The sequence below is a fragment of the Stylophora pistillata genome, chromosome 2 (assembly GCF_964205215.1).
Source record: "Stylophora pistillata chromosome 2, jaStyPist1.2, whole genome shotgun sequence".
Taxonomy (NCBI): Eukaryota; Metazoa; Cnidaria; class Anthozoa; order Scleractinia; family Pocilloporidae; genus Stylophora; species Stylophora pistillata.
The window spans coordinates 53645629-53789433 of NC_142520.1; the positions used below are offsets into that span (position 1 = coordinate 53645629).

The window sequence follows — 143805 nt, forward strand, 5'->3', positions numbered from 1 at the left end:
ATTTTAAATAATGTTAATGGAGTTCTAAGCAGACGATTTAATGTATAAAATCTTTAAGTGAATATGTTTTCCATCAGAAATATTAATGGTTTTTATGTGAGCAAAAGAAAGAGCTACGAAAAAGCTGAATTTGACCCTTTACCTGCTGACTAAAGCTGACTTTTTACCACTTGTTTTCGCTCCCCTACAAATCAGCCAGCGCTTTAGCTGTACCACACTGCATGCCTCTACATTTCTGTTTTGCAAAACAGCCCCAGGTATATCGTCTTCAGTTAAAATAAAGCCTTCTTCTTTAGTTTCTGAGAGCTTACTATCATTCGCAATGGACGCCATTTTGATTTCTGTCCAGCCAAACAATCCATGCATGCTTTGCGATCGCAGTTTCAGTCCCAGGTTCTTTTTCGTTTTGTTACCGGCGAATTGATCCTATTGATCATTTCTCACCGGGAGGATATGTTGCAACAATAATTAGTGTCAGACCTCCAGCAAACCTCTCCTCGACTCCGACGCCTCGTCTCCAATCTTCCCACGGGTGGAGAAACACGTGTCCTGTAGCGTTATATATATATATATATATATCAGGGGCCTGGGGTCAGGATGTAAGATAACGTTCTGAGCGAGTAACTTGATCCCTCACGCGACTCGACCGAGACAAGACTCTAGCAGAGTCCAAAGCTCAGAATTTCATTATCTATGCTTATGAGTCAAAAATGGTCAAATTTCACTTAGATTACGTTTCTCTTTTAATTACTGCGTAAAAATTCTTTTTAGATGCTGAAATTGGTTTAACATCAATGAATGTTTTATTATCCTTATTATCATTATTATTATTATTGCTATTATGATTATTATCATATAAGGGGCAAAATTACTGAATTGTTATTGGTCAAGACAGAGGGCATCTTTTCTTAATTTTTGCAATTCCCCCGGGCAAAATTACTTGAAAATGATTGGCTGAAAATCGCTTAGCAACGACTGCCAAGGTAAAGAAATTTCTGTTTGTTTTGTAACAATGGCATCCCGTTTTGCGCGAGATCAGTAAGAAAACATTTTATATTATAAACAAGTAATCGCATGGTTCCTCGTAAAATTAAGGATTAATATCACTTGTGTTTTCGGAAGTTGCAGAAATTGCCCTCGTCGCTGCGCGACTCGGGCAATTTCAGCAACTTCCGAAAACACGCGTGATATTAGTCCTTAATTTTACTCGGCCCCATGCGATTACCTATACTTATTAATTACATATAACAGTACATTGCTAATATTACTTAAATCACCTACAGTAATTACAATACTAACAATGTTCACATTACTCACGATGCTACCCCTATTACAGTTAATACTTAACTTATAATATATATTCTAGGGAGGTAGACAGCACAATACATCACAGAGACGGTGCAAATACTTCAATTAGATTTTTAGTTGATAATGAAAATAGACAATGCAGATTTTCAGTGAGCCATCCATATATTTCCTCCTGGCGCACAGTATCACAACAAAAATTCTCATACAATAATGGTTCTCATCTTCTCCCGAAATCTTGAAGCTTCTTGTTTCTTAAGGCAATAAGTTTTTCACTCTCCTTCTTATTAGCTTCTACTTTGCGTAGAAACAAATTAAACTTTGGGATTGACTTCTTTCTTCTAAACTCGCTTCTACACAATTTACCGAGCATGACAAAATAATTTAACAGGTCATTTCTATATAAAAACCCAATTGTAACTTGTTTTAGAGAGTATGTTAAGATTTTCACTACGAAAATTAGATCAACAACTGCAAAACCTGTTCCAAAACGCTCGCGCATAGGAGCAGTCATAAAAGAGATGGTATAAGTCTTCTCTTCTTTGTAAATTGCACAAAAGGAACACATCTTTGACTCAACTAACCCAATTTTAAATGATTTGGTATTTGTGAACAAGATGTTATTTAATAATTTATATTGGAAAGAACAGACATAAGTTTCACCTGCCGCGCTGTGGGGGATCGAGAATCATTCATGTAACGGGCTTGAAAGTTCCAAATCGGCTGAAAGAGTTTACAATCCATTCGGATATTTAGCTTTATTAACAGTCAGCAGGGAATAGAACTCTTTTGACTGAGCTGAGTACGTGTGGAATTCGATGATATTGTATTTGAACGTTCCAGGACCAAATTCCACCGGTGGAAAAGAGGATAACTTGTCCTTAGACACAGACAATCGTAAGGCAGACCATGTCAAAACATTGGAATCAAGCCCTGCATTCTTTAGGTATTCAAAAGAGCGTATATTATACAAATTAAATAATAGATCATTTAAATGAATAATTCCGCACCCTGTATATTTTTTATAGAAGATATATATCTTATTAACCAAGCGCGAGGGCTGTACTGGGAGAATATCGGCCCGAGGTCTTGACAGTACGGACCGAGCGCAGCGAGGTCCGTACAAAAAAGACCGAGGGCCGATATTCTTCAAGTACGGTCCCGAGTAGCTTGGTTAATAAGAGATTTATTATACGACTGAAGTTCAAAGGGACACAAGTGCGGTATCATTCGGGACCATTCGGGACAGTGCCCGGTCCAATACTGAGAGAATATTGACCGGCAATAGAGCATTTTGATAGGTTAATTTTAGTTATTGGCCCTCTTACTGCCCGAGTCGTGTAATAAAGATTTGTTATTAATTCTTATCTCTTTATTATTCCAAATTACATAATGGGAATGATTAATATCAAAGAAAGCATTTCTTAAATCTCCCAACCAGTCAAGTAACTGTTCATAAAAACCGTTGAAACTTAAATTGAGATCCCTTACATCATAATTGCATTTTAAGAGTAGAGTTCCTCCATATTTTTTCAAATGAAATGCACTTGAAAATACCACTTCTATGGACCTACTCGCTCGTCAAGAACCTGTCCAATCCAGGAGAACCTTAGGGCTTTAATTTGGGTTCAAGATCTGTAAGATTCAGGCCACCGTTCTTCAGGGAGTTAATGACTGACAGTCTAGTCAATTTATCTGGACCTTTCCACAAAAATTTATATATTATCCTCTCCATCTGTTGAATGATTTCTTGTCGAGTTTCCAATATTGTCGAAACACATAACAGCTTTAATTTGGTATGACTGAGAAACGATTGTTTGATGTTCACTATGCCAAAGAAGGACAAACCACTCAGACTCCATAGGTTGATCGTTTTCTTTTTCTTTTAATTTGTCTTATTTCTTACTTCTTCAAGTTCTGCTCACAGAAAATCGCTGTTTTGGTAATTAGTGGAACTCAGTGTCTTGCAAAGTTAAAGATATCATGGCTAGAAATCATGTAAGGAATTAGCATTCATAGTGGCTCTCAAAATTTAAAACAAGTACCTTAAGTTTGATGGATAAATATGATTGCTCGGCTCTTTAAGCATGGTTGACTCATGTAATTGTTGAATAATTTTCATCAGAGTGATTCCCGTGAGGATCACCGAATGTGACCATGCTTTCAAAAGACGTGAAGCTCCATCAGCACGTGTTATTGAGCCTTTACCCATGGTACCCCCGCGCTAAACAACATGTGCGGTAACAGCAGTAGCAGTAGCAACAACAACAACAACAACTTGATTACTAGTCAGAAAGCAATGCTACCAAGTCTTTACTTATTGAATGCACGTTACCTTTTTCTGAAGCTAGACGAATTAACAGCATTACTGGCAACGTATCCAGTTGACTTATTAGTCGCTATCACAGAGTCGTGGTTCCTTAGTAATATCGATGACAGCCTTTTATCAATCAGTGCTTTCAATCCCTTCCGCAAAGATCGAGTAGCTGGCCGAACTGGCGGAATCTACGTTTACTTGAACAACGTAATACCTTGTAGACGGCGATTGGACTTAGAAAACCCGAACCCAATGCCTGTGGCTCACTTTTGCGCCCCAAACGCCGGGCTAGACCTTTATCTGGCATAGCTATCTGTGTCGTTTGTCACCCTCCAGGTCGACCTGCCTAAAGTCACAAAAAACCGAATGACTATTTATTTAATGCTACTGATCGTCTGTTGACGAATGTCCTGACCATGGTCTGGTTCTTCTACGGAAGCGATTTCAACGATTTCCATTGTAGTGACCTGGTTTCTCATCACAGTTTAAAGCAAGTCGTTCAACAACCTACTGGAGACTCTACTATCTTAGATCTTAATGTAACAAATATGCATAACCTCTATAGCAGCCCAACTATCCATGCCCCGCTAGGTTCAAGTGATCATAACATCGTCAGTTTGGCAACCTAGTCTAGCGCACAGGCAGTCCCCGCGGGTTAACACCCCTAAACACGCGGTGCATCGGCGTTCCCCAGGGAACAAAACTCGGCCCAACATTCTTCCTGCTAATGATTAACAATGCTGATGATGATCCACTGCACGTAACCTCCAACGCTAGCATTTCTGCAAACCTCTCAGGCCCAGTTCTTCAAAGGCTGATTAGTGCGTTCCCAGGGTTAATTAACCCTGGTTTCTCTATTTCTTTGTTTAAAAGCCTTTTTCGGATAATTTTCTCTTTTCTTTTCAGAACATCTTATTATCAAATTGTAGACAAAAAAAATCATATTGAATTTTCTTTCAAAGCTTTGAGATCTAAAATCAGATTTCACACTCACCCAGGGTTTTCTTAACCCACCTTTGAACAACCTGATTCCGGTGTGCAATCATGAGTGCAATCATGAGTGCAATCATGAATGACCGGCCACTGATTGTCTGACTGCATGTCTTAGTGAATGACCGGCAACTGGTTGACTGACTGCATGTCTTAGTGAATGACCGGCAACTGGTTGACTGACTGCATGTCTTAGTGAATGACCGGCAACTGGTTGACTGACTGCATGTCTTAGTGAATGACCGGCAACTGGTTGACTGACTGCATGTCTTAGTGAATGACCGGCAACTGGTTGACTGACTGCATGTCTTAGTGAATGACCGGCAACTGATTGACTGACTGCATGTCTTAGTGAATGACCAGCAACTAATTGACTGACTGCATGTCTTAGTGAATGACCGGCAACTGATTGTCTGACTGCATGTCTTAGTGAATGACCGGCAACTGGTTGACTGACTGCATGTCTTAGTGAATGACCGGCAACTGGTTGACTGATTGCATGTCTTAGTGAATGACCGGCAACTGGTTGACTGACTGCATGTCTTAGTGAATGACCGGCCACTGATTGACTGACTGCATGTCTTAGTGAATGACCGGCAACTGGTTGACTGACTGCATGTCTTAGTGAATGACCAGCAACTGGTTGACTGACTGCATGTCTTAGTGAATGACCGGCAACTGGTTGACTGATTGCATGTCTTAGTGAATGACCGGCCACTGGTTGACTGACTGCATGTCTTAGTGAATGACCGGCAACTGATTGACTGACTGCATGTCTTAGTGAATGACCGGCAGCTGGTTGGCTGACTGCATGTCTTAGTGAATGACCGGCAACTGGTTGACTGACTGCATGTCTTAGTGAATGACCGGCAACTGGTTGACTGACTGCATGTCTTAGTGAATGACCGGCAACTGGTTGACTGACTGCATGTCTTAGTGAATGACCGGCAACTGGTTGACTGACTGCATGTCTTAGTGAATGACCGGCAACTGGTTGACTGACTGCATGTCTTAGTGAATGACCGGCCACTGGTTGACTGACTGCATGTCTTAGTGAATGACCGGCAACTGGTTGACTGATTGCATGTCTTAGTGAATGACCGGCAGCTGGTTGGCTGACTGCATGTCTTAGTGAATGACCGGCAACTGGTTGACTGACTGCATGTCTTAGTGAATGACCGGCAACTGGTTGACTGACTGCATGTCTTAGTGAATGACCGGCAACTGGTTGACCGACTGCATGTCTTAGTGAATTACTGGCAACTGGTTGACTGACTGCATGTCTTAGTGAATGACCGGCAACTGATTGACTGACTGCATGTCTTAGTGAATGACCGGCAACTGGTTGACTGACTGCATGTCTTAGTGAATGACCGGCAACTGGTTGACTGACTGCATGTCTTAGTGAATGACCGGCCACTGGTTGACTGACTGCATGTCTTAGTGAATGACCGGCAACTGGTTGACTGATTGCATGTCTTAGTGAATGACCGGCAGCTGGTTGGCTGACTGCATGTCTTAGTGAATGACCGGCAACTGGTTGACTGACTGCATGTCTTAGTGAATGACCGGCAACTGGTTGACCGACTGCATGTCTTAGTGAATTACTGGCAACTGGTTGACTGACTGCATGTCTTAGTGAATGACCGGCAACTGATTGACGGACTGCATGTCTTAGTGAATTACTGGCAACTGGTTGACTGACTGCATGTCTTAGTGAATGACCGGCAACTGGTTGACTGACTGCATGTCTTAGTGAATGACCGGCAACTGGTTGACTGACTGCATGTCTTAGTGAATGACCGGCAACTGATTGACGGACTGCATGTCTTAGTGAATTACTGGCAACTGGTTGACTGACTGCATGTCTTAGTGAATGACCGGCAACTGGTTGACTGACTGCATGTCTTAGTGAATGACTGGCAACTGGTTGACTGACTGCATGTCTTAGTGAATGACTGGCAACTGATTGACTGACTGCATGTCTTAGTGAATGACCGGCAACTGGTTGACTGACTGCATTTCTTAGTGAATGACCGGCCACTGGTTGGCTGACTGCATGTCTTAGTGAATGACCGGTCACTAGTTGATTAACTGGACAATATTTAAACAATATACTTTAAGTTTCCGAGCAAACACAGGAATAACTACACGTATACAAATAAACAAAACTACAAAACTTGTCGTGTACTACAATCAAAACTCGTTTCCATGGATTTAATCAAAAAAGAAGAGACATTGGAAACTGCAGTGGTATGTACATTCATATGACACAGCATGATACTCCACTAAGAGCAAATCCCAGACAGTAAAATGTGAATATTCCAAGGTAAGAAATATGTGTAAGAAGTAAAATGTACGCTACTTTATCTTCATCTGCAGTCTTTATTTACTGCTGGGGATCTCCTTTTTACTTTTTCCAGACTTGATTACCGAGGTTAAGTCCTGTTTAACGCTTGATTCATTCTACAAACCATTCCATGATCCTCAGATCATTTGATAATGACACATACAGTGTACAATGAAAATTTGCGGGAGTTTCATCTAGCGGAGAACAAGCTTAAGTTTCGTTAATTTTTCTTCGGGAGCACATTCTTGGGATTTTCGCTTTGAAATCTATTTGAGTTTGATAAAGGCGTTTTCCGGACTTTCTGTGTCTTCTTGAGGTATTAAGAGCGACTTTTTTGAGGACCGCGTAAGAGGCGGCGCATCGACCGAAAAATGGCTATCCTCATATTTCAGTCAGAGACACCTTATGGTGAACATAGCATTGTGGTATAGTTTTTTTTCCAGACATGCCTCTTCATTCTAAAAAATTCACGAAAACTAAAGCGAGTTTCGGTAGCCGTGAAATGGCGGATATCAGTGCCCCGAGTAGAGACAGATGAACTTGCTCATGAAAAGCGCAAAAGAAAGCAGGCCAATATTAATTCTATAGATTTGTATACGAAGGATCGAGGTATGGTTTAATTGAACGGGGCCATTTCATTTAATTTGGAACCCATGGAACGCTTTTGAAAATCATCAATATTTCAAAATCCAAATATTGCATTTCGTAGCAAATTTTCAATTATTATTTTTCCCATGCGGTATAACTCAGAATTGGGTCAGGTTAAGCTCATGATAAGTGGAAATAGTGTTGTTTTCGAGGATATAAAAATTAGTTAAGGGATTTTCATTTCCGCACGGAAAAACCAGGCTGAACTTTGTGAAAATCGCAACATCGGCATTCACATTACGATGTAATCTAATTAGGTACCCTGTGGTTAACTCCGGAATTCCAAGCACATTTTAGCAGTTAACACCGTGTTCGATCAGGAAATCAATACAATAAGCTGGGCTCTCATAGTTTACGACGACTAATTGGTTTTTATCCCTGCCTTCGTTTCAATTCTCATATATTTCCCATGGCAAAATTGTTTACAATATCACATTCCGTAAGTTAGCGGAGGGCGTCTATTTTTGTTAGTATATTCGAACACATTTAGGTTTTAAGAGAGTTCTAGGATAAGATTGACTGTCATTGTGGAACTGAAAGAGGACAAGTCAATCATTTATACCGGTAGGTCAAATGTTCCTTGCCGAAGACGTTGAAGGCGGGAAACAATCTGACGCTAGTGTAGATGAAACACTCTCAAGCGTTTGTCAACCAATGCTGAAATTATTTCAATCTTGTTCCCATCTTGTAATTCTGTGGCCATGAATATCCGTGAATAAAGTTTTTAACAAACTTGTCAATGTGATGATTTTTCTTATCATCAGTTATCGCTGTGAGACTTGCAAACTTCGCAGCAGGAATCTCATGCAGACAGAGATTGAGTGATATCACATACTTAGAAGAGCTAATAAGCAAAACACAAAACAACAAATAGCTACAGCAGAGCAAAGGAAAGAGAGGTAAAAATTATGAAAAAAAAAAATTAGGGAAAGGGTCAAAAGTCAGAGTAAAGACGAAACAGAGGTAAAGTTTAAAATGACTGAATGAAGAATACCAAGGTAAACTAATACAAACAAAGAATCTTATGAAGTTCATATATTTCATTGTATCTCATTTATCACTTTCACGGGTTTATTACGAATCAACTTAACTGCCTGCTCCCAGTTGGCTTGTTAGCTCAATTAGTAGAGCGCTGCACTAGTATCGCAGAGGTCAGTGGTTCGAGTCCCGTACAGGCCTGATTTTTTTTCAGGTCTGATTTTCGCTTTGCCTAAATAGCGCTATCTACTGCGAGGATCGTGCATCATATGTAAATAATCTTAGTTCAATTAAGAGAGTTCTTCCCAATTGAGAGTTTTTAGTTACAAAACTCACGGAAATGGAAATCAACCTTTTCAGGAGTTGGTTAGGCTGGAAACTTTTTGCAAACTAAAACAGCTGTGTCGAGAAAAAGGTTATGCTTTTGATACCTAATGTCGTGGTGTAAAGTCATTTCTGAACACCTAGAGGCTGTCAGCAATACCAATGCTGAGGCAATAGTAGATCAGATTTAATTTCAGATCGAGCGCCAATTCTTAACACACCCTCCAGCGATCGGACCAGATCGCCCGTTCCAGGCATCACTGTTCTTTAGGCGTTGGATGAAGGAGAGTGTCACAAAGATGCGGTGCATTCTAGAAGGGTCATCCAGTCATACTAAAGGAATAACACACTAGGCTGATAGCAGCATTAGGCTTTTTTCTGGTCAGTTTTATTACATTTTTCAGGTTTTCTTTTCTAAGAATTATTATTTGGAGGAAGTTTTCCAAAATGTTGCAGAGGCTCGGTCTAGTCAAACTGCCAAAAAGGCACTGCACGTTGTTCAAGATTTTTTTTTAGATTTGTGGTTTCCTTGCAGGTGGAGGAGGACAAGGGAGCGGGAGCTCGAGAGAACAGGGGGCAGCAGAGGGAAGGAAGCGGGATAACAGGGGGCGGGAGAGGGAGAGAAGCAGGAGAACAGGGGGCGGAGAAGGGAGAGAAGCGGGAGAACAGGGGGCGGGAGAGGGAGAGAAGCGGGAGAACAGGGGGCGGGAGAGTGAGAGAAGCAGGAGAACAGGGGGCGGGAGAGGGAGAGAAGCAGGAGAACAGGGGGCGGGAGAGGGAGAGATGCAGGAGAACAGGGGGCGGGAGAGGGAGAGAAGCAGGAGAACAGGGGGCGGAAAAGGGAGAGAAGCGGGAGAACAGGGGGCGGGAGAGGGAGAGAAGCAGGAGAACAGGGGGCGGGAGAGGAAGAGAAGCAGGAGAACAGGGGGCGGGAGAGGGAGAGAAGCAGGAGAACAGGGGGCGGAGAAGGGAGAGAAGCAGGAGAACAGGGGGCGGGAGAGTGAGAGAAGCAGGAGAACAAGGGGCGGGAGAGGGAGAGAAGCGGGAGAACAAGGGGCGAGAGAGTGAGAGAAGCAGGAGAACAGGGGGCGGGAGAGGGAGAGAAGCAGGAGAACAGGGGGCGGGAGAGGGAGAGAAGCCGGAGAACAGGGGGCGGGAGAGGGAGAGAAGCAGGAGAACAGGGGGCGGGAGAGGGAGAGAAGCGGGAGAACAGGGGGCGGAGAAGGGAGAGAAGCGGGAGAACAGGGGGCGGGAGAGGGAGAGAAGCAGGAGAACAGGGGGTGGGAGAGGGAGAGAAGCCGGAGAACAGGGGGCGGGAGAGGGAGAGAAGCAGGAGAACAGGGGGCGGGAGAGGGAGAGAAGCAGGAGAACAGGGGGCGGAGAAGGGAGAGAAGCGGGAGAACAGGGGGCGGGAGAGGGAGAGAAGCAGGAGAACAGGGGGCTGGAGAGGGAGAGAAGCAGGAGAACAGGGGGCGGGAGAGGGAGAGAAGCAGGAGAACAGGGGGCGGGAGAGGGAGAGAAGCGGGAGAACAGGGGGCGGGAGAGGGAGAGAAGCGGGAGAACAGGGGGCGGGAGAGGGAGAGAAGCGGGAGAACAGGGGGCGGGAGGGGGAGAGAAGCGGGAGAACAGGGGGCGAGAGAGGGAGAGAAGCGGGAGAACAGGGGGCGGGAGAGGGAGAGAAGCTGGAGAACAGGGGGCGGAGAAGAAAGAGAAGCGGGAGAACAGGGGGCGGGAGAGGGAGACAAGCAGGAGAACAGGGGGCGGGAAAGGGACAGAAGCAGGAGAACAGGGGGCGGAGAAGGGAGAGAAGCGGGAGAACAGGGGGCGGGAGAGGGAGAGAAGCGGGAGAACAGGGGGCGAGAGAGGGAGAGAAGCAGGAGAACAGGGGGCGGGAGAGGGAGAGAAGCGGGAGAACAGGGGGCGAGAGAGGGAGAGAAGCGGGAGAACAGGGGGCGGGAGAGGGAGAGAAGCAGGAGAACAGGGGGCGGGAGAGGGAGAGAAGCGGGAGAACAGGGGGCGGGAGAGGGAGAGAAGCAGGAGAACAGGGGGCGGAGAAGGGAGAGAAGCGGGAGAACAGGGGGCGGGAGAGGGAGAGAAGCGGGAGAACAGGGGGCGGGAGAGGGAGAGAAGCAGGAGAACAGGGGGCGGGAGAGGGAGATAAGCTGGAGAAGAGGGGGCGGAGAAGGGAGAGAAGCGGGAGAACAGGGGGCGGGAGAGGGAGAGAAGCGGGAGAACAGGGGGCGGGTGAGGGAGAGAAGCAGGAGAACAGGGGGCGGGAGAGAAAGAGAAGCGGGAGAACAGGGGGCGGAGAAGGGAGAGAAGCGGGAGAACAGGGGGCGGAGAAGGGAGAGAAGCGGGAGAACAGGGGGCGGGAGAGGGAGAGAAGCAGGAGAACAGGGGGCGGGAGAGGGAGAGAAGCGGGAGAACAGGGGGCGGGAGAGGGAGAGAAGCAGGAGAACAGGGGGCGGAGAAGGGAGAGAAGCGGGAGAACAGGGGGCGGGAGAGGGAGAGAAGCAGGAGAACAGGGGGCGGGAGAGGGAGAGAAGCGGGAGAACAGGGGGCGGGAGAGGGAGAGAAGCGGGAGAACAGGGGGCGGGAGAGGGAGAGAAGCAGGAGAACAGGGGGCGGGAGAGGGAGAGAAGCAGGAGAACAGGGGGCGGAGAATGGAGAGAAGCGGGAGAACAGGGGGCGGGAGAGTGAGAGAAGCAGGAGAACAGGGGGCGGGAGAGGGAGAGAAGCGGGAGAACAAGGGGCGAGAGAGTGAGAGAAGCAGGAGAACAGGGGGCGGGAGAGGGAGAGAAGCAGGAGAACAGGGGGCGGGAGAGGGAGAGAAGCAGGAGAACAGGGGGCGGAGAAGGGAGAGAAGCGGGAGAACAGGGGGCGGGAGAGGGAGAGAAGCAGGAGAACAGGGGGCGGGAGAGGGAGAGAAGCTGGAGAACAGGGGGCGGGAGAGGGAGAGAAGCGGGAGAACAGGGGGCGGAGAAGGGAGAGAAGCGGGAGAACAGGGGGCGGGAGAGGGAGAGAAGCAGGAGAACAGGGGGCGGGAGAGGGAGAGAAGCGGGAGAACAGGGGGCGGGAGAGGGAGAGAAGCGGGAGAACAGGGGGCGGGAGAGGGAGAGAAGCGGGAGAACAGGGGGCGGGAGAGGGAGAGAAGCGGGAGAACAGGGGGCGGAGAAGGGAGAGAAGCGGGAGAACAGGGGGCGGGAGAGGGAGAGAAGCTGGAGAACAGGGGGCGGGAGAGGGAGAGAAGCGGGAGAACAGGGGGCGGAGAAGGGAGAGAAGCGGGAGAACAGGGGGCGGGAGAGGGAGAGAAGCAGGAGAACAGGGGGCGGGAGAGGGAGAGAAGCAGGAGAACAGGGGGCGGGAGAGGGAGAGAAGCGGGAGAACAGGGGGCGAGAGAGGGAGAGAAGCGGGAGAACAGGGGGCGGGAGAGGGAGAGAAGCAGGAGAACAGGGGGCGGGAGAGGGAGAGAAGCGGGAGAACAGGTGGCGGGAAGCGGTATCTACATGTTGGCGGAAAGCGGGAGCAAAATGCAAGAAAAGCAACTTTATTTGTGAAATTGGTGGAGATTCGATACTATTATTCAACGGTCGTTTAGAGCTAACTGGAGAAGGATTTTGCCAGATCCTTTCAGACTGCCGAGGTCAATGTGATTTGAAACCAAATGAAACTGAAGAAAATCAAGAATGTTATCTTGACTCGAAGGAAGAAGAGGCTGTAACGAAAACTTGCAGTAAGAAGAGGCCAGTGCGGCTTCTCCAGTGCATGGAAGCTGGACTTCTTCTAACCTTAAAACTTTCCGCAGAGGTTTAAAAAAGATTTCAACGTCAGATCGAACAAATCTGATAATCAGTCGAACAAGACTGTTCAATCATACTTCACTAGCACTCAAACTGAACGCTCAAAATGCAAACGGGGGGTTCAACAATTGATGTACTATCTACGACTTGTTAGTTATGTCAAAAAGGGAAAGCAAGCACGAACAGATGAGAAGCAAACTCGAAACGTTACGGATGCCTCTGGACTTTTTTGTTTGATTTTGAAACGGCAATAGCTATTACATCACACAGTGAACTGAGACTTACGTCTCTATAACGAGATGTCAGAAGCGACGATCAAACTGTGATAACCCAATTAGTGAAACTTAGTTTAATTAAGAAAACAGACCTGTAGTAAGTTTCATCGGGAACCAATGATCCCCCGCCAAAACAAAGGCCAGAAAATGAACAAGAATATGAAGTTTTGGCACAGTTTGAAAGTTAAACCCGAGTTTCTGATCCTCTTAATTAATCTTAAGACGGGAGCAACACAATGAAGGGCGGGAGTCGGGAGGCAAAGGGGCACAAAAGTACGGGAGACAGGAGAACGTGGCACGGGAAGCGGGAGACTCGGAACCCTTTGTCCCCCCTTCCCCCCCCCCCCCCCTCCACCCGCCCACTTGCAGAGACTTCATGAGGCAGCCTTCTTTATTACGGAAACTGTGTTAAGGAAGACAAACAGGCAGTTGCCACAAAGAATAACTTCTTACTAACTTAGCGTGATGGCCGTACTGGATATTACTGGCCCGAAATCGTGGCAGTGCGGAACGAGTGTAGCCAGATCCGTAGAGAAACGACCGAGGGCCAATACAGTTTGAGCAAGTGATGTTACTAAAATATTTTATTATGTGACACTCGGGAAGACAATTTTATTAATTTTTGATTTTCCGGCTTTCGCGAACAAAAGTACACGGCTTATGATCGCTTCCGCGGAAAGGTCCGTATAGTAAAATCCCGAGCAAGTGAGAACTAATCAGAACGCTCGGATTTACCATAACTCTGTCTTGCCATAGTAAGTTGTTATCACCTTCAAGCTCAAGGTATTTTCATCAAAATTTTCTTTCTCACCGAGTTTTTTTGTTTGAAAATAGATCTCCTTGCAACCTTTTTACCTCGTGTTTGCGTTTTTCTTCTCGAAATTCATTGTAGAGAAAGAGTCACTAATAATCACGAGTTTGTCTTCTTTTATGTGGGTGCGGTTATTAACTCAATCGAATTATTTTACTTGGCGTATTAATTGACATTCTTTTTTTAGATTTTCAAGTTCAAAAAATGTTAAATCGGTGTCAGTGACGTTGTACACCGATTAATTCGCAGCTTCACATCTGGAAACCCACGGGCTTTTGACTGTCGTCCTTTGAACGTTACCAATGTGGGGAAGGGAATTTGAACTGGAGGGATAAAGTCTTTCCAGTGGAATAATGGTGGTTTATCTTTTAATATGGAGGCACTTAAAGCGAATGGCTCAAAAGAGAGCTTCTACAAGGTCTAGCTTTTGAAGCTTGAATAGTCAATTCAATCGCTGGTCAATAAATAGAAAGTCACGATCGCTGATCTTGCCTTTTACTACAGATGCGACAATCAAATGAGGGCCTCCTCGGGAAGATGACTTTCACGGCTAACGTTGACATTGTGGACATTTTATACGGCTAACGCTAAAATTCTCTTCCTAATCATTGCTATCCCCATCGACAGTTTTTCACCAAGTGTTTGCCTTAAAGGGTCGCTGCAACTGAAGGGGGAAGGAGAGGGTAGGAGAGGAAATAATTAGGGGGGAGGGGTGCACTTACTTACTTTCGCTGTCAATAAACTATCACTTGCACATTCGATAAATCTCCGTATAAAATTTCTTATCTTCCCTCCCCGTCCCCGCCCATCTCCCATACCCAGTCAACGGTGTAGCTATGATCACGGGTGCTGTCTAAAACAGCTGCAGATATTCTTGGATTCTTTTTATCGGAAATTTAGAATAAGTATTAACAAAGCTGCATTGAGGGGAGTGCTAGGAGAAAAGAAACGCTAGTATCCCTAAATTGTGTCATAAAAAGCATATTTGTTTATATATTTCTGTGATTTGTGAGCACTAACCGCTCTAGCTGGGTTTACAAGATGCGTATACAAGCACAGCAAGTATTTAGAAAATAAATCTACTTCACCAACAAAATGTTTCAAACCTTCACTTTAAACATTGAAATTTATTTACAAATGCTTTATCGCTCTTTATGGAAACAAAAATATTCCGCGTAAATTGTTTAAGTTGCGTGTTTTCAAATTGACCATCCACCTCGTCCACCGTCCATCTCCAGTCGAAACCGAAATTAAAATTTTTTTCTGGTGCTTTCAGTAACATAACGAAATCATTTTTCCGTGAATTGTCTTATCTTGATGATTTTCTGTTTTTAGAGAATTATATGCACTGTGACAACTACTCAACTTATCGAGAGAGACTACTTCCGAAAAGAAAACTTTTAAATTTCTGAAAGACTTTGTTTCTTCTTTTGCCCAACGGCAAACGTTTGGAGACATCTTCACTCGGCCGGGTTTTTTTTACAGAGATCTGGGCCGAGTATAATGACTATGTAGATAGCCTGTCTTTTAACCTGTAAAGACAACAAACATAACAGAACGATTAGTAAGCAAAGGAGAATAAACTGCATGAAATGCCGTTTCAATCTAGCGGGCGATTAACCGTCAATTAGTACTGGAAAGAAGTTTATGAAAACCACCCACGTCATGACGTATGTTAAATAAGCAAAGAAAGAGAATGGATAGGAAAATGGAGAAAAAGCCTTGACGTTAAAGCCTGAATTTATTGTCATCTAAGAGTTAAGAGGAAGATTTATCATTCTATGTAACTCATTAAACGAAATAAACTGTCATGGAACTAAGACTACAATTACTAACTGTGCTGTAATAAGCTGTACCTTGAGCGGGTTGAAGGCTGACATAGTGCACCTCATGAACATGTCCCAGCACAAGTGCTTTGCTTTCGTCAACTGGAAAATGTGGCGTAATCATTACATCATTGCTATGGGGTAGACTGCTGATAACACGAATGCACGTTTCATAGTAGTTTGCTGCGGCACATAAAATTACGTGATCACCCCAAGCGCCATCTTCTTCCATGTGTGTTAAATATTCAGTCCATGTTTGATGTCCATGGACAAAGTTAAATAGATCTGTTCCATCCGGCTGTAAAAAAATCAGTTAAAGAAACAAACTTAAAAGAGGATTTTTGATAGCAACTTGAGCGCGTGGGGTACGAGTCATGGAGTAATTTTTTTAAGAATGATACGAGACCTTTAATTAGCAATTTAAAGTGGAACAACAAGGATTCGTAAACAGCAGAAAAACAACAGGAAAGATCCATCATCTAGAGAACTGGAATTCTGTTTAGTGTTATCTCACGGAAGTTTAAGGGGGGCATTTATTAAACCAAAATATTCAAATGACTAAAACCGTAAAAGCCTGCTTCTTCGGAGGCCACGTTAAGTAACAAATGGATTCAACTGTAACCAACATCATTGTGCGGCTTCTTAAATAATAAAGTTATGCAGTCAACACTGGGATAGGCTCTGGTGGTGTTGACCCGTACACACCTTTAACCTCAAAAGAACAGCACGTGACATACTCTGTTAGACATACGAACATCAACTTACTAGCTTTGAGTTACTTCTGAGGTACTGGACCAAGGTTTGTCTTAATCTGCCATGTGGGATTTTGATTCCTTTAACTATTTCCAGTTGTTCTGACAAGGCATAGAACATACAATTTCCTGATCCCTGATCCCTGATTGTCAGATATTCTGAAGCCCTTGTCCGATGCACTATTCCTCAGTCCCAATGATAGATCTGTTTTGCTCTTGACTTTGCTTGCATTAATGTGCATCTGCTGAAGTTCCTGGATGATTCGGTCGAGAGAGCCTGGAAGAGACAAAGCTTTTATTATTCTAACAGCAGGAAAGAAACGAAACAATCGTCAGCTGAAAAATATTAATTTCCAATCTAGTAAGAGAAACTTGAACGGTAAAAAAAAAAGGGAAGAAAGGGCTTCAACCACCAAACAACCGGTGTTTTGCCGAACAACTGAGCCTTAAAGCGATAAACTGGAGGTCAATTGACTTTTTATGGGCCAATGAATACAATAATAATCAAGAGTGAAGAAGCAGAGAAGAAAAAAATCACGGAAAGGTCTACACTCTGACATACATGTGTAACTGGGAAATGAACCCTAGGGCACGTCATTTAAAGAGAGAAAAGAGCCGTTGTTTAACAAAACTGTAAACCAAAGCTGCGTTCTAAACTATACTGAAATAAGCTGAATCTTTTATCTGAATATTTATTTTTGTGAACAATGTCAAGAGGGCCAAAAGCTTGCAGTGGAAAGACAATTATTTAATGAAAAGAAACCTCTTAGAAAGAATACAAATGGCCCACTGCTTGCGTAACACAACGGTTAGGGTTAGATTTAATAGAAATGAACTGGCCCAAATGTATTTCCTCTACCCAAATGTATTTTCCTCTACCTGTGTCGGATGACCACTCTATTCTGAAAAGCCGGTACGTAAAAGTGTTTTTATAGGAACGGCATTTACAATTTGGCTTCGCTTTGACAACGAGCAATAAAACGCTCCAAGTCTCCCTGTTTTTGGGAATTTATGTTTGTTTCCTGGTGAAATGGGAGAAAAACTTCCCCTGACTGAAAAAAATTACACCAAGCCATCCGTCCTGATCGGAAGTAAAAGAAATTTAAATTTATGTAAACATGTCTTTGGATTACAACCGATGAAAGTAGATCTATAACTCTTGACATGAATCCCTCGTGCGAAACATTATCAGAAGTACCATTTTCGAAAAACGTAATTGGCCGAGAGATCAACGTTAGGGAAAGTAGAAATGTTGGATCTACCTGTAACCTGTCTCTAATTGTTTGGGGATGTCAGTTACCATGTGTTATTAATATTTTGGTACGTACTTGGAGTCACTAATGAATCAACTGTTAGTTGTTCGGTTGGCGTATCTACATTTCCGGCCTCCTGAGTTCTGAAACCTGTGTCTTGTCTTTTAGAGGCTAAACAGATAGAAAGAAACCTTTTTCAATATTGCACCAATCAAGAAGACGATAAAACAGCTGATTTCTATTCAGACTATTCAGGTTTGACACATTTTTTAATAGGTGTCCATGCTTTCCATGACGCTTTAAAACAGACTGAACGCCGAGTAGCCCCCAAAACACTTTTTTAAGAATATTCAAAATATTCTCACCATAAACAATGTCCCACATCTTTTCCACAAGAATGTCACACTGTTTCTCCCAGCTGAACTTCTCTTCATAGGAACTTCTTAGTTGCTGAATCTTCTGAAGTCGGTCTGATCTTTCCTTCTCTCGGACACCAGCAATTGCCTTTGCCCACTCCTTAGGGTCCTCAGACTCCACCACAACTGATTTCCCTGCTGGTACAGTGCACAATGCCTCACCAAATCCTGAGTTGCCACTGACAAGAATGGGAAGACCAGCAGACAAAGCTTCTAATGCTGTCAATCCAAACCCTTCGGTTCTTGAGGGCATTATGCAAAGATCAACTTCACAAAATAATTCTTTCAACTTCTCTTTACTCTGCACAAACTTCCTCACAGACAGCTGCGTTTTATCAATTCCACTCTTTAGCAAATTCGCTGCAGCCTCATCCTGTTTACCGTCAGCTGCACCCACGAAGATCAGATGGTAGGATCTGTCTCTCAGTTCAACTATTGCTCTGGCAGAGATATCGTAGCCCTTCAGGCTGAAGTCCTCTGGATCACCACGGCCAAACGTTAGAACCTTAAACTTGTCCATGTCAACTGCAGCTTGTTTCACATAGGAAAACTCACTGAACGTGCTCGGCGTCAGTTGAATGATATCTTGGTGCTTCTCGCATGAGCGCAGGTAAGAAGAGTAAGCCTTTGTCAACTTTGGTCCAACTGCTACCACAGCATCTGCCAACTTACACAATTCCACTTCAGTTGTGTTCTTCTCTTCACCTTTAGAAATAGCCTCAGGATAGCTTTTGTGCATTCCAAGTTCTTCAGGTGCGGTGTGCACAACCTGAATCCACTTGCAACTGTGGTACTTTCTGATAACTTGGGCTTGCTTACCAAGCTTAGCACCATGACATAGTACAAAGTCAATGACGAGGTCTCTTGGTGGGAAACTCAACCAGTCAAGAGGGTCACTGTAGCCTGTAAGTTTCTCTGCTTCTCTGATAAAAACATTGAGGCTTCTTGCAGTTCTCTTGTCTTCTTCAGAACAGGCAAACTGCGGGACAAGGAGAGTGACGTCCACTTGCGCATGTTTGGCAAACAGAATGGCAAGCTGTCTGTTTATGGTGGACAAGCCTCCCATTGATGAACTCCACTCACTGCCCAGGAGAATCACCTTCAATGACGCGTTAGACTTCATTGGATCAATTTCACCTGCTTCACCTTGTGATCTAGCAGCCAGATTTGAAGATAAACCCTGAAGAAAAATACGTCATGGAGGATTAGGACAATAACATAACATAACATAATATGTGTGTTATCAAATAAATGTATGTTGATCAATACTTAACCGAGAGAAAAAAGAAAAGAATAAACTTCAAAACTGATTTCATCTTCATAAAGATTCTCTTACTTATATTTGAAACTGGAGACAAACTTTCAGGGCTACCTTTCTCAACACTGATAACGGCACATTTAATTCTTAGATCAGGTAAAATAGAGGAGAAAACTTGCAAAGATAGATCAGAGGCTGGAAATCTGTGCTTACAAAATCGATCATACCTCCGTTCTTCTTTTCGAGAACCATTTCTCCAATCCACAGGGAGGAAGTATTTTATCATCGATATTTCTTTGACATATTTCCGCTCGGCCTTCATTTGCATCAATGAGGTGGAAGCAGTCCTCGTGGGTGCACGTGGTTTTCACATGGTCTGAGCATGCACGACTTGGTTCTTCTGCCCCTTGATGGCAGTAAGGACATGCAACACACAGCCTATACTGTAGTCCCCTCAGGTACGGCATCTCTTGTGACAAATTATGAAGGGTGTCTTCAAGAAATTCTCGAACGACACTTGCTAGTTCGGCGGAGTTCTGTCCTACAACCTGATGACTCTGTGTTCTTTGTCTCAAGATTACCTTCACAAATCCTGTTTTGCATAAGAGGACAAAATCATGAATATCTTTGCCAATGATGAACCATGCTCCATTTTGGTACAGGGTAGGTTGATCCGCGGGCCATGTCTTTGAACACCAACGGATGGATCGTGAGACAAGCTGTAAGAAGAGGCCATGAGGGACAAAGCCATGGACAAACAGGAGATACAATGGACAGGGATCTGTTGACGACGGTTTCATCTTACAGAGTTTATCAGGTGATGACTTCAGCTGAGCTGGTACAAAGTACTTTACGTAAGTTGGGGAAACTGAGAACTTAGCAATCAAACCAAATCGCTCCATCATGTCTAAGATGTCTTCTTTGATGATTCCTTGGCCAATAAAGCTGGAGAACACATGATCAACATGTTCCATGCTGAGGATGCCACTTCCTTCAAGTTCTTGCCAGTACTTAGCATACAGGGGATTCTAGAAAATGTAGGTGGAACAATACAACAAATCTGGATAACGAAAGGCCACGTAATGTTCCTTTTGAATGTTTCCCACGTACATTTATAAGAAATAAAAGTTTATTTCCATTAATACACTGAAATGGTCGGCTATGAAACCCCTAGTGGGCAAATTTGTATCTTGGGTTGCTCAGAGGTGAATACGCCCACTAGCACACGCAAAAAGAACTATTCAATTGTGTGAATACAATTATTGTGAGCAGTAGCAACTTAATGCGAGTCACTAATTGTGAATAAAAAGGCTAAATCAATAAATGGCCTGACAAGCCGCAAAAAGTACATAAAATAGTGTGGGGTCAACAAATCATATGATTATAACAATAAACAATAAAAGACACACGTTTACAGGTGTTATCCAGTCGTTTCGTAGCCATGCCGATTTTTTCGTGCCTACACGATTCGTACCTAGGCTCAGACATTTCGTACCCACTTTCGATCAGTTGGTCCCCAATCCTCAGGTCGATTCCTACCCAACAAATTATAACACATTGCCGCAACCATCGGTAGCCTAAAACCAGAAGCTAAGACGGAGCCTTCACAGCAGTTCGTCGGTTACATCGAGGAAAACTGGATTCGCAGCACAGTTTAGCCCCTCAAGTACTGGGGCGTATTTATGCAATCAATCAGATCAAACAATGACATTACGGCTGACATCAGAAGAGCCGCTGGTCGATGCTGTCTACCCCTCTGCATGTTCTCTATAGCTTTTGAAATAAGTGCCCATTTCTTCGAAGAATCATCCTGCTTAGTTTCCTGTTGTTCTAATTTATTGAACAACAGTTTCCAAGTAAGCTAGTCTTTCTAAAATGAAAATAGTTTTTCTACCTGTTTATTGAAAGGTGGAATGGTTATCAGCTGCTTGAACAGATCAATCAGCCATTGAGCCTTCAGTACAACTGTACTGCGGTGCTTGATTATCATTCCCAGGCCATGGTAAAAACTGATCATGCAGTCAAACTCTTTTGCATCTTCCATGAAACAATCTTTCCTTGCGTAGTGCTCAAGTTGTTGCAGATTTCTGTGATAAATCTGTTTAGCCACCAAAGCTTCAATCACTTTTTCAAACAGAAACCACCTACAAAGCAACAGAATACCTATAATGCATTATGGCATAAAATTGGGTCTTAAATTCAGTCAGACATGCATGTGTTTAAAGTCCTCAAGTGTTAATACATGTATTGCCTCGATCATACTATCTTCATCTTTCAACTACAACAGACATGATTATTTTTTGCAACATACAAAGTCAATTCCAAGAACTGTGCCTACTCAAATATCAATCACATCTTCTTATCTTTTAGAATTATAACATTGTCTGCACTGAAGCAACTGCTGCGCATTTGTACAATCTATAGTTTTGCAAATTTTGATGTATCCACAATTTAATCCAGTGGTGGAAGGATATTTTTTATTACTTACCTGCACATAAAATTATGCTAAATACACTGCGTACCATTTAAAATCTTTATCATGGCTGATTTGAGGGAAAAATCGATTTTGAAGTGCATGAACTGGGGTTTTTCCGAATAAATTGTGTTTTTTACTTACCTCACTGGTATCTTCTCTCCCATATAAGGCTCTTGCTTCAACACCTTCAGGATTGTGTTCTGTAATTCATTTATACCATCTACTTTTCCTTCTTGCTCTGCAGGATATATTTAGAAAAGGAATTCAAAGCATAATACAACACAGAAACATGCCCTTACAATGAGCATAGTATGATAGCATAATTTTATACTTGTATAATTGCAGAGATTTTACAGCTGACAACTTAGCTAAGATGACAATCTCTTTAAATTCCCACATTTTAGCTCTTCTGTTCCCTATAATTATTCCATACTCTGAAATTAATGGCTCCATCTCCAAAAATTAATTGGACTCTATATGATGCTGCCAGTATATTCAGAATATAGAGTAGCTGAAAGCTTAAAGCAGAGTGCAGGTTATTAAAAAAAACAACAACAACAAACAACTCTGACTTTTTTCCACTACAATCAAGTCCTAACTCATTCCACCATGGTAATATCTTTTAATCCCTCTACAACTTCCACTAGAAAAATTGTTCTGTCTCTCTATCTACTTACAATTCAAACTCTGACTTTTTTCCACTATAATCAAGTCCTAACTCATTCCACCATAGTAATATCATTTAATCCCTCTACAACTTCCACTAGAATGTTCTGTCTCTCTATCTACTTGCAATTCAAATTATAATGAAGCACAACACACTGCCTGCTGCTGGATGACATGTAACAATGTGAGTCAGATAATAATTACTGTATGCTCAATGCTTGTCAACCATCTGCCAATATTGGGCTTTTGGTTACAAAAATTGCTACAAATCAAGTGTTCTTGAAATTCACCCAAAGATAAGCTTTTATACAATTATAGAGTCAACAATTACTGCAAGTAACCTATGGTTATGGATACAAAATGAAATCACTTATCTTACCTGTTTTATCATTCGGGACAGTGCCCGGTCCAATACTACATATTGGACTGGTAATGGAGCATTTTGATTGGTTGATTTTAGTTATAGGCCCTCTGACTGCCCGAGTCGTGTAATAAAATCATTTATCTTACCTGTTTTATCTTTTCCAATCTGCTTTCCAATATTTCGGATAAATTTTTTCATCAAATTAGGACTCTGAGTGTTGTCAATGCAGAATAAGGGTTTGACCACATGCTTCTCATATTCCATACCAGAAATTCTCTTCTGAATTTGTTTCTTTATTACTGCAATGTCTTTATCTGGTTTGTCAGCATGTGTGCCAACAATGAACACCGGGGGGTGAAGGTAGGGTGGCTTGTGTTGTGGATCATCATCTGTGTCATCATTGGCCAGGGAAACACTGTGTACTGTAGCCAACCATGAGAGCAAATTCTCCATGTTTGTTTCATTGTTAGGGTTTTCCAACTTCACATCATTACTCCCTTGTCTCACGCAGGGCTCAGCTGGGGCATCCAGAGGCTTGCTGAGATTGTGCACCAATATGTAAAGTGCCCGCTGTGATAGGAAGATAGGATGGCTGGCATAGTACAGGTGCTGCCCTGCAAAGTCCCAAACATCCATTGTAACATAGGATTCTTCTGTGAGTAAGGCACTTTTGATGGGTTTGCCTTCAGCATACTTTAACCACTGATTAACATGCTTCACAGTATCAGAAGGTTGAGAAACATCAATCATCACATCAGGCTCAGCTTGCATGTTTTCACCTTCACATTCAGTAGAATGTTCATTAGCATTGTTTTGCAGAATATCTGTGAAACCTTCATCCTCCTCAACCTGAATGGAGAATTAAATGAAACATTATGCTCACTTAAGTGTATATAATTATGTATTCAAAACTTGATGTTATGAACAGGCTGCTAAATTGTAGAAAATTATGATCACATCAGTCTAGCATAATGTTAAGGGGGCAATTTTCTAAAAAATTGTTGTACTGCTTTAGTCAGGGGGGTATAACAAGATAACTTGGTTTACCAACTCAGTTGAAGATGTAAATTGGCTACTGTAAAGAGTTCTGAAGCTGACATCTCAAGTTTAAGAGCCCTTAGATAGAGAGAAACTTCATTGCATAGATTAAGACATTGAAGAGCAATAATTGAAGTAATTGAAGAATGGAAAAATCAAAAGATGCCCCTCATTTTGGTAGCAACATTTTTGCAGGTATGCCTTCATTCAAGATGTTTAAACAAAAATTACTTGCAGTTCTTTTTTACCTGATGTGTAAATAAAATTTAGTCTCATCTAAACTTTTGTGAAAACATCCAAAAGAAACAGACTGTTTCAGACACAATTCAAAATGTAAGAAATTTAGATTTTTCATAGAGAAAAGAATTTTAAAAAATAGCAAGTTGTAATCCTATTCATTCTCTTTAAAAACAAATATTTCTCAAAAGGCTAATTCGCCTGCTTTCCTCCCTTCTCCTCCTTTTATAAAATTCTCAGCATTTTTATTAAACTCTCAAACCTGCTTTGACTTGAAAACATCTTCAACTTCATCTTCTAATTTCAGTTCTCCTTCTTCGGTTGTCTCTACCTTTAAAAATTGAGAAATATCTGCTCCAATCATTCTGCCAACCACAATCTTTGCTACATCTTTTGAACATTCAACAAGTCCTGGTTTACTCTCCTTGGTCAACTGCCAGTTCTTGACAGCTTGGTCAACATCAATTTCACACTTTGAAGGATCCACTTCAATCCCCTCAGTACTCTGTTCTTTAGGGTCAAATGGAAGGCCTAAAAGACTCTTCTTCAGACTGGTTTTACCAGCGCGATCCTGACCAACCAGTATAACACGACCACGGTAAACTTGTACATATCCATCTTTTAAAGCCTCTTCATAAGCCAACTGTGCTGCTGGTCCTTGCGCTCTTTGTCTATCCACATGGTCTAATTAAAAAAGTCATCATGATTGAGCCAAAGGAAAAAGGCTAATCAGAGGAAGTTGTAATTATTATAATAACCCTAAAGGAAAAACAATTTCTGCTTTTATAAGTTTCAAACACAATCTGAAAAAGGCCTGATAAGTCAATTTAATTACATGTCCTTCATGCATAAAGTTAGAAACTATGGTAGTATATACATGTAAAAATCTTTGCATCGGTGAGTTAGGTAAACACATACACAATGACTATTATAAACTGACTCAATGAAATGAAACATTAAGAGTAAATTGATTAAAATGTGAGTGATCAAACTAAACAAAGGCAATAATTGATGTCAATTCTGCCAGATGGTGTTTGGAAAACAGAAAGAAAAATCACATTCCCAAAACGTAGCAATTGATAGATTCTAAAATATTACAAGGGCAGCATAAATTATGGTGTCACAATTATCAGAATAACTCCTGACCAGTTAAGACAAAAGTTTTATTCTCAATAACCTAAACTCTCGTTTTAAAATCATATTAGTCCATAAATTCTGTATGATGAGCTAAATGTTGTTACATTGTTAATAACTTCCAATAAAATAAAGCAAAAATTATGGAGTTACAGCTTACAGTACTATATATTCCTGGATGAGAAATGATTTGTAATAAACTTAATTCTTCCTTTTAAAATTAAAATCAAATAAACAGAAAGCAAAAATTACAACAGCAATTCCTACAACTGTGAAATAATTTGCAATAAACTTCTTAAATTCCAATCAACTAGAAAGCAAAAATTACAACTTACAATAATCCCTTACTGTAAAATGATTTGTAATAAACTTAATCCCTCCTCAATTCCCTATCAAATTATAGTACACTGTAGTTCAACTTAACTTTCAATGTCAGCCAAGTCATTAAAATAAACCTTTCAAAATATAACTAAAACTTCCAGTACAAATGTCATGTATTTCTAAAGTGATGCAACCTTTGTTCGATCATACAGTATAACTGTGACAGCATTTACTTCATTATTCTACTCAGGATTCACTATGAAACTATTGTCAGCTGCCTGTAATTATCAGTAACAAGCAGCATAACCACTTGCAAGTCAACCATTAGAACCAATTTAGTAAATAATGGACATGTCACAACATTAATGTGAAGAGGAATTTCCTTTACTCACCTGGGACATCTGAATCTACTCTGTGAATTTTATCGTTTAGCTCCATAACACTTCTCACTCCTTCAACTGTAAAAGGATTCCCTCTCACATCCAAATATATTAGTTTCTTCAGCTGTTTTATAGCTGGACTCAACACAGTCAACTGGTTGTAATTCAGCCACAGAACCTCCAGCTCCACCATCTCCCCAATAGCATCAGGGATGCTGGTTAGATTGTTACGTGAGATGTCCAGCAGTTTGAGTTTCTTCAGCTGTTTTATAGCTGGACTCAACACAGTCAACTGGTTGTAACTCAGCCCCAGTCCCTTCAGCTCCACCATCTCCCCAATAGCATCAGGGATGGTGGTTAGATTGTGATCTATGATGTTCAGCACTCTGAGTTCTTTTAGTTGAGTCAAACTTGTAGGGAATATGGACAGCTCGTTTAGACTCACATCAAGTTTCGTAAGATTCTTTAGTTTTCCGATACTTTCAGGTATTGTTGTAAGTTTATTCTCTGACAGGTCAAGTTCCTCCAACTCAGTCAATTCAAACAAAGCTGCAGGCAATTCATGGAAACTTTGCTTAATGAGAGCTAAACTCTTTCCTACCATCTTTCTTCTTAACTCTTCTTTAGAAAGAAATTCCATTTCATTCCTGGGAAACTGTCATAACAGAAATAAAAGCTGTTATTAAAGGTGAGTAACTTAAACTAACTTGCTTAATGGCATTATAACCATTGAGCCAAAAATGGAAAAAATGAGGTTTATAATTTAACTTCTACTAAACCAAACTAATGAGTTATATTTTATTCCGCTAAGTACAATATTTGGAAGCCATCCACCCTTCAGTGTTCTTTTAAACACTCTGAGTAAACACTGCTTATTTGTAAGAGCTCTAGTTATTTATTTTCATCTCAGACATTTTGACTTAAGTCTCACTGTATAATTTTTTTTGTCAAAAAATAAACTGCTTGCGTTATACATGTTAACAACAAGGCTATTAGTATGATAGCATAATTTTATACTTGTATAATTGCAGAGATTTTACAGCTGACAACTTAGCTAAGATAACAATCTCTTTAAATTCCCACATTTTAGCTCTTCTGTTCCTTTGTCATGTATAATGATGTGGTTGATGCAATAAACAATTTAATTACAAAGAGTAAGAAAACTGATAATAATTTTTTGTTTATGTTTAAAGTATAACTTAAAGAAGGGAACCAGCTTCACAAAGGTACATGATGAACTTGCTTGGAAGCCTCTCAGTATCAGGAGAGAACTACATACATATAAGCCAATTTTACAAAATAGTCAAGAATCTTGCTCCACATTATTCAACTGAGCTATTGTGGCAGCCTAAACTGTCACACATATTTTTGTCTTAAATCAAGAGAAACCTTCACTCAATTTCCTTATAGAATTCTACATTTCAAAAGTCCTTTTTTCCATCCATTATGACTGCATGGCTTGAATTGTCTGGACCTAGTTGTCCCAAACTCTGTATCTCTTCCCACAATCTAGCAAAGTTCAGCTTGTAGTAGACACTCCCTGACTCACAAGCTAGGTTCGATTTACATCACAATGCTTCTCACATGTCATGCAACCACGCATTGACGAGTAGATTTAAGGATGGGTTTAGTTAGTAGACTACTTTGATACTAATTGAGTCCGCATGAAAGTGGTTAATTTCGAGCTAATCAGGTGTGCATTTTATTGGGTGAACTTCACACTATTGAATATTGAATGAATGCACTCAACTAGTCAGATTTGTTATGGTGAGTCTAAACTGTAATAATCAAAGCCATTGAGTATATTAAGGTACAGGGAAGTATTTGTTGTTTTCATAAACAAGAGACAACTGGCCAAATACTGGAATTGAAATTTTTTGGCTTAAAATGCACATTACAGGTATGCTGTGGTTTCTTTGTTTTATCAAGAAAGATTGTTAGCGAATAACAAATATCTGAGTTCATCTACATCTATATAATTTTATTAAAGTTGGTAAAACCTTGAGGGGTATCACACCAACTATATATATGAAAAAAAAGAAAAACAAATTTTGAAAACTAGGAAACTATTAAAAAATATCTAGTTCAAAGGTTTCTAAAAAAAAAAAAAACAATCGTATTTTTTCGCCCTTCATGTAATCCAGCAATTTCTCAATAAAATGGGAGTGATATTTAAAGAGCTTTCCCTAATTTTTAGAAGATTTCGATTTCCACGAACGAATAGGGGGAGCTCAATTTCTTAGTCTTTAAATAGCTCACTTGTGCTAGAGGTTATTCCAAATCATGTGATCATGCATCTGAGAAATTACTGAATATCAACTGTATGCTTGCGCTCGACCATTCAAACCAAACATCTTCATGTTGAAATCAGGCAAATACCATGGAAATCATTGAGATTAACAACATCAATTCAAACAGGTTACGTCAAAAAAAATTTTGAACCGTGGAGTGTAATTTACCAAAGTATTCGGATCTGGGACGCCCAATGATAACACAAGTATTTATAACATAACATAACATAACATTTATTAAGGAAGCTAGAACGCAAATGTAAAAAATACATCCTGAAAAGGGAAAATCGTGAAAATCGTGAGGTTAGCCCTGTGTAAAAACAATTTCCCTTACTAAAAACATACAAAAGATAAAATTTAAAGGCTAGAGATTCAATAAATATTCAGTAAATATTCAAATGAATTTTAAGTCTACTCCTAAAAACCGACAATGATTCGGCGTGGACAATGTATCCTGGCAAGCTATACCATTTCCTCACAATCCGAATGAAGAAACAATATTTGTAACAATTACAAACTGCTCTTTTCAGATAAAGTTTATAGTCGTGGTTAGCTCTTGTACGCTTATTGGGAAACACAAAGAAATCTGGGAAAGAGAGGTGATCAATACCAAAAACTATCTTATAACATTTAACCAGAGATAGAAATTCTCTCCGCTTTTCTAGTGTTTGCCATTTTAGTAAGCTACAACGGTGTTCGTAATTCATTTTGCCTCGTTTCTGCCTTAAAGCTAGTCGCGAAGCTCTTCGTTGAACCCTTTCTAGAGCCGTAATATCCTTAGTCAAATATGGACTCCAAACAGGAGCCGCATACTCCAGTATGGGACTGACCAGTGATTTATAGAGCTGCAAAAACACGTACTGGCTATTAGTTCCGATGGACCACTTCATGATACCTAGTACCATATTTGCCTTGTTTACCATTGCAGATACATGCAAGCCCCAGGACAGGTCAGAAGAGATGGTTACTCCAAGGTCCTTAGTGTTCTCTACTGACCTAAATTGCCCCCCCAGCGACCCCAGCGAGTAAATTGGTTTAGTTTTATCCTTTCTATGTGTAATACGCATGACCCTGCATTTATCCAGATTGAAGTGCGTTTGCCATTTATTTGCCCATATACTCAATCGATCTAGGTCACTCTGCAGGGCAGGGATATCAACATCTGGCGAACTGATTGTTCAGTAGATTTTAGTATCATCTGCATAAATCTTAACAGTAGATGTCAAATCTGTTGAGATGTCATTTATGTAGATGATAAACAATTTAGGACCAAGAATTGTTCCTTGGGGCACCCCGGACTTCACTGACGTTCAATCCCAACACTTTCCTCTAATAACAATGCGTTGCATTCTGTTTGTCAAAAAATGTTTAAACCACTGCAGTAAAGGCCCATCTCTGCCGTACCTATTCCGCTTAAGCAATAAACGTTCATGTGGTACACCATCAAAAGCTTTGGACATGTCTAGAAAGATAACGTCAGTAGGTTTACAACAATTTCTAGCTTTAGCCCAGTCATCATAACAAGCTAACAACTGCAATAGAGTGGATTTACCGCTGAGATACGCGAATTTATTTGGGTTGAAAAGATTTTGATCAGACCAAAAATCAATGACTCGATTCCTCACCACCTTCTCCGCGATTTTGCATAGAATACACGTTAGTGAAATCTGACGATAGTTCTCTCTAAGATTCCTATTCCTTTTTCTGTACACCGGTGTAATATTGGAATTTTTCCACATTGTTGGTAGCTGACCCAGCGAAAAAGATGTATTCAAAAGTAATGCTAACGGAGATGATAACACCTGACTACATTCTTTCAGAATCCGTGGCGATATACCGTCTGGCGCTGGGGATATATAGATATTTAAACTTTTCAGCATTTTTTTTATCTCTTCAGGGGAACAATAAATGCTGCATAATTTCTGGTTAGTAACGTAATCAAAAACTGGAATGTTAGCTTGGTCCTCAACAGTAAATACAGACAAAAAATAATGGTTCATGCTATTTGCTATACTAATATCGTCATTTAGAAACTTATCGTTTACTTTCAAGGATAGTAGATCGCTTGATCCTTTTCTCTTGCATTTTACGTCATTCCAAAAAGGCTTCGGGCTAGTGTTCGATTTTAGCTCCTCAGTCAAATTGTTTATATACTGCTATCGCGCAGAGTTACATTTCTTTTTTAGCTGATTATTAAACTTACGATAAGTGATCCAGTGAGGAATGCTGCATACAAACGGTATCGCTCATCATTCTTTGTAGAAGCGAGGATCCAAACTACAAATCTCTTACCTGAAAAGAGGGTAAACTTGGCAGGAAACAGCAGCGAAATCTGTCATAAACTGTACTCGGTGACTCTCAAGCTTAAAGTGAAAGCTACACGCAGTAACGAACTTTCTCTCCAGTTATGAGAGGTAGCAAAGCTTCCCGAGTGAGGGAGGGTGGGAAAAGGTTTGGTCGCTTTGCCGGAGTGAGTGGCGGAGAGCTTCTATGAGCTTCGGAGAGATTTTATTATCAGCAAAAATACAGGAAAGAGAAGAAAGGTGAGTTAAGTCGTACAGTCCTTTTTGTTCATCATCTCAAATGAGATTCTTACAGGCTAACGTCGTACAGAAAGTACGAACACCGTCTCCTGAATGCTAACGGTGAGCAGTCAGACTTTCTGGTCAGCTCGGTCATTCATTCGTTCTGGCAAGTCTGGTAACAGTAGTTTATTCAGCGGAATCAGATAAACTCCTTGGCTGTGGAAGAAATAATTTAATGATAGATGAACAGGTTAATAAATAAATGAAACCAGACCCCAAATATATTGTCCTCTTTCTGATACGCCCCTTCGTAAACTATATCTTACCTTGTGGTGAGCGATAGAAATAAAAAATAACTTGATAACTTACTTATCAGCTTTACTACATATTTACATCACTACCTAACTATCACGTTGGGTTAATTGACAAAGTAATGATACTACCACAAATTCTGTTGTTTTTTTTTTCTTTCTTTTTACTTGGTCCAAGAGAACGTCCTGTACTCTTTGTATTTTGTAATCAATTTGTTGAATTTATAATCAAGGAATGGGGATTCTACTGATCTCAGAATTTGTGGAAGATCTTTCAATGCTGATAAGGAAGCCAAGACATTGTTTTGATAGCCTATAAGGAGACCTTCAATGGTAGCGCTTCTGTTCAAGCAATTCTTCGAAAATATGAGACCTTGAGCGAAGCCCGCTTCCCGTGAGAAATGATCAATAGGATCAATTGTTGCAACATGATCTCGAGACCGAAATAATGATTATCGCTACTTCTTAATTGGCACCAAATTAATGATTATTGTAATTTCACAAACAGGCTAGCAGAAATCTATGTTCCAGGAATGGCCGAGCCGGTGCTATGAGTAATTTATGCGAGAATGGCTGACACGTCCGGTAAGCTAATTTAGCTTTTGTCTTCGTCTCTTTTTAGGTAAAAAAATCAATATAAAGGTCACGCTTGGGTGAATAACTAGTTGTGACATCGGACTAGTGCTATAAAGCTTTGTCGAGCCAAAGAGGTCGCCTTTTATTAAGATATCTTGGATGCATTTCGAAACTGTTTGGTGAGAGTCGTATCCTACTTGCGCAGTTCACGTGCTTCAGCTGGCACCGTTCAGACCATTTTGAGGGGCAGAATATTAAAGACCTTAGGCGGAGATATGGGCTACGATCACATGGAATGTCTTTGTAATTATAAATTGTCTACCTCTCATTATTAGCTGAAGAGAAAAGGACTTTAAATTGAGCTTTACTTCTATTATCTGTGTGCCTAGGAGATACTGCAGTCCTCACTCTTTCCAAAGACGACTATTTCAGCCCAGAAAAATAGACACTTAGAGTAGTGCAATGCGGTTTTAGGTGTGTTTTTGCGTGTATGATCGTTCTGTGTTCTCCTTCATACATCAGTGGATAGTTTGGGCGAATGATACGCCATGATCTTTGTTTACATGGTTCTCTTCTGCTTGTAATTTGAAAGAAATCTCTCAGCCTTCTGTCTCAACTTGTGATCGTAACTTATTCTTTACTGAGTAAAATAAACGATATGCATGAAAGAATTGTTGGTAAAGTTTCCATATAACCCCATACCTATCAAAAACAAAGCAGAAGACAACAAGAATTGTATGCATGTATGCATAATGAGGTATGGGGTTATATGGAACCTTACGTATGGTAATTAATCCTCCATTGACTTTTAACTGTTCAAAGGGCCTGTGAAGCAATTCATAGCGTTTGGTTTGTTCCTAGATTAAATTTTTTTGTTCTCTCAAAAAGAGGCATTTGATGTAACTTTGCTAAGTATTACCTTTTGAAAGCTGGGGTTATTCAATTAGAACTTACATGTTAAGGGCAGAAATGAGATGACAGAACTAAAGTAAGTCCTTAGGACGTGATAGTAATAATTACATCTTTAGCCAGGGTAAACCTGTCAGCAATTGCTGATATCCTACTGCCCTAGTTCTTGTGAGACTGATCTGAAAGCTTGTGAAAAGTCATAGACTTAAGGAGGTTTCTTTCTTACTTGTGCATACTGTCTCACATGAACAATGACACTGTGGTAATTAGAACAACGAGCATTGCCTTATTTTGAAAAACTACAGACACAGGATAGTAATTTTCAGAAATAGCATAATGTCACAGACTTATTACTTACTTACTTACTAACTGGATTTTAACATAGAGGATTTGTATAGATACCCTAGCTGCTAAAACTATGATATTTGTGCTCTTTCTATGGATGCATTTTATTGTCGCAGAAGTTGAGATTTTCTTGATAATGTTAGTTGTATAATTTGGGCACACCTGAACTCATGCTAAAGATCGTTAACCCTTATGAGGTATAGTATAATCTCCTAGATTATACTATACCTCAAACATAGTTTGTTAATTGGCATTAGATTTCTGTTACCCAGCACTCACATACATAGAAGACACGATACTTACCTGACATGGGTAAGTGTCCCATTTCTATTCAGTTTTTCTGCATCTTGAGACTCGTTGCCCAACAGCAGTCCTTGCACACCCAATGTTGGCGTACTTGTGTACCCTCCTTCAGGCATTACTTGGCAGATCACTCTAGCTCTGTTAAGTATAATGTCATTCAGCTATAGCACTGACCATTGCACTAGTAATAAAATAAGACATACTACTACTAGATAGAAACTTTGTCAATTTGTGTGCTGTTTGTGGCATTGAAACTTTTACTGCTTTCTAACCTCTCCATCTAGGAACTTCAAGAGTGAAGAAGGGAAGAAAGGCAAGTGCCATATGTTTATGTACTTGTGTGAACTTAAGATCACAAGATCTAAAGGCAAAAATCAGGTAGCCCAATGGGAGGATAAACTTATTTTAGCCAATTGAAATAGATCATCAAAGGTAATTTTACAGTTGTAAGAAATTCAAAGCAGACACAAAATAGTTAGGGAAAGGTGCCTAATGATTAGACAAAAAGTTATTATTTGCAATTCAATTAAAGGACAATCTATTGATGAGTTTGGCGAACAGGTTAGGTACCAAATTGTATTCTCATCTAAAAAATGGGATTAAAAAATTTGATTTCTTGGTTGATCTTGACAGTATGAGATTTTTTTTTTTTTTTTTCTGAATAGTCTTTTCTAAGCACCATTCTCATCATTCACGTTCCACATTTTTATATGTAAATCCTTTTTTGAGGTATTGTGAGAAATATTTTAACTGTTTTTAGCTTCCCTTTTTGGTCAATAGGCATGCTCTGATTGTGGTGCAGAGCAGCCTTCGGCTCGGAGGCAGTGTGAAGAATGCTCAGCCATCTTTCCTAAGATCAGGAAGTCTGCACAACTAGAAAAGATTAAAAAAATGGGACAAACAAATCTCACAAACCAGAGGCACTTGATGGAAAAGCGTGTAAGCAGCTTTAAATGTAATATACACTGCATTAAAAATATAGGTCATATTCTTGTTGATATCATTACTTTGTTAGATAACATGAGTTACACAACCTTTTTCCTACATGTATGATATTCTACCCTACATGTATATGTGTAGGAAAACCAAGAAAAGTTCCTCAATGTTCTCTTGTAAAATAAAACATGTGAAGCTCAGTTACACACCTGTACTGGTATAACCCTGTCAAATTTGTTATAAGTGTGTATTATATGCATTAGCAGATTTTATGATACTAGGTCTTGACACTGAACACAAAAAGCTAGCTTTGATCTTCATTGTACTCCAGGCTGATATTCTAAACATGAAGCACAACTGTGATGTTGTCATCATGATGCGAAACAGGCATGGTGATGGTCACACTGTAACTGTGTATGGCACTGCTGGTGCAGGGGTTGCCTTCATTGGAAATAGGAATGACGTTAAGATTTCAGAAGGTGGAGATGTGGCATTACAGCTGTTTATGAAGTTCATGAAAGGAGCTCTAAACCAACACTTTTCCATTGATAATATGGAAGCCAATCAGATCTACATACTGTATGAATTGCCAAAACAGACACTTGCATTATACTTATTGAATACCTATGTCAAGTTACTATTTTATCATTATGATATTTTTACTGGGGTTGACAAAAAAAATTTACAAAACAAAACAAAAACAAAATAAAGCAAACTGATTGGCTGCATTAATTTTGTAAACATCATCACTTTGAATGTTAATGATGTTTATTAATAAAAGTGAATTGGCAATGAGAAATGTATTCCACCATCTCAGCATGTACTCATGTTGTTTTCCAGTAGCAGTTTTGCAAGTTATGTTATTCCAGTTTCTATGTAATCAGACGTGACCTTCCTCATTGTATATAAGTTTGTAATGTGACTATTGGCTAACTTCTTCTTTATTTAGATTACTATTCAAGGTCTGGCAGTGAACATTTAACAACTGCATCTACCACTAATGACTTTACAAGTGAATTGCTTACCTCTTCCCAGGAAGGTAGTTGAACTGTTTGTTCCTAGGCAATGAATTTAATGTTTCAGAAATATTTCAAATGTTAGAGTGCATCTAATCAGGTTTTACAATAATTTACAGTGTTTGTTACACCCCATAGCTATCTCTTAGGCATTTTTTATTCACACATTTAGATCATTCTGAAAGTTCTAGCAGTTGTGAAACTCCCAAAGATTTAAATGAGGTGTCACCTGCAGCCCCATCTACTCTCTGCAATGCAGGTTTGTTTTGTTGTTGATTGTTTTTGTTTCCTCGTTTCTACTTTTGTTTGGTTTGTTAAAGGTGCTCTTTTTTGGTTCCTATTGAGCACCATCTACACAATATATTCAATATAACTACCTGATACTCAGATACCATGTCTGAAAGTGAAGAGGCTGGAGCACTAGATCGAGTGCAAGACAAAACAGCTGGGGCAGCAGTGGAATCTAGTCCCCCAAATAATGGTTTGTAATGTTTGTTTGTATGGATTTTAACAACTTATGCAAAGTATCTACAAAGGTAACATTTTAGGATTAAGTTATTTCTTAAAAAATTATAGGTGATAATGTAGTTTTTGCACGTATATCAAATTTTGCCTTCATATCTCAGATTCCATGAAATCTTCAAATTGATGTCCCATTAAAGGTAACTGAGATAAGAAATTATAAGCGAGTGGAGTCACAAAGGGTCACTATGCTACTCGTTTTGTTTCATAATATTAGCACAAAGTTCAGGGTGCACTCTCAGTTGTAATTTAGGAAGCTAGGGTAAGAAAAGAGTCAATAGTAGTAAAAATTTTAAGCATTCAATTTTTCTAACATTCAGAGAACATCTCACAAGCATTGCATGTTTGGCTGTAAAATCATCCTTGTTTTGTGTAACAAGACTGGAGTATGCACCATAAATACCCTATTAAAAAACACATCATTTGAATTGCCAAGATATTCAATTCGGTCAAAGGGAAGTGTAAGGGCAGTTTTGGTAATTTGAAGAGTCCAAAACAAGGTAATGCCTGCTTTACCGATATTGTGAAGTGGGGTTAGTTTCATTTGCAATGCAAGCTATTTTTTGGCTTGTTTTTGTTGTGTTTCTGGATTTTGTTTGAGCACCCCAAATGGATTGGGAACAATCTACTATACTTGATTCTCAGATACAGAGTCTGAAAGTACAGAAGGTGGAACACTAGAGAGTGTGCAGGACAGAACAGTTGGGGCAGCATTAACTTCCAGCTCACACAATAATGGTTTGTTTGAATTGTTTGTTTTTCTTTTTTGTAGTGAAGTAAGTACAAGTCGCTGTGAATGCATAGCGGTATTGTCTTGCAGGACTTTCTGATGTTTTCATCAAAAACTGAAATTTTATTTCAAGACCTGTGTACATGTACATGTAAAGTTGATCTATATTTATTTAATCGCTTTCACCATACTTACAATACTAAAAGGACTAAAATATACATATGAACAAGACACAGAAGAGAACGGAGGACAAGGGTGCGGGACACACAACAGAGCGAGGCTCCAAATTAAGTGTGCCCTTACGAGAAATATACAAATACTAACTATGTAAACAACAGACAGTGTAAAAAGTATATAAAAAAGTATATACAATAATAAAAGCAAAAACGAAAACGATATGAATAAATCCCTTATGCGGCCGATAGAAAGTCCTAATAGCAACAGTTACCATCTAATAGAAGATCACGTGACCTGCTGCATTTGCAGCAGATCGACTTCCAGGTGTTGAAGTTAGTGACGTCATAGTTTGTACGAAAAGCAGCGGAATAGCGTTGGAGTACGTGAGATTTAAACTGATTGAGAGAACTAATAATACGAGTGGATACAGGTAAGGTATTCCATAGTTTAGCGACACGATTAAAGTAACTAAATTGAAAGAGCTTTGTACGGCACTTAGGAATTAGTACGTCTAGATCAGAGCTATGACGAGTAAGACGAGTGCCTTTGGGCCTGACATAATCAGCTATGGGTAGGGTGTAGTGGCCAACGCGACACTTGAAATAGAAACTTAAGTCTTTCACTTCGTGCCAGTATGTTAACGGTAGCAGGTTGAGGCGGGAAAGGCGCTCATGATAAGAAATATCCTCTTGCCAGTGCGTGTTTAAGATGAATTTTGTTGCCCTGCGTTGAAGACTTTCTATTTTTTTTATGCCACCGATCGAACTGGGAGCCCATATCTCGCTAGCATAGCCAATATGTGATCTGACAAACGTGAGATATAGTAATTTCCTATGATCTGTAGTGAATGACGAAAGACTGTTGCGTCGCAAGAATGCAAGCATCCTATTGGCCTTAGCTAATATAGTGTTGGTGTGAGTGTCCCATGTGAGGTCGGAAGAGATAGACACTCCGAGGTCTTTTACTTGAGTGACGTGATTAAGTGAGATGTTGTTCAACTTATAATCGTAGCGAAGTGGGTAGCGCTTACGTGTGACGGTTAGTACCTCACATTTAGAGGTGTTGAACTTTAGGTGCCAATTATCACTCCAGCCCTGCAGCCTGTCCAGGTCTTTTTGGAGTGACTCACAGTCCTGTAGACTATCAATGACACTGGAACACTTTATGCTATGAAATCCCTGTTGGTTGCATACTAATTTTTGTTCTTAATTTTATGTTCTGTTTTCTTGATTTCAACAGTCATGGTGGTGTACAGACATGACTCAGTTGTCCTGGCAGGTGGCCGTTTAGAGGAAAGTCGGCGAGAAATTCATGGCAAGAGAGTACCAACAGATCATGTTTGTGTGCTGTTAACAACACCAAAGCCTGATGTTATTGCACCATTTATTGCTGGCGATCCAGATGAAAACTCTTTTTTGGAGAAAGGAAAGTTTTTTGCTTTCCCTAAACAATTCATATACCGAGCAAGTCTTCTGAATGGATCTCTCCAGTTAGCACCATATAATGCTCCACCTTAAAGGGACAGGAATGGCTAGTAATCATCAATTTTTGTGTCAAATATAGGGTCCAAAAACATAATTTGAGAGAAGTGTACACAAAACATGTCATTGATAAAAATACATGGTCTCTACATTCATTTTGAGAGATTCTGCATTAGAGTCAGGAAGGTGATATTGCAACAGCAAAGTGAGGTGAGAACATGAATCATAAATTGTCACTAAAAAGCTGTATTTTTAGGGTCAGAAAATGATGTAACATGACACAAAAATGATTATTTTTAAGCCTTCCTTGTCCCTTTTCATGCATCTGCCATTTTTTTTCTGAAAGAAACTGTCTAACTGCAAAATATTTCATTCTCATCATTTCCTATCTTGTGTATCAAGTCAAAATTTAGCAGTATTTGGAATCACTAACAATCAGTTAAAAGAACAGTATTATGAAGATAGTTTTTGAGGAATTAGTTTTTATTTAAAACCACCATAACCAGATTGTAATCGAGTATGTCAGATTTTATTTAAAGCAAGAAAGTGGTATTTTACTCCCTCATTGCTGTTGCAGAGGTGACTTGCTCTAACTTCTGAAATGCTTAGTAATAGGGCATATGAATGGCTAAGCAGGTCTATGTTTCTGTTCTCAGTTACGTAAATGTAAATATACATGATAATAGTAGCAGCAATAATACTTTCACTTTTCTCAAATTTGATGGTATTTTGATTTGCAGAACTAGAGTAGTTACAGTTCTGCCGAAGCATGTTCTGTCATCAATAACACGGATAACCAATAATCTTTATTTGTACTCGCATTCATACATGCTCTAAGCAAAAAGGGTACAAAATTGAAAGAAATTATTAGAAATAACATTGGAGGACTAGCAGTCTGGAACAACCATAGGGATTAGCAAGGAAGAAAACAAATATTTTTGATGCTACTTGTTGTAACTAATTGCCTGTCTAATTCAGTTGCACGTATGTATGCCGACGATACTCACCTGACCTTTGCCAGTAACAACATAGAAATGATCAATGATGTTATGAATCACGACCTATCCAATGTTAACACATGGCTCACTGCAAACAAATTGACTCTAAATTCATCTAAAACTGAATTCATGTTAATTGGATCGCGGCAAAGGATAGGTACCTACGATACTTCCCCTAAACTAATCATAGGTGGTGACATAATTAAACAAGTTAGCTCAGTCAAATCTCTGGGTGTACATATAGACGAAAACCTTTCATGGAATATGCACATTGAAAAAATAGCCAAGAAAATCGCATCGGGCATTGGAGCAATTAAACGTTGTAGGCCTTTTGTTAATCGAACCACGCTTGAGTCCGTTTTCAATGTCTTAGTTCAACCGTACTTTAATTACTGCAGCGAGGTCTGGGGGCATTGTAACAAGGGTCTTTCGAATAAGCTCCAAAAGTTGCAAAACCGGGCTGCCCGTATTCTGACCTTCTCCAGTTATGACACAAGCGCTGATCCTCTTTTTGTGCAACTTAACTGGAGACGGTTAGATACTCAGCGACAAATACAAGTGGCCACCATGGTCTATAAATCTATACATGGTCTTGCGCCCGACTATCTTGGTTCTCTTTTCACTAAATATGATCCTCCATATAATCTAAGGAACTCTGAAAACAAACTAGCTGTTCCATTGCCCCGCACCAATTTCCTGAAAAATAGCTTTAGCTATAACGGTGCGGTTATCTGGAATAGCTTGTCCCCTGAATTGCGGCAAGCAAAATCACTTCAATCCTTCCGAAATGGTTGTCGCAATTTCTTCGTCTGAATCGGCAAAACACACACGGCATCTATGTAAAGCAGAATTTCTTTATTTTTTTCTATTTCACTTTTAAATTTTAGATCATGTTTATATAGATTAAAATAGATTGTAACTGTAATAATAGATTGTAATAATATTATTATTTTATCTGATAGATTTACCGTGTCTAAATAAAAATAAAGTTCAAGTTCAACTGTTTTAAGTCACATATGGGATTGCTAAGGTACAACCTCAAACCATAACCGGTCTAGAAAGTCTTCCTTCTCTTGCATGTAAGTGGACATCCAAAAGAAGGACTGTTGAGTGTTCATACATCAGTTGTACATCTGAACTCAATCGGTGATATTTCTCACACATTCTTTCACAGAGGAGAGTGATTTTAGGTAGGGTGGGTGTTCTGTAATCCTCCTGGCATCTGTCACTGGGTAAGACATCAAAACAAACACTGGATGCAATTACCAGCAAAATGAATACACTTTCTGCAGTTGTATGGCTATGAAGACTGGTGTCAGCAGAAGACATCTAATGTTTCCAGACGAACAGAACATTGTCAGCTCCCTCTTTGTGTTGCACCACATGTAAGGCACCTTTGTCAGGGTAGAGATAATGCGTCCTTATCCTATAAAAAAATGGTTGAATATTTATGATGTTAGTACCTAGATATCTTGAAAGGTGGGAAAAGGCATTTTCCTGAACACTACCTGACAACTCTCGACCGATGAAATCCAACCAACCTTCATTTTAATTTCGTGATCGCTATTGAAACAAAAATCATCCCATCTAATGAGGTGTTGTGTATTAAGTATCAGAAGGGCCCATCATCACATTGACATACGTGGGAGTCAATCGACAAGCAGTTGTTCTGAATTTGAACTTGACACTGACACAACATGTTCCCGTGATAGCGCGCCCAACGCAATTAATGCCATCCCCAGAAATAATGCATTCATGTCGATCCACAAGTACTTCATTTGAGTGGCTCTCATCCTTTTCTTCACCTGACAGCCATTTGCACTTTCCATTCTGATTCCTTTCCCTTCTCCATGTCCATTGTAATCAATTTTTATCAGTGTGGTGAGTTATATCCGTTCCCCCTCCCTTTTTATCTGTTCCAACCTTGGAACGATACACACTAAAATGTAGTGGATAATTTTTGGGTGTTAAGAGAAATGGATGACCTTTTTCTAACATCCAGGCAACAAGTCTAGGCTTCGGCAAACTTTCCAAAACATGGATATGTGGCTGATCACTAATAACACCTTTGTGGTCCTTAAAGATATGATTATCCAATCTCTTGAGCATAGTCCCTCAGTCGGCGCCCCTTTAAATTTTCAATGTTACATGAAGCTACTCAGAGAACTCATTTGGAACAGCACCACAGATATCTCTGGATAGTAATGACGAAATTGAATTGAATACACTTTAATGCTCCTTACTTAAATTCCACAAAAACCCTCGTATTGTTTACAATTTGTATCTGTGGATTTGTCCAGCGATTGCAAGAGTCTGGTGCTTGAAGCTAATTGTGCTTGAAAAAAATTGTTATAAACAGCTGCGACACCCTAAATAACATTTCTCAGTACTCATTAGAAATGTTGGCTTACCTTTGCTAGAAATTTTCCATGCTTCCCTCATCTCTTTTCGATCTCTTAAGTAGATATCTTTTTCCTTTTTAAAAAAGATATTAAAAATGAAATGCCCAAAAAGCATAGATGAATAATTAAATGCTTTAACTCAATAACTAAGTTAATATATACTAAATAATACATGCACATTAATATGTAAATTGATTAATAAATACTTAAGAAATAATTAAGTAATTATAAACAACTGCCTCGATAACAATTCAACAATTTAATAATTTTAATTGAATGGTTTGATGCCTTAAAAACATTGAATAGCAAACTAATGCATTTTAGAACATAGCTAGCAGAGTCGCGCAATCAAATTCATTATACGTGAGGGTGCTAAAAATCCAGATAGTGCACGCTGATAGCGTCAGCAAATCTGACTTCGCCAGAAATTTTTCTTTTCGCGCGAGCGGCCATTGTTAGCGCGGGTAAAGATAATATATTTCGCGACAATAATGGATACAAACAGAAATTCGGCCTACTAGTCCGAAAACGAAGACAATGTTTCGACCTTTTCCCTTGGGCTAGAGTTCTTAAATGAGGCAGAAAGAGAGAAAAACAAAGGAAAAGGAGACTCGGCTCGGCGCCGTCACGATTCGCTTCAACTGATATTGTTGTCCGTTTTTCGCGTCGGATTTGCTGCACAATTCCACCGGCTATGTTCTAAAACAATTGGTTCATGCTTTCAGCTGTGCACTATCGAGTTATGGAGCACGTGGGAAGTTTGGAGAGCACTCTAGAAGCTAGAGTTTCCCTCGGCTATCGCCTCGGGCAACTCTTACGCTTCATTCGTGCTCTCCAAACTTCCCGCGTGCTCCATAACTCGATAGTGCACGCTAAAGCATGAACCAATAGTTAAATTTTGTTATCATAATAATAGATAAATAATTGAAAACTACAGAAATAGAAATTAACAATTTGATTAATAACAAACTGATAAATACCTCGTGAGCAATAATAAATTGATGTCAATTATTTAAAAATTTAACAGATTGACAATTTAATACTTACTTTATAATTTGACTAATTAATCGATTTTTGATTAGTAATAACTCATAAATAAAAAAAATACACTAACCAACAAAAATTGATAAATGATGGACAAGTATTATCAATGTGGTTCTTATTTTTCACATACCAGCAAAACGGGATGGATTTCGCGAATTTACCACACCAACTAATACATTATTTTTCGTAATGTCCCGTTTGGGTTCCATATTTCATTGACAGTGATATATAGAAATTGAAAAAATTATTATTTATTATCACTATCAGAAAAATGGGGTGAATTACGCGAAGTAAGTAACTCTTTTGTCTATGTTCCGTTTTGGGACCTATGTTTTTTAATTACTAGAAAAATGGGGTGGATTATGCGATTTAAGCACATCAACCAGTAGTTTAATTTTAGTTATGAACGTGGAACAATAGAGTGCAGGACAGAACAGTTGGAGTCGCATTAACTTCCAGTACACAAAGAAATGGTTTGTTTGAATTTTTCGTTTTTCTTCATTGTAGCAAAATGGGATGGATTAAGCGAGTTTAGCATATCAACTAAAAGATTCTTTCTAGTTATGTACGTTTTGTCCTATTTTTCAATTACCAGCAAAATGGAATGGTTAAAGCGAGTTTAGCACATCAACTAAATGATTCTTTTTATTTATGTACATTTTGTGTTCTATTTTTCAATAATCAGCAAAATGGAATGAATAACGCGAGTTTAGCAAATCAACTAAACGATTCTTTTTATTTATGTACATTTTGTCCTATTTTTCAATTACCAGTAAAATTGAATGAATACCGCGAGTTTAGCACATCGGCTGAAAGGTTCGTTTTTGTTATGTACATTTTGTATCCTATTTTTCAATTACCAGCAAAATGGAGTGTATTACGCGTGTTTTGAACATCAGGTAAAAGATTCATTTTAGTACGTTATGTACAATTTGTGTCCTATTTCTTTAATTATAATCAAAATGAAATGGAATAGGCGTGTTTAGCACATGAACTAATAGATGTCTTTTAGTTGTGAATGTTTTGGGTTATTGTTCAATTACCAGCAAAATAGGGGTTGATTATGCGATTTTGGCGCAGCAAATAATAGATTATTTTCCATGTTGTCTGTTTTGGGAGTTATCTTTCATTTACCAGCAAATTGAGGTGGGGAGCTGGGGGGTGGAGGTGGGGGGGTTAGGCGAGTTTCGCACATCAGCTCATGAATAGATTCTTTCTCGAATGGTCAATTTTGGGACTCATATTTTATTATTAAAATGAGATTGATTCGCTCAGACTCTTCCAAAGTGTCTATTTTAGAATCTTTTATTCACTTAACAGGAAATTGGATTTAAGAAGGTTTTCGCAGGTTTAGCAGATCAACTAATAGAATATTCTCCCTTCCGTCCATTTTGGCTCCTACTTTTCACTTATCAGCAAAATTGCATGTTTACAATCACGAAGCACACGCTGAATACGTAAGTAATAGACCAATTTAATATTTGCAAATGTTTCAGAATCTTTTTTTCTAAACTACATTCGTTTTTCAGACACCTGACGAACACGCTTGCTTTAATCTTTACATTTTGACAGAGGATACATAGCAGGATAAATTTAATTCACTAAGGTACATTGGTTTTCTTTCGAGTATGAGTCATGGAAAAATTGTTAGAAGGATATGGTAAAAATCCATGTTTAAAATTATGCTTTAAGTACCTTAGAATGTTGTTTGGTAACAAAAGAGTTCTCAATTTGAGTTCAGTTGCCACTAGCCACACATTTAAAAAAAAGCCTTATACGCTTAAGTTCCACTGTGTAATCCTTATTTACATGGTCCTCTGCTTCTTTCCGTGGCACTTTGTACTACTGGAGCTACTTTTTTCTTTTATTAATACAGTATCAAAAATCAACAAATACCAAGTTTCCGTAAGTAGACTCGTCGTTGCATTCTAGTTCCCATACATTGGTACAGAACGAGTCAAGCTCCTTTTCCTCAGCTACGACTACTACGGCACCGCTTGGGCCATGGCAGTGAGTGTCAATATACATTACGACACTGCCAGTGAAATAAAACAAAGAAGTTTTATTGTTAAGAAAAAGAAACGCCGTGAACGCATTGCACGACGAGATGGCCTCTTTTAACTGACCAGAGACAGTAGACATCACGTGGTGGTCTTTTAAACGCACAGGTAAATTGTCACCAACATCCATCGTGCACCACATCTCTAGCACACTAGCAGCCTCTTGGATAGAGAGGTACCTTGAAGGTAAACTCTCCCGAAAGAAATCGTAAACTCGGTTGCCAATTTCGATGCAAATGCACAATACATCTACGATGGCACTTGTAATACATGATTGGCACTCCGGGGGCGCAACTTTCTGGAAACTTAAAGCATATCCTAAAAGGATACTAATTAGGCTACAGGCATTACTTCCGTTTCTGCCTTTGTAGAGGCCTTGACTTATTTCGTTTGGAAATTTCCAGCACGACACACCCGGAGTTAGAACCTCTGGGAATACAGAATCCAACACCGGTACACTTAAAGTACTAAGTGCCTGAAGGATAAGATTTCCAGTTGCGCTTCCGACTGCCAAGTCACTGGCATTACCACCGATCAGCTCAATAATGTTTTCATTTTCATCTCCATCTCCATCACCGTTCAAGCTTTCTTCGTCATCAACGTCTTCCTCCTCTTCTACCTCGTGCGTAAGGAGATACTTACGAAAAACATCTAGCTCTTCAGTTAACACAGGAGCAAACGCACTTATTCCAGCGGCGATTTGTTTCGTAGCGAAATTCATACCCTCCTTGATAAGGGCAAGTTTTGCCATTATGACTGGCTTCTGGGTTGATGCGGTGGCGTACCGACGAATCTACAGATTTGTGGGACACAGAAAGCATAACAGGAGTGACATTTGCGAATATTATCTTAAAAACCCAACTATCCAATTTTACACACAAACAGTATATTAGTTCAGTAGAAATAACGCACATTAGAAATACAATTGAGTGCATGGACCTGCTACAACAAGGCCAACCATGTCCGATTGTCCACCTGGTTGTACTGTGTATATCTCGCCACTTACCGAAATCTCCTCCGAAGATCTTTCCGGTTCAATACCCAGTCCTCTGTTGCCATCTTTCACACATACTGTATGAAACAAAAAAAGTAGCGTCTAATAACTCCAAAGAATCGACATGACAAAGTGCACCCATGACTTCTCAGCTCAATGGAAATGTGCACTGAGGGCCCTGAAAATTTGTCACTTTACTGATTATGACTTACACGCCTACAGAGAGAACAAAATCTGGTGAACTGTGGCAATTAGTGATTGACGGACCGACCTACAGATTGGGCGTGTATGTGTTTTAGAGTAGATAGGTCGATAAAACAAAAATGAGAATTTTTACACAGGTGTCTAATTGGATGTGTGGTTTGAACTCGAATGTCATCGTGTTACAATCGGTTTATTTACATCTACTCATCCACTTCTGTCAATTATTGGGCAAAAAGTGATCACAAAGGTAGCAGACCAGTCAAACGGGCAATTAAAGTACCTTTTAACACTTCCTGCAGTTTCTCCTGTTCTTTGAACAAGTATGGTAAAAGACTGTTCTTGTAGAACTTCATGAATCGTAGCATTTCCTTTTCGAGAAGTTCTATTTCCTCTTGAAACCTGGATGCTTCCATCTGTTTCTCAACAACCAACCGTTTTGTACGGATAGGTACACCTGTGCAAAACGGTGTATCTGTGTCGGCTTTCCAAGGAAATGTACCATTCTCTATCTCATGCAGTTGGACAGAATCAGCGATTGAAAGTCGATTGTACTTAGCAATCAATTGCTCCAGCTTTGTCTTCTCTGCCGATATTTTTGTGCGTAGCCTTTGACGTTGCTTTGATCCATCTACAGAAAAAGCATACCATTGAACAAGTATTACTGCGAATAACTTCATTAACAGGAGAAAGGGCACTCACAATGAGCAAACTACAAATACTGAGGCATTCCATACGAGTATTTAGATCTAACAATCTTTATATTGAAACAAAAGTCACCTGCCAGCTTTCCCATATTAAATGCCAACTGAGTAATCGAGAGGTGGAAATGCTCCATTTGCTTCTGGAAATATGCAACCCCCTTTTCAATTAACACGACTTCACCAACACTGACATTGTCACAAGGTTTAGCTTCAAGCTCTCGGAACTTCTTCCCAAACAGGTGATCGGCAGTCTCAAGAAGCAACTTTTGTTTCGGAGTGCAGTTTTGCAATGTCAGCAAATTACACAGATATAGCTTCTCCTCGTCAGATAGTTGAGGCTTTTTTAGGTAGGAAATTTCGTCCTCTGATCAAATTTGAAAATAGATAAACAAACAAAAAAGAAAAACAGAACAATTACCATGCAGTTAAAAACCTGTTAGATATTCGAAACAGTTAAGGTACTCCAAATTATGTAGACCTACATTTATGAACGGTGTTTATTCTCCATTTTTCCTCTGTTTTGAGAGGCAGTAGGCTTCAAGGGACACAAGAGATGCCAACATGATATGGTTATGCTTGCCACTATCTTTTTTTTAAAACTAATTTAAAGAATTGCATAGAAGCTAAACTGTCTCAGCAATATTTCCTGGGATGGAAAAATATATTCAGAAGGTCACGCAAGTAACTGCAGCAACAATCAGATCAGTGATAAAAATGGAAAAACAACTGTAAATTATATCAGTGGCCCATGTGTATAAATTAACCTTTTGCGGCCTGATAAACATCGGATTTCCATCTTTCTAGGCACACATCTCTTTGGTTCATTAGACGATTTTTCAACAGCCCTTCCATCTCTTTGTTCACCTGCTTGAGCTGATTCTCTGCCTGAAACCAGAGAAGCAGAAGGGTCACAAGTCGAAATTGATAATTATAGCCTACCGTTGTTATTCCAATTCATAACCAAGAACCAAATGAGTGGAAGAACAAATGCAACACTCAAATCTGTATAGGAAATAAAATGCACTTTATACCTTGGCATATCGTTTTGCAAGTGAGCCAGGAAGTCCTTCAATTTTCCGTCTGTTCCAATAAAAAGAATGCTCAGTGAGAAGTTCCTCCCTACCTGTCAGATTGTCAATGAAAAGAAATTTTCAGACCAACCAGCAACACTACAACCATTCCAAGTTCTTACCATTTATGTAAAGTTTCTCTGTGAAACCTTAGCCAATTCAGCATTTGAAATTTTGCTGTTATCACGCTGTTTTGGTTCCTTGGATACAGGGTAGTACATTGCACTAGAATAAACCCTCTGGTGTGTCACCTTGTACCTTTGCTAATAGGAGTTTGTTACAGAACATACGTTTAGCATCCTCCAACTGCTGACACCATTTTGTGGATGGAAATTGGGTGATGTACCTTCAGGAAGCATATGCTTTGTATAAGAGCCTAATCTTGAGAAATGGCTATTGATGTGCTCAACCTCCTCCCCAGTAGTTGCAGCTGCCCCACTCTGCCAACGGCCACCCCACAAGACCTACATGAAAATTACACTTACTGACGTACACAGAAAGCTATCCAGCAGATATAAATTAGGACACAGAAAAATTTCACGATTAGAACAAAACCAAATTGTATTCATGTAAAAGAATTCATATGCAAGCAAAATTGGACATAATCATACCAGTACCTGACAAGACCAATCATGAGCTTTTGCATGCATAACTGACAATGCAGGACTCATTCTCTTGGAAGTTGCCAGATCATTCTTTTTTAACCAGGGCCAGTACTTGCAGATGACATCGTACCAGAAAAACTCCACATTCTTGGGAACGTAGTAGTTCACTTGGAGATAATGGGCATATCCATAAACCTCTCCATACATCATGTTGATGGCATGTTGTGCCAAACCATGCCTACATCCAGCAATCTCCAGACCACACTCACTCAGATTCTTCCGTTTTTTGACAGTATTTCCTGCTGCTCGCCAGTTGGACTCTCCACACTTTCCCTGCTCATCTGATTTCTGGATTAAAAATAATGTACATCCAAGTGTACAGTGTATAGATATCTGATGCTTGTTGAAAAATCAACAAGTTGTAACTTAGTAACATATGTCTAAACATCCTATTGCTTAATAGGAATGCCTGCCAGTGTTTTAATAGCAAAAGGTAGGTTTCAAGAGATTTGGTCCAATAATATTGCTACATGATACTACCTTTAAGTTAGCATTAATTGCTCTGTGAGTAGAGTATCAGAGATATTGACAAGTCTTTGCCTTACAATAATGGATGCTGAATCAAACCATAGAATTTTTTTCAAATGACAATTAATGACTATAATTTCCACATGTAAACTACAGTATCTTTGATTGTACCTTGTGTTACGTTTTATGACAAAACGTTGCCTATAAGAAACAAAAATGAACATTGCATGTACCTTTTTAAATCTAGTAGATGCTTAATGATTACACATGCTCGCAGCTCTTACCCTTTGCTTTGAACCTTGATAGACCTTATGAATGTGACTATCAACTTTCTCATTTGAGACCACAAAGGTTTCTCCATAGTAACACTCTCTTTTCCTTCTGAATACAAATGTAAATAGGTATTCTTTAATAACCTAATACATATAACCAAGTCTTCTACATGCACTCCGGTGTAAAGATGAGTGTATGATAGTGGTACAGGCTCTTCTTATGTCCAAACTTACCAAGCTTCTTCAGTAGTGTTACCTAATGGTACTTTAGAATCATTTTGAATTTGGATTAGTATTGATCCCTCAAAAAATACTGTTCAGAGATCAATTATGAAGAAAGTTAGCATGATTTACAACTTGAGGATGATGGTAATACTGAAACCGTCTGGTAATGATGATTTCATTGCACAACTCCAACCGATGTTGATTGTACAACGAGCCAACTACCCAAATATTGCGGTTGATAAACAATCAAACTCATTAATCTAAGCAGAAACAAATTGTCCTTGAGTTTCAAATTAATATCTGGAACTTACATCCCTGCAGATTTAAAACGGTAAAGTTTCATGTTCCCATCAACATGAGCAGAGTGCTGATGTTGGCTACATGATGGGCATTCCATCCAGTCAATGCACCGCAGTTTATCAAGTTCAACTTGACAATATTTCCACTCCTTAAATGACACTCTGAAGGCTGTGGCATTAACAGTTGCAACCTGTAAACAGTAAACAAATATCCATGTTTTCTCTGTTGCACCATACTACAGTAAAATAAGTGATAAAGTTAAGTTTGATTAAGACTTCTTTGGCTCAATGACTCTCCACATCAACAGGGCTATTATTTGTTTATGGATATGAAAATTTTAGCAATGATTGTGCAACCTATCTATATTCAGAGGTCTTATAAAATAAATGATGCTCACATAAGTTGTGCTCTTTGGGATTCTAACTTGAAGATTTGTTTATAGCATTAGTAGTGCTAATTAATATAATTAAAAGTGACAATATTTTCCACAAGCTGTTCTCCTCTTTACAAAACTTCCAAACCAGAATTAGATGTTGAAGGGCAGTGTCCTCTGATAAAAATACTCACACATCCTTTCCGCTTTGAAAAGAGCTCAAGTGACTTGAGAAATGCACCTTCAGACACTCCAGGGAGCTGCTTCTGAAGAATGTCCCAGAATAAGAAAAGCTCCTTATCAAAGACATAAGTCATATCTTTGATACTCCCTGGCCAAAAGCCAGACTGGACGATGACAAGTGGTTCTGAGGTGCAAAGCATTTTCCCTCACTGAAGGCACTTATATCTTCTATGGTTTACATCAAACCGACCTGAAATTTTGAAATATATGTACTGTACAATTATAAAGTCTGTTAAGAAGGGCAAACTGGTAATTGCAAATTGTATCACCAACAAATTCAATGTAAAAATATTTCTTTAAATTCCATACAATTAATCTTACAGGAATGTCTCACGAAAATCCATATTAGTCAATACCTTGAAGGGAGACCAAAATGCAGTGAGTATTAGGTAGAATAATGTCTGTTTCACAGTTTCCGCCACACGTAGTGCAACAAAGGTCTCTAAGAGGTAGAGTTTTGGCTAGAAAAGAAGGAAAGAAAATCCACCACACTTAGTGTGTATATACACATATATAAATATATGTTTATATACACACTAATGGCCGAAACAGTACTGTCTGCAGTTAGATATAGCTCTTTGGCATACAAAGCTTTGCTTTCATGTCCAAATTGAGCACTCTAACTAGGATGAGTCATTGCTCTGCAATTGCGCATGCTCGCTAGTGTACTCTAGTTTGAGCACTCTGGCATGGCTTAGACGATACCACAAAGGTTGGATCGTTTGGGGTGACCATAATGGTTCTCCTCCATCCTAGCATTAGCACTGCACTGATGAGGCCCAGAAGGCCGAAACAGTACTGTCTGCAGTTAAATATATGTTTATATATACATAGATTACATATCTATGCATATATGTGTATGTATATATGGGTGCATGTATAATGTATATATAATTATGTATTTAACTGCAGACACTCTGGACTTACTGTTTCAGCCTTCTGGGCCTCATCAGTGCAGTGCTGATGCTAGGATGGGGGAGAACCGATATGGTTACCCCGAACGATCCCACATTTGTAGTATCGTCTGAGCCATGCCATAGTGCTCAAACTAGGAAGGCCTAGTGAGCTAAGCGCAATGCTAGTGGCAATGACTCACCCCAAAGGGCTCAATTTGTATGCCAAAAGAGCTATATCTAACTGCAGACATTATGTATTTATAGATATATATATATACATATACACACACACATATATACATACATATATACATACATTGAGATAGAGAAAATTCTAAGAGACTATACTATCATCCCTACAAGGCTGTTTACCCACTCATCAGGGTATTTTGTTACAAAATCCTCTGATGATCGAGTAAGTAAGCACATAACAGGCTTGTAGGGATGAAGTATATCTCTCTTTTTTCCCATCTCAATATACATCACACTCTATTTCTATGTATCAAGCACTGTATAATGAAAAACTCAATGAGGAATTTCTTGATCCTACGAATATACAAATACATTGTAAACAACTGAAAGATTACCAACTATTTCCCACTGTCCACTACTGCTCCATGTCGTTGTTGTAGGTATTGGGAAATAGTGCCCATTAACTATGGCATCCCTGTCATGAAATGGCCAGCATTCATGAACTTGCTGGTCACATTCAGAGCACAAGTGTCGCATGGTGGAACACATGTCACATCTCACAACTGCAGCTTTATCTAAGCATCTGCTGCACATGATATTTTCAGGAACAGCATAAGTGGCTTCCAGTAATTCTTTAAATATTGATGACCGTTGCTCTTCCCAGCTTTCAGTCAAGAGTGTCTGCCTTTCTGCCCAATTTTGTCTTTTTGGTGGGTTGCTTTCTTTCAACCTCTGCAAAAGCTCCTGTGCCTCCAGCAGGATTTCTTTCATTTCTCCTTTACCAAAATGACAAAAACATGTTTATGTTGTAGTAACAGCTCAGGAAATACAATCAACAAGGACAATGATTATGACAACAAAATAGAAAGTGTAAAATCATATTGTTACACTTAGAACTAAAAGAAGCTTTAACCCTTTACACCAGAACACCAGTATGCAAACTCTCCATACTATGCTCTTTACATTTCCTAAGGTGCTGTCAAGGAGAATTGTTGCAAAATAAAGAGCCTCTTGAGTTGATGATCATTTCCTTTATTCTTGTGACCTAGGTGTGTGTTCTAGGGATGATAGCTTAATGAGAAATTAGGTGCTAATCACTCTTAGAGGTTAGAGGGTTAAGCCAAAAGCACCGGACATCCCTGTTCAAGGAAATATATGATTAGATCATCAGGTTTTTAGCAACAAAATTTCTTCACCCTCCAACCGACTTAAGGAGGTTTAAATTCCTCTTGCCTTGCCACAACAACTCCGACCTTTTATAACTAAAGTAATGTGGGACTGAGTGACCCTACTGTATTTATTTTCTATCCTAGACCTATACTAATGAGTCACCACGTAAATAATCTGACATTATCCCTTCCCACCCTCACATCAGCATACATGTTCTCCTTACTGTCCCCTACACATTCCCATAGAGGCTGATGAGGAGACATTGTTTCATAATCCACAGCTTCCCACTAGTTGGTGACCATTTCCTTTATCTAATTACCTTCATGTGTGAATTGGGCATGATATTGTGAGGAGAAATTAGATGCTAGCTAGTCACTCTTAGTGGGTTAAAAGGTTAGTTGAATTACTCCACAAGTAACTCCGCCACAGAAGCGCACATTAACATCAACCTCGATATTGATGATTACAAACCTCCTACTGTACTGGACGCGCGCGTGGTTTGATCCGCACTTTCATGTCCATAACTTGCACTCGCATTCTCTGAAAGGTCTTCGGATAAAGAAGAAACACGATCGACTCAGAGCTAACAAATTATTTTGAGCGGAGAAAAAGTTGATGTGGCATGTTCATTCATGAAAGCTGACATGATGATTCACCGGAAGATAAGCTTACCATCACGCTCATGAGGAACTGAGGTTTCAAGGAGAGAATTTGTATCTTTTCGTCTTCTTTTCGACTGACCAGAGTATGTTCCCTTATTATTACGAAGTCCTGAAACGGGGTCACTGGCAAATTCATACTGTCGAGCTTTCCGCTGTTTCTTCTTTGACAAACCCAACAATTCTTTCCCTTTACTGAGAAGCTCGGACATTGAGGGCAGCTTTCTCTTTCGGTCTTCCCCTAGGAATAATTAGACGAGAGTAAGACTGAGGAAGACAAGCAGTATGCAGACTGTCGAAACGTCGCGATTCACATCAAAAGTGACAACATCGTGAGACAAACGATAATACTTTATCATTAATGAGACTACAGCTTAAAAAGGGTCGAGGAAAAGATTGATTCTAAATTAGTAAAGTAAGAGTTACGGTAGCGACTGAAGTAAAGACTTTCACAAAATAATCCATCACAACTGAACGCACCTTCTTCCGCCATGTTGCATGCTGTAAGAGTGTGGAACTGAAGCCTCCTCTTCATTTTAAAGCGTCAAGAACGCATGTCATGAAATTACCATAATCATTAATCATTATTTCGGTCTCGAGATCATGTTGAGCCATCCTCGGAGACCCAGGGGCTGTGAGTCGATTTCAAGTTAAGGGCAAAAGAGCCCCTGGGGACATTGTCTTACAAGACTAGTTCCAAACGGTCGCACTCGTTCTGGCATCTGATTGGTGCCAGAAAATCTTTGTGTTTTTCTGCCCAATCAGAGTGAAGTGTCCTTTGGAGTCCTTTCGTGTGTTTTAACACGCACCAGGGCTAACTATGGTGCGACGAAGCTTTGCCCGAGGTGAAAAGTTTCAGTCTCAGCACACAATGTAAGAGAAATCGATCAGATTGTCCGCGAAATCCTACCGGAAATTATACTGAATACTTTCGCAGGTATCACAAGAGAACGTCTTTAAAAGTTTGCGAGGTTCTTATAAAACATAATTGTTGCAAGCATTGATATGTCGCTTTAAACGTTAGATGAGAGGTAAGCCTAAGTCTCTCAAGATTTTTCGTACAATTTGCTGTAACTGAAACTTTTCCAATCCCGTGAAGTTATCTCGTCGCACGGGCCACGCAGGTATGTCGGTCAACTGGCGCTTACGCAACTTTTTGTGCACGCCCGGCCAAAATCTAATGTAATCTTCGCTTGAAAAACAAACAAACAAAAAAAAAAGCTTAACGTGGAAACTTTTGTTTATTAGATGTGGGTAGATAACCCTGTACTAAGCTGACATTTACAATAAAGGAAGCCCACCCTTTCCATCTAATATTTCTTGTTCTTTGGTTTTGTTTTCCCCAATGAAAGCAGCATCGATTCCCAATGATCAAAGGTATTTAAATTGGTCTTCAACAATCGACAAATGAGGTGAAATGACAATGACCAAGGGACTAGAAGAGAATCCGTGGCCTTTCGAGCTCAAGAATTTGAACACTGTACACAGCAGCTGAAAGATTAAACTTTTTCAAAACCCCTTCGGTAACTGTCCGAAACACATCTCCTTTCCACGATGTTCTCGATGATTAGTTTTGGTTAAGATTTTAATTAGTTAATCGGAAACACAGCTAAGCTTTCTTTAAGCGCTTGCTGGAGGTCGTCCACGTACTTAACGTTCTCTGCAACCTTGGCCATATTGCGAAAGACTTTACTACAAAGCAACGATTAGAATTTGGCGCGCACAGAAAGTTACGTTCGCGTAAGCGCCAGTTGCTTGACATACCTGCGTGGCCCGTGCGACGAGATAACTTCACGGGATTGGAAAAGTTTCACTCACAACAAATTGTACAAAAAATCTTGAAAGATTTAGGCTTACATCTCATCTAACGTTTAAAGCGACATATCAATGCCTGCAACCATTATGTTTTACACGAACCCCGCAAACTTTTAAACACGTTCTCTTGTGATACCTGCGAAAGTATTCAGTATAATTTTCCGGTAAGTTTTCGCGGACAATCTGATCGATTTCTCTTACATTGTGTGCTAAGACTGAAACTTTTCACCTCGGGCAAAGATTCGTCGCACGGCCCAGACAAACATAGCGAACAACAGAGCTTGTTGTATATGTGCGTGTTAAAACACACGAAAGGACTCCAAAGGACACTTCACTCTGATTGGGCAGAAAAACACAAAGATTTTCTGGCACCAATCAGATGCCAGAACGAGTGCGACCGTTTGGAACTAGTCTTGTAAGACAATGTCGCCAGGGGCTCTTTTGCCCTTAACTTGAAATCGACTCACAGCCACTGGGTCTCCGAGGATGATGTTGAGCAAACCTCTCCTCGACTCTGACACCTCGTCTCCAATCTTCCCACGGGTGGAGAAAAACGTGTCCTGTACCGCTATATTCACTTAGATTACGTTTCTCTTTTAATTACTACGTAAATATTCTTTTTAGATGCTGAAATTGGTTTAACATCAATGAATGTTTTATTATTATTATCCTTATTATCATTATTATTATTATTGGTATTATGATTATTATCATATAACGGGCAAAATTACTGAATTGTGATTGGTCAAGACAGAGGGCATTTTTTCTTAATTTTTGCAATTGCCCCTGGCAAAATTACTTGAAAATGATTGGCTGAAAATCGCTTAGCAACGACTGCCAAGGTAAAGAAATTTCTGTTTGTTTTGTAACAATGGCGTCCCGTTTTGCGCGAGATCAGTAAGAAAACATTTTGCCCCTTATCTTATAAACAAGTAATCACATGGTTCCTCCTAAAATTAAGGATTAATATCACTTGAGTTTTCGGAAGTTGCAGAAATTACCATCGTCGCTGCGCGACTCGGGCAATTTCAGCAACTTCCGAAAACACAAGTGATATTAATCCTTAATTTTACTCGGCCCCATGCGATTACCTATACTTATCAACTACATATAACAGTACGTTGCTAATATTACTTAAATCATTTACAATACTAACAGTGTTTACATTACTCACAATGCTGCCCCTTTTACAATTAATACTTAACTTATAATATATATTCTAGGGAGGCAGACACCACAATACATCAGAGACGGTGCAAATACTTCAATTAGATTTTTAGTTGATAATGAAAATAGACAATGCAGTATTTCAGTGAGCCATCCATATATTTCCTCCTGGCGCACAGTATCACAACAAAAATTCTCACACAATAATGGTTCTCATCTTCTCCCGAAATCTTGAAGATTCTTGTTTTTTAAGGCAATAAGTTTTTCACTCTCCTTCCTATTAGCTTCTACTTTGCGTAGAAACAAATTAAACTTTGGGATTGACTTCTTCCTTCTACACTCCCTTATACACAGTTTACCGAGCATGATAAAATAATTTAACAGGTCATTTCTATTTAAAAAGCCAATTATAACTTGTTTTAGAGAGTATGTTTAGATTTTCACTCCGAAAATTAGATCAACAATTGCAAAACCTGTTCCAAAACGCTCGCGCATAGGAGCAGTCATAAAAGAGATGGTATAAGTCTTCTCTTCTTTGTAAATTGCACAAAAGGAACACATCTTTGACTCAACTAACCCAATTTTAAATAATTTGGTATTTGTAAATAACAGGTTATTTAATAATTTATATTGGAAAGAACAGACATAAGTTTCACCTGCCGCGCTGTGGGGGATCGAGAATCATTCATGTAACGGGGTTGAAAGTTCCAAATCGGCTGAAAGAGTTTACAATCCATTCGGATATTTAGCTTTATTAACAATCAGCAGGGAATTGAACTGTTTTGAGTAAGCTGAGTACGTTTGGAATTCGATGATATTGTATTTCAACGTCCCAGGACCAAATTCCACCGGTGGAAAAGAGGATAACTTGTCCTCAGACACAGACAATCGTAAGGCAGAACATGTCAAAACATTGGAATCAAGCCCTGCATTCTTTAGGTTTTCAAAAGAGCGTATATTATACAAATTAAATAACAGATCATTTAAATAAATAATTCCGCACTCTGTATATTTTTTATAGAAGATAGATTTGTTATTAATTCTTATCTCTTTATTATTCCAAATTAAATAATGGGAATAATTAATATCAGAGAAAGCATTTCTTAAATCTGCCCACCAGTCAAGTAACTGTTGATAAAAACCGTTTAAACTTAAATTGAGATTCCTTACATCATAATTGCATTTTAAGAGTAGAGTTCCTCCATATTTTTTCAAATGAAATGCAATTGAAAATACCACTTCTATGGACCTACTCGCGCGTCAAGAACCTGTGGAATCCAGGAAAACCTTAGGGCTTTAATTTGGGTTTCAAGGTCTGTAAGATTCAGGCCACCGTTCTTCAGTGAGTTAATGACTGAGAGTCTAGTCAATTTATCTGGACCTTTCCACAAAAATTTATATATTATCCTCTCCATCTGTTGAATGATTTCTTGTCGAGTTTCCAATATTGTCGAAACACATAACAGCTTTAATTTGGTATGACTGATAAACGATTTCTTGAAGTTCACTATGCCAACAAGGACAAACCCCTCAGACTCCATAGGTTGATGTTTTTTTTTTTTTTTTTTTAATTTGTCTTATTTCTTACTTTCTTTCCGCTCACAGAAAATCGTTGTTTTGGTAATTAGTGGAACTCAGTGTTTTGCATGGTTAAAGATATCATGGCTAGAAATCATGTAAGGAATTAGCATTCATAGTGACTCTCAAAATTTTAAAACAAGTACCTTAAGTTTGATGGATAAATATGATTGCTCGGCTCTTTAAGGATGATTAACTCATGTAATTGTTGAATAATTTTCACTAGAGTGATTCCTGTGAGGATCACAAAAGACGTGAAGCTCCATCAGCACGTGTTATTGAGCCTTTACCCATGGTAGCCCCCGCTCTAAACAACATGTGCGGTAACAGCAGTAGCAGTAGCAACAACAACAACAACAACTTGATTACTAGTCAGAAAGCAATGCTACCAAGTCGCTTTACTTATTGAATGCACGTTCCCTTTTTCTGAAGCTAGACAAATTAACAGCATTACTGGCAACGTATCCAGTTGACTTATTAGTCGCTATCACAGAGTCGTAGTTGCGTAGTAATATCGATGACAGCCTTTTATCAATCAGTGCTTCCAATGTCTTCCGCAAAGATCGAGTAGCTAGCCGAGCTGGCGAAATCTGCGTGTACTTGAACGACGTAATACCTTGTAGGCGGCGATTGGACTTAGAAAACCCGAACCCAATGTCTGTGGCTCACTTTTGCGCCCCAAACGCCTGCTTAGACCTTTATCTGGCATGGCTATCTGCGTTCTTTATCACCCTCCAGATCGACCTGCCTAAAGTCACAAAGAACTGAATGACTATTTATTTAAAGCTACTGATCGTCTGTTTGACGAACATCCTGACCATGGTCTGGTTCTTCTGAACGATTTCAACGATTTCGATTGTAGTGACCTGGTTTCTCATCACAGTTTAAAGCAAGTCGTTCAACAACCTACTGGAGACTCTACTATCTTAGATCTTATTGTAACAAATATGCATAACCTCTATAGCAGCCCAACTATTCATGCCCCGCGAGGCTCAAGTGATCATAACATCGTATTTTGGCAACCTAGTCTAGCGCATGGGCAGTCCCCGCGGGTTAACACCCCTAAGCACGCGGTGCATCAGCGTTCCCCAGGGAACAAAACTCGGCCCAACATTGTTCCTGCTAATGATTAACAATGCTGATGATGATCCACTGCACGTAACCTCCAACGCTAGCATTTCCGCAAGCCTCTCAGGTCCAGTTCTTCAAAGGCTGATTAGTGCAATCCCAGGGTTAATTAACCCTGGTTTCTCTATTTCTTTGTTTAAAAGCCTTTTTCGGATAATTTTCTCTTTTCTTTTCAGAACATCTTATTATCAAATTGTAGACAAAAAAAAATCATATTGAATTTTCTTTCAAAGCTTTGAGATCTAAAATCAGATTTCACACTCACCCTGGGTTTTCTTAACCCACCTTTGAACAACCTGATTCCGGTGTGCAACCATGAGTGAAGTAAGGGACTATGAGAGTGTAAGGGCTTACTCAAAAACTCAAAACAATACAATGAGCATAGTCGTTCGACCGACTGACTGTACGACTGATAGACTGATTGACTGACTACATGTCATCTTAGTGAATGACCGGCAACTGGTTGACTGACTGCATGTCTTAGTGAATTGCCGGCAACTGGTTGACTGACTGCATGTCTTAGTGAATGACCGGCAACTGGTTGACTGACTGCATGTCTTAGTGAATTGCCGGCAACTGGTTGGCTGACTGCATGTCTTAGTGAATGACCGGCAACTGGTTGACTGACTGCATGTCTTAGTGAATTGCCGGCAACTGGTTGACTGACTGGACAATATTTAAACAATACTTTGAGTTTCCCAGCAAACACAGGAATAACTACACGGATACGAATAGACAGAACTACAAACCTTTACGTGTACTACAATCAAAACTCGTTTCCATGGATTTAATCAAATAAGGAGAGACATTGGAAACTGCAGTGGTATGTACATCCATATGACACCGCATGATACTCTACTGAGACCAAATCCCAGACAGTAAAATGCGAATATTCCAAGGTAAGAGATATGTGTAAGAAATAAAATGTACGCTGCTCAGTATCTGCAGTCTTAAGTTACTGCTGGGATCTCCTTTTTACTTCTTCCAGACTTGACGACCGAGGTTAGGTCCTGTTTCACGCTTGATTCATTCTACAAACCATTCCAGGATCCTCAGATCAATTGACAATGACACATACAGTGTAGAATAAATATTTGCGTGAGTTTCATCTAGCGGAGAACAAGCTTAAGTTTTGTTAATTTTTCTTCGGGATCACATTCTTGAGATTTTCGCTTTGAAATCTTTTCGAGTTTGATAAAGACCTTTTCCGGACTTTCTGTGTCTTCTTGAGGTATTAAGAGCGACTTTTTTTCAAGACCGCGTAAGAAGGGGGGCACATCGACCGAAAAATGACTATCCTCATATTTCAGTCAGAGACACCTTATGGTGAACAAAGCGACGTGGTATGGTTTTTTTTTTCCAGACATGCCTCTTCATCCTTAAAAAATTCAGGAAAACTCAAACGAGCTTCGTTAGTCGTGAAATGGCGGATATCAGTGCCCCGAGTAGAGACAAATGAAGTTGCTCATGAAAAGCGCGAAAGAAAGCAGGCCCATATTAATTTTATAGATTTGTATACGAAGGATCGAGGTATGGTTTAAGTAAACGGGACCATTTCACTTAATTTGGAGCCCATGGTACGCTTTTTAAAATCATCAATATTTTAAAATCCAAATATCGCATTTCGTAGGAAATTTCCAATTATCATTTTCCCCATGCGGTATAACTCACAATCGGTTCAGGTGAAGCTCAAGTGAGAACTGATCACTGAGAACGCTCGGATTTACCACAACTCTGTCCCGCCATAGTAAGTTGTTATAACCTTCAAGCTCAAGGTATTTTCCTCAAAATTTTCTTTCTCACCGAGTTTTTTTTCTTTGAAAATACATCTCCTTGGAACCTTTTTACCACGAGTTTGCGTTTTTCTGCTCGAAATTCATTGTAGACAAAAAGACTCACTAATAATCACGAGTTTGTCTTTTTTATGTAGGTGTGGTTATTAACTCAATCGAATTATACTTACTTGGCGTACTAATTGACATTCTTCTTTTAAATTTTCAAGTTCAAAAAATGTTAAATCGGCGTCAGTGACGTTGTACACCGATTAATTCGCAGCTTCACATCTGGGGCAACCCACGGGCTTTTGACTGTCGTCCTTTGAACCTTACCAAGGTGGGGAAGGGAATTTGAACTGGAAGGGTCAAGTCTTTCCAGTGGAATAATGGTGGTTTATCTTTTAATATGGAGGCACTTAAAGCGAATGGCTCAAAAGAGAGGTTCTACAAGGTCTAGGTTTTGAAGCTTGAATAGTCAAATCAATCGCCGGTCAATAAGTAGAAAGTCACGGTCACTGATCTTGCCTTTTACTACAGATGCGACAATCAAATTAGGGCCTCCTCGGGAAGATGAAGTTCACGGCTAACGTTGACATTGTGGCCATTTTATACGGCTAATGCTAAAAATCTCTTCCTAATCATTGCTATCCCCATCGACAGTTTTTCGCGAAGTGTTCGCCTTAATGGGTCGCTGCAAGTGAAGGGGGAAGGGGAGGGTAGGAGAGAAAATAATCAGGGGGGAGGGGTGCACTTACTTTCGCTGTCAATAAACTATCACTTGTACATTCGATAAATCCCCGTATAAAATTTCTTATCTTGCCCCCCCCCCCCCTGTCCCCGCCCGTCTCCTATACCTAGTCAACGGCGTGGCTATGATCACGGGTGGTGTCTAAAACAGGTGCAGATATTCTTGGATTCTTTTTATCGGAAATTTAGAATAAGTATCAACAAAGCTGCATTGAGGGGAGTGCTAGGAGAAAAGAAACGCTAGTATCCCTAAATCGTGTCATAAAAGGCATATTTGTTTAGATATTTCTGTGATTTGTGAGCACTAACCGCTCTAGCTGGGTTTACAAGATGAGTATACAAGCACAGCAATAATTAAGGAAATAAATCTACTACACCAACAAAATGTTTCGAACCTTCACTTTAAACTTTGAAATTTATTTACAAATGCTTTATCGCTCTTTATGGAAACAAAAATATTCCGCGAAAATTCTTCAAGTTGCGTGTTTTCAAATTGACCATCCACCTCGTCCACCGTCCATCTCCAGTCGAAACCACACCGAAATTAAAATTTTTTTCTGGTGCTTTCAGTAACATAACGAAATCATTTTTCCGTGAATTGTCTTATCTTGATGATTCTCTGTCTTTAGAGCATTATATGCACCGTGACAACTACTTAACTTATCGAGAGAGACTACTTCCGAAAAGAATACTTTTAAACTTCTGGAAGACTTTGTTTCTCCTTTCGCCCAACGGCAAACGTTTTGAGACATCTTCACTCGGCCGGGTTTCTTTTACAGAGATCTGGGCCGAGTGTAATGACTGTGCAGATAGCCTGTCTTTTAACCTGTAAAAACAACAAACAGAACAGAACGATTAGAAGGCAAAGGAGAATAAACTGCATCAAATGCCGTTTCAATCTAGCGGGCGATTAACCGTCAATTAGTGCTGGAAAGAAGTTTATGAAAACCACCCACCTCATCACGAATGTTAAATAAGCAAAGAAAGAGAATGGATAGGAAAATGGAGAAAAAGCCTTGACATTAAAGCCTGAATTTACTTTCAGCTAAGAGTTAAGAGGAAGATTTATAATTCTATGTAACACGTTAAACGAAATACACTATTATGAAACTAAGCCTAAAATTACTAACTGTGCTGTAATGAGCTGTACCTTGAGCGGGTTGAAGGCTGACATAGTGCACCTCATGAATATGTCCCAGTACAAGTGCTTTGCTTTCGTCAACTGGACAATGTGGCGTAATCACTACATCATTGCTATGGGGTAGACTGCTGACCACACGAATGCACGTTTCATAGCAGTTTGCTGCGGCGCACAGAATCACGTGATCACCCCAAGCGCCATCTTGTTCTATGTGTGTTAAATATTCAGTCCATGTTTGATGTCCATGGACAAAGTGAAACAGATCTGTTCTATTCGGCTGTAAGAATATCATTTCAAGAAACAAAGTTAAAGAGGATTGTTGATCGGAGCTTGAGCGCGTGGAGTACGAGTCATGGAGTAATTTTTTTAAGAATGGTACGAGACGACCGTGAATTAGCAATTTATTGTGAAACAACAAGGATTCGCAAACAGCAGAAAAACAACAGGAAAGATCCATTATTAAGAGAATAACTGGAATTCTGTTTAGTGTTATCTGATGGATATTTAAGGGGGGCATTTTTTAAACCGAAATATTCAATGACTAAAACCGTAAAAGTCTGCTACTTCGGAGGCCACATTAAGTAACAAAGTAACAAATGGTTCAACTGTAACCAACATCATTGTGCAGCTTCTTGAATAATAAAATTATGCCGTGAACACTGTGATATGCTCTGGTGGTGTTGAACCGTTTTCACACTTAACCTTAAAAACAACAGCAAGTGAAAAACTCTGTTTGACAGATTAAGATCAACTTACTAGTTTTGGGTTACTTCTGAGGTACTCAACCAAGGTTTGTCTTAATGTGCCATGTGTAATTTTGATTCCTTTAACAATTTCCAGTTGTTCTGACAAGGCAAAAAACATGCAATTTCCTGATCCTTGATTGTCAGATATCGTGAAGCCCTTGTCTGATGCAGTAGTCCTCAGCCCCAATGATAGATCTGTTCTGCTCTTGACTTTGTTTGCATCAAGTTGCATCTGCTGAAGTTCCCGGATGATTCGGTCAAGAGAACCTAGAAGGGACAAAAAGTTTTTTTAATCAAACCGCATGAAAGAAACGAAACAATTCCCCATCTTTACAGAGAAGTTTGGGGGTAAAAAAGGAAAAAAGGGCTTCAACCACTAAACAACCAATGTATTGTCCAGCTACTGAGCCTTAAAATGATAAATTGAGACTTTTAATTTGCAAACGAATATACTAAAAGTCAAGAGAGAAGAGGCAATGAGGAAAAATTTACGACAAGGTTTACACTCTGACATATTTACATAACTGGTAAAAGAATCCCAGCGCCGGTTGTTTAAATGAGGCTAAATGAAATTTAGGCAAGGTTAAAATCAAGGCATGATGGTCAGCAGGGGACATGCTGCGGGGCGCCCCCTTTGCAATTGCAGGGTCACGAGGTTTTCAGTACGTTTTGAGATCGTCGCGGATCCTAACGTGAGCCGCCTCTTGTGCTGAAATATTTACCGTATTCTCCGCTTTCGCCCCGTTTGGAATAATGGAAGGGCGTCAGACTAGAAATAGTCTTTCCGCTGCCTGCTTTAGCGTCAATGAAGGCCATCCAACATCGACTGTTGCGTCCACGGTAGTTCCGTCTTCGTCGGCATGTAACACGCCACCTCTCGTAAACTCGCCAAGCATGCCGTCGGATATGCTTGAAATGGTTAGGCTGGTGGCTTCTCAAGCAGCTTTAGCGGCAGTAAATTCATTACAGGGCTGTTCATTACCATCCAGCACCACCGCAACTACGACGAATGGGAATTCGCTCGCTACGGCAACTCCACCCTCGTCAGTGTTGAATCCATCGTTGGCCAACCACGTGGAAAGTTTCCTGGCGGCAGGTTCTAGCTTGGGATTCTCTGAAACGACTTCGCCCATCTCGGCTACAGGTACGTCTGTTTCTTATTCTGTACCGGAATTTTTGAGCACGTTCTCTATGCCTACGACGAACTCTACTTCGGTTAGAATGGCGACGCCAATGACGGTCAGTAGTCTCCCCTCGCTTTCATCGAGTTTGTTCGACCAGCACTTCGTTGTTGGCCCGGGGTTTTCTCCGATCCCTCCAAAGATCGTCAATCAAATTCTGGCGGGCAAATTTACCGACCTGAGCGAGCTGCTCACGCCAAATCTCCTCCAGGCGCAAACCGAGCCACAGTTGTTGTTTGATGGAAGAGTAGTTCTAACGTCGAGCGGCAAAAAGCCTCGCCGTCGGATCGAAGACGTCGTCAGTTGGGTCGAAGCGTTTACAATTTTCATGCTGGTCATTGCATCGTCATTCCCGCATCGGTGGCGTGACCTAACGGCATATAAGCTCTTAATCCTACGCACGTACCGCCAATTTGGTGGCCAAGTGTGGCTAAACTATGACCTAGCGTCTAGGCAGCATGCCGCCGCGACAAAACTGACTGACTGGTCAGCGATGAACGTGCAGTTATTTAATTTCCATGCGGCAGGGACAACTAACCACTCTTACCCTGGCCGTGTGATCGCCCAGGGGGAAGCGACTGGATCGCATTCCTCTGACATCATTTGCAGATCCTGGAATCGTGGCCGGTGTTCATCTCCTTATAAGTCCTGCAAATTCGCTCACAAGTGTAGCTCCTGCAATGGAGATCATCGCGCTGCAGACTGCCAGAGCTCAGCCTCCAGACGAAGGTCACGCTCCCCAAGCTATTCTAGGGATAATGGGAGAAGCAAGAAACGCTAAGCACTGGCCTTGAAGGGCCCAATCGCCCATAGACATTGTTCTTGTTGTTAGTTCTAATTTGTAGCATTAGTTATTGTTCTTTAGCCTACCTCCTGTCACCAGGCTCTGTTACTCAAGAAGAAGGCGAATAAATAGCATATGTTTTGGCTATCCTGTGACTAGCCCTACTGAATTTTTGTGTCTTTCACCCACAGTCAGCCTCCCCCCAGTCTCTGCAGTGTCTCCTCTGAAACCAGATCGGTTCGAACATGAGCTCAGGGGTCATCCAGATAGAGGGCAAGTCCGGTATGTCCTCGAAGGACTGCGTACTGGCTTCAGACTCGGCTTTACTCCTGTGGGCAATCTTAAATCGGCAAAACGAAGTAAGCCTACAGCATATAAACACGGAGGAGTAATCGATTCCTACCTAGCTGATGAGGTCAGATTAGGGAGAGTAGCGGGCCCATTCCTATCCCCCCCGTTACCCAAGTTGCGTATCAGCAGCTTCAGCGTGATTCCAAAAAAGGGTCAAACAGGCAAATGGCGCCTTATGGTAGACTTATCCTCCCCCAAGGGGCTTAGTGTTAATGATGGCATAGACCCGGAAGAATTCTTGATGCACTACATACGGCTGGATGAAATTATCAGGATGATAGCCGCACACGGGATAGGGGCCCTGATAGCAAAGTTTGATGTGGAATCAGCCTATCGTAACGTCCCTGTGCATCCAGAGGACCGTTACCTGCTTGGACTTAAGTGGAGAGGCCAGTACTACGTTGACTTAGCACTCCCCTTTGGTTTGCGGTCCGCTCCCTATATTTTTAACTCACTTGCGAATATGGTTCAATGGATCCTTGTACACAACTATAGAATCTCAGACCTGGTTCATTACCTAGATGATTTCATATTAGTGGCCCCCCCTGGCTCCCAGGTGTGTCATCATAACTTAGCTACAGCCCTCACAGTCTGCCAACAATTAGGCCTCCCGTTGCATCCTAAGAAGTGTGTGGGCCCATCAACTGCTCTTACTATTCTCGACATTCACCTAGATTCGGTTCGACAATCAGCAGAACTTCCGCAGGACAAGTTGGCAGCGCTTAGGGAGTTAATCGCAGCATGGACTGCGAAGCGCTAGTGCACCAAGAAAGAGCTGGAATCCCTGATAGGTCACCTTCACCATGCAGGCAAAGTCGTCTGGCCAGGTCGGGCCTTCATTCGGAGGATGATCGATCTCCTGAACTGCTTCCGCAGGCAGGATCACCCTATTCGGTTGAGCCAGGAATTTAGACTCGACCTCGCGTGGTGGCACCAGTTCCTGTCACATTGGCACGGTGTTGGTTTCTGGCTATTCCCGGGGTTGTCCCCTCCCCCAGACTTGGAAATTCTGACTGACGCATCAGGGGCTATAGGATTCGGGGCCATCTGGGGCTCAGCGTGGTTTAACGGTTCGTGGCTACATCAACAAGTTGATAAGTCCATTGCCTATAAAGAGCTATTTCCCATTGCAATTGCCGCCGCAGTCTGGGGCCATAGGTGGCCAAGGTTGCACAAAAGGTTTCGATCCGACAATGAGGCAGTGGTCGCCATCCTCAATTCGAGAACGTCAAAGGTGCCAGCCATCATGCACCTAGTGCGGCATCTTTTGCACTCAGCCGCAATGTTCCAGTTTTCCTTCTCAGCACTGCATATCCCCGGACTCTGTAATTCAGTTGCTGACGCCCTTTCCCGTTTTCATTGGCAGGACTTCAGACGCCTGGCCCCAACGGCACTGGCAGCCCCCACCTCAATCCCCCTAGAGGTGATATGCGACTTGACGTCAGCTCTCTAGAATCCAAGTGCATGCATTTCTTCCAAGAAGGCCTAGCTCCATCCACACGACGTTCCTACGCTTCTGGTCAAAAAAGGTTCATAGAGTTCTGCCAGCAACTGGGTAAGCTCCAACCCTCTGGGTCTCCCTGCCCAGTTGACGAGTGGACCTTGTGTCTGTTTGTGTCCCACCTGGCCGGATCCATTCAGTACTCCTCAATCACCGTTTATTTGTCTGCTGTGCGTGCCCTTCAGATTGAGCAGGGCTTCAATGACCCTTTGTTAAATTGCCTGCGCCTACAGCGAGTTCTTCGGGGGATCAAGCGATCCCAGGGCGTAGTCAAACGTGAACGTCTGCCAATTACAGACCAGCTCATGATGGTGATTGTCAAATCGTTGGACCTACACAATTTTGACCATTGCATGTTCTGGGCGGCCTGTTCCTTGGCATACTTCGGTTTCCTAAGAGCCTCGGAATTCACAGTTCCCTCCTCATCCAAGTTTTCCCCCTCGGTGCACCTACAGGTGAAGGATCTGGCCGTAGACGCATCCCTAGACCCAACATGCCTACAAGTCTTCATTAAAGCCTCAAAAACAGACCCTTTCAGAAATGGGGCAACCCTTCACATTGGCAAGGGATCTCCGCCCTTGTGCGCGTTACAGGCAGTGTTATCGTACTTGTCCCGTACGGGAAACGCACCTGGCCCTCTGTTCAGGCTCCAATCGGGAGAACCATTGTCTCGACCCCTACTCAACAAGTGGTTGAGCACCATTATGGAGACGGCGGGCATCCCCGGGAAGTTTTCGAGCCACAGCTTCAGGATTGGGGCAGCCACGGTTGCAGCTCGCAATGGGATTCCAGACCATCTGATTCAGACACTTGGTAGATGGTCGAGTAATGCATATCAGATGTACATACGGACACCGGCAGATGTCTTGGCTAGCTTGTCACAGCAGTTGTCGTGACTACCGGTATGTGCCATATCAGTGAATAAGCAAAGGTAGGGGGAATGGTGCTTGGTGGAGCCTTGGGTGGGAGGTACCATGGCTCAATCCCGGTCCCTCTTGTTTCAAGCACCATTGTGGGGGTGGACCGAGGTTGTGTCGCCATGGTAACCTCCCTGCTGTGGGTAGTCAGCGCGACTGCCACAGTGCTACGGCACCTTCCTCCAAGCTCATCAGTGCCGATGAGTTTAAATGAGGCTAAATGAAATTTAGGCAAGGTTAAAATCAAGGCATGATGGTCAGCGGAGGACATGCTGCGGGGCGCCCCCTTTGCAATTGCAGGGTCACGAGGTTTTCAGTACGTTTTGAGATCGTCGCGGATCCTAACGTGAGCCGCCTCTTGTGCTCCCACCCTCCCTCCTCTATGGCGGGCCAAGAGCAGGTAAGTATAAAACAATTCCACTGACTTGTCAGTGTGACAGGTGCCAGGGGGGGTGGACCGAGGTTGTGTCGCCATGGTAACCTCCCTGCTGTGGGTAGTCAGCGCGACTGCCACAGTGCTACGGCACCTTCCTCCAAGCTCATCAGTGCCGATGAGTTTAAACAAAGTTGACTGAGCCGTTTTTTGACAAAACCGCGTTCTAAACTATATTGAATTTGTGGAAGGACATTTATTTAAATGAAAACCGCGGTTAGGGTTAGACCTCGTATAAATGAAGGATTAATCGCATTAACATCTGATTACTTCGTTATTGTGTCGGAAAACGACTACACTCTGAATAGCCGTTACAAATACACGTTTTGATAGCAACAGCATTTAAACTTGGGCTTCGTTTCGGGAAAATCAAAGGAAACTGTGAATGGGACGTGGATACATCGCGTTGGAATGACTTTTGAAGATAATTAAATTCCAATGGGTAACTCCCTGATACAGTTGAAACTACTTGGTATTACTTTGAACTGCTGGGATGGTGTTGGGTGAATGGTCAGAATTCACATTTTAGCTATCGGTCAGTACAAAATACAGACTGTAAACCGGGTACGAAATCCAGACTGGGTGCAAAATGTAGACTGCAGACTGATGATTGGGTACAGAAGGCAGACTGGAAATTTTGAAAACTGTTATTTCGCCTGATACAGGATAACATATGTCATGTTACAAGTTACTGAGTGTCACGCAATCGCCTCTTAGCAATCACTTTCACGATCATTTGCACTATTTCAGAATATTCCTTGCCCGCTTCCTTGCATATTTCTTTTTTTTAATAAAGTGGCCACTGAATTTGGTTTTTAAAAAAGCGGCCACAATCGTTCTCAAATAGAATTTCAAGCCTTCGTATTGTCTTCTCATTTCGCGCGCGAGATGTCAGTACTAAAAAAAAAAGACAGCTTTTGTATGTGGTACAAACTCTCCACCTTTTAAACCGATATGTGTATATTTTCATTTTGTTGACAAAAATGTGGACTTACACCAAAACTGTTCCTTCGACTTGATATATATTTAACGTTCAGGGGTGTACACACGATGATTTTTACAAATTAATGTTTGCGTAGTTACCAAACAGATGAGAGGTAAAACCATCAGAAAAGTAAACAATTGGCCAGTCACGAAAACAACGCCTCGCTTTCCCCTATAGAAATTTGCCGGTTAATCATTTTAGCGATATAGAACGATGTAAATACTGACGGCTCGCAGTGAGAAAAAAGAAGGCTTGAAATGAATTTAAGAACGATTGTGGCCTGGACGCTTTGTCAAAAACAAAATATACCGGCGAACGGCGAGGAATATTCCACAATAATGCAAATGATGGCGAAAGATGATCGCGGAAAGGCAATTGCATTAAGCGTCTTAGTTCATAGTTACACCTTTAGTATTTGAAAGAGCTTTGACTCGGTTACACATGTGCTAACTGCGACGAGTATTTTAATCAAAATCGAAACTCCTTCGAAGAAAGGTCAGTCGAGTTAAATTTTAACGTCGCAACATTCCTTCGGAAATGTAATAGAGGTGTTCCTGTCTAATTTCGGAAAGTCGTTATTATACTGATTTGTTTACATCTGAGTGAGTGACACCTTTGCATATTCTGCCCCATCCTAATAGTCGACTAAAAAAGAACAAAAAAAAAAAACGCCCCAAGTCTTCCTGTTTTACGCAATTTATGTTTGCTTCCTGATGAAATGGAATAAAAACTTCAACTGACTAAAACAAAAATTACACCAAGCCATCCGCCCAGATCAGAAAGTAGAAGAAAATCAAACTAGTGTATACATGTCTATGGATCATAACCGGAGAAAGTAGAGGTACAAAAATAACATATGTCTCTTCCGCAGTGCAAAATATTATCACAAGTGCCATTTTCAAAAAGCGTAGCTGGCCTGAAGTTGAAAGAAAAGAAAAGGAGAAATGTTGGATCTTCTTCAAACCTGTATGTTACTCTTTGGGAATGCCAATTGCCATGTCTTATAAATATTTTGTTACTCACTTGGAGTCAGTAATGAATCAACTGTTAGTTGTTCGGTTGGCGTATCGACATCTTCGCCCTCCTGAGTTCTAAATCTTCGGTCTTGTCTTTTGGAAGCTAAAAAGATAGAAAGAAACCTTTTCTAAAAATCACACCAATCAATGAGAGGATAAAACAACTGATTACTATTCAGGTTAAACATATTTTTTTATCTGTAGTGTCCCAGCTTTCCATGATGCTTTACAAGGGACTGAAAGCCGAGTCGTCCCCAAAAACACTTTTTGAAGGATATTCAAAATATTCTCACCCCGAGCAATGTCCCACATCTTCTCCACAAGAATGTCACACTGTTTCTCCCAGTTGAACTTCTCTTCATAGGAACTCCTCAGTTGCTGAATCTCATGGAGGCGGTCTGATCTTTCCTTCTCTCGGACACCAGCAATTGCCTTTGCCCACTCTTTAGGGTCCTCAGACTCCACCACAACTGATTTCCCTGCTGGTACAGTGCACAATGCCTCACCAAATCCTGAGTTGCCACTGACAAGAATGGGAAGACCAGGAGACAAAGCCTCTAATGCTGTCAGGCCGAAACCTTCCGTTCTGGAGGGCATCATGCAGAGATCAACTTCACAAAGTGTTTCTTTCAATTTCTCTTTACTCTGCACGAACTTCCTCACAGTCAGCTGCCTTTTGTCAATTCCACTCTTCAGCAAATTCGCTGCAGCCTCATCCTGTTTACCGTCAGCTGCACCCACGAAGATCAGATGGTAAGATCTGTCTTTCAGTTCAACTATTGCTCTGGCAGAGATATCGTAGCCCTTCAGGCTGAAGTCCTCTCGATCACCACGGCCAAACGTTAGAACCTTAAACTTGTCCATGTCAACTGCAGCTTGTTTTACGTCAGAAAACTCACTGAACGTGCTCGGCGTCAGTTGAATGATATCTTGGTGTTTCTCGCATGAGCGCAGGTAGGAAGAGTAAGCCTTTGTCAACTTTGGTCCAACTGCTACCACAGCATCTGCCAACTTACACAACTCCACTTCAGTTGTGTTCTTCTTATTTCCTTTAGAAATGGCCTCTGGATAGTGTTTGTACATTCCAAGTTCTTCAGGTGCAGTGTGCACTACCTGTATCCACGTGCAATGGTGCAATTCTCTAATAAATTGAGCTTGTTTACCAAGCTTTGCTCCATGACCCAGTACTATATCAATGGCCAGATCTCTTGGTGGGGCACTCAGCCAGTCAAGGGGGTCGGCATAACCCGGGCGTCTTTGTGCCTCTCTCAAGGATACATTGTGACTCGTTGCCATTCTCCTCTCTTCTTCAAAACAGGCAGACTGTGGAACAAGGAGAGTGACGTCCACTTGCGGATGTTTGGCCAACAGAATGGCAAGCTGTCTGTTTATGGTGGACAAGCCTCCCATTGATGAGCTCCACTCACTGCCCAGGAGAGTTACCTTCAGTGCCGTGTCAGACTTCATTGGATTAACTCCAGCTGGTGCACCCTGTGATTTGACGGTGACATTTGAAGACCATGACCCCTGGGCGAAAAAGAAGAGGTCATATAAGATTCTATCACTTCTATAGCATCATGAGTTTTGGGTACGCTCCTACTCATTTATAACGATAAGTTCATTGCCATGGCATGACCGAGAAGTATAACCTATGAAAATAATTTCAACTTGAAAAGAAATGTCTGACTTATCTTTGAAATTGGAGGCAAACTAACCATGATAACGTCGTGCACGCTGATTACAATCTATTCAGGATTCTCAAATGAAGAGAATTAAGGAGAGCGATGGAAAATTTGAATCAGAGAAGGTAACAAATTACAACGACTGGTAATACCTGGCTCGTTCTTTTCACGAACCACTTTTCCAGCCCACAGAAAGGACGCACTTCATCCCAAAGTTCCCTGGTACAGATAGCTGCTTGGCCTTCATTTGCATCAATGAGATGGAAGCAGTTCTCGTGTGTGCAAGTGGTTTTTATGTAGTCTGAGCATGCTCGACGTGGTTCTTCTGTCCCTTGATGGCAGTAAGGACATGCAACACACAGCCTGTACTGCAGACCCCTCAGGTATGGCAGTTCTAGTGACAAATTCTGTAGGGTGTCTTCGATAAATTTACGCACAACAGTTGCTAGTTCAGCTGTGTTCTGTCCAACAACCAGATGAGTTTGTTTCTTTTGTCTCAAGATTACCTTCACAAATCCTGTTTGACAAATGAGGACAAAATCATGAATATCTTCCCCAATGATGAAACATGCTCCATTTTGGTACAGAATAGGTTGATGCGTGGGCCATTTCTTCGCACACCAACGAATGGATCGTGAGACAAGCTGTAAGAAGAGACCATGAGGAACAAAGCCATGGACAAACAGGAGATACAATGGACAGGGATCCGTTGATGAAGGCTTCATTTCAAATAGTCTGTCAGGTGGACGCTTCAGTTGAGCTGGTACAAAGTACTTCACATCAGTTGGGGAAACTGAGAACTTAGCGATCAAACCAAATCGCTCCATCATGTCTAAGATGTCTTCCATGATGATTGCCTGTCCAATAAAGCTGGAGAACACATGATCAACATGTTCCATGCTGAGGATGCCACTTCCTTCAAGTTCGTGCCAGTACTTAGCATGTAGAGAATTCTATAACATATATAAAAATGAACAATTCAACATTAGGAAAGGCCACTTAATGTTCTTTGAATTTTTTCCTCGTACATGTACAAAAACTAAACAAAGTTTATTTCTATCAATGCATCAAAATGGTGGGAAATTAAATCCCTAACGAGCAAATTTGTATCTTAGCTGATAAGAGGTGTATACTAGTTGTTTAATCACCACCACAGAGGCCGATAGCCCATTTCTTTAGAGTACTGGTGCTCATCCTTTCATATGACAATAAGTTTTCATTCACATGCAAATTAAACTCATTTTCACAAGAATGGTCGAGCGCAAGGCCTCGTTTTGAAAACGAGGCCAAGAGTAATTCGGAAAAGGGCTATTAGTGCAGGAAAAAGAGGTATTCACTTCTTTGAAAACAATTAGCGAATTAATGCAAGTCTCTTGCAAGTTATGACCTGAAAAGCTGCAAAAGGTACATGACTGAGATAATTTGTTGAACAACATTTTCCAAGTAAGGTAGCCTTTCTCAAAACAGAAATTTATTTTCTACCTGTTTATTGAAAGGTGGTATGGTTATCAGCTGTTTAAACAGATCAATCAACCACTGAGCCTTCAGTACAACTGTGCTGCGGTGCTTGATTATCATCCCCAGGCCATGGTAAAAACTGATCATGGAGTCAAACTCTTTTACATCTTCCATGAAACACTTTTTCTTTGCATAGTGCTCAAGTTGTTGCAGATTTCTGTGATAAATCTGTTTAGCCACCAAAGCTTCAATCACTTTTTCAAACAGAAACCACCTCGAAAGCAACAAAATACCTACAATGTATTATATGGCATAAAATTGGGTCTTAAATTCAGTCAGACATGCATGCTAGTGTTTAAAGTCCGCAAGTGCTAATACATGAATTGCCTCATACTATCTGCAACTAAAACAGACATGATTACTTTTAGCAACATACAAAGTCAATTCCAAGAACTGTGCCTAACTAATCCCGGTTAGCTCAATGGATAGAGTGCTGGACTGTCGTGCGGGAGGTCGAGGGTTCGAGGCCCCCCAGGTCTTAAAATAATTGAGAAGAATTTGCAACCTTTCTATAACATCAAGAAATGGTTAGATATTCTAGTCTTCTCAGATAGGGACGAATAAATGGAGTTCCCATCTCCTGTAGGGTTAGGGGTAGGAGACGTTAATTTCACACACACGAGATTACTGTTTGATGGATGTCCTCCCCTGGGGTGGGATGGGTGGGTTTACCAGACCCGCAGTAATTGGTGCAAGCTGTTGCGGTGTCCCTGCCAGTCAGCCAAGCTAAATAAATCATAAATCAATATCAATCATATCTTCTTATCTTTTAAATTATAACATAGTCATAATGACACAAATTTAAATTTTGTTTGTCTGCACCAGTTGAAGCAACTGCTGTGTATTTGTACAATCTATAGTTTTGCAAATTTTGATGTACCCACAATTTAATCTAGTGGTGGCAGGATATTTTTTTTAGTACTTACCTGCACATATAATTATGCTAAATACACTGTGTACCATTTAAAAATGTTATCACGGCTGATTTGAAGGAAAAAAAATCGATTTTGAAGTGCATGAATTGGGATTTTTCCGAATAAATTGTGTTTTTTACTTACCTCACTGGTATCTTCTCTCCCATATAAGGCTCCTGCTTCAACACCTTTAGGATTGTGTTCTGTAATTCATTTATACCATCTACTTTTCCTTCTTGCTCTACAGGATATAATTATTTAGAAAAGAAAATTCCAAGCATAATGCAACACAGAAACATGCATTCTACAATGAGCATAGTATGATAGCATAGACTTGTATAATTGCAGAGATTTTACGGATGACAACTTAGCTAAAATGACAATCTCTTTAAATCCCCACATTTTCGCTCTTCTGTTCCCTACAATTATTCCATACTCTGAAATTAATGGCTCCATCAGCAAAAATTAATTGGACTCTATATGATGCTGCCAGTATATTCAGAATATAGAGTAGCTGAAAGCTTAAAGCAGAGTGCAGGTATAAAAAAAAAAGAACAACAACTCTGACTTTTTTCCACTACAAAACCTAACTCATTCAACAATGGTAGTATCTTTTAATACCTCTACAACTCCCACTAAAATGTTCTGTGTCTCTATCCAATTGCAATTCAATTTATAATGAAGCATGACATGGCTGCTGAATTGTAACAATGTAAGTCAGATAATAATTATTGTATGCTCAATGCTTGTCAACCATCTGCCACATGGGCTAGCGCTTTTGGTTACAAAAATTGCTAAAAATCAAGTGTTCTTGAAATTCATCCAAAGACAAGCTATTATACAATTATAAAGTCTACAATTACTGCAAGTAACCTATGGACAAGGATACAAAATGAAATCATATATCTTACCTGTTTTATCTTTTCCTATCTGCATTCCAATCTTCTGGATAAATTTTCTCATCAAATTAGGCCTCTGAGTGTTGTCGATGCAGAATAAGGGTTTGACCACATGCTTCTCATATTCCATACCAGAAATTCTCTTCTGAATTTGTTTCTTTATTGCTACAATGTCTTCAACTGGTTTGTCAGCATGTGTGCCAACAATGAACACTGGGGGACGCAGGTAGGGCAGCTTGTGTTGTGCATCATCATCTGTGTCATCATTGGCCAGGGAAACACTGTGTACTGTAGCCAACCATGAGAGCAAATTCTCCATGTTAGTTTCATTGTTAGGGTTTTCCAATTTCACCTCATTACTCCCTTGTCTCACGCAGGGCCCAGCTGGGGCATCCAAAGGCTTCCTCAGATTGTGCACCAATATGTATAGTGCCCGCTGTGATAGGAAGATAGGATGGCTGGCATAGTACAGGTGCTGCCCTGCAAAGTCCCAAACATCCATTGTAACGTAGGATTCTTCTGAGAGTAAGGCACTTTTGATGGGTTTGCCTTTGGCATACTCCAACCACTGATAAACATGCTCCTTAGTATCAGGCAGTTGAGAAACATCAATCATCACATCAGGCTCAGCTTGCACGTTTTCATCTTTACATTCAGTAGAATGCTCATTGCCATTGTTTCGAAGAATTTCTGTGAAACATTCATCCTCCTCAACCTGAATGGAGAATTAAATGAAACATTATGCTCACTTAAGTGTATATAATTATGTATTCAAAACTTGACGTTATGAACAGGCTGCTAAATTGTAAACAATTATGATCACCTCAGTCTAGAATAATTTTAAGGGGCAAGTTTCTAAAATTTTGTTGTACTGCTTTGGTGAGGGGGGTATAACAAGATAACTTGGTTTACCAACTGAGTTGAAGTTGTAAATTGGCTACTGTAGAGAGTTCTGAAGCTGACATCTCACGTGTAAGAGCCTTTAGACAGAGAGAAAGTTAATTGCATAGAATAAGACATTGAAGAGCAAATCCTCGCACCCTGGGGATAGTCAACTCAGACCAAGAAATGTTTGTTGAGACTGAAGTTACATAAGCATTAGCATAACACACATTCATTAAAGCTCCTCTATAAGGATTTTATAGCCAAAATGTAAAAAGAGTTATGAAAACATTATATCAGAGAATAAAAAATAATTACGACTAAACATTTATATATAATTGGAGAAGAAAATCTCAAATTTCCTTTGAGTTAAGAGAAGACACCAATGGAACAGCAATTGAAGAATGGAAAAATCAAAAAATGGCCCTCATTTTTGTAGTAAAATTTTTGCATGTATGCCTTCATTCAAGATGTTTAAACAAAAATTACTTGCAGTTCTTTTTTACCTGATGTGTAAATAAAATTTAGTCTCATCTAAACTTTTGTGAAAACATCCAAAAGAAACTGAGACTGTTTCAGACACAATTCTAAATGTAAGAAATTTAGAATTTTCATAGAGAAAATAATTTAAAAAAATAGCAAGTTGTAATCCTATTCATTCTCTTTAAAAACAAATATTTCTCAAAAGGCTAATTCGGCTGCTTTCCTCCCATCTCCTTTTATAAAATTCTCAGCATTTTTATTAAACTCTCAAACCTGCTTGGACTTGAAAACACCTTCAACTTCATCTTCTAATTTCAGTTGTCCTTCTTTGGTTGTCTCTTCCTTTAAAAATTGAGAAATATCTGCTCCACACATTCTGCCAACCACAATCTTTGCTACATCTTTTGAACATTCAACCAGTCCTGGTTTACTCTCCTTGGTCAACTGCCAGTTCTTGACAGCTTGGTCAACATCAATTTCACATTTTGAAGGATCCACTTCAATCCCCTCAGTACTCTGTTCTTTAGGGTCAAATGGAAGGCCTAAAAGACTCTTCTTCAGACTGGTTTTACCAGCGCGATCCTGACCAACCAGTATAACACGACCACGGTAAACTTGTACATATCCATCTTTTAAAGCCTCTTCATAAGCCAACTGTGCTGCTGGTCCTTGCGCTCTTTGTCTATCCACATGGTCTAATTAAAAAAGTCATCATGATTGAGCCAAAGGAAAAAGGCTAATCAGAGCAAGTTGTAATTATTATAATAACCCTAAAGGAAAAGCAATTTCTGCTTTTATAAGTTTCAAACACAATCTGAAAAAGGCCTGTCAAGTCAACTTAATTACATGTCCTTCCTGCATAAAGTTAGAAACTATGCTAGTATATACATGTAAAAATCTTTGCATTGTTGAGTTAGGTAAACACATACACAATGACTATTATAAACTGACTCAATGAAATGAAACATTAAGAGTAAATTGATTTTAATGTGACTGATCAAACTAAACAAAGGCAATAATTGATGTCAATTCTGCCAAATGGTGTTTGGAAAACAGAAAGAAAAATCACATTCCCAAAACGTAGCAATTGATAGATTCTAAAATATTACAAGGACAGCACAAATTATGGTGTAACAATTATCAGAATTACTCCTGACCAGTTAAGACAAAAGTTTTATTCTCAATAACCTAAACTCTCGTTTTAAAATCATATCAGTCCATAAATTCTGTATGATAAGCTAAATGTTGTTACATTCCTAATAACTTCCAATAAAATAAAGCAAAAATTATGGAGTTACAACTCACAGTACTATATATTCCTGGATGAGAAATGATTTGTAATAAACTTAATTCTTCCTTTTAAAATTAAAATCAAATAAACAGAAAGCAAAAATTACAACAGCAATTCCTACAACTGTGAAATAATTTGCAATAAACTTCTTAAATTCCAATCAACTACTAGAAAGAAAAAATTACAACTTACAATAATCCCTTACTGTAAAATGATTTGTTATAAACTTAATCCCTCCTCAATTCCCTCTCAAACTAAAGTACACTGTAGTTCAACTTAAATTTCAATGTCAGCCAATTCGTTAAAATAAACCTTTCAAAATATAACTAAAACTTCCAGTACAAATGTCATGTATTTCTAAAGTGATGCAACCTTTGTTCGATCATACAGTATAACTGTGACAGCATTTACTTCATTATTCTTCTCACGATTTATTATAAAACTATTGTCAGCTGCCTGTAATTATCACTAACAAGCAGCATAACCACTTGCAAGTCAACCATTAGAACCAATTTAGTAAATAATGCACATGTAACAACATTAATGTGAAGAGGAATTTCCTTTACTCACCTGGGACATCTGAATACACCTCAAGAATCTTATCCTTTAGCTCCATAACACTTCTTATTCCTTCAACTGTAAAAGGATTCCCTTTCACATCCAAATATCTGAGTTTCTTCAGCTGTTTTATAGCTGGACTCAACACAGTCAACTGGTTGTTATTCAGCTCCAGTCTCCTCAGCTCCACCATCTCCCCAATACCATCAGGGATGCTAGTTAGTTTGTTATGTGAGATGTCCAGCAGTCTGAGTTTCTTCAGCTGTTTTATAGCTGGACTCAACACAGTCAACTGAATGCCACTCAGCCACAGTCTCTCCAGCTCCACCATCTCCCCAATACCATCAGGGATGATGGTTAGATTGTTATGTGAGATGTTCAGCCATCTGAGTTTCTTCAGCTGTTTTATAGCTGGACTCAACACAGTCAACTGGTTGTGATTCAGGTCCAGGTCCTCCAGCTCCACCATCTCCCCAATAGCATCAGGGAGGATGGTTAGATTGTTATGTGAGATGTTCAGCCATCTGAGTTTTTTCAGCTGTTTTATAGCTGGACTCAACACAGTCAACTGGTTGTCACTCAGCCGCAGTATCTCCAGCTCCACCATCTCCCCAATAGCATCAGGGATGGTGGTTAGATTGTTATGTGAGATGTTCAGCCATCTGAGTTTTTTCAGCTGTTTTATAGCTGGAGTCAACACAGTCAACTGGTTGTGATTCAGGTCCAGGTCCTCCAGCTCCACCAGCTCCCCAATAGCATCAGGGATGGTGGTTAGATTGTTACGTGAGATGTCCAGCAGTCTGAGTTTCTTCAGCTGTTTTATAGCTGGACTCAACACAGTCAGCTGGTTGCCATTCAGCTGCAGTCTCTTCAGCTCCACCATCTCCCCAATACCATCAGGGATGGTGGTTAGATTGTTATGTGAGATGTACAGCTCTCTGAGTTTTTTCAGCTGTGTCAAACTTGTAGGGAATATGGACAGCTGGTTTCTTCTAACATAAAGTACCATAAGATTGTTAAGTTTTCTGATACTCTCAGGTATTGTTGTAAGTTTATTCTCTGACAGGTTAAGTTCTTCCAACTCAGTCAATTCAAACAAAGCTGCAGGCAATTCATGCAAACTTTGCCCACTGAGTTTTAAACTCTTTCCTCCCAAAGATGTTGACATCTTTCTTCTTAACTCTTCTTTAGAAAGAAATTCCATTTCATTCATGGGAAACTGTCAGAACAAAAATAAAAGCTGTCATTAAAGGTGAGTAACTTAAACTAACTTGCTTTGGCATTATAACCATTGAACCAAAAATGGAAAAAATGAGGTTTATAATTTAACTTCTACTAAACCAAACTAATGACTTATATTTTATTCCTCTAAGTACAATCTTTGGAAGCCATCCACCCTTCAGTGTTCTTTTAAACACTCTGAGTAAACACTGCTTATTTGTAAGAGCTCTAGTTATTTATTTTCATCTCACACATTTTGACTTAAGTCTCACTGTACAATTTTTTTTTGTCAAAAAATAAACTGCTTGCGTTATACATGTTAACAACAAGGCTATTACGAACAAGAAAATACTTGAATTTTAAAACAGAGTTCTCCTGACTCTTTAAAAACAACATGAAGATTACTTTTATTGTAAAGGTTAATATCTAACAGGAAAGAAATCATAACATAATAACATAATAACATAATATGTGTGTTATCAAATAAATGTATGTTGATCAATACTTAACCGAGAGAAAACAGAAAAGAATAAACTTCAAAACTAATTTCATCTTCATAAAGATTCTCTCACTTATATTTGAAACTGGAGACAAACTATCTTAGCTACCTTTCTCAACACTGATAACGGCACATTTAATTCTTAGATCAGGTAAAATAGAGGAGAAAACTTGCAAAGATAGATCAGAGGCTGGAAATCTGTGCTTACAAAATCGATCATACCTCCGTTCTTCTTTTCGAGAACCATTTCTCCAATCCACAGGGAGGAAGTATTTTATCATCGATATTTCTTTTACATATTTCCGCTCGGCCTTCATTTGCATCAATGAGGTGGAAACAGTCCTCGTGGGTGCACGTGCTTTTCACGTGGTCTGAGCATGCACGACTTGGTTCTTCTGCCCCTTGATGGCAGTAAGGACATGCAACACACAGTCTATACTGTAGTCCCCTCAGGTACGGCATCTCTTGTGACAAATTATGAAGGGTGTATTCAAGAAATTCACGAACGACACTTGCTAGTTCGGCGGAGTTCTGTCCTACAACCTGATGACTCTGTGTTCTTTGTCTCAAGATTACCTTCACAAATCCTGTTTTGCATACGAGGACAAAATCATGAATATCTTTGCCAATGATGAACCATGCTCCATTTTGGTACAGGGCAGGTTGATCCGCGGGCCATGTCTTTGAACACCAACGAATGGATCGTGAGACAAGCTGTAAGAAGAGGCCATGAGGAACAAAGCCATGGACAAACAGGAGATACAATGGACAGGGATCTGTTGACGACGGTTTCATCTTACAGAGTTTATCAGGTGATGACTTCAGCTGAGCTGGTACAAAGTACTTTACGTCAGTTGGGGAAACTGAGAACTTAGCAATCAAACCAAATCGCTCCATCATGTCTAAGATGTCTTCTTTGATGATTCCTTGGCCAATAAAGCTGGAGAACACATGATCAACATGTTCCATGCTGAGGATGCCACTTCCTTCAAGTTCTTGCCAGTACTTAGCATACAGGGGATTCTAGAAAATGTAGGTGGAACAATACAACAATTCTTGATAAGGAAAGGCTACGTAATGTTCCTTTTGAATGTTTCCCACGTACATTTACAAGTAATAAAAGTTTATTTCCATCAATACACCGAAATGGTCGGCTATGAAACCCTAGTGGGAAAGTTTGTATCTTGGGTTGCTCAGAGGTGAATACGCCCACTACCACACGCAAAAAGAACTATTCAATTGTGTGAATACAATTATTGTGAGCAGTAGCAACTTAATGCGAGTCACTAATTGTAAATAAAAAGGCTAAATCAATAAATGGCCTGACAAGCTGCAAAAAGTACATAAAATAATGTGGGGTCAACAAATCATATGATTATAACAATAAACAATAAAAGACACATGTTTACAGGTGTTATCCAGTCGTTTGGTAACCATGCCGGATCTTTCGTGCCTACACGATTCGTACCTAGGCTCAGACATTTCGTACCCACTTTCGATCAGTTGGTCCCCAATCCTCTGGTCGATTCCTACCCAACAAATTATAACACATTGCCGCAACCATCGGTAGCCTAAAACCAGAAGCAGCTAAGACGGAGCCTTCACAGCAGTTCGTCGGTTACATCGAGGAAAACTGGATTCGCAGCACAGTTTAGCCCCTCAAGTACTGGGGCGTATTTATGCAATCAATCAGATCAAACAATGACATTACGGCTGACATCAGAAGAGCCGCTGGTCGATGCCGTCTACCCCTCTACATGTTCTCTATAGCTTTTGAAATAAGCGCCCATTTCTTCGAAGAATCATCCTGCTTAGTTTCCTGTTGTTCTAATTTATTGAACAACAGTTTCCAAGTAAGCTAGTCTTTCTAAAATGAAAATAATTTTTCTACCTGTTTATTGAAAGGTGGAATGGTTATCAGCTGCTTGAACAGATCAATCAGCCACTGAGCCTTCAGTACAACTGTACTGCGGTGCTTGATTATCATCCCCAGGTCATGGTAAAAACTGATCATGGAGTCAAACTCTTTTGCAACTTCCATGAAACACTCTTTCCTTGCATAGTGCTCAAGTTGTTTCAGATTTCTGTGATAAATCTGTTTAGCCACCAAACCTTCAATCACTTTTTCAAACAGAAACCACCTAGAAAGCAACAGAATACCTACAATGCATTCTGGCATCAAATTGGGTCTTAAATTCAGTCCGACATGCATGTGTTTAAAGTCCTCAAGTGTTAATACATGTATTGCCTCGATCATACTATCTTCAACTTTCAACTACAACAGACATGATTATTTTTTGCAACATACAAAGTCAATTCCAAGAACTGTGCCTATTTAAATATCAATCACATCTTCTTATCTTTTAGAATTATAACATTGTCGTAATGACACAAATTTAAATTTTGTTTGTCTGCACTGAAGCAACTGCTGTGCATTTGTACAATCTATAGTTTTGCAAATTTTGATGTACCCACAATTTAATCCAGTGGTGGAAGGATATTTTTTATTACTTACCTGCACATAAGATTATACTAAATACATGGCATACCATTTAAAATCTTTATCATGGCTGATTTGAGGGAAAAAATCAAATTTGGAGTGCATGAACTGGGGTTTTTCCAAATAAATTGTGTTTTTTATTTACCTCACTGGTATCTTTTCTCCCATATAAGGCTCTTGCTTTAACACCTTCAGGATTGTGTTCTGTAATTTATTTATACCATCTACCTTTCCTTCTTGCTCTGGAGGATATATTTAGAAAAGGAATTCAAAGCATAATACAACACAGAAACATGCGCTTACAATGAGCATAGTATGATAGCATAATTTTATACTTGTATAATTGCAGAGATTTTACAGCTGACAACTTAGCTAAGATGACAATCTCTTTAAATCCCCACATTTTAGCTCTTCTGTTCCCTATAATTATTCCATACTCTGAAATTAATGGCTCCATCTCCAAAAATTAATTGGACTCTATATGATGCTGCCAGTATATTCAGAATATAGAGTAGCTGAAAGCTTAAAGCAGAGTGCAGGTTATTAAAAACAACAACAACAACAAACAACTCTGACTTTTTTCCACTACAATCAAGTCTTAACTCATTCCACCATGGTAATATCTTTTAATCCCTCTACAACTTCCACTAGAAAAATTGTTCTGTCTCTCTACCTACTTGCAATTCAAACTCTGACTTTTTTCCACTATAATTAAGTCCTAACTCATTCCACCATAGTAATATCATTTAATCCCTCTACAACTTCCACTAGAATGTTCTGTCTCTCTATCTACTTGCAATTCAAATTATAATGAAGCACAACACACTGCCTGCTGCTGGATAACATGTAACAAATGTGAGTCAGATAATAATTATTGTATACTCAATGCTTGTCAACCATCTCCCAATATTGGGCTTTTGGTTTCAAAAATTGCTACAAATCAAGTGTTCTTGAAATTCACCCAAAGATAAGCTTTTATACAATTATAAAGTCAACAATTACTGCAAGTAACCTATGGTTATGGATACAAAATGAAATCATTTATCTTACTTGTTTTATCATTCGGGACAGTGCCCAGTCCAATACTATATATTGGACTGGCAATGGAGCATTTTGATTGGTTGATTTTAGTTATTGGCCCTCTGACTGCCCGAGTCGTGTAATAAAATCATTTATCTTACCTGTTTTATCTTTTTCAATCTGCTTTCCAATCTTTCGGATAAATTTTTTCATCAAATTAGGCCTCTGAGTGTTGTCGATGCAGAATAAGGGTTTGACCACATGCTTCTCATATTCCATACCAGAAATTCTCTTCTGAATTTGTTTCTTTATTACTGCAATGTCTTTATCTGGTTTGTCAGCATGTGTGCCAACAATGAACACCGGGGGGTGAAGGTAGGGCAGCTTGTGTTGTGGATCATCATCTGTGTCATCATTGGCCAGGGAAACACTGTGTACTGTAGCCAACCATGAGAGCAAATTCTCCATGTTTGTTTCATTGTTAGGGTTTTCCAACTTCACATCATTACTCCCTTGTCTCACGCAGGGCTCAGCTGGGGCATCCAGAGGCTTGCTGAGATTGTGCACCAATATGTAAAGTGCCCGCTGTGATAGGAAGATAGGATGGCTGGCATAGTATAGGTGCTGCCCTGCAAAGTCCCAAACATCCATTGAAACATAGGATTCTTCTGCGAGTAAGGCACTTTTGATGGGTTTGCGTTCAGCATACTTTAACAACTGATTAACATGCTTCACAGTATCAGAAGGTTGAGAAACATCAATCATCACATCAGGCTCAGCTTGCATGTTTTTACCTTCACATTCAGTAGAATGTTCATTGGCATTGTTTTGCAGAATATCTGTAAAACCTTCATCCTCCTCAACCTGAATGGAGAATTAAATGAAACATTATGCTCACTTAAGTGTATATAATTATGTATTCAAAACTTGATGTTATGAACAGGCTGCTAAATTGTAAAAAATTATGATCACCTCAGTCTAGAATAATTTTAAGGGGCAAGTTTCTAAAAAAACTGTTGTACTGCTTTGGTGAGGGGGGTATAACAAGATAACTTGGTTTACCAACTGAGTTGAAGTTGTAAATTAGCTACTGTAGAGAGTTCTGAAGCTGACATCTCAAGTGTAAGAGCCTTTAGACAGAGAGAAACTTAATTGCATAGAATAAGACATTGAAGAGCAAATCCTCGCACCCTGGAGATAGTCAACTCAAACCAAGAAATGTTTGTTGAGACTGAAGTTACATAAGCATTAGCATAACATACATTCATTAAAGCTCCTCTATAAGGATTTTATAGCCAAAATGCAAAAAGAGTTATGAAAACATTATATCAGAGAATAAAAATTAATTACGACTAAAAATTTATATATAATTGGAGAAAAAAATCTCAAGTTTCCTTTAAGTTAAGAGAAGACACCAATGGAAAAGCAATTGAAGAATGGAAAAATCAAAAGATGCCCCTCATTTTTGTAGTAAAAATTTTGCATGTATGCCTTCATTCAAGATGTTTAAACAAAAATTACTTGCAGTTCTTTTTTACCTGATGTGTAAATAAAATTTAGTCTCATCTAAACTTTCGTGAAAACATCCAAAACAAACAGACTGTTTCAGACACAATTCTGAATGTAAGAAATTTAGAATTTTAATAAAGAAGAGAATTTTAAAAAATAGCAAGTTCTAATCCTATTCACTCTCTTTAAAAACAAATATTTCTCAAAAGGCTAATTCGGCTGCTTTCCTCCCTTCTCCTCCTTTTATAAAATTCTCAGCATTTTTATTAAACTCTCAAACCTGCTTGGACTTGAAAACACCTTCAACTTCATCTTCTAATTTCAGTTCTCCTTCTTCGGTTGTCTCTTCCTTTAAAAATTGAGAAATATCTGCTCCACACATTTTGCCAACCACAATCTTTGCTACATCTTTTGAACATTCAACCAGTCCTGGTTTACTCTCCTTGGTCAACTGCCAGTTCTTGACAGCTTGGTCAACATCAATTTCACATTTTGAAGGATCCACTTCAATCCCCTCAGTACTCTGTTCTTTAGGGTCAAATGGAAGGCCTAAAAGACTCTTCTTCAGACTGGTTTTACCGGCGCGATCCTGACCAACCAGTATAACACGACCACGGTAAACTTGTACATATCCATCTTTTAAAGCCTCTTTATAAGCCAACTGTGCCAATGGTCCTAGCGCTCTTTGTCTATCCACATCGTCTAATTAAAAAAGTCATCATGATTGAGCCAAAGGAAAAAGGCTAATCAGAGCAAGTTGTAATTATTATAATAACCCTAAAGGAAAAGCAATTTCTGCTTTTATAAGTTTCAAACACAATCTGAAAAAGGCCTGATAAGTCAATTTAATTACATGTCCCTCATGCATAAAGTTAGAAACTATGCTAGTATATACATGTAAAAATCTTTGCATCGGTGAGTTAGGTAAACACATACACAATGACTATTATAAACTGACTCAATGAAATGAAACATTAAGAGTAAATTGATTTTAATGTGACTGATCAAACTAAACAAAGGCAATAATTGATGTCAATTCTGCCAAATAGTGTTTGGAAAACAGAAAGAAAAATCCCATTCCCAAAACGTAGCAATTGATAGATTCTAAAATATTACAAGGGCAGCATAAATTATGGTGTAACAATTATCAGAAAAACTCCTGACCAGTTAAGACAAAAGTTTTATTCTCAATAAAGTAACCTCTCATTTTAAAATCATATTAGTCCATAAATTCTGTATGATGAGCTAAAATGTTGTTACATTGTTAATAACTTCCAATAAAATAAAGCAAAAATTATGGAGTTACAACTTACAGCACTATATGTTCCTGGATGAGAAATGATTTGTAATAAACTTAATTCTTCCTTTTAAAATTAAAATCAAATAAACAAAAAGCAAAAATTACAACAGCAATTCCTACAACTGTGAAATAATTTGCAATAAACCTCTTAAATTCCAATCAACTAGAAAGCAAAAATTACAACTTACAATAATCCCTTACTGTAAAATGATTTGTAATAAACTTAATCCCTCCTCAATTCCCTATCAAATTATAGTACACTGTAGTTCAACTTAACTTTCAATGTCAGCCAAGTCATTAAAATAAACCTTTCAAAATATAACTAAAACTTCCAGTACAAATGTCATGTATTTCTAAAGTGATGCAACCTTTGTTCAATCATACAGTATAACTGTGACAGCATTTACTTCATTATTCTTCTCAGGATTTATTACGAAACTATTGTCAGCTGCCTGTAATTACCAGTAACAAGCAGCATAACCACTTGCAAGTCAACCATTAGAACCAATTTAGTAAATGCACATGTTACAACATTAATGTGAAGAGGATCAATTTCCTTTACTCACCTGGGACATCTGAATATACGGCGTAACTCTTATCCTTTAGCTCCATAACACTTCTCATTCCTTCAACTGTAAAAGGATTCCCTCTCACATCCAAATATTTTAGTTTCTTCAGCTGTGTTATAGCTGGACTCAACACAGTCAACTGGTTGTGACTCAGCCCCAGTCTCTCCAGCTCCACCATCTCCCCAATAGCATCAGGGATGATGGTTAGATTGTTATGTGAGATGTCCAGCCATCTGAGTTTTTTCAACTGAGTAAAACTTGTAGGGAATATGGACAGCTGGTTTATTCTAACATGAAGTACCGTAAGATTGTTTAGCTTTCCGAGATTTTCAGGTATTGTTGTAAGTTTATTCAATGACAGGTTAAGTTCCTCCAACTCAGTCAATTCAAACAAAGCTGCAGGCAATTCATGCAAACTTTGCCCAATGAGACGTAAACTCTTTCCTACCATCTTTCTTCTTAACTCTTCTTTAGAAAGAAATTCCATTTCATTCATGGGAAACTGTCACAACAAAAATAAAAGCTGTCATTAAAGGTGAGTAACTTAAACTAACTTGCTTTGGCATTATAACCATTGAACCAAAAATGGAAAAAATTAGGTTTATAATTTAACTTCTACTAAACCAAAGTAATGAGTTATATTTTATTCCTCTAAGTACAATCTTTGGAAGCCATCCACCCTTCAGTGTTCTTTTAAACACTCTGAGTAAACACTGCTTATTTGTAAAAAGCTCTGGTTATTTATTTTCATGTCAGACATTTTGACTTTACTCACACTGTATAATTTTTTTGTCAAAAATAAACAACTGCTTGCGTTATACATGTTAACAACAAGGCTATTACGAACAAGAAAATACTTGAATTTTAAAACAGAGTTCTCCCGACTCTTTAAAAACAACATGAAGATTACCTTTATTGTAAAGGTTAATATCTAACAGGAAAGAAATCATTAGTGCAAATCTATGGTTGGTTATGTTTTGATGTGATAACCTTAAACAGTTGTAATATAAACCAAAACATGAATGATTTCCAAGCTGAAAATATTCAAACCAAGTGGCTATTTCCAGACCTGTTATTTCATTTTAAACTCTGTAAGTTGTTTTCATTTGCAATATTGACACAGAAAATTACTCAGAAGATGGTTTCTTTTTTTTTAAGAGTTTGTCACCCAGTAAGATGCTTTTGAGACAACAATTTTCAATTTATGATACATCTTGCATGAGATCTAGGTCAGCAACAGTTGTCGTACACATTATGTCGTGTAATGATGTGGTTGATGCAATAAACAATTTAATTAAAAAAAGTAACGAAAACTGAAAATAATTTTTCGTTTATGTTTAAAGAATAACTAAAAATGGGAACCAGCTTCACAAAGGTACATGATGAACTTGCTTGGAAGCCTTTTAGTTTGAGGAGAGAACTACATACATAAAGCCAATTTTACAAAATAGCCAAGAATCTTGCTCCACATTATTCAACTTAGCTATTCCCTAAACTGTCCAGTGGATATGCATATTTTTGTCTTAAATCAAAAGAAAACTTCACTCAATTTCCTTGTAGAGTTCTACATTTAAAAAGTCTTTTTTTTCCATCCATTATCACTGGCTAGAATTGTCTGGACCTAGTTGTCCCAATCTCTGTATCTCTTCCCACTTTGAGATCAAACCTGGTAAATTCTCTTTCTGAATACTGACACTAAGTTATATGATTGTTCTGTTACATGGCATGCATCTGTTGATCACACCTACCTCAGACTGGGTTCCTATTTTCTTTGAGAATATCTCTTGAAAATTAATAGCTTTGCATCAACTATGTATTTCCCAGTGCAGTTTTGACTCTGAATTGGTGAAATACTCTTTCTTGTTTTTCTAAGGTACACTGAGCTCAACGTGATGTCCTAATTCTACCTCTGCTACAAACATTCTAGGTGAAGCATGGTCCCTGAGCAGTGATGCATCAGGAAACTAAATTTGTATTGTATGGTATTCAGTTTGTAAGTTACAATGTCAACTGTGGTTTTTTTCACAAAGTACAAAGTTTGATAATTAATACTAATGGCTTCTCAGAGGCCATTATTTGATTGTTTAAATAATAAACCCCTCTAGCTTTGTAGGTTTAACTCATTGTTACTGCCAATGAAGGGTTGTTTGTGTGTCTGTTTGTCTGTGTCCCTCAATAAATTGGATAAAACTTGTAATATTGTAATCCACTCCTTAGGCCTAGGTGATTTTGGGGAAAACAATGAAAAATGTGCTTAAATAAAAAAAAAATAATAAATTCAACATTCACTGGAAATATTTCATTTTTCATGTCAAGTATACACACTTTAGTATGTTGATTGAAAGCTCTCAACCAAACAGGTTTTTCATAGTATGTCCAAAGTATAATAATCTCACTTATTGAATACAAACGGGGAAGCGTTTGTTGCTTTCGCAAACAAGAAACGTACAACAGGCCAAATACTGGAATCAAAATTTTTTGGCTTGAAATGCACATTCAAGTATGCTGTAGTTTCTACATCTTACAAAAAAAGCTTGTTAATGAATAAAAAATGAGTGAGTTCGAAAGTTTCTAAGAATTTGACTTGTACTTTTTCACTTGTCAATTACCGAAGCAGAAAGCGAGCAAGTATCAAATACGTGACATAACTGCCTGTAGATCATATAATCATGCCTACACTTGGCTACTTAACAGACCTTGGCGGTTTCGAGTACATTTCTAACTTCTATCAGTTAAAATTAAAATGAAGTACAATCCAGGGAACCATGGAAAAATTTTGCTATCAGTTTAAACACTCTCATTACTTGTTGTGAATACTAATCGATGCTTAACAACTACTAGACAGATAACGATTAGAGCTAATTGACGTCAACAAGATCAGAAACAGTTTCTCTGGTGCATTCCAGTTCCAATAATATCCCGTTAAAAACGCTATCATAACTTAAAATCACTGTTTTCCTCTTGTTGTTGCTTGGAGTTTCTACTTGAACTCGTCTGTTACAGAACATTGACTGATTCCTGCAAGATCGTGTGACGAAAGTGCTCTGCATTTGACGAGCGTCGTTAAAGTACGAACAATGTATCAGAACCCAGCAAACTTAGAATACAAAGGGAAAGAAAGAGTATTGGAGATACCAGAGAATTAGATTAATCTTACGGGAAATGACGGCAAAAACACTTGAGGGGAAATATTACATCAGTTCGATCGGGCGGAGAGTCCGAGTTAATTCTCAGCTGAATTATCTTTGTTCGCGTTTCAGGAGTCTAGCGAGGCTACAGTTTACACAAATGGGCTAAATTCATAACTGTGTTGAACATAATACTTACTTCTCAGCAAAGTGAACAACAACTCCGGCGAATTATGACGAAATCAAAGAGAGATTGTGAACAATCTAGCTGTTCGGTTACAACATAGTTAATCGAGTCCCCTCGATTAACTATGGTTACAAGTAGACACTCCCTGGCTGACAACTTAGGTTCGATTTACATCACAATGCTTCTCACATGTCACGCGACCAGGTAGACTACCACAAGGGATGGGGGAGTGCTTGTCTTTTCACTACGTCGGCGGACTAGTATAGTGAAGTAGTTAATTGATGTTTCAGAAGGTATCAAAGTAATATTTGATGAATGGAAACTGATCGATCTTAAAAAGTGATAAAAACTTATCCGATCGTTTGCATTTCACCTCAACAAAGGGATGTTGGGTGTGTTCTGCGGAAAAAATGGCAAGAAAACGTGACTGAAAGTTTGGAACTGTTAGACTGAACCAGAGAAAAGACAATACACAGCAAGTGAGGTAGGTTTACATTTATTTTGAGCCTTAACAAAGACATTCGTCGATATAAGTTTACGATATTACGACTCTTCAACATTCTCCCATACATTTCTTTATATTTCGAATAAACGACCAGACACGCCGCTTCATCATCGTTTCATCATCATCGTTTATTCATAATAAAGCAGGTGTAGGGATAGGCAAGACATTACGTCTTGATGTGGACCTGCACCAATTAAATTATCAATTAATAAAAACCTAAATAGTGAATAAATCGAAAATGGGTATGTAAATAATGACCGTGAGTTGAAAGAAATATTAATAACGATACAGAGTAAATATTAAAAGTACCTAAAGTCAACAGTTTTGTTGGAAACACTACAGGAAACTTGTGTGAGCCCCGGCTGTGATTTAATCAGCTCGGTTACTCTTGGCAATCTTAGATACTTTTTTATGGTAGAGATAAAAACTCGAGTGGGTTTTACTGCATAGTCCACCTTTAATGCTAGGCACAGTAGCGTCATTAAGAAGCTTTAGTAGAGTAGTATTTACTGATGCAAGACCTTTTGGTGCCCGTGCCCTTCAACGTCCGCGACCATTTAGAAAGGCCACTGGGCTGTTTACCTCGATCTGTTGGCTGGGGAAGATGACTGATTACCGAGGGAGAGAGGGTGAGAAGCTCTTTATTACTCCACCAGGACAAGGAAGAGAGATCCAAGAATCGTTTCTTTCATTTTCCAATGTTTTCAAGAGGTAAAAATGATTACAATGGTCTTAGCGACTCATTTCTACAGAAACGAATCCTATACTTTTCAGTCTTTTCTTTATTTCATTTACATGAATCAAGTTTATTCCCTTAAGGTACGCATGATAAGAAAAACACATAATAAGAAACCATCGAAATTTCCTTCAAGAATCAGGCTATAAAACAAAGGACTACGGGTTCGAGAATCCACTGTCACGAGTGGAAATCAACAAGGAACAATATGATGGTTTGTGGAAACCTACTTGTCGCCCAAAACTTAGATAGACAGATAGATCGCTTAGTGAGTAATACTTTGCAGTCGTAAAACTGAATTGCGTATTTTACAGCCAACATTGGTTAAAATATAAAGCTAAATAAAATCATATAAATGTAAATGCCTAATATAATAAATAAATCTAGAATAGGTATGAATATCTAAAATTAAAGTCGACTTTCTTTGAAACTTTAGGAGCCATTGTGCGCACCCTGGGACATAGCATAAAAGAAAGAGCGTCGAAAAGGTATGCGAGAACGTGGCAAAGTATATATCTCTCGACGCCTTAAATTAGAACTACATTTTTTTCCTTGATGGCAGAAGATGGTATAACTTGTGTTTGGGATTGTTAACAATGGAATCGAAGAAATGACAACAGAGTTCTATGCGTCTATCATACAACGTAAGCAGGCCCAGACTGTCAAGGCTTTCCCAATATGACATTTCAGGTAAAATTATAGCTCATCTTAATGTGCGAAGCATTTTGCACAAGATGAATCATGTTCGACTATTATTTAGTGACAAGAAATTCGACATTTTTAATTTTTCTGAAACATGCCTTAGCCCATCTATAAAGGATTCTGACAGAAGTAGATATTACTGGCTATTCAGTACTGAGAAATGACCCAACGGTTAAAAGAGGCGGCGGCACGGCAATTTACGTACGCGATGGGATTCCCTACAAACTTAGAACGGATTTGACTACTGAAAATATTGAAACATTATGGATTGAAGTACATCGACTCAAGTGCAAGAAATTGTTTATTGCCTGTGTATATAGGTCACCTGACGTCTGTTCTGAGACATTCTTCGATGCACTAAATGACTCACTCACTCTCGAAACTGCCAGCGGGATCGGAAATTGTCGTTTTGGGGGATTTCAATATCGACTATTTAGCTGTAAAAGACGACACTGCAGACGTGTAGCTTGTAATACGAGATCTGGACGCACTGCAACACGTTTGAACCTAAGTTAAGTTAATACTTTGCTTAACGCAACACACGTATTCATTGGTGTAAGTATTCTAGGATCTCAAAGTTATTTCTTTCGTTGTGTTATTTTTAAAAGCTTATAATATAATTTTGAGAAAGTTGAGTGACAATATTTCCACGTCGGAAAGAATCAGTAAAATGTGGTTCTCGGCTATTTACCACCCAATCTACCAAGAACTCGCACTATTATATTGTTGAATAACTATGTTGTTTTGATCTTAAATACGTTATCAATTAAAATTGCAGTGTTTTTTACGTTACGTTATAGAGACGAAAGACTCAATCCCATGATCGAAAATAAGAATATCAAACATCATGATGCTTAGATATCTACCAATAATTTGCGCAAAGTAAATAGGACTAGGGAAAAAGGTAAGTGTCGAACGCCATCGTAAGAGCTTTCCGTCGTCACTGCTTAAAGTCCCTATAGTGTAGATGTTTAGTGTACATTTTTGTTCAGTGTACAGTATGTAAAAATAAATGCCACGCCTATAAGGCTGATATCTGAATAAACCTTAGGTTGGAGTTAAGTAAATAAATACGGTAATTAGATTGAACATGACGGTGACGGTTTTAAATCATATTTTAATTGAATTGAAATCATCCATTCACAATAAGGCGAATTAGAAACTCCCTAAAAAACTCTAATACGGAATGATGAATAACCTCGAAAAAAATGATAGGAATAATAATGACCTTTATTAGTATACTTCCACATAGTGGCTCTTCGCTACTAATATAAAAACTAACTATATGCATAATACTTACAATAAATCAAAATTGATAAAATAGTGAATAATAAAAACTATACTAGATTAGTTAACACAAAACCCGCACACGTGTTCTGTACTCTTTGAAGGCGTTTGGTCTGGTACTCTGGGAGAGGACTAAACACAACGTTGCAATAATTCAGTTTAGAGAGTATAAGACTTTCCACCAGTAGTTTTCTTATGTGGTATGGTGCGAAGTTTTTCAGTTTCCGTAGTACTGCTAAAGCACCGTAACACGATGACAACAGATTCGTTATGTGTTCTTACCATGTTAGTTCTTGATCCAGTTAAACTCCCAAAAGTGTCATCGCAGTATACATCTGCAGAAAAACCATTTAAAGAGTGTGCGCGCGCCAATTGTCTTGTAGAGGGAAGCATCCATTTGTTTTTTCTGAATTCAACGCCAGATTGGACGATTCAGAGTAACTGCTCAGGCATCTTATTGTCTGATTAGCATCCTTTATGCACGCCTCTATTTCATGCGGCTTCGAGTGGTGAAGCAACGTGGTATCATCCCCATATTGAACGCATTTACAACTTAACTTTTTCTGAAGGTCTGCAACATAGATATTGAAAATTAACGGTCCTAAGATCGATCCTTGAGGGACGCCGAAGTACGTTTCCAACCGCTGAGAACACTTGTCATCTATCATTACATACTGTTGCCTGCCCGTAAGATAGGAGGTAATCCAGGTTAGAAAATCCTTTGAAAGACCCATTGAGTGCATTTTATAAATAACTGACTTGAAGTTCACAGTGTCAACAGCTTTCGAGTAGTCTGCAAGAATCATGAGAGTTATTTTGCCGCGACGCATTGCACGTGTAACATCGTCTCTAATCTCCAGTAATTTCCTGGCCGTTGAGTGATTCTTTCTAAATCCTGAGATGTTTTCACCAAAAAGTGCTCTTTCTTCAATAAATCCAATTGTCTGATGGGCTACCAGCCTTTCAAAGATTTTGGATAGGGCTGGGAGAATGGATACAGGTCGAGAGTCATGTTTAGCCATTGGTTGATCTATCTTTGGTATTGGTGAGATTTGCGCCACCTTCCAGTCAATAGGGAAATAACTATTTCTGATACAGCAGTTAATTATATGTGTGAGGGGACCTCCTAACAGCTCCGCAACTCGTTTAAAAAACTTCACTGGACCTGTTGAACCTACCGTTCTTAGTAATTTGATTTCACGTAAGACCTCTACATGGGTTACCTCGCGTAGCTTGAAAGGGACGGAGTCGTTAACATCACCCAGTGAATTTACTAGATATAATAGGTCATCGACAGATTCCCGTGAAGATTTTCCTAAGGTTCTCTCTGCTATAGTGGCGAAGAATGAGTTGAGCTCATCAGGATCGGAATAATGAATAAGTGAGATCCAATTATTCCACTTCCACCCCCGAGTATAACTGTGACAGTATTCACTTCATATTCTTCTCAGGCTTTATTATGAAACTGTTCTCAGCTGCCTGCAATTATCATAACAAGCACTATAACCACTTGCAATTCAACCATTAGGAGTTTTATAAACCTGTGAGCCGGAGAGCCCTGCGAGCCAAGCTGCGAGCCCGCGAGTCATTTGAACCACAGTCAAAATGTTAAGAATAGAATATTTATTTCATAGAATTTTGATAAGTCTGATTCCCTAAAGTGCGAAGCTGTTAAAATTACGTGATTTACTCACCATTCTTGAAGCCAATACACGGAGTTGTCCTGGAACTACTATTCTCTTTTCTCTTGAATGATTTTCCTCGTTGATATCACTGAATGATAGGAGTCAATGGATACCATTCAGTAGTGGTAGGGTGGTGGAGCCATACTTTTTCCTCAGAAATTTTTTTACTTAAGTCTTGAACCTTAATTAATTTTTTTCACATTGTTTTTATTTTTTGCAGATCTTGAGCAATTTGAATAGATAAAATTTTCTCTGAATAACAAAAATATGAAACGAAGAAAGTAATTCGTCCAACTCAGGACATACAGCCATTACTATGATGCAAGATTTGGGACGATCTACAGATGTTTAGAGCATTTTTCATATTTGACGCACCAGCAATAGTTCTGGCAACCAAAGCGAGTATAAGATTTTTTTCTGGGAATATTTCATAATGAAACACTTTTGTAGCTGAATTTAAAATTAATTTTCCAGGCAAAGAGAGAGTACCCTGGGAGCGAGGTTGTACCGTTTACACTCGTCCCCAGGATCATCTACACTTTCAAAATGGCGGGTGGGCGGTTTATAGTGACAGTTGAGTGATAGTCAGGCGCGAAATGATCCACGACCTCCTGGCTGGACCCTGGACCAATCGAAGAAAAAATACTCGCAAAAATGGCTCGCATGGCTCGCACTGTGGCTCGCAGGGCTTGCCATCTCACAGATTTAGCAGACCCAACCATTGGAACCAATTTAGTAAATTCACATGTCACAACATAAATAAGAAGAGGAATTTCCTTCACTCACCTGGGACAAATGAATATACTCTGTCAATCTTATTTCTTAGCTCCATAACACATCTTATTCCTTCAACTGTAAAAGGATTCCCTCTCACATACAAAAGATTGAGTTTCTTCAGCTGTTTTATAGCTGAACTCAACAAAGTCAACTGGTTGTAACTCAGCCCCAGTCCCTCCAGCTCCACCATCTCCCCAATAGTATCAGGGATGGTGGTTAGATTGTTATGCGAGATGTCCAGTCTGGGAACGGTAATTTATTCAGTGGAATGAGATAAATCCCTTGCTTGTGGAAGAAACGACAATAAAAGGTTAATGATTAAATGAAATCAGGCCCCAAATACATTTCTCCTTTCTTTTACACCCCTATATAATATATACCTTTCTTTGTGGTAACCAAAAAAAAATATCATATATAACTTAACAAATTACTTATCGTCTTTATTACATAATTACATCATCAGTTAAGTACAACACTAACGAAAATTGTCGATACTAGGAGCACTTATGACAATTTTTTATTTTACTTACTATCCGAGAACGTCCTCTCCTCTTTGTATTTTTTGATCAGTTTGCTGGATTTATGATCAGCGGATGAGAATTTTATCTCAGAAACTTGAAATCGCTTTCAATCGCCCAAATTAAGTGACAATAAATCGAATTTAGGAGAGAAAATGTGTTGATACTTTCCTACAATTTCAACCTTATAAAGTTTGCTGGCCGCGTGTAACGTAGTCTATACAAGTATTAACATAATTTCAAAATTGAACTGCAAGACTAAATACTTGAACTCTTACTTAAAAGCGCTTTTTTTTAACTAATGGTCTCCTTCACAATCAGCGATTCTATCTATCGAATAAATGAATTCAGTTTTGTCTTTCATTCATTTTATTTTCATTTTTATTTCAATTCCTTCGCCATGATGTTTTGGTCTTCAAGATCACTTCTCACTCGTCCACGATGATCCCTAAGCGCATTCTCTTCTGGTAGGGGATCGCTAGACTGCTGGACTGGACCGCTGGACTGGATCCCTAGATTGCTGGACTGGACCGCTAGACTGCTGGACTGGACGCGCTAGACTGCTGGACTGGACCGCTAGACTGCTGGACTGGACCGCTAGACTGCTGGACTGGACCGCTGTACTGCTCTATTTCTAGGATAGTAGGCTGCACGTGAGAAGTACTTTAAGTGGTTACACGCTTGACAGCTGGACAGAAAGGAGAGAAGAGGTTAGTGTATTAGATCAACTGATTACCATGCCTCTCTGCCACGAGTAAAAAATTAATGGTAATACAAATGCTATCAAGATAATGAGGATTTGGCATTCACACCTGGGCGGATCATGAAATTAAAAAAAATACCAGACGTTACTAAGCGGAAAGGGTGATATAGTTGTGCTGAGTAAAGTAACAAAGCCAACAATAAAGTGATTTATCACGTCATTTTAAATTGGCCAATAACATTTGAATGGCACGACACGAACACGTAACACCAAATATTTGTTTCAGTTCCGAGATTCATGAAATTCAATGAACTAATTTACTTTTGATATCAGCACAAATGCGGTTAACATCATTTTGTGAAAAAAGATTTCTTTACCATATTTATTCCAGAACACTAATTTGTTTTTTGCCTTTTAGAAGTCTGTTCTTCCTGACATGGGAAACTGTCGTCTTCGATTCTTCTCTTTTCTGTATGACCTACGAGAAGCACGATAATAACACGGTAATAAAACACTTCTTTCACAGTGGTTTCTGTTTTTTTTTTCTTTAAGGCCCCACAGTCAATCAATGACTTGGCCACTAAAGTAACGCGCATGTCCTCGTACTCGATGGAAGTTGCATTTTCCCGCGCTTGGTGCAGGTTCAAAGTTTACCGCGTTTGATGCATATTCAAAGTTTCCCGCGCTTGGCGCATGTTCAAAGTTTCTCGTGCTTGGTGCATGTTCAAAGTTTCTCGTGCTTGGTGCATGTTCAAAGTTTCTCGTGCTTGGTGCATGTTCAAAGTTTCTCGTGCTTGGTGCATGTTCAAAGTTTCTCGTGCTTGGCGCATGTTCAAAGTTTCTCGTGCTTGGTGCAGGTTCAAAGTTTCTCGTGCTTGGTGCATGTTCAAAGTTTCTCGTGCTTGGTGCATGTTCAAAGTTTCTCGTGCTTGGTGCATGTTCAAAGTTTCTCGTGCTTGGCGCATGTTCAAAGTTTCTCGTGCTTGGTGCATGTTCAAAGTTTCTCGTGCTTGGTGCATGTTCAAAGTTTCTCGTGCTTGGCGCATGTTCAAAGTTTCTCGTGCTTGGTGCATGTTCAAAGTTTCTCGTGCTTGGTGCATGTTCAAAGTTTCCCGCGCTTGGCGCATGTTCAAAGTTTCTCGTGCTTGGTGCATGTTCAAAGTTTCTCGTGCTTGGTGCATATTCAAAGTTTCCCGCGCTTGGTGCATGTTCAAAGTTTCTCGTGCTTGGTGCATGTTCAAAGTTTCCCGCGCTTGGTGCATGTTCAAAGTTTATGCCTTTCTCAATCATGAAGGGAGGATGTGGTCTTTATGTACAGGGTTGTCAAAAAAGCCCGACACGCGGCGCATTTTCCTGTCTACTCTGAAAAACGCGCCGGCTACTCCGAATGCATGTGGCTAAATTCACAGCCTAGCGGCATAACATTGTGCCACGTACTTTGTATCATTGTTCACAGTCAAGCTACTCAACTGAAATCTTTTTAACGAACCTGATTAATTAGGAGGGACAAACTAAACGTACCAAAAAGTACCACAACTGAAAAATAACCCTTACAAAATAGTTCTAGGGGCTCTGGATGTTAAGTGATACCCAGGTTTGAACTCCTAGCTGCTCTGGCCGATAGCCGAGACTGTTCTTGATGGTCCTAAGCTCAGCTCCTTGGTCAGAATTCAAGATCGCCAACTGGTTTGTCCAGCTTTTTGCTATCTATCCTTATTCTTATCCTTTCTTCTCATGTTTACCTAACATAACTGTTTTCTAACTTTTTTTCTTTGAATTTTTGGCCACAATGTATAAAGATAAGAGGCACCAGTTACTGATCCTTCCCTAATAGTGGAGACAGTTTTTTGCGGTTTCAAGTTTTCCATAAAAACATGTTCATACATTCCTAACTTTTTGTTTAGAGCCAAGAGACATGATATAGATTAATTTCCCTTGATATTAAGCCTTGTAGTCGGATTGAGGCGATCTGGGCTAGTTTTGAGGTACTGCCTTCCTCTGGAGACTGATAACGTGACGGTACGTTCCAATAATTTACGTTTCGTTACGCTACGAAATCGTTAGCTTCCCTGGAAGTTAAATCAGGAAGTAACATCTTATTACTCATACGCACTAGCACTGGTTGCCAAGTTGAAGATAATTTATGCAGCTCTCAGTGAGCGCATAATTATGGAAATTTCTGAGACTGCTTCCTAAGCGACTCCATGCCAGGCAATAAAAACAGTAATTTAAAATAATTCATAACAACAATTTTGAACTAAGCGACATTCTTGAAAATAATTACCTTGGTGGTAACAAAAATTTTCAGCTAGGTCTTTGCGCTGTACAAGTTCGTCCTGTAATGCAGCATTCAAAACTTGGAAAGTTGCTCTGCAACCTTTCTTCTGTTTCCAGTGTTTTAACATGTGATATGCTCTCTCGTCCAGACCCTCTCGTCTTTGTCCTATATCCTCTAGTTTTGCATCCTCGACCTTGAGGCGACGCCCAAGCTTTATCCACTTTTCACCAATTTGAGAGGCTAATTGTTCCAATTCATAATTTGTTGGTGTGCCTTGTTTTACTACAAAAAAAAAAAAAGAGAAATAATTTCTATAGAACCACTACTGATACGGTCTTTTACTGGGATCTCTGTACAAAATCAATCAATCACACTGTAAGCAAAGAACAATGATTCCAACCAGAAGTGTGTAATGGTCCAATTATATCAATCAGTGCTCAAGGCCGGAGGTAAGCTAACATGGCAAAAAACTTAAAGCGGTGAATTCAGTCTGTCTTACCATAATTTTTCTGTTGTAAAGATTTTTGTGATGTACAAACTTCACTGGATGGATCAGAATACTGTAACAAAAAAACCATCTTAATGGTTTCTTCAGCATGTAAGACATAACATGTTCCCAAAAAAGACCTTCCTACTTCAGGTTGAATTCGTTTAGAGTAGGATTTCCAGGATTTCTCCAGGCTCAGATTGATTTTTCCAGAACTCCAAATTTCACTTTTAACCCTTTCATTATCAAGATTTCCAAATCATTTCTCCTTACGGTCTACACACATTTCTTATAATGTAAATTCTGAAAACTTTATTGCTTCGTTTTTAACAAATATCCAGGACTATTCAGAACCTGTAGTCTTTCTCCACGACTTTCCAGTCCTGGAAAATGTCAAAATAAAGTTCCATAACGTTCCAGGTTTTCCAGGACCAGTACGAATCCTGCTTACTTATATTGGGTCCATTTCAAAGAAATTGGTCTCACTTATTGTTTTCACAAGACAAGACCTTGATTTCCTTACCTGAGGAGGTACCTTTTTGGGTTGCAGACTGAATTAACAAAAGGGAAAACCCCATTATTCTGATTTGGAGATCTACCTTGATTAGAAGAAAACTCCTCGCTACAATTTCACAGTCATTTCTAAACTTCATCTTTAGATGTCAAATGAGGCTTAAGTCATGCCCAGATTTAGGTTTCCTGTCAAGGTGTAACTGAACATGCCATCTTTGTCTGATGGAATTCCTACCCACCTCCTTAGGGCTCGCAATTCCAGGCACAAATTTACAAGAGAAACTTAAGTTTTCTTCATTATATGAACTACAGTAACTGAAAAATTGTTAAAATTCTAAAATATTATAACCAAACCATGATAATTATCACCAACTTTGTACGTTAAATTGTACCTGGCTTTCTCCCTCCATAAACCACCTCTCCACTCCAAGGCAATCGCCACCTTGTACTATTACAGTATCTCTGTGAATGCAAGATGATAAATTAGTTAAATGTTGTAATCTTGTGACTGGGTATGATTTCACATCATCTTGATATAGCAGATAGCGATACTTTCAGAAAAACTGCTTTACCATTATAATCACCTCTCGCGGGTTGATTATAGGAAAATATGAAGTAATTCTCGACCAATCAGGGAGCACATCTCCACGATCATCTATGTTATTATACAAAGATAAGATCATGGGTAACAGTTATGCGTTTACTTGAAGATGATGGTTCTGTCTTCAGTTTGAACATCTTCATCTATGTCATCTGACAACTCAGCTTCAACTTCACTTTCTCCTTCTGAACTAATTTCGATTTCCTCTTCTTCCTCTTCGCCATGATCTTTTCCTCTTCCTTAGCTTTGGGAGACATCGGTTAGAAAAAAAATTGAGAGGGTTAACAAAAGGCAAGGTGCCATATTTACAACTCTATGCAAACTATGAAACTATGCATCTGTTCAAGAAGAAAGACGAGATCCTAGACAGCGTGATTCGTGCTAAGATTTCTCTTTCAGATCTTCGAGTTTAAAAGAAATTCAAATTCTACACAGTTTCATTACCTCTTGGTCTTATTATAGCTCCTGGATGTTTCCCAGTTTCATTCAGCGCCTGTAGAAAAAAAACACAACAATTGAAGACAGAAACTTAGAAACCACAGGTATCTGCATTTTTAGGATAGTTCGTGGCTCTGTTTGCCTCGGTAAATCACAAATCAAAAAGGTTTATGTTTATAACAATATCACAATAAATGTGCAAGCAAATCTGTTGGCAGTATTAGTGTCCAATCGAGAGGATTCGTCGTCAGTGGTAGCTAGAACGTATGAAAACAGATAACAAAGCGAAACATGACAAAAACATACATCGAATGATGGGATTAACTCTCTAACTCCCAAATCTCTATATTAAGAGGATTAGTAGTTGATCCAAAAGCAAATTATCCGAACTAACATCTTAAGGATTGATTGGTGGGTCTTGGGAGTAAAAGAGTCAGACGTCGTGTGTGCAAAGTGAATGGAAAACAGCCGATACAACTACGGCTGCTTGGATAACAAACAAGTTCAACATTTACTTTCCTTGATAAACAAGGCGTGATCCTACCTGTAATGCATTTTTGTAAAGTTTCTCACTCATGTCATCTCCAATGGACGATGCCAGCTCCTTGAGTTTACGGAGATGCTTTTTCATTTCAGAGTCCTTCATCTCAGCATGCTTCATCTCCCATATTTCTTCATAAAAGCTCAATGCCTCTTGTCCATATCTTCTATGCATGTTAACTTTCTTAAGTTCCTGACATAGATTGAGAATTCCCTCGATTGTTTCCTTCCTTTCAACGCCGATCTTCTCCGTTTTTTCTTTGCTTTTCCCTTCTTCCCACTGCCCTCGCCACGAAGCCAGCAATCTCTCTCGGAATTCCATGATTGATCCTTCCTGTCCTATCTTTTTGTAAAGTTCTTCTACCTTAGCCTTCAATGATGCTTTATCCAGTCCTTCCTCTTTGTTTCCAAGGAAACCCACTCTCTCCAGACACATTTTGTACACAGCCACCTTCGCCATTTTGTATTTCGTCACCAGCTTCCCTTGTTCATGAAGTTGAGAAGAGAGCTCCACCATCTCGTCCAAGAGATTGTCTCTTTCACTCAGTATGATACAGAGAGCATCATTATCAGTTTCCAAATCAAACTCTTCTTGAAACTCTTTCTCGTTGGCATTGCACCTTGCCTCGTAGAACCGAAGCTGTCCCTTTTGTACAACAACTTTGTCTTTCTCATCATCAGCAAGGTCACTCAGGGCATCAACGATGCCTTTGTTATACTCATTGAATGTGAATTGTGGAGAAGCTTTCTGTTCTTCCCAGAAACGTTGACAAAACTCGAAGGCCTCTTTTCGAAATGATTTCTTCCGTCTTCCACTCTTTGTCCAATCACACATATCTTCCACCCCTGTGATAATCTTTCGCCATACCTTGTAGTGTATTGACTGCACGCTAGAGTGTTACTTAACGAAACGGTTTAATTGTTGAACTCTAAGTTTGTTTTTACAACCGTGCCGAGCTCCGCTCTCCCTTACTTACTAACTGGGAAATTACATGATTGACGGGTAACAAAACAACAACCGGAAGCGGTCACTACATTCCTCCCCACCTTGCAATATATATATATAAGCTATAGCGAAACTACAACAAAATATAAAACCGACTCTGAGCATCTAGTGCAGAGCGAACAAACAGTAACATATGAAAACGTCTCTCATTGGGTTTCAAGAGGTCTTAGACAAAGTCCTTGAGGTATGCAGGAGGTCGTCTGAGTCTCCGCGGGTTGCGGTGAGGTCCACACTCAGCAGGTTTTGACAGCGTACTCTCCTTAGCATCAATGGGCAGAGCTGGGGGAGTTAGGCTGTCATGCACAGGTCCGCCAACTGTGACCTGGACGTCGGGCTCCAGCTTCTTGAAGAACGAAGAGTTTCGGGTGATGTTTTTTTTTCGCCCTCGGCAGTAATCATCGTACCCTTGCGTTGAGTGACGACATAGGGTTCAGGATGATAAGGTGTTCTGGAATTAATTCCGGAGGGGTCACGCCTGACTAGAACTTTGTCTCCAGTCATGAGGTTGCTTGGCTTCACATATGCTTTCCGGTCAGCATAGCTCTTCATCTTCTCCTTAGCCAACATGTCTCGGTGTCGTATCGATGCTGGGTCCTCCTTAGAGCTGGGTATGTCAGGAATCTTAACGCGCATGGGCCTGTTGAATAAAACCGTGGCTGGTGGCTTGCCTGTTGACGAGTGCGGTGTTGCTCTGTAGTTGCGAGGCATCTCATGTAACTCTTCTTTCCAGGGACGTTGCTCTATGTTTGCAGCTTCGACCGTCTTCTTAACTGTGCGCATGAACCGTTCAGCTTCTCCATTGGCACGTGGCCACTTGGGGGTTATCTTTCGATGGTCGAATCCCATGTTCTTTGCAAAGGACTGGAACTCTCTTCCGTTGAACGGCGGGCCATTATCAGTGCGCACTTTCGCCGGTACACCAAACTCTGCAAATACCTTGTGGAGACGTGGTATGACGGCTGTTGCAGACACTGACGGTATGACCTCTACAATGGGGTATCTGGAATAGTCGTCGTAGAGGACGAGTAAGTATCCTCCACCAGACAGTTCCTTAAAATCTGCACTAATTTGTTGCCATGGTCCCTCTGGCAGCGGTGACATGTTAAGGGGCTCGCATTTGGTTTCTGGGGTCGTCACTTGGCATGCAAGACAGGACTTCACTTTCTTCTCTACTGCGTCGTTGATACCTGGGAACCACACTTTCTCCCGAAGCAGTGACTTTGTTTTCGTGATGCCCTGATGACCTTCGTGTGCGAGATCAATTACTGTCTGTTGTAAGGCTTCAGGGACAATGATCCGTGTTCCTCTCAAGAGTACACTCGAGGAACTGCAGATGGTCAATTCGTCCTTTACCCGTTCGAGGGCTTTGTACGTGTTTTGGTTTATGTCGAGTCGCTTAGACGGCTCAAACCAGTTGCAGGTATGCACAGCGTCAATGACGGCTAGAAGGGTTGGATCTTTCATAGTTGCCTGCGTGATGTCCTCTAGTTTGAGTGCGTTGGGTTTGGCAGCGTGTGTGATGTAGTCCACGAACTCTTCTGCCACGCGTTGCTGTCGACTGCTGGAAAGCGTTGACTTCTCAGGGTGTCGGGACATATAGTCAGCCGGGTTTCCTTCTCCTTGCTTGTACACAACTTTCACTTGGTAGGGCTGTAAGCGCAGTGTCCACCTCTCAATGCGTGGTGGTGGTTTTGATCGAGGATTGTTGTATATCGCAAGTAACGGCTTATGATCTGTGATGACAGTTACCGGTTTGCCATAGACGTATAGGTGAAAATATTCACATCCCCATACGACAGCAAGAGCTTCACGTTCAGTCTGACTGTAGCGTTGTTCTACGGGAGTCAAGGATCTGCTTGCATACGCAACCACGTGTTTGTCTCCAGTAATGGGGTCAGTTTTAGCCAGGATTGCCCCAAGCCCAACGGGGCTTGCATCGACGCTGACTTCGGTGTTCCTGCTGGGGTCGAAGTAAGCGGTTACAGGTGCTTGCATAAGGGCGGTCTTGAGCTGTTGAAGGGCGTGGTCTTGCCTTTGGCTCCACTCCCAAGGCATGTTGTTTTGGGTCAGCTCACGGAGGGGCTGTGTTAGCGTTGCATACGCAGGAATGAATCTGGAGCAGTAATTGGCCATACCAAGGAGGCTGCGCACTTCTGCGACGTTAGTTGGTGGTGGGAGATTGGTTATCGCCTGGACCTTTTTCGGATCAGCAGAGATGCCTTCACTAGAGAACACATAACCAAAGAACTCGAGGCTATGCTGTGAAAACTCGCATTTGTCGCGATTTAGGGTTAGGCCCTTCTCCCGGAGGCGCTGAAAGGTTTCTCGCAATGCTCGGTCGTGATCTTCCTGTGTCTTTCCGTGCACTAAGATATCATCACTCAGGTTGAGCGCTCCTTGTATGTCGCTCAAGGTTTCGCGGATGGCATTTTGGAATATTTCGGCTGCACAGACGATTCCGAAGTTTAGGCGCGTATACCGCCTCAGTCCAACATGGGTGCTAAACGTTGTGATGAACCTAGATTCCGGGGCGAGTTCTAGTTGATTGTAACCTTGATTTAAGTCAAGCTTGCTGAACACTGTGGCTCCGTTCAGGTCGGCGATGATTTCTTTGATCGTTGGTGTGATGTGTCGTTCACGTTGGATCGCTCTATTGGCCTGTCTCATGTCAACGCACATTCTGATTTTACCAGGCTGTTTGGGCTTGGGTGCTACAACGACGGGCGAAACCCATGGGGTCGGTCCATCCACGCGCTCGATAACGCCGTGCTGCTCGTCTCTTTCTAGCTGATCTTCGAGTTGCTTCCGGACATGGAAGGGTACACGTCGGTGAGATTGTGCTGATGGCTGGACGCTGTCGTCGATGTGCAGATATACTTGGTAATCTTTCAACTTTCCAAGGCCTTTGAACAAATCGCCATACTCCTGTACCAGCTGATTGATCTCTGGTCTGGATATAGATGCCAATGGACATGTGATCGATATGAGTCCTAAGTTCTGCGAGGCTTGCCAGCTGAGAAGGGATCCGCCTGCTCCTTCAGCGACGTAAATAGTCTCCCGAGATATGATCTCGTCTTCAGTTGTTACGGTTGTGTTAAACTTCCCGAGCATACGCAGAGGCGTTTTGGACTTGTACGGTTATACTCGAGTCGTGGTGTCGCTCAGGCGTGGTCGATTCTGAAGTGATTTGAAGTCCTTCTCGTCTAGGATGGTGATACTAGATCCTGAATCGGCCATCAGAGTCAGCCAGGTACCATTGATCTTGACCTTGAACAACGGCTGCTTCATGTTCTTTCCGTTAACACTGTGGATGCTTGGATGGAAGGTGTTTTCGTCATCGCTGTCACTGGATTCATCGAAGTACTCGTCGAGTGTACTGACTGTTTTCCGTGACTCTCGCTTATGGGATCTTGCCTTTGGTTTGCTGCGACAGACTGATTCGAAATGTCCCAGCTTGCCGCAACTTCGCCACACTTTCTGATAAGCCGGACAACTTCGCATTCCACCATCGTGTGGGTAAGCACCACCGCAGTTTCGGCATGTTGTTGTTCCTGAGAGTGATCGGGAAGATCCGTGTCCCGGGCGTTCCTTCTTGTCTCGTGGGGGTCCATTCCAAGATTTCCGTCGAGTTACTTCACGGTGTTTCTCGAGTTTCTTTACTTCTGCCTTTGAGTTTTCCAATTCTTTGACTTGTGTTTCAGTAAGCTCCAGAGTTTTTCCGTAATCGAGGAGTGCATGTAATGTAATTCCAGGGTCACTGAGAGCTTTTCGGCGTAGCTTGGACGACGAACACAGTTGAATAATCTAACTTTTGATTTCTCGGTCGGCATCACCGAATTCGCAGGTTTGTGATAGGTGTTTCAGCCTGGTGTAATAGGTCATGAGGTCTTCTCCTGGGTCTTGTTTTGCCTGCCTGAACTTGTATTCTTCATAGGCTACATTAATCTTCGGCGTCAAGTGGTTTGTGAGAGCCGTGATTGTTTTTTCGAGCGGGTCTTCGTCTGCTCCTGCAACGGCGTCGGGCAGCGTTTCAACAATATCGTTGACCTCTTCGCCTGCATATTGTAACAAAAGAGCCTGCTGTCGCTTCTTGTTGGTCACATTCAACGCCACAATAAGGTTGCGGAACCGTGCGATGTACTTTTTCCACCGAGTGCCAAGTGCTCCTTGGTTTTGAGAAAGGTCGAATGAGGGAAACGGTGGTAGGTTGCTCATGGCTGCGTAAGCGGTCGGCTTTAGTTGGGTTGTTTTGATTCTGTGTTCCTATCGGCTTGAGTGGACTTTCGTTGATTCAGTGTTGCTTTTTATCACTCGTCGCCAGTGTAGTGTACTGACTGCACACTAGAGTGTTACTTAACGAAACGGTTTAATTGTTGAACTCTAAGTTTGTTTTTACAACCGTGCCGAGCTCCGCTCTCCCTTACTTACTAACTGGGAAATTACATGATTGACGGGTAACAAAACAACAACCGGAAGCGGTCACTACACACCTCACTGTGGTTTCCCACGCCAAGTTTCTTTTCCATATCCCATGCATCAAGAAATAGATTCAAAGCTTCTTTTGGATGTTTAAGATTGGCTTGAAGGACCCCTTGTTGAAAAATGCTTCGCACAGTCTGTGGGTGATCTCCAAGAAGCTTCTTCCTTATACTGTAAGCCCTCTCTGAAGGTTCAATTGCCTCTTCATATTTCTCTTGAAACATGAGTGCATTAGCGAGATTTCTTTGGAAATGTGCCTCGTCCCAATAACCTGAAAGTTTAAGTTCTTCCAGTAGACTCAGTGCATTCCTGTAACATTCCTCTGCCTTTGCATAATCTTCCAGGCCCTCATAAGCAGTTCCAATCTGATTCTTGTACATTGGCATGTCTAAGTGGTTCTCAGAGCCGGCTAATTTCTCTTGCATCTTATAGGCTTTTTCATAGAACTCCAGTGCTTTCCTGGGCTGATCTAAAGCAAAAAAGGTGTTTCCAATAGCATTGTAGCACCTAGCTTGCACGATCAGAATGCTCCTTTAGAAGTGGTTCAGAGAAAGTTAAGGACAACTCCAGACTTGCCATTGCTTTCTTATAGTCTCTGTTTCTATAGAGGAATTCACCTTCAGTATGCAAGTAAATCCCCTTGGTGAGCTCAAAGGATTCACCAGTTTGATCTTCAACTTTCTCTAGAGAATTCAGAGCTTCCCTCAACGTTTCAAATCCTCTCTCTGTTCCATCAACATCTACAACTTGCCTGGCTTCCCAGGACTTTGCTATGTCGGGCATGCCGGCCCGCGGTATCTGTCACATATGCGCACGCATGCCACGTGCGCACCTTGTAGATTTGACAATCGCCATGTTGAAAATAGAGATGTTGAGTTTGTATTGAGTTGTAGTAATTCGTCTGACTTAAATCCGCGAAACACAACAGATTGGCGACGAGATTTTCAGAACTCACAAAAGAGACGTTCAGGCCTAGGACAATATGCCGATTGGAAAGATAGAAGCCTTCGATGAAACTAACGACGACTGGCTTGCCTACGTTGAACGAGTAGAGCAATACTTTCTCGCCAACGACATTAAGGAAGACAAACAAGTAGCAGTGATGCTCAGCCTAATGGGAAACAAAACGTATGGGCTATTACGAAACCTCTCTGCCCCAGAGAAACCATCCAGCCTGTCCTTCAAAACCATCGTGGAAACTCTACAGAAACATCTTTCTCCGAAACCACTGCTCATCGCAGAGCGATTTCGCTTTCACAAGAGAAACCAACTGGAAGGTGAAACCGTAAGTACTTACATTGCTGAATTAAAGAAGTTGACACTGTATTGTGAATTTGGAGCGAGCTTAAATGATGCATTAAGGGATAGACTAGTGTGTGGACTACACAATGAACTTATCCAGAAACGATTACTCTCCGAATCAGAGTTGACCTTAGCAAAGGCGACGGAAATTGCATTTGCCATGGAAGCTGCGGCAAAAGATACCTTAGAGTTACAGGGTAGTAAAGAATCCGACGTTAACAAAATAAACACTGAAAACGCACGAGTATATAATGTGAAGCCGAAGCCCCGTGATAATTGTTATCGATGCGGTGGCACCACACATGAATCATCTGAGTGTTACTTCAAGAAGGAAACATGCCGGAAATGTGGAAAACTGGGCCACATCCAACGAGTTTGCCGCTCTGGAAGAAATCAGAACACTACCCAACGAAGAAAAGTTGATAAACCCAATCTGCATTCTTTTGAGATGAGTGATGAATGTGATGACGACAGTTTTGTGGCATCACTAGAAGTAAACAATGTCAACCAAGTAACAGCTGGTGAGGTCATCTGGGTTACACCAAAGATCAACGGACACACCCTGAAAATGGAACTCGATACGGGCTCAGCAATATCCACACTTCCATTGCAGAAATACAAGGAAATATTCGCAGACACACCACTGGTGGACACCAAAGCAATTTTGAAAACCTACTCAGGAGAGAAGATGAAACCAGAAGGAAAACTCCTTGTACGTGTGGAACACAACAATCAGGTTAAGAACTTAACATTGTACGTGGTAGAGACACAAGGCCCAGCCTTGTTTGGAAGAGATTGGCTACACGAGATACAACTCGACTGGAAACAGATCTGCGCCATTTCAAAAGAGAAGACACCGCAAGAAACCCAAAAGAAATTAGAGAAACTCCTGGACGAGTACAGTGAAGTGTTTCAAAACGAAACTGGCACACTCAAGTCCACCAAAGCAAAACTAACGCTTAAGGAAAACAGTCAACCCAAGTTTTACAAAGCAAGACCTGTTCCATATGCCTTGAAACCCAAAGTCGAAGTTGAGCTGAAACGTTTAGAGGAAGAAGGAATACTGAGCAAAGTCAACTTCAGCAACTGGGCAACGCCTATTGTACCCATCGTCAAACCAAACGGTACAGTAAGGATCTGTGGTGACTATAAAATCACAGTAAACCCCCAACTGCAGTCAGAGGAGTACCCTCTCCCTCGCATTGACGACATATTTGCTAAGCTGGCAGGGGGGAAGAAGTTCACCAAAATCGACCTTAGACAGGCATACCACCAGATGGAAGTGGAGGAAGAGTCACAAGAGTACCTGACAGTCAACACCCATCAAGGATTGTACCGATACAATCGCCTGGTATTTGGAATAACGTCAGCCCCAGCCATTTGGCAGAGATCAATGGATCAAATCTTAGAAGGAATAGAAGGGACAAGCTGCATCTTAGACGATATGATAATCACAGGAAAAGATGACGAAGAGCATCTCGCCCACCTGGAGGAAACACTGAAGAGGTTAAAGGAACATGGCCTGAGAGCAAATCGCGGGAAATGCGAGTTTTTCCAGACAAAGATCACCTACTGCGGACACGAAGTGGACCAAGACGGACTACACAAGACCCAAGAGAAAGTTGATGCCGTCGTCAATGCCCCAAGGCCAGAGAACGTTCAACAAGTCCGTTCATTTTTGGGATTGGTAAACTATTACCATAAGTTCTTACCCAACCTCGCAACCACCCTCAACCCCCTGAACAGGCTCTTAGAACAAGGCAAGCCGTGGAAGTGGTCCGCAGAGTGTGAAGAAGCCTTTTTCTCGGTGAAGAAACTCATAGCATCAGATATGGTACTTACCCACTATGATCCAGAGCGACCATTGAAACTAGCATGCGACGCCTCACAAGTCGGAGTCGGGGCCGTACTATCGCATGTAATAGAAGACGGCTCAGAACGGCCCATAGCCTTCGCGTCACGTACCCTTACGAGAGCAGAAAGAAACTACTCCCAGATTGACAAAGAAGCCTTAGCCTTGGTTTGGGGAGTCAAGAAATTCCACCTATACCTATTCGGCCGCCATTTCACGCTGGTCACAGATCATGAACCTCTGACCTCAATTCTTAACCCCAAGAAAGGGATACCAGCCATGACAGTTGCCCGTTTACAACGTTACGCATTGTTCCTAGCAGGATTCAAGTACAGCATTGAGTACAAAAACACCACCCAACATGGAAACGCGGATGGACTATCACGCCTACCCTTGAAAAAGGCGTACAGCAAGGAAGTAGCTGATCCAGCGGAAATTTTTCAAGTGTCACAGCTCGAAGTACTGCCAGTCAATGCAGATATGGTTCGTCAAGCAACCCAGAGAGATCCGGTATTATCACGTGTGGTAGAACACACGAGACAAGGGTGGCCACCAGTCAGTGAAAAAGAATTGGAACCATTCTACAGAAGGAAGGATGAACTTACATTACAGGATGGTTGCCTTCTGTGGGGCTCTCGAGTGATAATTCCACCTAAGTACCGAACACAGTTGTTAGAACAACTTCATGAAGGCCACCCCGGAATCGTAAGGATGAAGGCGTTGGCTAGGAGCTACATTTGGTGGCCAGGAATGGACAAGGAAGTAGAGCAAACAGCAAAAGGATGCACTGGCTGTCAACTCACCCAGAACAATCCTAAGACCGCCCCACTTCATACGTGGGAGTGGCCAGCACGCCCATGGCAACGTATCCACATAGATTTTGCGGGACCATTCTTGGGAACAATGTTTCTCATTGTTGTGGATAGCCACTCAAAATGGCCCGAAGTAATACCAATGACCACTACAAGCGCTGCAAGAACAATTGAGGAACTAAGAAAGCTGTTTGCGACACACGGATTACCACAACAACTGGTCAGTGATAACGGCCCACAATTCACATCAGACGAATTCAGAACATTCATGAGGAATAATGGTATCAAACACAAAAGGGCAGCGCCGTATCACCCAGCTACAAATGGCAGCGCTGAACGTTTTGTACAGACATTCAAGCAAGCTCTACGCGCAGCGCTGACTGAGAAGAAAACCCTCTCCTGGAAACTGGCAAACTTCTTGCTAGCCTACAGAACAACACCACATGCGCTGACTGGTGAGGCACCAGCGGTACTCCTCATGGGAAGAAACCTCAGAACGAAACTCGACATATTGAAGCCTAACATACGGAAGCGAGTGGAAGAAAAGCAGCAAGACCAAGAGTTACGATCCAGCCACAACCCTACCCGTGAGTTAACCGTAGGTCAAGCTGTCGTTGCACGAAACTACAGAAGCGGAGATAAGTGGGTTCCTGGTATCATCACAGCTCACCCTGGACCCTTATCCTACGAAGTCAGAGTCGGACCAAATACAGTATGGCGACGACATATCGATCAACTCAAGGAGACTGCAGTAACTCCGAGCGTTAATAAGGAGTACTTCTCCCCACACCTAGACCCAGCTGTGTTAGTAGGAATTCCACCAGCGACATGCAGCGCCGAAAGTGAAGAACCACAACCTCCTTCTGCGAATGATATGGAGAAATTACCAACCATAGACATAGATGTGACCAACCAACCGAGCAAATCTCCTAGCAGCCAGAACGAGATCACGACCAGCAGTTCTGCAACACCACCACCTAGGCGCTATCCCCGTCGGCTGCGGAAACCCCCTGAAAAACTAAACCTATGAACTGAACTGAACTGAACTCAATTATTTTAGATTAGTTCTGAAATTTTGGGGGGGAGGAATGCTATGTCGGGCATGCCGGCCCGTGGTATCTGTCACATATGCGCACGCATGCCACGTGCGCACCTTGTAGATTTGACAATCGCCATGTTGAAAATAGAGATGTTGAGTTTGTATTGAGTTGTAGTAATTCGTCTGACTTAAATCCGCGAAACACAACAGACTTCAACTGCGCTCGGCTAAGGGAACCTATACAAAGATGAAGATTGATGAACAGAAATCACAGCTGATGAACAGTACTCAGTATCAACAAAATGTAAATTACCAGAAGACCTATTGTTTTTCTTTTTGGTTTGTTTGTTTTCTTCTTTTTTAATATTTTTTTTCCTTGCTATTTTATTCTCAAAGTAGTTCCTGAGTAATTTCTCAGTTTACTTGTAGAATCAAATAAGCAATGGTGGTAGGACTTTAAGGAGTAAATGTTTGAATAATTTCAGCTTGGGTGACTGCACAGGGCAGGGCTGGCTTGAAAATATAGACAAGATTACCTCTGTACTGCACAACACAAAATTCCAATTGACTGTAACAATGGCAAAGCACCAAAAAACTGACACATAAAATATGTGCAGATGTCATGAATGGTACCTTATTCAATAAATCAGCCTAGAGCTCAACAACAGTCCAATAGTCTAATTTCAAATCAAGCCTGGGCCTGAGCCTGTTCACTTAAGATTTTCCTTGAGTTCTATTGGCAAGCATTTGTAAGGTAGTCAAACTTCATTGGTTAGTAGCATTTAGGGCTGAATTTTCATTGGTTGTTTTGGACAAGTAAAAAATGACATTTTGGTGGGATGACTGAATACAGTTCATAGTCTGAAAGTAGCTCTGACAAACTATAATTTTACATGCATATATATAGACCTATTGCACTGTCCTAATTACTAAATTATACTGACAGTTTAAATGGCCAGTTGTCATCACATAACATCCCTGGATGGCAGAAAGCCTCAACTTAAGTTATTATGGACAGGAAATGCTGATGTTGGGGTTCAGATAATGCCAAAAATGTTCAGGAAGGTGGTTATAAAATAGGAATGCCCATGAAAAAATAATATTCATACCCTCCATTTACAAAAGATATAATAACTCCATACAACCCAAATGTAAAGGGCATCACTAGATGACCAGTATCTGGCAGTATGGACTGATCACAGCCCCTTTTGTACGGAAATGACAAGGACCAATGTTCTCTAGTGAGGCTCAACCGTGTGAGGTAAGTAAGTACTGTAGTTTATTATACAAAAATTGGACCAAAGTTGCTTATCTTGAATTGGACACCTTTTTGAAAGAAAAATACATGGCTCACAACTGTTTCTGTAGAAATAGTCCATATGAAAAAATGCCAACCAATTGAGAACCAATCAGAACTCTCAGATTTACCTCCAGACTATATTGCCATATAATAAACTGAGGTAACTGTTGTAATTAGATTAAACTAAGCTGTTTCAAAGAGACATCTTCAATGTCTCCCTTGACCAAGGAAAAGCTATTATGGGATTTGAACAATCAGATGTAACACAAAGAAGTTTCAGTGCCTCTCACCTGTTTTTCCATTATCTTCGCACATATCAGCCCAGCCATGAAACACCTTGATAAGTTGTTTATCATTCAGCATTGCAATGAAAAGAGATGTGATCAAAGCATTCTCATGGAATTCACCTGGAACACTGAAATAATCTGGTTGTAAGGAGATATCAACAGTGAACTCAAAGTCTCCTCTGTCTTTTTCAAACAAATGAAATGCTCTGACATAGTCTGGCTCAATGAGTTTGGAAATTTTCTCAATCCTGGACATAAAGAGTCTGTAATAGCGTGCTTTTGCCTCTAGATAAGGAGCAAGAAGATCTTCCTGATTCTTGATACTGTCAGCATACTTCTGTAAGAGAGGGTGAATGTCATATTCCCTTTCTTTTGCTTCTTCATCAACAACAAAAATTATTTGGTTGGCTACAATACCCTCTAACTGAACGATGGCCTCTGTTAGGTCAATATCAAGAACTTTGGCAGCTTTTGACACAGAAAGGCCCATGGAACAAGGAAATCACTACTGCAGATAACTTTATACTTTCTGTGGAAAGTGTATTAAACATTAAACTGATTGCAGATATCTGATTGACATCCATTCCTTCTTCTTCAAAACTAACAGCCCTTTCTCTAATGTCCTCCTCCACTTTTGATGTTTTCAGAGCAGAGGCAACATCTGCGATGAGTTCTCCTGGAGATTTTCGATCTTGTTGCTAAATAGGTGCCAGTCCTTTTAGAAGAAGGGGGAATCCTTTTGCGATACTGATTAAATCATCCTTCTGCTGGGGTTTAACATCTGTCATTCCCTTTGGAATAACAAGTTTCTCTGAAAAAGCCCGTTTTAGAGAGCCCACTTCAAAATCATCCACTATTTTGGGACCTTTCAGCTCAGCCCTAGAGGTGAGTAGCAGCTTTAAAGGGGATCGTTTTCCTTTGCTTTCTGAGAGCTTTGCTACAAATTCTGTGAAAGCTTTTTTCAAGTTTTTCCCTTCTTTACCTTTTCCTGCAGTAAAGTGGTCTACATTGTCCAGCATAAACAGAACTGCATGTTTCTTTCCTTTTAGCTCTTCAACCTTCTCAAGAATTTTGGTCACAACATAATTTTGATCAACATGACCAACTGGCACTACAAGTGGTTCTGTCCTGGTGTACCGGTTCACAAGGGAATTATCATTGTTCTTTCTTTGTTTAGGAGTCATTGGTTAGCTGTTGTGTATTGTTCGGTCTTTTGTATCGGCTCTTGTGAACCGGTACACGAGGACAGAACCCTACAAGTTCGAGAGAATGTAGCATTTTGTAATAGATCGCTCTCATATCCTTTGTTTCTCTTAAATCAAAAACACGATAAATTCCTCGCCACTGTGAGCAAACTTCGGTGGCAAGCTTTGTCTTTCCAACACCTGACGACCCAAACAAGTTTAGTACTCCGGTATCTTTCGAATCCAATTTTTTGTTAATTTTCTTGATTTCTTCGCTCCGTCCTTGAAATTCCTTCTCTGGATCAGCTTTAATCGGACGGGAGGCCTTAAAGCGATCTATATCTCTTAATGAGTTCCTCGTTGTTCGATTTAGGGGCAATGACATCTTGGAATAGTGTGAGTTTATTGTCAGATACATACCCATGCTTCTCAAGAAGATGTAAACCTTCCAACAGACCACGATCATCCAGCAAATGGAATTTCCCTCCGTAATTATTTTTTAAAGATTTCAGAAAATTTTCTGATTCTACAGGACTTAGCCTAGTAGAAACGTCCTTAAAAAGTTGTTGTAAACCTGGCGCAGTCTCGATACCAAGTGCCGCCATTCTTGATACATTTCAATTAGGATACTGCTGACCACTCTACATGTGGATAAGTCACGCGATCTCATCACGCTTACCCGGAAGTAAGTACAACCTGAAGCGTCCCAAGCTCACGTCGCGAGGAAAAATGAAGGATTACTTCTTGAAAGTGTCACGCGTTGTGTGACGCGGTTTTAAGTTACGCGAGGAATCGTAAGTGCGCTAAAGAAAGAATAGTATAGGCAACGAAATATGGTCCATTTACAACATTAAACATTCCGAAATATGAACATTTTACATTTAAGATTGATAAAACTGACCCACTTCTTGTGTGTCCGTTGTGTTTTTCGACGATTTTCGCCGTTTTGGGCTTGCTTTGCCATCAATTTTTTTCTTGTTATCAGACGAAGTCAAGGCTGCACACAACGATTTTGACCGTGGTAGGGTCGATTTATGTACAATGCTTACCCCACTAGCACAGTAACACCTCGCTTTAATCTATTTCTTCGAATAAGCCCCCACGATCTATTAAGTATTCTCTCCCAAATAAGCGCCCATCCCCCACGAAAAAATGATTCCTTAGAGAAAGCATGAACAAAGCAATTGATTTAGACACGTTTTCCAGTATAGTCATGTGACGGTTTTTCACCCCTGACTTTCATAAGTACCCGTCATTACTTATCGCCGATGGGGGGAGGGGAGGGAGAGGGGGAGGAAGGAGGATCACATGGTTTGCAGGTCAAATAGCACCCTTTAACTGATACGTTTGTCTTCTTATTAGAATGTTCAGTCATCTTTGACCGAGTCACCAGCCCCAACCCCCATAAACAAAAACAAACTAACTAACAAATGAAATAAATCTAGGAGGATACTATGAGGACGGATACAATACCTGAACGATCACTATAACGAACGTGCAGATGCTACTCAGTTCTAACCCGATGAACGTGAACTTGTCGATTGTCCTTTTTTTTACACCGACAATTGTCATGTTCGTGTAAATGTTTTTCTTGTTTTGGCTTGTTTTGCCGGCCTTGGTTTTTCTTTTTTTTAAGCGGTACGGTCAAATGTAAACCAGACCACGGAGGGTGAGTAGATCGTGACTGTAAGTCTACTGTAAGCCTGCAAGGTGGCTCATGCGTGTTTAACCAAATAGGAAGGAAGGTTAGTAAACTCACCACAGATAAAGTGGGCTTGTGAACTGCTGGCCGTAACTGATTTAAGGGGGTGTCCTATTTTCTCTTAGACTGAGCCCGGGATCGCACCGATCGTGGAGTCGTAGAGTAAGTTCTTCACTGTGTTCGTTTAATCAAGAATGGAGTGAGGGCTGGTAACTTCGCTACAGATTACGCAAACCTGTGAGCTGCAACACCAGCTGCATCGAAGGCTGGCTTGATTAGGCTGAGTGGGGCTCAACACGGGAGTGCGCACAAAAGGAGAGATCTAGCTCTACTGAAAATTACTCATAAAGCCCTCTACGATGATGTCTGGCCTGATTACTTACGCCTTAAATTCCGTACAGTCAACGCCTATAATTTAAGATCTCTTGAAGCCCCAAAGTTGGCTATTCCAACTGAAAGCGGAACTTTTCAGGACTCAGCAGCGAGATTGTTAAATACTTGAACTGACAGCTTAAGGCAAGAGCCTGATTATAACAATTTCGTTAGGTTAGCGAAAAAGCTCAGAGTAAGCATATCACTGAGTATCATTATTGTTTTTAACCATGCCGTTTATTTTTTTTTAACTGTACATATCTTATTGTAATCATTTTTTTATTTTTGGTTTGATTTTTCTTTGTAATAATATACTGTGGCTAGGTCATAAGTAGGCGAAGAGCCACCTTGTGGAAGTACTACTAATAAAGTAGCTATGATCATCATTATTATTATTATTATTATAAATGACAGTGAAAGCAATGAGCGAGTGATGGAGTCGTGGGCGAGCGAAAGTGAAGCGATTTGGAGAATTGACCATTAGCTGTTTCAAACTAAACTATTAGAAACAAAAAACGCATCGTAAGGAACCAAACATGACAGAAACACATGTCGCAGAAACACGATATTTTTGTATTTGAAGTATAGTCACAGGACAGCATAGAAAGATCAGAAGGATCAAAATGCATAATACAAAGGGCTCATTTAGAAGCCACAATATTTGAAAAAGTCAATCAACTCGACAAACAATTTGTTTATCAAAATGCAAGAAGCGAAGTTCCACTGCCATGGCGATAGGTTATCAAAATTGTGGGAAGGATGGGTAAAGGAGACACGCTAACCCATTCATTTCCGAGATCTCATCAGTAATTCTCCCTGCCGTTTGCCATACATGATGCTGCCACGGGGAATAGTCCTTTTCACAGTTGTGGGCTTGGTGGCCAAGCCTTTGAACAGGAGTGAGGCTTAAGGTGACCTTGTTATGATAGAGATGTTGCTGCTTTTCAAATGCAAATTACTTTGTTATCATGCTAACTAGATACAGGTCTCTATCACAACAGGGTCACCCTTAGCCTCACTCCTGTTCAAAGGGACTATTTGGTATTGGATCAACTAATAGTCTATTTTACAGTCGTGTGCGGGTTACCAAGCCTTTTAACGGGACTGAGGCTAGGGATGACATTGTGTTCTCATGGTTCCTTTATTAACCCAGAGGTTATAGTTGTGACCAATAGTCCATTTTACAGTTGTGTGCTTGGTTACCAAGCCTTTTCACGGGACTGAGGCTAGGGATGACATTGTGTTCTCATGGTTCCTTTATTAACCCAGAGGTTATAGTTGTGACCAATAGTCCATTTTACAGTTGTGTGCTTGGTTGCCAAGTCTTTGAATGGGAGTGAGGCTAGAGATGACCTTGTTATGGTACAAACTTTGCTGCCTTTTAAACGTAAATCACTTTGTTATCATGCTAACTAGATACAGGTCTCTATCACGACAAGGTCACTTTCAGCCTCGCTCCAAATCAAAGGCTTGGCAACTAAGTACACAACTGTAAAATGGCCTATTCCCTGATTGATATTTTTCTTTATTTTTCTTTATTCTCATCACTTGTCTGTTTGATATTGTCTTGATATTGTAAGGAGAAATTCTGTCTTGGTCACTCATGAATGAGAGGTAAAGGGTTAAGGAGCAGCGTGACCTTCAGAGAGCCAACAATCGAGGTTCATTCGAATACAACCCACAGTACAAATGCATATAAACATGTTATTGTAATATTTCAAACCTCTTTAAAAAAATGGTCAATTGCATTATATAAAATTTATGTGCATATTTACGAAAGTTTATTGTCAGTTTTCTTTCGTTAAACTAATTTTTCTTTCTTGTGTAATAAACGTACAGTTTGTATCGTGAATTACAAGTCCTAAGTACAAAAAATAAAATAAACAAATTAAATAAAAAATTATGTAATAAATCTATCGACATTCATAATTAATAATTTATTTGAATAATTAATTATTAATAATTTTAATTATTAAATTAATTAAATTAATTAAATTAAATTAATTTAAAATTTAATTAAATTTAATTAATTTAATTTAAAAATTTTTTAATTATTAAAAATTTTAATCTAAAATTATAATTTTAACTATTTTTAATTCATAAGTAATTATTCAAACATACAGTTTGTATCGTAAATTACAAGTCCTAAGTACAAAAAATAAAATAAAGAAATTAAATAAAAAATTATGTAATAAATCTATCGACATTCATTGTGAGTTTTGCTCTATAAAGAATATCTTTTCTTTGCACACTCTATACAATGGGTTAATTAAGAGGTATAGTTTAGAATTATATTTTGAGCCTAAAGGATGAATGAAAATTGTAGGTAATAGTAGGATGATGGTAAGAAACGGTGAAAAAAAAAAAACAGGAATAGAGTGAAGTAAAGCAGATTGAAGGAGGATAGAAAGAGAAAAGGTTTTTTCTTGCTAGAATCCCCTAGTCGAATAAAATCTCGCATTAAAGGCTAGGTCTAATTAAGGCTAAGTGATATTGTCTCGCATCTACATATAAATAACAACTTTGTTCTCTTTTTTTCTTGTATAATTAAATTTTGCGAGTCAAGGAAAATCCATTACCCGACTCGTAAATTCCGCGTTAAATTGCACGCGAAAACTGATATCGCACTCATCGTTTCGCGTTTCGCGCGATATCGGTTTCGCGTTTCGCGCGATATCGGTTTCGCGTGCAATTTAAGGCGGGGATCATTCGTCGGGTAATGAGTTTTCCCTATAGTATAGAGCGGTGATGGCAATTACCGCACCTGACTACGTGCGCTATGATAGGTCAATTTAACGGGCCATTTTTCACTCTAAGCCCGGTAAATTCCAAAGTTTGTTTTAACTGAGATTTTTACCCTCTATTTGAGCCAACAAATTTAAAAGATATCTCGCAAATCCCGTTTTCTCAGCCCGCACTGTTAGTTACAAAATCTCGTTTTTTTTTACGCTTCGCGCTTGAGCCATAACTCTGAACGGAAAAAGCTCAGTGCGTGACTCACAGTACAAACCTCGAATTCGGTTAATAAGAAACATGTCTAAGTTATGTACGGTTTTAAGCCATAAATTGCCTGATATGTTCTTTAAACAGTCAGGAAATTGTAGAATCCGTTTTAATGTCAATTTACATGTTGGCCGCTGCGATAGCTGCGACAATTTGCACAATTTGACGATTATCTTACAGATTCGATTATTTTAAACTTGTGCAGCTTGTTACAGAGAAACAGTTCTGTCAAAGAAAAAAAGATTTTTCCATAAAAATGACCCTTACCACAGAAACTGGCAAACATACATCCGCCACGGTTGTAGTAACTTGTCGCGTAGTCTTCTTCGACCTTGTTCAAAATAATATTACAGCTTCACAAGGTGCAAATTCTGTTGCACAGTGATGTGAAAAAAGAGCACTTGCATTCAACCTCGTATCCTCTCCAACGTCATTTTTTGTAACACAGATCATTCTCTCTCTTCTGGAGGCATATTTTTACTGGTTACAAGGCCAAGTTCTCTCATTATATGCCAGTTCACATTACCATACCCCATGTTCGTTAAACACAGCATTAACTCTCTACTTGTAGCATCAGGTCCATTGTTCTGACGCCAAATTTCTAGCGCTGCCCTACAGCGCTCTTGGCTATCCTCCTCTTCTTCTTGAACATTGGCAATAACATATTGCTTGATCTTCAATTTACTGGCGAGGTTCTTCCACCATGAACCTGTTCTCAGTCTCTCGGCGACCGCATTAAGCACACCTTCAGTGGGCGGTTCCATAATCAGAGCTTTAGCTGAAGAAAACAGGTACAAAGGAGTAGAGTCAGAGACCAGTTATTATTTATCGTCTGGGGAGAGACGATAAATAATAACCTGATCCTCCCCAAGGCTCTCTAGAATTCTTATGATACCCCAGTTAATTGGCGCTCAATTTTATATAGCCCTCCCTTTTTACTGTGCCGGTGACGACCGACCCCCCCCCCCCCCGCCCACTCCATTCCCATGAAACCATGTGATCCCCACAGATCCACCTTTCCCCCACCCCCACCCCAGCGGTAATATATAGTATCCGGCCCTTTATATCGAACGCTGACCATGTAGTTTTCCTGGCTCTCTCGAGTTTAAGGCAATGTCTTCGTCAGTCTTAAATTATATTAGTGTACATGTATCAATGATATTTTTCTCTGGACACCGAATAACTCGAACTATCAAGATCTCAACTGGAGTTCTGTCTTTTACATTCAGAGATGAATGACCGATTTCCGAGATCGGATGACAGCTTGAGTTCAACTTTGGACTGACAATCACACATTTTCGTTCAACGTCATGTTTGTCGCAAACAACACGGGGTAGCTAAACATATTTCTCTGAAATTCTGGCACTGACGTCACTCAAACTTGGCTTCTTTTTGATTGCCTAGGGTTTGCTTAGAATGCAGATTTGAATTACATGTAACAGTCAAACACTTGCTGGTGAAGCAAAAAGTTGGATGGAAAAGGTTTCATCGGGAGCAAACGTGCGAGGTCATTGACAGTCAAACTAAGTGAAGCGTACCCCTCAGGATTTCATTAATGATTTGATTAATTGAATATTGAACCAGCGAATCATTTCAGGAGCGAAATAACGAATTGAATATTTGAACATGGAACCCGCTAACCGTTTCAAGAATGCAATAATGGATTGATTATTTGAATATTGAACCCGATAGCCGTATTCGTTTTAAAAAGGCGCGGATCATTGTTGAAATCAGAAGTCCATTTCTAATTGGATTTTGCGAACACGTGATGATGTATCGGTACCATTTCAACAAGGCGTCAGACTTGGCGGGAAAGGTGAGTTCGAGTATTGTGTGGAACTTCTTGTAAATGTTGTAAATGGAATGTTATCGAGAGCTTTTTTCGCCTATTTACATCTTAACGAACTTGTAGAAATTCTTGTGTGTATTCATCACTGTCGAAAAAAATAGTTTACGGGCGAAGCCATCGCAAGACTTTTTATTTCGTTAATATTTGCGATCGACTGTTTTCGCAGTGTTTATACAGTACAGTTTGTTCGTTTTCAGGATTCCTCGTCAAATAGAACAATCTTATTGGACTTCAGAAATGGACTTCTAATTTGAACAATGATCCGCACCTTTTCAAAACGGATACGGCTGTTGGGTTCAATATTCAAATAATCAATCCATTATTGCATTCGCAAAACGGCTAGCGGGTTCAATAATCAAATAATCAATTCATTATTGCATTCTTGAAACGACTGGCGGGTTCAATATCCAAATGATCAATTCATTAATGTGATCTTGAGGGGTACGCTTCACTTAGTTTGACTGTAAAAGCAATTTGAAAGAGGAGTTTTAACCGATCAAACATACTCTTCCAACATAATGTTGCACGGAAGAGTCTCTGGTTCAGACATTATTTTGAAATTTAGCAAAAAGAGAGAGAAACTTTCAACTTTACGCCGCATAGCCTGATTTCAAATCAAAAATAACCATCCCAAGTCAGAAGCTGAAGTGAGAATTGTTTCATTCTTTTTGTTGAAGCCTCGTTTTGGATTCTTCTACGAATTTGGCATTTCTGCGCAGACATTGAAAACTTCTAGAAAGTAAAATCTTAGAAGGAACGGAAAGAGCGAACTATTTTCGTTCTATGAAACGTGGAAGTGGTTCTGAGAACTTCACTAAAAATTTACCTTTCAAGAGATGATCTCCAATGTGTTTGGTTCCCTCACTTTTTTGCAAAAATTCAACAATCTTTTCAAAGCACTTTTGTTGGTCATCTGGTGGTAGGCTCGCCAGGGCTTTGTAAAAACTACATCGTGTTTGTCCGTCGTTGTTCCTTTCATAATGACTTCGATAAATATTCCCGCAGTTTATTTCTTCTAACACTCCGCTACAGGCTACTAGGACTTCCCTAAGTGGAGCATCGTGAAGGATGCTGTTGTCATCCAAAGGAACTCCAAAAAAATCCACGGGTGTCTTCTGCCAAAAAAAATTGGGTTTCATTATACATTATAAGGCCTTACAGTAGCATGAAAAACGCTATTTACTAGATAAGCATCACGTGGAAAAAAATCTTAGTTTATTCCGTTAGTGTCTCATAATAAAGATTCCTCTCCTTTGTTGGGAAGTAAATGGATTAAGAATGATTTTGCAAAGGAGGATTTTCCAACGGAGTGGACTTAAAAAGTCACCCACGACCACATTCAATGGACTTCAGTTTCCGTTCATCATCTTCTTTCCAAAAAGAGCCGGGGTCTGTGCAGACGATTGCAATTCGCATCTTAAGACCTTCGATGCTGCGTGCCCATCCGTCTCCGCCCACTCATTCGGACTCATCAAGTCAGTTAGACGGTCCAAGCTACGTCTTTGAAACGTTGTTCTTTACCTCAATGTCTATTTTTCGAGGGGGGAGATCCATTTCTAGTTGGCACAGTTTATTGTCTGGCCTCTTTTCTCTGCTCTTGTAGAACTCTATTTTTAGCCATCCTTTGTCGACAACATGCACCCTTAAATTCTTCTTTATAGAATCGTCCTTTTCAAACCTGTAATGAAATGAGACAATTTCTTGACATATGAGGAGGATTTAAGGAAAATCCTCTCTTAGAGCAATAAAAAGCTGATTTTCCTAAATTTTTTTTGGGAGGTAAGTGGGATCAAAAGCTGCGGAAAATTTTGAGCGGTAATTGACGGACAAATAACGGCTTCAATAAAGCTGTACTATCGCTGAAGTCTTGCGTTTTTTATATGGCCGTCACGAATCGAACATCAGTGATGCTCCACCGTTACGTATGAGTAACTTACCAAAAACAGTGATAAGCGCACATTTTAAGCAAGGTTAACGCTTTTTGAACTCCTCGCAAAAGTATCCAACACTTTACAAGCACTACTTCTACTACAAACAATATTTACAGAGGATATGTTTTATCACCAGTAACACGAAGTTAATTAGGGTGGTCCTCTATCTACGAACCCACCCATCCCACCCCAGGGGAGGACATCCATCACACAGTATACTCCTGCGTTGGAAATTAACGTCTACGTATGATGCACGATCCTCGCAGTAGATAGCGCTATTTTAGCAATAGCGAAAATCAGACCTGAAAAAAATCAGGCCTGTACGGGACTCGAACCACTGACGTCTGCGATACTAGTGCAACGCTCTACCAATTGAGCTAACAAGCCAACTGGGAGCAGGCCGTTAAGTTGATTCGTAATAAACCCGTGAAAGTGATAAATCAGATACAGTGAAATATATGAAGTTCATATATTTTGAACTGCGGTATTAGATACGTATGATGCACGATCCTCGCAGTAGACAGCGCTATTTAAGCAATAGCGAAAATCAGACCTGAAAAAAGTCAGGCCTGTACGGGACTCGAACCACTGACCTCTGCGATACTAGTGCAGCGCTCTACCAATTGAGCTAACAAGCCAACTGGGAGTAGGCCGTTAAGTTCATTTTTTTTTTTGTTTTTTCAGGTCTGATTTTCGCTATTGCTTAAATAGCGCTATCTACTGCGAGGATCGTGCATCATAGGTATCTAATACCGCAGTTCAAAATATATGAACTTCATATATTTCACTGTATCTGACCAAATTAACGTCTCCTACCCCTAACCCTGCAGGAGACGGGACCTCCATTTATTCGTCCCTATCCGAGAAGACTAGAATATCTAACCATTTCTTGATGTTAAAGAAAGGCAGCATATTCTCCTCATTTTTTTTTTAGACCTTGAGTGTTGGTCCGGCCGGGGCTCGAACCCTCGACCTTCCGCACAATGTCCAGCGCTCTATTCATTGAGCAAATCGGGAGGCAGTTAGCACTCCACAACTTGGACATAAGAGAGAAGCTTGATATCGTCTTCAACAAGCTTTATATGCTGCATCTTAAATCCCTAACATCTGATAATCTAACAGCCACTCGTCCAGATGAATTTGAACGTTCCGATTCAGTTTCGTTTCACCTAACAAAAGGACTGATTGGCTAACCAATTTTTAGGACTAATTTAAATGCACGACCCCATAAGCGCGAATCTTTAAACACTTATCATGTTGAAATGTTGAAATAAAGTTGATGTTATGTTATGTTATGTTATGTTGCTATGTTATGTTATGTTATGTTAACCACCATGGTGGTAATAAGCAGTTCACTTTCCCATCCATCTCTTTTTTTATTATTTCATTTCAAACCAGATGCTCAAGTTCCAGGCAAATCTTTCCTAAAGTCTTACCTGACAAAAAATTTTTCCAAATCCGTAACCTCGGCCGGATGAACCACACTTCCTGAAAGAAACACGTAAGCCTTTTCGCGTGGTACCATGTTGTCCCAAGCACTTTCTTCTTCTAACAACAATCTCTCTTCATCTTTAATGTGCTTCCTTGTCGCGTTACTTGAACTGCAAAACACATTCAACAATCTTGTAGAACCTAACTCTGTATCTGCTGGTAGACAAGCTGTAAAAACGGCCACTTGGGATACATCTTCTGTGTTAAATGAATGAATGAATGAATGAATACCTTTATTTAAGTGTCAAACTAAAATAGCAGTACATTACCACTAAATGGGGACACTACAAAATAAATTAAAAATGACTAAATCCATATATTAATTAAAGTTAAAATGCTAATTGAGCTAAAAATACTAAGATCGGTGAACATGCTAAAATATTTACAATATGTACAAGATAAAATGTACATTAAAAAACTTTTTCACATTAAGTACTGCATAAAATACAGTTGGTACAGTAATTATCGGTCAGTAAAGTATTTAGATCAATCTTACGGATATTCATCTTGAAAGATGATAATGTTGGCAGATCTCTAATGTTCTTAGGTACAATATTCCATAACTTAGGTCCAGTATATCTGATAGAGTGCTTACCATATGTTGCTGTATTAAATCTAGGAATAACAAATTCTTTGCTACGTAGGGCATATTTCGTATCAGACCTCCGAAATAGGTCAGCAATATACTTAGGACATATATTATTCTTGACCTTGTACATGAGAGTAGCAATGTCCTGTAACCTTCTGTTATGTAAAGTACATAGATTAGCCATACCCAATAGTGTGTTATAACTTGACGTTTTGTCGCAATAGATGGCTCTAAGTGCCCTTTCCTGTATGCGTTCGAGTTTTCTGCTGTCACTAGCACGACAGAAGTGCCAAACAAGATGAGAGTAAGTTAAATAAGGAAGAATGGCAGCTTTAAACAATTGCAACTTGGTGCTAGTAGGTATTAAGTTTCTGAGTCTCATTAAGACTCCTACACGTTGGCTGCTTTTCTTACAGATTGTAGTAATATGTTCAGCAAATCGGAGATCATTGTCTATTGATACTCCAAGCAATTTCAGGCAGGCAGTTGATTTAACTTCTACGTCTCCAATAACAATTCTCATACTATGATCACATTTATTACCAAGTGTTAAGGTTCGATACTTGTCGAAGTTTCCTTTAAGGAAGTTGGAACTGTACCAGTTGGAAGCTACTTCAGCACTTACTGTCAGATTAGCATGAACATCAGCTAGATTACTGCTCATATCATAAAACTGGTGGTCATCTGCATACATATTAAGGTTTGTATTAATGTCATAAGTTAGATCATTCTGAAAAATGTTCCATAATAACGGCCCAAATGCAGATCCCTGTGGGCATCCCCTTGACACCCTCTCCCAGGAGCTCACTACTGGTCCCAGTTTAACTCTGTTGAAGCGATCAGTAAAATATGAGTTCAGCAGTCTGATACTGTTGTCGTTAACACCATAAGCCTTTAGTTTAGCCAACATGAGAGGATGATATAGAGAATCAAATGCTTTACTCATGTCTGTGGAGAGAACTCCGACAATTTTGCGTTCATCCAAAGCCATTTTCCAGTTCTCGGTTAATGACAATAAAGCAGTTTCACAGCTGTTCCTCTTCCTATATGCTGTTAATTTATCACATAGTTTATTATTAAACCCATGACTTAGTTGCTTGCTGAGTAGCTGCTCAAAGATTTTGTTAACTGTGACTTGCACAGTTATTGGACGATAGTTTTCTTTCTCATGGGGATCTTCCTTCTTAAAGACTGGTGTCCACTCTCCTTTCTTCCACATTGTAGGCCACTCACAACAGGTAATACATGAATTATACAGTGTAGTCAAGGGTATTGATAACTCTCTTGCCCCAGCTTTTAGAGCCTTTGAGGGAATGCCATCCCATCCATTACTTTTTCTAGTATTGAGACTTTGTAGTTGTGTTAAAGTTACGTGCTAATTCAATAATTGGTGACATGACGGGTTTAACGCACCAATCTATCCAGCCCCAAAGTCTGCAACGAAGCAACAATATGAGGTCAATCATAATTCTTCGCCTGAAGGGAGAAGGGGGGAGGGGGTGAGGGGAGATGGAGGAGGGGAGAGGGGGCGGAGGAGTTGGGGGGGGGAATCACATTTGGAGTACATAGCGTTATGACAGAATCAAGTAGATTTCACTCTGACACAACAAAAATGGACCGGATCCCCCTACCTTCCCCTCCCCTCCCCCTTCTCTCGCCTGGCGAGAAAGAATGACCTGTCCGTTAGTGTCTTCATTGTGGCTGACGAAATAAATTCACCTCCTCACAATTCAAAACGTATACGATAATGAATGATAACTATAATGTTAACAATAACAATAACAATAGAAATAGTAAATACGATAGACGGAATAAAGAAATATAACAGAAGTAAAAGCAAAGTAAAGCTTGTGGTCATACAATAGGTGAATAATTAGTAGTCCTGTCCATATGCGAACAAAATGTCTTCCCTTAACTGACGAATGGGACGAATTTACGCAGCTGCGATGGTGATAAAAACTCTAACATAGATTCGTGTGATGCCTTATAGCTACTGTAGTAAGTCAAATAAGATCAAGATACGGATGCTTGCGGGAAAATGAGCCACACTCTCAAAAAACACCAGTTGTACCATCGCTGACCTCGTGTTTCTAATTATAATCGGATCTGCTCTGATTGCCTTTGTTTAGTTTTGCTTTGAGTTCTTTTCGTTTCGATTTCGATGAGGTTTTTTCCTGTTGGGGAGCAAGGATAGCGCAGTGGTGAGAGCACTCGTCTCCCACCACTGTGGCCTGGGTTCGATTCCCGGACCTGGCGTCACATGTGGGTTGAGTTTGTTGTTGGTTCTCGTCCTTGCTCCGAGGGTTTTTTTCCGGGTTCTCCGGTTTTCCTCCCTCCGCAAAAACCAACATTCCAAATTCCAATTCGATCTGAAAACAGTGGACAAGGAAGAGCCACCCAGTGGAATGTCCATTGCTAAATTATTTGTTATTTTTATTAATATTTGTTTATTAGTAGTAGTATCGCTACCCTGGGGACTTACGTCACTTATCAAAGTCTTGTGAAAATTTAAAAGCAGATGGTTAATTTGGCATACCTCGAGAAGTGCTTCACACTGAATTTAATGACAGTGCCATCCAGCCATGGAGAGGAATCAGCGGTAATTTCAGTCCAATCTAGTTGGGTTCCATCAGATGGTAAAAACAAGACTCGAGCACGGGCTAATGAGAGATCAGGGATACCCAATGATTGAGCGCCCTGCTCAGTGTCTCTCAAGGATAGAGGTAGCGGTACAGTGACTGGTTCCTGAAATTTGACCTCCTTCCTGCACTGAATACTTAATATCGGGCCGGCCAACATCTCCTTGTTCTAAACTCTCTGCTGCGAAATTCTTGTATCTACAAGTGGTGGAGTAAAAAAAATTTTTTCTTGACGGTGAAGGTTACTGCCTCGGTGTCGTCTTTAGTAAGGTATTTGAGTAGTTGTGATTCTGGTAAGAAACTTCTCCAAGCCAGAAGGTTACTCTTTACTCTTTACTGAAACTTCTTACGGTGCCAATTTACAATATCAATTCAGTTAATAAAAACTAAAATTACCTTGTTACACCCACCGAAGCAGCACCACCATTTCTTTAGAACCCTACCCCCTTCTTACAGAAAGTTAGTCGATGAATGTCGGGGGTGGAAGTGGAATAATGAATAATGAATAACGGCTTGAAAAACAAAAAATGATTAAGGAATAACGGCTTAAAAAGAAAATGAATAATGAATAACTAGGGTTTAATCGAGAATAAAGAATTATACCAAAAAAGGATCGCGTAAAGAAGCAATAGAGATCACGCGCTCGAAACTTGCAATCTTCGTCAAATCTTTGATGTCTTTGATGGTTTTTATGACCTTTCGGTGCCTTCCAGTCTCAGATTCTAGTCGCGGTATTCAATTACAGATCCTCCTTTGCCAGCCGATTGCGTAACTTTTTCCTGATTTCGGTCCTGATTGGTGCGTGCTTTTTATGTTCGTTATGTTCGGGGGTGGAAGCGGAATAACGAATAATGAAAAACGGCTTGAAAAAGAAAATGAATAAGGAATAACGGCTTAAAAAGAAAGTGAATAATGAATAACTAGGGTTTAATCGGGAATAAAGAACTACACCAAAAAAGAATCGCGTAAAGAAGCGATAGAGATCACGCGCTCGAAACTTGCAATCTTCGTCAAATCTTTGATGTCTTTGATGGTTTTTATGACCTTTCGGTGCCTTTCAGTCTCAGATTCTGGTCGCAGTATTCAATTACAGATCCTTCTTTGCCAGCCGATTGCGTAACTTTTTCCCGATTTCTGTCCTGATTGGTGCGTGCTTTTTATGTTCGTTATGTCATCACTGTCTGGTTTGTCTCTTTGTGACTGTCTGCCTCGAGTGACGTGTCAGTTTCTTTTTAGAGTGTCGAAGAGTAATCAAACAGTAATCTACAAATAGGAAAAAAAAGAAAGAAGAGAGATTGCGACAGACGGTAGGTTAAATTCAAGTTTGATATCGTAATCAACATTCGGTTCATGTTTAATTGTCTGTTATTCACTACAGTTCATACACTATCAAAATTGCATTATTATTTCCAGGTCACGTTCCCAATCCTGGTCGCCTGAAAGGTCAAAGCGAAGCTCAAAACGGTCGAAAAGATCGGAAAGGTGAGTCAATTTTAAGTGCTTAAATGTTGATTTATTATAGTTTTCTGTTCAGTGAATTGTTTCACATGCTGCAGCCAATCTTAAAACGCAAAATGACTGACGTCCACCGCAGAACAAAACTGAGCTTCCTTCGTCTTTTATTTAATAACTATTATTAATAGTAACCCGCAAAATACCGTTTATTTAATAACTACCTGCAAAATACCGTTTATTTAATAACAGCCCGCAAAATACCGTTTCGCAAATTACGATTTCGTTTCGAAAAATAGCTAGAATTATTAATATGATAAAATTTCCCAATAAGATACACCAAAACATGTGCCATTAATTAGCGCATCGGGGAACTGTCTCGGAACTGTCTTCGTAAGCAAAATTGGCAAAGCACGTGGCGAATTTCAAGATGTCAATCCCACATTTCCGACGGAATCACTGACTACTTTCATCCAACTTTCTTTTCTACCGGCGAAACATACACTATCGAATGTATGTGACCCAGTAACTGCTGTAATTTACAATACATTGCAGAATATTACACTGCTAATAATAAGCAACTATTCCCCATTGAAAAAATTTTCCCTAACCGAGACTCAATACATAAAGCTAAAGACGCTTTCTTAATTTCAAAAGGCAGAACACTTGTAACTCATGGTCTGAACATTTGAGAAGAAACATACCAGTTATTCCTTTTCGTATTAGTTTTCTTTCAATGTTTTCTTTATATTTTTTGTTAGCAGCTAGTTTTATTTGTCTATCATTACTATCTTTCTAAGTGGAGCCCCACGTATTTCCGTTGTTACGTAAAAATGTCACCTTTATTAAAAAAAAAAAAAAAAAAAAAAAACATCGCACCTGAAGAAGGCTGGTTTGGCAAGCCGTAACTTTACATTTCTTCCTATGTTGTATCTATCTTTGCTTCTATACTATGATTTTAACTTGTTACACCGATCAGTTTACTAGTTTGATTTAAACATATGAAGTTCCTCAAAGCAATAGTGAACAATTGATTTCTCATCTACATTTTTGTTGGCACATCTCTTTCAGTTCTCAACACCTGTCACGATCACCAAGGAGGCTTTGCAGATCGCAAGATAGAACAAGGTGACGATTTGCATGTATTTTATGGCACCTATTTGATCAAAGCTTTAAACTTACGTTCAGGCCGGTTTAATACAATATTGAAATAAAAAAACAGACGATTACGGCTAAATGGATCATGAAAGAGCAAATCGGTGCTGGTTTACGCCTGCCACACTACTAGTATCAGTATAGCAGCTATAAAAATAGACCCTTTACTCTCAGTGATAAGTAAAGGATTAGAATCCTTTATTTAAAAAAATGTTAATAAGAACTTTGGGTTTAAGTAATGATCCGCATATCAAGGATAGCGCTGGAAGGCAATGCACGATGGAATATCAACTTTTTTCATTTTAACAACTAGTTATCTCATTGGCCTGACTCAAAAACCGCTAAAAAGTTAAGGTTCAAGTTGCATTTTGTTTAATGCTTTTTAAGTTTTCAAGTATATTTGAGACCCAATCGCACAACATACAATTTTTAAAAGATATTGTATTTGGGGAACTTCATCAAAGAAGTAAAATTAATATCTATTGTCTTCTGCTATTCTGATTGGTTAAGCACGAACATTACCTAAAATCTCTTTGATGCAAATGGATTTTATTTTTGTAACGAGCTCCTTCCCTATTCTTGAAATCAAAGATATTCTATGTGGGAAAGAGCCAGTGCCACGGAACAATGAAGTTTGCTACCGTTCTTATGTGGAACATAACTTAATATGGGCACCACATTTATTTCTTTCATTAATTTCTTGTGAGTGTCTTGGTTGATCCTGAGGTCGATAAATTTTTGTTGTTATTGTTATTATCTTTTTCGGAACTGGCCATTCTGTCTTATCCATCATAGCGATGGACTCATCTCGAGAAAAAAAAACCATTTTGATGTCTTTTGTTATCGATTTGTTAGTAGCAATTCCAAAATCCTTGTACACTTCGAATCAACTTCGAAGGATTTGTACTTGTCAGTTTAGACACTGATTTACATGCTTACGTATGTAAATCAGTGTCTTAACTGAAAATTGGTGTTTTATTCCTAGATTTAAGCGCTCTAGGTTTCAGTCAAAGTCCAGATCACGTTCATCGGAAAGGCATCATTTTGAGATTACCGAATCGCGCCGGGTTTCCTATAATGAACCAAGGTCAGTATAAATGTTGTGGTCTGTTTGATTTCGACTAATTTTTGTTCACCAAGCTCTCGATACCTTCTCCAGTATTTTAAAGTAAAGGAGAACCTAGCGAAAAGTACATTTTCAAGAAAACAATGCCTAAATATTGTTTTAAGAAAATAACATCCGTCCGCCCCTTCAACGCCTTTCCCATTCAACATTGCGCAATACACTGGACTCAAACTGGAAAAAACAATTCAGGATCGGTTCATACAATAACTTTTGAAAATAAGCACCGATTATGCGTGGAACTAGCTTACAGTCGAGGCTCATGCGGGGGAATCTCATTAAAAATGTTTGCATGTGAAAAGATTTTCCCGCATGAGCCTCGACTGCAGGCTAGTTCCAGTTCAATACCATGAATATGAATATTGTCGTCCTTTAACTATTTTCTACATTGACATATATTCTGTGAATTAATCGGCAATCGATCGGCAAGCAAAGAATTCGGCCCTAGCATACGGCAAATTCATCGGGAAATACGCTTTTCAAAGGTTCATCCCTTAACTGTACATGTCGTAAAAAAATGAGCCTTTGCGATCCTTTGGTGGTACTTTGACTGTTTCTAGCAAATGCACCGCTTACCGCTCAACTAGCTTTAACGTGCTAAAGAACCTTAATTTCTTGTCGCGGATAATGTTTTCGATATGCTTTTTCCTCCGTGTATCGGACAAATCCATTGGAACTGCGCTTCTTTTGAAGAAAAGATTGTTTTAAATCTCCCATTTCAAAGGGGGTTAATTGATTTATTAATGAATGATCTTTCGGGAAGAGTGTTCGACAACATACTGTCAGACACAAACGCAAAGAAGATACTGGTCAATTGCCGTATGTAATATCGTTCTCGTTGCAACAGCGTGAGCCAGGTTCAAATGTTGCATCAAGTACTCTGCTACAGGGTGACGCTCAACAAGTAGTTTGTCGGCAGTCCGTCCTTCATTGTGAAATTTTGTTCAAAGCAGAAGTTGTCGCTGTGAAACACGGTGGATTAACGGAGAAATGGGGTTTTTTCTTGGCTCTCCTTCTAAAGGATCTCTTAGTCGAGGACAGGACTGCAAGTGAACTGCAGGTTACCGAAAATGTAATGGATATTATGTGGCTGGACAATAGCGAAACTGAGGACATGTTCCTGTTCAAAGAAGTGTACGAAGACCACAAAAATTCGCCCTATTCCATTGTGGACCGTGTCTGTGTCGCTATCACCTCTAACGAAAATGATTCAAAATGCTATCAACTTTCGCAAGAAGAAGTTGATAGAATTGAAAGGATTCTTAAAGGTGGAAACAACAGTGACATCGAGTCCGACGAGGAAACTAGAGAAAACAAAGTTGCTTCCGCATCCAGGGATGACCATCCCAGGCGTGTAGCTTGTAATACGAGATCTGGACGCACTGCAACACGTATAAGCCTAAATTAAGTTAACACTTTGCTTAACGCAACATACGTATTCATTGGTATAAGTGTTCTAGGATCTCAAAGTTATTTCTTTCGTTGTGTTATTTTTAAAAGCTTAATGCAATTTTGAGAAAGTTGAGTGACAATACTTCCACATCGGAAAGACTCAGTAAAATGTGGTTCTCGGGTATTTACCATCAAATCTACCAAGAATTCGCGCTATTATATTGTTGAATAACTATGTTGTTTTGATCTTAAATACGTTATCAATTAAAATTCCAGTGTTTTTTAGGTTGCGTTATAGAGACGAAAGACTCAATCCGATGATCGAAAATAAGAATATTAAACATTATGATGCTTAGATATCTACCAATAATTTGCGCAAAGTAAATAGGACTATGGAAAAAGGTATGTGTCGAACGCCATCGTAAGAGCTTTCCGTCGTCACTGCTTAAAGTTCCTATAGTGTAGATGTTTAGTGTACATTTTTGTTCAGTGTACAGTATGTAAAAATAAATGCCACGCCTATAAGGTTGATATCTAAATAAACCTCAGGCTGGAGTTAAGTAAAGAAATACGGTAATTAGATTGAACATGACGCTGATGGTTTTAAATCATATTTTAATTGAAGTGAAATCATCTATTTCACAATAAAGCGAATTAGAAACTGCCCAAAAAACTCAAATAAGGAATAATGAATCCTTGGGTTTCACCCACGTGACCAATACCTTAGCAACGGTTAATATCCGCCATCTTGGTGTCCCTCGAGCGTAAACAAACCGTATCTAACGAAGAGTTCATGTGAGAAAGAAGGGATGGTTTTAAGCATTATTGTTGGCTGTTCGAGCAAAAGTAGAAAGCATAAAGACTAAGGATTTTTTCGTATAATAATTTAATAATTTTATTATTTCTATAGCGCAAAATTCATTATATATATATGATCTAATGCGTTATTACCTAAGATCATCACAAATCAAGGGGAAGAACAGGAGATACTAGAAGTTGTTGTATTGTTCGAGGCTTGCGGCTGTTGTAGATCCTCGATTTTTTGGTCGAGCTTTTCTTTGAGCTTCTTAGCCGATGAGAAATCGATATCTTTAGCCCTCGCATACGGCACTTCATTGACCTATGTCGGCAAAATTGATGAGCATTTTACCTGAGTGCAAGTAAGCTTGGGGTGTCACGAAAACTCACACCCCGAAAACTCAGACTCCTCGAAAATTCAAGAGATAAACTCGACTCATGATCACTCCTGGTAATCCCTCGTGTATTTTGACCTTTTGGGTCTTCATCCAACTGAAGCAGCAAAAGCAAGGCCGCAAGTTGCACGTTTCGCAAAATCGTCCGATGGTTGAATATTAAAACATTTTAGAGTGACACAAGACTTCATTTAGCTTAGATTTCCTCCATTTTTCCCGTTAATTTTGAACTTTTCATTCACAGTTAACGGGATCAAATGCGCTCGCTCCAACACCAAAGCATTAAAATGTGGCGTGATTTTGACGAGCCGAAAGGGAGTATGTTTACCTTTTTGTACCTCATCGCACAGATCCTTGTTGTCGCTCTGTTAAAATTCTTAAATATTTCGCGATAATAATGGATACAAACAGAGACTCGGCCCACCAGTCCCAAAACGAAGACAATTTTGCGACCCTTGGGCTAGAGTTCTTAAATGAGGCAGAAAGAGAAAAACAACGCGAAAGAAGACTCGGCATCAGCGCCGTCACGATTCGCCTCACTGAAGAATCACTCTTGATATTGTTGTCCGTCTTTCGCGTCGGATTTGTTGCATTATTCCACCGGTTATATTATAAAAAAATTGGTTCATGGTTTATGCTATGCACTATCGAATTATGGAGCACTTCGGAAGCTTGGAGAACACTTCGAGGGACCTGAGTTTTCGTGACACCCAGCGACCTTGCCATGAATTCCAGTAGTTGCCTCTAACATAAATAAAACACTCGCGATATGTGAGCATAACTCAGCCAGTCCAGCTTTGCATCCCAAGCAATGGGCTGACAAAATAGTCCCATCATTTTCGGAAATGACCCAAATGTTCACTAAAGGATCATTCATATGCTGTGAATGCCAAACTCGTGCTCTCACGGCATACTTGCCGGCGATTACTTTACCTACAACTGAGGTTACAAATCCCGACACCATTTGATTAAACGCCTCTAGACTCTTGAACGCCTTGAACTGCTTCTTGGTGTAGAAGCTGGTCTCAAGAACGAGGTAACTCAGCAAGTCCGACGCTTCCACCGGAGGCAAGCATTTTGGACTGAACTTCTCGGCTGGTATGCTTGCAGGGTCAACCCCAATGACAGAGATCTTTTGCAAACATCTTTCCTTCCAACTCTCTAAGCTTTCGGCATACTCAGAGAGCACTGGGATACCTTAAGATGAATGCCAGATACTTTTATCGCTTTTTTCTTCCTGGATATTCATGTAGTTGGCGAAATAATACGGCGATAAGAGAGAGGGCTTCACTATAGAAATCGACTAATTATTCATAAATTTGACACCCGAGGGACACCAACATGGCGGACACTAACTTCAGCAAAGCTTGTGACGTCACCTGAAACCCAACCATAACGAGAAAAATTTAAAAATGAATAATGAATAACCTCGAAAAAAATGAAAGGAATAATGAATAAGTGAGATCCAATTATTCCGCTTCCACCCCCGATTATGTCATCACTGTCTGGTTCGTCTCTTTGTGACTGTCTGCCTCGAGTGACGTGTCGGTGTGTTTTTGGAGTGTCGAAGAGCAATCGAACAGTTATAATCTACAAATGGGAAAAAAAAGGAGATAGATCGCGACAGACGGTAGGTTAAATTCAAGTTTGATATCGTAATCTACATTCGGTTCATGTTTGTTGTTCACTACAGTTCATACGCTATCATGATCAAAATTGCATTACTAATTCCAGGTCACGTTCCCAATCCTGGTCGCCTGAAAGGTCAGAGCGAAGCTCAAAATGGTCGAAAAGATCGGAAAGGTGGGTCAATTTTAAGTGCTTAAATGTTGATTTATTATAGTTTTCTGTTTAGTGAATTGTTTTCACATGCTGCAGCCAATCCGATTAAAACGCGAAATGACTGACGTCCACCGAAGAACAAAACTGAGTTTCCTTCGTCTTGTATTTAATAACTATAACCCGCAAAAGGCTTATACTATTTTGCGAAACGAAACGAAACGAAATTGTACTATTTTGCGAAACGAAACGAAAAGAAATTTTGCGAAATGGCGTTTTTTCGCCTTTTTTTAGCAAATATGTCCTCTTCGTCCGAAACAAAATGTCTCCACCAATAAAATGATTAATATTTCTAAGAGCCTGGTGACCTCTCATTTTATTGACCATAGTAGAATTCGTTTCGCAAAGTAGTAATTTTGACAGAATTACTATTTTGCGAAATGGCGTTTTTTCGCTTTTATGTAGCAAATATGTCCTCCTCGTCCGAAACAAATTGTTTCCACTAATAAAATGATCAATACTTCTAGGAGCCTGGTCACCTCTCATTTTATTGACCATAACAGAACTCGTTTCGCAATGTAGTAATTTTGAGAGAATTACTATTTTGCGAAATTGCGTTTTTTCGCCTTTATTTAGCAAATATGTCCTCTTCGTCCGAAAAAAAATGTTTCCGCCAATAAAATGATCAATATTTCTCAGACCCTGGTCACCTCTCATTTCATTGACAATAACAGAACTCGTTTCGCAAAGTAGTAATTTTGACGGATTTACTATTTTGCGAAATGGCATTTTTTCGCCTTTATTTAGCAAATATGTCCTCTTCGTCCGAAACAAAATGTGTCCACCAATAAAATGATCAATATTTCTAAGACCCTGGTCACCTCTCATTTTATTGACCATAACAGAACTCGTTTCGCAAAGTAGTAATTTTGACGGATTTACTATTTTGCGAAATGGCATTTTTTCGCCTTTATTTAGCAAATATGTCCTCTTCGTCCGAAACAAAATGTTTCCACTTCTAAAATGATGAATATTTCTAAGAGCCTGGTGACCTCTCATTTTATTGACCATAGTAGAATTCGTTTCGCAAAGTAGTAATTTTGACAGAATTACTATTTTGCGAAATGGTGTTTTTTCGCCTTTATTAATTTAGCAAGTATGTCCTCTTCGTCGGAAAAAAAATGTTTCCACCAATAAAATGATGAATATTTCTAAGAGCCTGGTCACCTCTCATTTTATTGACCATAACAGAACTCGTTTCGCAAAGTAGTAATTTTGACAGAATTACTATTTTGCGAAATGGCGTTTTTTCGCCGTTATTACCAAATATTACTATTTTATCACGAAACCCGCGTTTCTCCACTAAAACGGGACCGAAGCTCTGCGTGCCGTCACGCTAGTTTGCTGACGAGATTGACGGGAGATAAAAATAACTGCTAATGTGGTATAAATTGGCCACAATAGTGACGCTTTTATTTCACCCCACATCAAGAACATTGATATAATAAACATCACGCAATCTCTTAAGCAAAGGTGGGGTTAAATATCGGCATAGAGCCAAATAGGTATAATAAGGCAACAAAGCCTGAAGAGAGGGCCGGAGCATGGGGAGGGGGCGGGAAAATTCTTCTACAGCACCGAAAGTCTGTGTTTGGATTTTAACACGATGGAAATGGAGGCGAGAAGGACCAGGAGAGAAACTGACATTGCCTATAACCTTGGTGCTATTTGATCTGACCTCATTTGATTGGCTTAAGATCTGTGATTGACAATGCTCCTTGCCCCATGCATGCAAAGGCACACCTAAAGACTTAACTCTATATGACGGGCCTCGAGATAAAATCACATTACGCTTTTGCCATAATGTTGGCCTTTTGCGAAATGGCGTTTTTTCGCCTTTATTTAGCAAATATGTCCTCTTTGTCCGAAACAAAATGTGTCCACTAATAAAATGACCAATCTTTCTAAGAGCCTGGTCACTTCTCAATTTATTGACCATAATAGAAATCGTTTCGCAAAGTAGTAATTTTGATAAAATTACTATTTTGCGAAATGGCGTTTTTCACCTTTATTTAGTAAATATGTCCTCTTTGCCCGAAACACAATGAATTAATGTGAACACTATAAATTCATATTTGTAAATTTTCTTGTCATTGATGTTGCCATTTTTAAGGGAAAAAGGGTGAAGTATTCAAAAGTTACTATCATACATAACCCGATCCTAAATTGTTTTGTCCAGTGACGGTATTATTGCATATGGCTTTATGATTTAGGCTTTACAGTTAAGTTTTATGGTTGTGCTGTAAAAGGAACTACATTTGTATTGATTTCGTTTTCGAAAGGGTTTATTGAAGCGCTGATTCTATGACGAGGGAAAACCGCATAACCCGCAGGAACACCTGTCGGAGCAAGGGGAGAACTAACGACAAAACTCAACCCACATTGACCCCGGGTTCGGGAGTCGAACCCAGGACACATCGGGGGAACATGAGTGCTCTCGCCACTACACCCTCCCCTGCTACCTGTTATGATCGAGTTTTTCAGTGAAGTAATATTTATTTAATTTATCTGTATATATATTCTCTTAGGTTCAAGCTAACTGAATACTACAAACCTGTTCGTGAAAAATCGTCTCAAGTCACTCAAGCTGGAGAAAGTAAGACTTTTATGCGTACATGTTTCCGTAGCACAATATAGTTTTGTGGGCTAACCATAAGTATGCGCTAGTTCTTGGAATTAAATGACAACTGAATAAAGATTCTTTACGGTCACATTCACGTACCCTTCTGATGTTTTTTGCTCGGTTGTGTCAGGACGACAGATCGTCCTTTTACTGAAGTTTCACGCTTATACATTGCAGTCGGCGTTCAATATTGTATTTATTGTATTGAGACTCATTGTCCCAGTATATAAATTTTTGTATTTCTTTACAAGTAGATATTCAGTCGATAATATTATAACTGACATTGCTTGTTGCACTGAAAAAATATTAAGTCCAATTTAAGGCACGTTTTGTTGAGATATTCATAGCATTTGTACAAAAAAAAAATAAATAAAAAAATTGAACGAGAGTATACAAACGCTGAGCCCTTGATAAAACTGTCATCTTTTGTCTATCCATACGCTCAGGTGTTTGACATTGACCACTAGAGGGAAGCCGCGAGATTTTCATTTCATGAGGCAATGTCTTTATTGGACAAACTAGTGGAATTCTTAATGATGTGGGACGAACAAACAGAGGACCAGTCGAACAGCAACTTAAGGTCCCGACCAAGGGTTGTCATACACAACAAGGAGATCAATGGAGATGATGCGTGGCAGCCTAACGCGACTGCAAAATTTTCTCTCCGAGTTAGGTGCTGAAGACCTTCTAGCATAAATTCGATTGTCTGCACTGGTCACCCTTATGGTTGAAAATTTTTTTCGCTCATGAGATAAGAGGATCCCATTCCTACTCAACTCGAGTACGGAATTAGGCGCACAGTCTGTGTAAGGGAACTGGAGAAGAGAATGTATCGTGGGCATTTACACTACTTCACCGGGCCCAAAAGCTATTATCCGGACAAAGTATTGGATTCTTCTCCTCCTCCCAAGCCATCCATATCCCTAATCGAAGATCAAATGGAGAAACTATCCCTTAGCGACACAAACGAGTTAAGGGAATTCGCTTCATCTTTCGGTAAGAGTGTTCGACAACATACTGTCAGAGACAAAAGCAAAGAAGATACTGGTCAATTGCCGTATGCAATACCGTTCTCGTTGCAACAGCGTGAGCCAGGTTCAAATGTTACAACAAGTACTCTGCTACAGGGTGACACTCAACAAGTACTCTGCTACAGGGTGACACTCAACAAGTACTCTGCTACAGTGTGACACTCAACAAGTGCTCTGCTACAGGGTGACACTCAACAAGTACTCTGCTACAGGGTGACACTCAACAAGTGCTCTGCTACAGGGTGTCACTCAACAAGTGCTCTGCTACAGGGTGACACTCAACAAGTGCTCTGCTACAGGGTGACACTCAACAAGTGCTCTGCTACAGGGTGACACTCAACAAGTGCTCTGCTACAGGGTGACACTCAACAAGTGCTCTGCTACAGGGTGACACTCAACAAGTGCTCTGCTACAGAGTGACACTCAACAAGTGCTCTGCTACAGGGTGACACTCAACAAGTGCTCTGCTACAGGGTGACACTCAACAAGTGCTCTGCTACAGGGTGACACTCAACAAGTGCTCTGCTACAGGGTGACACTCAACAAGTGCTCTGCTACAGTGTGACACTCAACAAGTACTCTGCTACAGTGTGACACTCAACAAGTGCTCTGCTACAGGGTGACACTCAACAAGTGCTCTGCTACAGGGTGACACTCAACAAGTGCTCTGCTACAGGGTGACACTCAACAAGTGCTCTGCTACAGGGTGACACTCAACAAGTGCTCTGCTACAGGGTGACACTCAACAAGTGCTCTGCTACAGGGTGACACTCAACAAGTACTCTGCTACAGGGTGACACTCAACAAGTACTCTGCTACAGGGTGACACTCAACAAGTGCTCTGCTACAGGGTGACACTCAACAAGTGCTCTGCTACAGGGTGACACTCAACAAGTACTCTGCTACAGGGTGACACTCAACAAGTACTCTGTCAGCAGTCCGTCCTTCATTGTGAAATTTTGTTCAAAGCAGGAGAAGTTGTCACTGTGAAACACGGTCGACGAAGGGAGAAATGGGGTTTTTTCTAGGCTCTCCTTCTAAAGGATCTCTTAGTCGAGGACAGAACTGCAAATGAACTGCAGGTTACCGAAAATGTAATGGATATTATGTGGCTGGACAATGTCGAAACTGAGGATATGTTCCCGTTTAAAGAAGCGTACGAAGACCACAAAAATTCGCCCTATTCCATTGTGGACCGTGTGTTGTGGGGGTTTTACCACTCGCTTGGCGAATTAACGAAAGGTACTGAGACTCTGTAATTTTCTTCTTTATTCTCCTATACTGCTTCTTCTACTACAGCTAATTTCCTCTCTCTTGTTCCACTGCTTATTTTCTGCTACTTTCAGCGAGGAGTGCTCCAGTATTAAATACAAAAATCACAGACATGTTTGGGTTAGCTAACCGTGGGAATTTCCAAAACAGGATGTTTAGTGTGGGCAAAACTCAAGGTCAGTTTTACCAACTCAAACATGACCACCTAGCAAACTAGTTATCCTCAACCATAACAAGAGATTAAAATGTCTAGCACGGTAAGTGCTGAGCCAAGTTCAAGCACACACTAAAAATAAATGATCAAAATTATACATTCATCAAAATAGCACGAAGGGGCGAAAAGGCGAGACTTAATAAAACAAAAGGGAAACCTAAAAATGCTTGAAATATCAATCCTTGAAAACGCTCTACAACACGTGTTTGTGTCGCTATCACCTCTAACGAAATTGATTCAAAATGCTATCAACTTTCGCAGGAAGAAGTTGATAGAATTGAAAGGATTCTTAAAGGTGGAAAGAACAGTGCCATCGAGTCCGACGAGGAAACTAGAGAAAACAAAGTTGCTTCCGCATCCAGGGATGACCATCCCAGACGTGTAGCTTGTAATAGGAGATCTGGACGCACTGCAACACGTTTGAGCCTAAATTAAGTTAATACTTTGCTTAACGCAACACACGTATTCATTGGTAGAAGTATTCTAGGATCTCAAAGTTACTTCTTTCGTTGTGTTGTTTTTAAAAGCTTACTGTAATTTTGAGCGACAATATTTCCACATCGGAAAGAATCAAAATGTGGTTCTCGGGTATTTACCACCAAATCTACCAAGAATTCGCGCTATTATATTGTTGAATAACTATGTTGTTTTGATCTTAAATACGTTATCAATTAAAATTCCAGTGTTTTTTAGGTTACGTTATAGAGACGAAAGACTCAATCCGATGATCGAAAATAAGAATATCAAACATTATGATGCTTAGATATCTACCAATAATTTGCGCAAAGTAAATAGGACTATGGAAAAGGTATGTGTCGAACGCCATCGCAAGAGCTTTCCGTCGTCACTGCTTAAAGTCCCTATAGTGTAGATGTTTAGTGTACATTTTTGACAGTGTACAGTATGTAAAAATAAATGCCACGCCTATAAGGCTGATATCTAAATAAACCTCAGGCTGGAGTTAAGTAAATAAATACGGTAATTAGATTGAACATGACGCTGACGGTTTTAAATTACATTTTAATTGAAGTGAAATCATCTATTTCACAATACGGCGAATTAGAAACTGCCTAAAAAACTCGAATACGGAAAAATGAATAACGAGAAAAATTTAAAAATGAATAATGAATAACCTCGAAAAAAATGAAAGGAATAATGAATAAGTGAGATCCAATTATTCCGCTTCCACCCCCGCGTATTGATCACGGTCAATGGAGGACTTCGGGATAGCACCGTATTGATCACGGTCAATGATCTTCAAAACAGCCAACATGGGTCGATACGACAAAATAGCTGTACAACAGCTGTACAATAGCTGTAACGGGCTCGACAAGAACCTCAGCGCACTCACGCAAGAGCCAATCAGGAATACAGTCGGGTCCGGCCGCTTTGCGTGGATTTAATTGTGTCAGGGGGGGGACAGAACCGAAGGCTCGGACAGAGTGAATACATAGGGTTCGTCCTCTACAGTTGCAACTGGCTCTAACGGTTGGAAGATTTCT

General features: G+C 40.0%; 9 protein-coding genes and 2 long non-coding RNA genes across 28 annotated transcripts in view; 4 read left to right on the plus strand and 7 right to left on the minus strand.

The window, feature by feature from the left end:
* Positions 1–388, minus strand: part of LOC148740351 (uncharacterized) — a 2463-nt gene extending 2075 nt beyond the window's left edge. The window contains exon 1 of the mRNA XM_088750524.1: positions 143–388. Within this exon, the coding sequence (XP_088606650.1) occupies positions 143–366 (224 nt within the window). The 5' untranslated portion in view covers positions 367–388. The remainder of the gene's footprint in view (positions 1–142) is intronic.
* Positions 389–14905: 14517 nt separating this feature from the next.
* LOC111347069 (uncharacterized) lies at positions 14906–30617 on the minus strand. The gene is given in 13 exon segments (XM_088750479.1): positions 14906–15330; positions 15655–15922; positions 16390–16515; positions 16517–16653; positions 17705–17800; positions 17995–19225; positions 19531–20331; positions 21198–21447; positions 21921–22017; positions 22956–23658; positions 24347–24768; positions 25932–26574; positions 30503–30617. Coding segments are annotated over 12 exon segments (4764 nt in total). The 5' UTR covers positions 26560–26574; positions 30503–30617; the 3' UTR covers positions 14906–15325.
* Positions 30618–30670: 53 nt separating this feature from the next.
* Positions 30671–40044, plus strand: LOC148740352 (uncharacterized). Of its 16 annotated transcripts, XM_088750556.1 has the most exons (11): positions 30671–30753; positions 31555–31631; positions 33464–33492; positions 33960–34118; positions 34447–34594; positions 35065–35154; positions 35304–35390; positions 35520–35612; positions 36299–36391; positions 36870–36990; positions 37800–37961. In XM_088750556.1, exons 2-11 carry the CDS (start codon positions 31616–31618, stop codon positions 37819–37821), a joined length of 858 nt encoding a protein of 285 aa, XP_088606682.1. In that variant the 5' UTR covers positions 30671–30753; positions 31555–31615; the 3' UTR covers positions 37822–37961. The 16 variants fall into 16 exon arrangements, with proteins under 16 accessions (XP_088606682.1, XP_088606681.1, XP_088606680.1 ...); XM_088750554.1 differs by lacking the exon at positions 36870–36990 and having other exon boundaries at positions 30681–30753; positions 37800–40044; XM_088750559.1 differs by lacking the exons at positions 30671–30753; positions 31555–31631; positions 36870–36990 and adding exons at positions 31648–31925; positions 32012–32096 and having other exon boundaries at positions 33940–34118; positions 37800–40044.
* Positions 40045–43939: 3895 nt separating this feature from the next.
* LOC148740353 (uncharacterized) lies at positions 43940–49587 on the minus strand. Its single transcript, XM_088750508.1, has 10 exons — positions 49456–49587; positions 48932–49028; positions 48132–48467; positions 47861–47978; positions 47476–47567; positions 47209–47329; positions 46521–46808; positions 46024–46371; positions 45552–45616; positions 43940–45338 (listed from the first exon to the last, which is right to left on the minus strand). The coding sequence occupies exons 1-10, from the start codon at positions 49539–49541 to the stop codon at positions 44364–44366; spliced, it is 2526 nt and encodes an 841-aa protein (XP_088606634.1). The 5' UTR covers positions 49542–49587; the 3' UTR covers positions 43940–44363.
* A 474-nt stretch (positions 49588–50061) lies between these two features.
* On the minus strand, positions 50062–53472 carry LOC148740354 (uncharacterized). The gene is made up of 6 exons (XM_088750578.1): positions 53458–53472; positions 52991–53218; positions 52790–52867; positions 51544–51924; positions 50417–50521; positions 50062–50250 (listed from the first exon to the last, which is right to left on the minus strand). The coding sequence occupies exons 1-6, from the start codon at positions 53468–53470 to the stop codon at positions 50207–50209; spliced, it is 849 nt and encodes a 282-aa protein (XP_088606704.1). The 5' UTR covers positions 53471–53472; the 3' UTR covers positions 50062–50206.
* Positions 53473–61583: 8111 nt separating this feature from the next.
* LOC148740355 (uncharacterized) lies at positions 61584–87563 on the minus strand. 2 transcript variants are annotated; one of them, XM_088750445.1, is made up of 11 exons: positions 87085–87563; positions 85499–85920; positions 83871–84573; positions 82835–82931; positions 73407–73656; positions 72077–72877; positions 70536–71769; positions 70250–70345; positions 63085–63341; positions 62338–62605; positions 61584–62013 (listed from the first exon to the last, which is right to left on the minus strand). In XM_088750445.1, the coding sequence occupies exons 1-11, from the start codon at positions 87536–87538 to the stop codon at positions 62009–62011; spliced, it is 4587 nt and encodes a 1528-aa protein (XP_088606571.1). In that variant the 5' UTR covers positions 87539–87563; the 3' UTR covers positions 61584–62008. The 2 variants fall into 2 exon arrangements, with proteins under 2 accessions (XP_088606571.1, XP_088606570.1); XM_088750444.1 differs by lacking the exons at positions 82835–82931; positions 83871–84573; positions 85499–85920; positions 87085–87563 and adding exons at positions 74501–74597; positions 75268–75970; positions 76894–77315; positions 78482–79787.
* Positions 63861–65385, plus strand: LOC148740356 (uncharacterized). Its single transcript, XM_088750552.1, has one exon. The coding sequence runs from the start codon at positions 63969–63971 to the stop codon at positions 65034–65036; it is 1068 nt and encodes a 355-aa protein (XP_088606678.1). The 5' UTR covers positions 63861–63968; the 3' UTR covers positions 65037–65385.
* Positions 66736–68367, plus strand: LOC148740357 (uncharacterized). The gene has a single exon (XM_088750570.1). It carries the CDS (start codon positions 66819–66821, stop codon positions 67785–67787), a length of 969 nt encoding a protein of 322 aa, XP_088606696.1. The 5' UTR covers positions 66736–66818; the 3' UTR covers positions 67788–68367.
* A 12196-nt stretch (positions 87564–99759) lies between the features above and the next one.
* LOC148740358 (uncharacterized) lies at positions 99760–108190 on the minus strand. The gene is made up of 6 exons (XM_088750533.1): positions 107669–108190; positions 102177–103040; positions 101639–101687; positions 101298–101438; positions 100986–101055; positions 99760–99875 (listed from the first exon to the last, which is right to left on the minus strand). Exons 1-4 carry the CDS (start codon positions 108080–108082, stop codon positions 101338–101340), a joined length of 1428 nt encoding a protein of 475 aa, XP_088606659.1. The 5' UTR covers positions 108083–108190; the 3' UTR covers positions 99760–99875; positions 100986–101055; positions 101298–101337.
* Positions 108191–127728: 19538 nt separating this feature from the next.
* Positions 127729–129481, minus strand: LOC148740359 (uncharacterized). Its single transcript, XR_015997143.1, has 3 exons — positions 129406–129481; positions 128907–129207; positions 127729–127804 (listed from the first exon to the last, which is right to left on the minus strand). It is a non-coding gene; the product is annotated as an uncharacterized LOC148740359 (long non-coding RNA).
* A 467-nt stretch (positions 129482–129948) lies between these two features.
* Positions 129949–132875, plus strand: LOC148740360 (uncharacterized). Of its 2 annotated transcripts, XR_015997157.1 has the most exons (4): positions 129949–130316; positions 130423–130491; positions 131533–131589; positions 132602–132875. It is a non-coding gene; the product is annotated as an uncharacterized LOC148740360 (long non-coding RNA). The 2 variants fall into 2 exon arrangements; XR_015997156.1 differs by having other exon boundaries at positions 129949–130491.
* Positions 132876–143805: the final 10930 nt, after the last annotated feature.

Excerpts from the sequence above, each read along its gene's own strand:
- LOC148740356 (XM_088750552.1), top strand. The coding sequence starts at position 63,969 with ATGCCGTCGGATATGCTTGAAATGGTTAGGCTGGTGGCTTCTCAAGCA.
- LOC148740354 (XM_088750578.1), bottom strand. Across the intron at positions 51,925-52,789 it reads CGCGTCCAGTACAGTAGGAG|GAGAAATGAAAGAAATCCTG; the intron begins GTTTGTAATCAT and ends ATTTTGGTAAAG. Across the intron at positions 50,251-50,416 it reads CATTTTGGTCTCCCTTCAAG|GTCGGTTTGATGTAAACCAT; the intron begins GTATTGACTAAT and ends TCAAAATTTCAG.
- LOC148740355 (XM_088750444.1), bottom strand. The coding sequence starts at position 79,682 with ATGAATGAAATGGAATTTCTTTCTAAAGAAGAGTTAAGAAGAAAGATG. Across the intron at positions 75,971-76,893 it reads GTGTTTTCAAGTCCAAGCAG|GTTGAGGAGGATGAATGTTT; the intron begins GTTTGAGAGTTT and ends TTCTCCATTCAG. Across the intron at positions 62,606-63,084 it reads TCAGAAGTAACCCAAAACTA|CCGAATAGAACAGATCTGTT; the intron begins GTAAGTTGATCT and ends ATATTCTTACAG.
- LOC148740358 (XM_088750533.1), bottom strand. The coding sequence starts at position 108,082 with ATGCAAGAGAAATTAGCCGGCTCTGAGAACCACTTAGACATGCCAATG. Across the intron at positions 101,688-102,176 it reads TTTACAAAAATGCATTACAG|GCGCTGAATGAAACTGGGAA; the intron begins GTAGGATCACGC and ends TTTTTTCTACAG. Across the intron at positions 101,439-101,638 it reads AGCTATAATAAGACCAAGAG|CTAAGGAAGAGGAAAAGATC; the intron begins GTAATGAAACTG and ends TGTCTCCCAAAG.
- LOC148740357 (XM_088750570.1), top strand. The coding sequence starts at position 66,819 with ATGCGACTTGACGTCAGCTCTCTAGAATCCAAGTGCATGCATTTCTTC.
- LOC148740352 (XM_088750554.1), top strand. Across the intron at positions 33,493-33,959 it reads GAGTGAAGAAGGGAAGAAAG|GCATGCTCTGATTGTGGTGC; the intron begins GCAAGTGCCATA and ends TTTGGTCAATAG. Across the intron at positions 35,155-35,303 it reads GCTTACCTCTTCCCAGGAAG|ATCATTCTGAAAGTTCTAGC; the intron begins GTAGTTGAACTG and ends TCACACATTTAG.
- LOC148740353 (XM_088750508.1), bottom strand. The coding sequence starts at position 49,541 with ATGGAATGCCCATCATGTAGCCAACATCAGCACTCTGCTCATGTTGAT. Across the intron at positions 49,029-49,455 it reads CGTTTTAAATCTGCAGGGAT|AAGGAAAAGAGAGTGTTACT; the intron begins GTAAGTTCCAGA and ends ATTTGTATTCAG. Across the intron at positions 46,372-46,520 it reads TAATATGGGAAAGCTGGCAG|ATGGATCAAAGCAACGTCAA; the intron begins GTGACTTTTGTT and ends CTTTTTCTGTAG.